We start from the raw sequence: 144,179 nt of genomic DNA, 5'->3' as shown, positions 1-144,179 counted from the left end.
GTCTCTCTCTTTTAAAGATTTATTTATTCATTTGTGGGGAATAGTTACAGACAGAGAGATGGAAAGACAGAGAAAGAGGTCTTCTATCAGCTAGTTCACTCCTGAAATTGGCCACAATGGCTCGAGCTGAGCCAATCCAAAGCCAGGAACCAGAAGCTCCTTCTGGGTACTACCACATGGGTGCAGAGGCCTAAGCATGTGGGCCATCTTCCGATGCTTTCCCAGGCCATTATCTCAGAAGTGGAACAGCCAAGACTTGAACCAGCACTCATATGGGATGCTCGCATTGCAGGCAGAGGCTTAACCTATTATGCAAAAGCACTGGCCCCTTCTGTTTGTCTCTTAAAAATTCACAGATTCGATGACCTACAGAATGTGGGAACAGATCTGAATGTGTGTATGTGTGTATGTTTGTGTGTGGTATAACTTCTTGGTTCTGTCTCTGTCCTCCCTGTGAGAAGTTTCAGGACTTACACAAGGAACTCCAATGTTGAATGACAGCAGGAGCCAACAATAGCTTCAAGAAAAGTGAGGCCTCATTTCCTCAGACTCTAGTGGCCAGAAAATATTCAAGGAGACTGGATGATGGTATCTGGGCGCAAGGTTTGGAATGACTCTGGTGTGGTAACCCATTCCTTTGGAAGCGACAGCAATCCCAGAGAGAGAGAGAAAGAGAGAAAGAGAGATAGAGAGATAGAGAGATAGAGATAGAGAGAAAGAGAGAGAGAGAGAGAGAGAGAGAGAGAGAGAGAGAGAATCTTCTATCTTCTGGTTTACAAATGGTTGTAACAGCTGGGGCTAGACCGTAATGATTTCATCAAGGTGTCCTACATGAATGGGAGGGATCCAAGTACCTGCGTGATCTTCCACTGCCTCCCAGGGATATTAGCAGGGAGCTGGACCAGAGGTGGAACATCCAAGATTCAAACTGCTACTGATATGGGATGCCAGCATCACAGGTGAAGTCTTAACCTGCTGCACCATAACCCAGTCCCAGCATACTATGTCTTAAGTTGGGATAATAGCTAGTAGTTTCACTCCACTATTGGGTAAGGGAAGACCATGAGGAATTCGAGGGTTCCATAGTATCAGGGAGAGAGTATCATTTACACTCTATATGTGTGTGTCCTGTGTCCAGATTAAGTCCCCACATCTCAAGGGACACAGATTTCCCAATTCAATAAAATGTTGGACTGTAATGGCATCAGCAGGTGCTCAGCATGGACACTGCCTGAGATCCCTCTAGTCCAGTGGGATGTGTCAGGGAGAAGTAGGGCCTCCCTTATAGGCTTATGTGTTGACTCCATGTTAAGTATGTGGGCCTTGTGACCCTAAAAAGGCATGCATGTGAGGTTGGTAGCTCATCAGACTTCTCTTTCCCTCTCCAGTTTATAAAAACATTCTCTCTTTCTCTGTCTCTTAATCTTTTTGTAACTCTGCCTCTCAAATTAATTAATCTTCAAAAAAATTGGGGAGGGGGTGAGAGTGGCCTTATGGCATAGTAGGTTAAACTTCCACCTGCAGTGCCTTGGGGTACAGTTCAAGTATGGGCAACAATTCAAGTCCCAGATGCTCCACTTCTGATCCCTGCTAATGGCTTGGGAAAGTGGTGGAAGATAGCCCAAATACTTGGATATTTGCACCCATGTGGAAGACCTGGAAGAAGCTCATGGTTCTTGGCTTCAGAATGGCACAAGAATGGCCTAGGCCCTGGCCTAAAAACAAGTAGGAAACACAAACACACTGTCAACCACTCTACACGTTCCATTCCCCTCTGCCTGGCTAAGTTCATCTCTCTGCTTTTCTTTGCCCTGATCAAAAGGAGCAAGTGGTGCTAGCTACAGCTCTTTTAGGTGGCAGAGTTTGCTAAAATATTTTCTCAGGATTCCCAGGAAGTATAAAAGAATACAAATTTACCTATTTTTTTGTACTTGACTGTTTTGTGTGCTCCAATACATCACCATTAATTTTCCTTATATAGAGAGTTCTCTAAAGGTGGGCCCTGGCTGAATATTCCCTAGCAGAATTAGCCTGGAAAACAAATTACATTTTGTTACCCTAACCAACCCTGATTTCTATTTTACTCACACAACTATGACTAAAGAAAAAGCATTAGCCCTTTGCAGATCAGACATGTAATACATACTAACCTGCATGCTTCTTGGGCTTCTACAATAACTATACAGAAGACACCAGGGCATAAACACACATCACAAAGTGAGAAGGAACACTGTATCATGTTAACCCCAGTTCAGTCTGCTGTGTTAAATGTTATTACCTCCACACTCCCTTATAGCAGCTCTTGGGACAACTATAACACATATATGAACTGACATACTGGCAGTCACTAAAGGGATACTCTCCAACTATCTTTTTTTAATGGGACAGGAAATTAACAGGACCCTTTAAAATGTATTTGGTGAGGTTGGTGTTGTGTTGTAACACATTAAGACACCAATTGTGACCATGGCATCCCATATCAGAGTGCCAGTTGAAGTCCCAGCTTCCCTGTTTCTGATCCACCTCCCTTCTAATGCACCTGGGAAGACAGTAGAAGATGGTCCAAGTACACTGACTCCAATCACCTTTATAGGAAAGTAGGATGGAGTTCCCAGATGCTGGGTTTGTCCTGGTCCAGAACTTTCTGTTGTGGCCATTTGGGGAGTGAATAAGTGAAGGGAATATCTTTCCCTCACTCTCCCTGTCAGTCACTCTGTCTTTCAAATAAATAATTTTTAGTAAAAAATATATTTGGTGTTTTAACACAATTCCCAAACATATGGATTCCAATGTATTAGAAATGATGACTCTGAAAATCCAGCATATCATTAAATAGCTTTGGTACAAGTAAAGAGAGCCACTGTGATCAAACAAAATATCATTTTCTGATATATACAGCAGATCTTACTTATCCCTGAAAACTTCACAGGATACTTTTTATGCACATTGATATCTGTGACTTGGTGGTAGAATGAGATAACCCACTTGTGGAATCCATGGTGGTAATAGGCTCAATGGAAACAATTTTCAAAAAGATTTATTTACTGTGGGTTATATGGAAATCAAAATGGAAACAAAAAATTCCTTGATACTAGTGAAGATGAAAATACAACATATCAAAACCCATGGGATACAGCCAAAGCAGTGTTAAGAGGAAAGGTTATAGTGATAAATGACTACATAAAAATATTGGAGGAGCTGGTATTGTGGCATAGTGGGTGAAGCCACAGGCTGAAATGCCAACATGCCATACAGGTGCAGGTTTAGCTGTTCCACTTCCAATTTAGCTCCCTGGTAAGGACCAGGGGAAAGGAGTGGAAGATGGCCATGTACTTGGGACTCTGCTACCCACATGGGAGATCCATATGAAGCTCCTGAATCCTGGCTTTGGCTTGGCCCAGTCCTGGCCATTGCAGCCATCTGGGGAGTGAATCAGTAGATGGAAGATTTCTCTGTCTCTCCCTTTTCTCTGTAACTCTGACTTCCAAATAATAATAAAATAAATAAATAAATATTTGAAAAAATAGAAAAGCTATCAAATAAATAATCTAACAATGTATGTCAAGGACCTAGAAATAGAAAAACAAGGGTCCAGTAGTTGGTTAAGCTGCTGCCTGTGATGCTGGCATGCCATATGGGTACTGATTTGAGTTCTGGCCTCTTCACTTCTGATCCAGCTCCCTGCACATTAGCCTAGGAAATCATCAGAAGATGGCCCAAGTACTTGGTCCCCTGTACCCAAGTGGGAGATCCAGATGTAGCTCATGGCTCCTAGCTTGGCCTGGCCCAGCCCAAGCCATTGCAGCCACTTGGGGAGTGAATCAGTGGATGGAAGATCTCTCTCCTTCTCTCTATATATTTCTGTCCTCCAAATAAATAAACAAATCTTTTTAAAAAGTGAAAAAAAGAAAAAGAAGTCATCACAACTGATGACACAGAAATGCAAAGGATCTCATAAAAAACTACTATCAGAAATTATATGCAAATATATTGGAATACCCCAAAGAAAAAAATAAAGTCCTGGATAAATAAAACCCACCAAGAATAAATCAAGAAGGTACAGAAAATCTAAACAGATGCATAACTAGCAACAAGACTGAAGCAATAATTAAGTCTTTCAAGAAAGAAAAGTACAGGGGGCTGGCATTGGGCAACAGAGTGTTAAGTTGATGCCTGTGTTGCTAGTATCCCATATGGGACCTTGTGTCTCAGCTGCTCCACTTCTGACCCAGCACTCTACTAATCTGCCTAGGAAAGCTACAGAAAATGGCCTAAGTGCTTAGACCGCTGCCTCCCATGTGGGAGACCTGAATAAAACTCCTGTTTCCTGGCTTTAGCCTGGCCCATTCCTGGCTGTTTTGGCCATATGGAGAGTAAACCAATGAATGGAAAATATCTCTGTAATTCTGCATTTCAAGTAATGAAATAAATTTATTTTTAATATTTATTTATTCATTTATTTGAAAAGTAGAGTTACAGATAGGGAAAAATAGAGGCAGAGGGAGAGAGAGAGAGAGAGAGAGAGAGAGAGAGAGAGAGATTGAGATCTTCCATCTGCTGGTTCATTCTCCAAATAGCTGTAACAGCTGTGATGGACTGGGCCAAAGTCAGGTGCCAGGAGCTTCATCCAGAGCTTCCACATGGGTGCAGGTCACCAGGTACTTGGGTCATCCTCTGCTTTTTCCTAGGTGCATTAGCAGAGAGGTGGATTGGAAGTAGAGCAGCTGGGACTTGAATGGTGAACATATGGGATGCTGGCACTGCAGGTGGTGGCTTACCCTACTGTGTCACAGCTCTGGCCCCAATAAAATGAATCTTTAAAAAGAGAAAAATCTGGGACCTGAAAATTTTAGTACTGAATCCTACAAAACATTTGAAGAAGCACTATCTCAAACACTTTTCAAACTATCTCAAAATAATGAACAGGCTGGAACTCTGCCAAACTTTTTAATGAGGTCAGCATCATTGAGACACCAAAACCAGACACAACACAAAAATACATCTACTGATTAAAATCCTTAATAAACATGCAAAATTCTCAACCATACAATAGCAAACCAAATCCAACATTACATTAAAAACGTCATACATCATGATCAAGTAGGATTTTTTGCAGATGTAAGTGTGGTTCAACATTTGTGAAATAATAAATGAGATAAATCACATCAACAGAATAAAGACCAGAAACAACATGATCACCTAAATAAGCATAGAGAAAGAATTTGATAAGCTTTAACATTCCATTAATGATAAAAGTCCTCCACAAATTAGATATCTATGGATAATACCTCCAAATTATAAAGGCTTTATGTGACAAACCAACAGCCAATATCATACTGAATGGGGAAAATCTGAAAGCATTTTTTTTCATATCTGAAACAACACAAGGATGTGCATTTTGACTATTATTATTCAGTATAGTACTGAGGTATTAGGATAAGCAATTAGGAAGAAGAAAGAAAGAAAAAGCATCATCTCTCTCTGTATCTACCTCTCTGTTACTCTTTCAAATAAGTGACTAAATCTTTAAAACAAAAACAAAATAAAAAAAATACAATAAATAAGGGCCAGCAACATGGTGTACCATAAAGCCACTGTTCCATGTATGATCCAGTTTCATGGTGATGGCCTAGGAAAGCAGCAGAAAATGGTCCAAATATTTGAGTCCTTGTCACCATGTGGGGTACCCATATGAAGTTCCTGGCTCCTGACTTTGCTCTGGTCCAGTTCTGGACAATTCAGCTATCTTTGAAGTATATCAGCAGATGGAAGGTCTATCTCTACTTTTCCCTCTCTCTGTCTGACACTGACTTTTAAATAAATGAATAAATCTTTAACAAAAAAAATAAAGGAAGAAAAAACAAGAGAGAAGAAAGAAAGAAAGAAAGAAAGAAAGAAAGAAAGAAAGAAAGAAAGAAAGAGCAATAAAACTGGAAAGGATGAAGTAAAAATATCCATGTTTGCAGATGACATAATGCACATAGTAAAACCCAAACACTACATCAAAAAGCTGTTAGACCTGATAAACCAATTGAGTAAAGTGTTGTTACAAAATTGATGTACACAAGGTGGCATGTACCAATGCCATCTCACTAGTCCAAGTGATCAATTTCAGTTCACAGTTGATCATAATGAAAGGACTAAAAGTCAAAGGGAGCACATAAACAAGTCTAGTACCTGCTAATACTAACCGATAGAATAAATAAAGGGGAGAGTGATCCAACATGGGAAGCCAGATACACAGCAGACTCATAGAATGGCAGATGTCCTAAACAGCACTCTGGCCTCAGAATCAGCCCTAAAGGCATTCGGATCCGGCTGAAAAGCCCATGAGAGTATTTCAGGCATGGAAAGCCAAAGATACTCTGGCAAAAAAAAAAAAAAACCCAAATGAAAGATCTCTGTGAGTGAGATCCCAGTGGAAAGAACAGGTCTTCAAAGAAGGAGGTACCTTTCTCTGAAGGGAGGAGAGAACCTCCACTTTGACTATGACCTTGTCTAAACAAGATAAGAGTCAGAGAACTCAAAAGGCTTCCATAGCCTTGGAAACTCATGACAAGAGCCTAGGGTGATTACTGATGCCATAAACAGGAGTGTCAGTTTGTAAAGTCAACAACAGAAGTCACTGTGCACTTACTCCTCATGTAGGATCTCTGTCCTTAATGTGCTGTACATTGAGATTTAATGCTATAACTAGTACTCAAACAGTATATTTCACTTTGTGTTTCTATGTGGGTGCAAACTGTTGAAATCTTTACTTAATGTATACTAAACTGATCTTCTGTATATATAGAAAATCGAAAATGAATCTTGATATGAATGGAAGGGGAGAGAGAGCGGGAAAGGGGAGGGCTGTGGGTGGGAGGGTAGTCATCGGGGGGGAGGGGGAAGCCAATGTAGTCCATAAGCTGTACTTTGGAAATCTATATTCATTAAACAAAAGTTTAAAAAATGAAATAAAAAAATTGATGTACAAAGAACAATAGCATCTTCATAAACCAAAAATTAATTTGTCAAATGAGGATTCAAAAAAGAAATCCCGGCTGGCGCCGTGGCTCATTAGGCTAATCCTCCACCTTGCGGCGCTGGCACACGGGTTCTAGTCCCGTTTGGGGTGCCGGATTCTGTCCCAGTTGCCCCTCTTCCAGGCCAGCTCTCTGCTGTGGCCAGGGAGTGCAGTGGAGGATGGCCCAAGTACTTGGGCCCTGCACCCCATGGGAGACCAGGATAAGTACCTGGCTCCTGCCATCGGATCAGCGTGGTGCACCGGCCGCAGTGCACTGGCCACGGTGGCCATTGGAGGGTGAACCAACGGCAAAAGGAAGACCTTTCTCTCTGTCTCTCTCTCTCACTGTCCACTCTGCCTGTCAAAAAAAAAAAAAAAGAAATCCCATTCACAATAACCACCAAAAAAAAAACCAAAACCAAAAACAAAAACCTATACATTGGATACAGTGCTGTGGGGTAGCAGGTAAAGCTACTGCTGCAGTTCTGGTATCCCATATGAGTACCAGTTCAAATCTTGGCTGCTCCATTTCAATACAGCTCCCTGCTAATGTACCAGGGAAGATGGGAGGAAGCACCCAGCTCCTGGCTTCAGATCAGCGCAGTGCCAGCCGTGGCGGCCATTAGGGGAGTGAACCAATGGAAGGAAGACCTTTTTCTCTGTCTCTCTCTCACTGTCTATAACTCTTCCTGTCAAATAAAAAAAAATTGAACTAATGTACCAGGGAAAGCAGTGGAAGATGGTCCAAGTCCTTGAGCCCCTGCATCCATGTGACCCAGAAGAAATTCCTAGTTTTGGATTGGCCCAGCTCCGGATGTTGCAGCCATTTAGGAGGTGAACCAGCGGATGGAATCTCTCTCTCTTTCTCTGCAACTTGGCCTTTCAAATAAATACATCATTTTAGAAAGTAAAAAAAGGGGCCAGAGCCATGGCTCACTTGGATAATCCTCCGCCTATGGCTCTGGCACCCCGGGTTCTAGTCCTAGTTGGGGCACCGGGTACTAGTCCCAGTGCTCCTCTTCCAGTCCAGCTCTCTGCTGTGACCTGGGAGGGCAGTGGAGGATGGCCCAAGTGCTTGGGTCCCTGCACCTGCATGGGATCGAGAGGAAGCACCCGGCTCCTGGCTTCAGATTGGCATAGCAAGGGCCATAGCGGCCATTAGGGGAGTGAACTAACAGAAGAAAGACCTTTATCTCTGTCTCTCTCTCACTCTCTCTCTCTCTGTCTAACTCTGCCTGTCTAAAAAAATAAAAATAAATCAAATATGTAGGAATGACTTTAACTAAAGAAGTGAACAGTCTTTACAATGAAAATTATAAAATACCAATGAAAGAAATGATGTAGGACACAAAAATGGGAAGATATTCCTTGTTTTTGATGGATGAACTAATATATTTAAAACATCTATACTGCTTAAAGCAATCTATACTATCACAATGCAATCTCTATTAAACTACCATGACATTCTTCTTAAAAATTTATTTATTTGCTTGAAAGTCAGAGTTACAAAAAGAGAAGGAGAGAGAGAGAGAGAGAGAGAGAGAGAGAGAGAGAGAGAGAGAGAGAGAGATTGATTTATCTGCTGGTTCACTTTCCAAATGGCTACAAGTGCCAAGACTCCATTCAGGTCTAATACATGGTTATCAGGCTTCCAAGCACTTGAGCCATCTTTTGCTGCATTCCCAGTTACATAGGCAGAGAGCTGAATCAGAAGCAGAGCAGCCAGGACTTAAATTCATACTCATATGTGTTACAAGAATCATAGGCAGCAGCTTAATGTTTTATACCACAATGCTGGCCCCACCAATGACATTCTTTACAGAATTAAGGATAAAAAACACATTCACATGGAATCACAAAAGATAAAAAGGTGCCAATGGATTCCTGAATAAGAAAATCAAATTGGAGGCATCATAATACTTGATTTGAAAGCATACTACAAAACTATAGCAGTTAAAACAACATAATATTGGCATAAAAACTGGCAGATATCAATGAAACAGAATAGAGAGCAGGGAAGTTAATCCATTTATATACAGTCAACATATTTTAACTAAAGTTCCAAAAACATACATTGGAGAAAGGAGAGTCTTTTCAGTAAATGGTGCTGGCAAAAATAAATTTATGTTTGTAGAATGGAATTAGGTCTCTACTTTTCATATGCAAAAACATCTCAAGATGCATCAAAGGACTAAATTTAACACCTGGGACAATGAAATTGGTAGGAGAAAATCTAAGGAAAGTACTTAAAGACATAGGCATAGATGATACATTCTTGGCTAATATCCCCAAATTGCAGGCAACAAAAGCAAACCTAGACAAATGAAATTATAGCAAACAAAAAAGCTTGCGCACAGCAAAAAATTAGTCAGTAGAATGAAGAAGCATCCAAAAAACAGATTTACAAGCTACTTATCTGTTAATGGATTAATATCCAGAATATATCAGCAACTCAAAAAACTCAACAACAAAAAAGAACCAATCCAGTTAAGAAATTAGCAAAAAACCTGAAATAGACTTTTCAAAAGATAAAATGCAAATTGGCCACAAATATATTAAAAATGCTCAATATCAAAAGCCATCAGAGAACTGTAAGTCAACACCACAATCAGATGCCTCACTGATACTTTACCCCTGTGGGAATGGCTATTATCCAAAACACAGAGGGCAAAAAATGCTGGCAAGAATGTGGAGAAAAGGGAACTCTTGTACATTGTTGTTGGGAATTTAAATTGGTAGAGCCACTGTGCAAACAAAAGGGAAATAATTCTTTAAGACTGAAGTCAGAATCCAGGAGTCCCACTGTGGGTTCATGGACCAAGTCATTTAGGTGGTCTGCTGCTTTCCCAGGTGAATTAACAGGGAGCTGGATTAGAAAAGCAGGAGCCAGGACTTGAACTGGCACCCATCTGGGTTGCTGGCATTGCAGACATCAGCTTAGCTTGCTGTGCCACAATGCTGGACACAGAATTTTTTTTTTTTTTGTCAAAATGATTTGCTTACTTACTTAAAAGGCAAAGGTACAAAAAGAGAGATCTTCCAACTGCTGGTTCACTCTAAAAATGGCTATAATGGCCCGGGCTGGGCCAGGCTTAACCCAGGAGCCAGGAGTTTTACCTTAATCTCCCATGTGGGTGGAAGAGGCCCAAGTACTTTGGCCATCTTCCATTGCTTTCCAAGGCACATTGGCAGGGAGTTAGATTGGAAGTGGGCAACTGGGACTCAAATTGGCACTTATATGTGATGCTGGCACTGCAGGTATCAAAGTAACCTGCTATGCCACAATGCTGGCCCCTAGAAATTCCCTAAAAAACAGAAAAAGCCCTACCTTATGATCCAGAGATCTCACTATTGGGTATATACCTAAAAGCAAGGAACTCAATGTATCAAAGAGCTACCTGCTACACTATGTTTATAGTAGCACTGTACACACTGGCCAAAATACAGAATCAACCAACATGCCTATCATCAGATGAGTGGATACAGAAAATGTGGTTTATATAAAATAGAAACATTATTTGGCTATAAAAAATGAAATTTTGTCATTTGCAGGAAAATGGTTAGAGCTGGAGAACACATATTGAGTGAAATAAGTCCAGCACAAAAAGACAAATAATAGGTGTTCTTCTTTATATTTGGGAGCTACAATTAAAAGAAAGGGTGGTAGTGCTGTGTTATAACGGGTTAAGTTACTACCATTGACAGCATTCCAAACGAGGTCTTGTTTGAGCCACAGCTGTTCTACTTCTGATCTAGCTGTATGCTAATGTGTCTGGGAAAGCTGTGGAAGATGGCCTGAGTGGTTGTGCCTTTTGTCACCTATGTAGGAGATTTGGGTGGGGTTCCAGGCTCCTAGGTTCAACCTGGCCCAGTCCTGGCCATTGCAGCCATTTGTGGAGTAACCAGCAGGTATCTTCTCCCTCACACTCTGGTACTCTGCTTTTCAAACAAATCAATGTTTAAATTTTTTAAAAATCATGTTTTATGTTCAAATTCTTGTGTTGGATTTTTGGTGCAACAGCTATGTTGCTACCACAGATGCCTGCATTCCCTATTGGAGTAATTGATTCAATTATCAACTACTCTGTTTCTGATCCAGATTTCTACTAACATACATCCTGAGAGGCAAGAGGTGATGGCATAAGTACGAATCCTTGACAACCATGTAGGAGACCTAGATCAAGTCTTTCTTTCTCTCTCTTTCTCTCAATCTGCCTTTCAAATGTTCTAAAAAAACATGAAAAGCTGAGGGGCTGGTGCCATGGCTCACTAGGTTAATCCTCTGGCACTGGCATCCTATATGGGTGCTGGTTCTAGTACCGGCTGCTCCTCTTCCAATCCTGCTCTCTGCTGTGGCCTGGAAAAGCAGTGGAAGATGGCCCAAGTGCTTGGGCCCTTGCTCCCATGGGAGACTAGGAAGAAGCACCTGGCTCCTGGCTTTGGATTGGCGTAACTCCGATCGTTGTGGCCGTTTGGGGAGTGAACCAATGAGTGGAAAACCTTTCTCTCTGTTTCTCCTTCTCACTGTAATTCTACCTCTCAAAAAATTTTTTGAAAAGCTGAACTTTTAGGCACTTTATAAAGTCATCATGGTGTGTCAACACAACACATATTTCTCCTAGTTCTAATGTGATTTATGTAGTGAGGTGTATATTTGTTTTTAGTTAGCTCTTTCAGTATTGTTTGAAGGCAAAGCAATGCTTTGATTTCCTAGATTTCTGCTGTTTGTAACATTAAAGCAACAATATTTTCTAGAACCCCTATTCCTACTAAGAATAGTAGAGGTGTCTTGATGTGAATTCCAGATGCAGGAGGTAAATCAGTCACATTTGTAGTTTCATGTATTGTGTTGAGAATTTTCTACATCATGGTTGTATGCATATTGTGCATAACTGTTCCTTATTGAAAGTTACATTGACAGGGCTGGCATTATGGCATAGCAGGTTGGGCCTCTGTGTTGCCGGCATCCCATATGGGTGCCAGTTCATGTCCCAGCTCCTAGTTTCAGAGCAGCCCAGTCTGGCCATTGCGGACATTTGGGGTATGAACCAGCAGTTGGAAGACCTCTCTCTGTATCTCCCTCTCTGTGCCTGTGGCTCTGCCTCTCAAATAAATAAATATACATTTTTAAAGTTATATAGACTCTTATTTGTGCTTGGATTTTATATTATTCTAAGGAGATTCATTAAAATGCATTCAAATAAGTCTATTTTTAATATTTGTGGTGGTAAAACAGTGATTCTATGCTGTCCACTGTGGCCACCTTGTACAGATTTTATTACTCCGGCATTCTCTTTCTGTTACGTATGGAGCTGGAGTACTCTTTAATAGGAAGCAAAGATGCATCATCTGCAATAAGTATTGGTATATTGCTGTGTAGTTTGATTTTATATGACATCTTATTAAATATCTGGTTCTCAACCTGGTGTGGTATAGTTGCTACTAGTGTGGGAGTTCCAAATGTGACAGTATGTGTAGTAGGTAGTATTACTATTGACCAAATAATAATTATGAAGGTTATGATTATTATGAGTTTATGGAGTACATTTAAAGCCATGGCTTGTTTGTAGTTTTAGCAGTCCTTGTATTATTATTTCTTAAAAATAAAGATTTATTTATTTACTTGAGAGTCTGAGTTACAGCCAGAGAGGGGGAGGTAGAGATCTTCAATCTCCTAGTTCACTCCTCAAATGGTCACAATAGCCAGTGTTGGGCCAGGTCAAAGCGAGTAGCCTGGAAATCTGTGTGGATCCCCCACACAAGTGGGTCTCACACATAGGTGGCAGGGGCTCAAGTGCTTGGGCTTCCCCAGGCACACTAGCAAGAAGTAGATCAAAAGTGGAACATCTAGGACTCAAACCAGTGCCCATATGGGATACTGGTGTCACAAGCTGTGGGGAGCAACTGGGAGCAACTCGGACTAGACTAAGTTACTGGAATTAAGACTTATTCTATGCATCTGCTCTCCCACAATATGGCGCTGGGAGAGGAGGAAACAGCTTCTACACAGCTGCCTTTCACCAACTTGACAAGCTGCAGGACCTGCTCCTGATTGGAGGAGAGCAGCGTACTCGGTGTGTGGGTAGCAGAGCTGGGATTGGTGGAAGAGGACTATAAAGGAGGAGAGAGACAACATGCACCAGGAACATTTGAGGGAACACCTGAGCAGCCCCCGAGAGAGCCGGCCGGCGGTGTGCCGCTCCCCCGCGGAAGTGGGGAAAGCGGCAGGGAGAACCGCCCTTCCACGGAGGTGGAAGGGACGGTAGCCAACCCGGGAAGAACCAGCAGTAAACCCGGGGAGGGCCTAGCAGACAAAAGAACAATGCAGGGTTTAGTGTCGTTCCTCCACGAAGACGGGGAGCGACATAATGGTGCCGTGACTCGGATAGGAAACCTAGGCAGGGTTTAGTGTCGTTCCTCCACGAAGAGGGGGAGCGACAACAAGCAGCTCCACAACACCAGTCTCAGGATTAATATCAACAAAAAAACTACTGTTATGTAGCAGAAAAAGGTTTCCAGGGTCCTGGTGTGACATAGTGGGTTAAGTTACCACTTTCATCACTAGCATCCCATACCAGAGTTCTGGGGTTCAAATCATGGCTGTTACACTTCCAATTCAGTTATTAATATACCTGGGAAATCAGTGGAAGATGACCAAAATACTTGGAGCTCTGCTACTTATGTGAAATCCCTGAATAAAATACCAGGCTTCCAGCTCTGGACTGGCTAATGCAGTCATTTGAAGAGTGAACCAGTGGATAGAAGATCTCTCTCTCCATCTCTTTCTCTCTTACTCCTTCTACCCCTTTCCCCCCAAGTTTCTCTCCTTCTCTCTTGGTTAATCTGCTGTCAAATAAACAGATCTTTTGAAAAAGATGGTTAGGACTAATATTTTGTCTTGAGTAATTGATATGACTGATGTGATGGGCAGACAGCTATATCCTACTACTATTAGCATCGCTAGCCAATGCTAGGCTTTTTAGCATAATTTGTTGTCATATCTCCCAAAGTTTGTCCAGGGAATATTTATGAGATTTTATGAAACTTGATAAGCTCTTTGCTTCTTTGGCACAATGTGTTGTCTACTCTGTCAATAACATCTTGCAAAGTGATGGATTTCTTCTTACTTTTTAAAAGATTAATTTATATATTTGAAAGAATTACAGAGAGGCAGAAGGAGAGAGAAAGAGAGGTCTTCCATCCATCCACTGGTTCACTCCCCAATTGGCCACAATAGGCAGAGCTGTGCTGATCTGAAGCCAGGAGCCAGGAGCTTCTGGGTCTCCCATGCGGGTGCAGGGGCCCAAGGATTTGGGCCATTCTCCACTGCTTTTGCAGGCCATAGCAGAGAGCTGGATGGGAAGTGGAGCAGCTGGGACTTGAACTGGCACCCATATGGAATGCTGGCACTGCAAATAGTGGCTTTACCTGCTATGCCACAGTGAAGGCCTTTTAGTGCTGTCTTAATTTTCTGAAGGTGGGGCCAATATTGTGATTTAGTATGTTAAGCTGCCATCTGCATTGACAGCATCCCATATTGGTGCTGGTTTGAGTCCCAGCTGCCTCACTTCTAATCCAGCTCCCTGGTAATGCACCTGGAGTGTAGTAGAGGATAACCCCAGTACTATGTACTCATATGGGAAACTCAGAAGAAACTCCTCACTTTAGCCTGGCCAAACCCCAGCCATTGTGGCCATTTGGGGAGTAAACTAGCAAATGGAAGATCTCTCTCTCTTTCTTCTTTTCAAATAAATAAAACAAATTTTAAAAAAAAGAAAAAAAGATCACTTGAAAGAGTATGTTTTTAAAAATCTTGTTTGTATCTCCCTTATGGTAATTGAGATACTCGTGGTGCTTCCTATTCCTTATCTTTTCACTTTAGTGTAATTGGAGGTAAGAAATAACTCCATGGATTGCTTATGTTTCTTTTATTTTTTCTTTTTTTTTATTTTTTGACAGGCAGAGTGGACAGTGAGAGAGAGACAGAGAGAAAGGTCTTCCTTTTGCCGTTGGTTCACCCTCCAATGGCTGCCACGGCTGGCGCGCTGCGGCCAGCGCACTGCGCTGATCCAAAGCCAGGAGCCAGGTGCTTATCCTTGTCTCCCATGGGGTGCAGGGCCCAAGTGCTTGTGCCATCCTCCACTGCACTCCCGGGCCACAGCAGAGAGCTGGCCTGGAAGAGGGGCAACCGGGACAGAATCCGGCATCCCGACCAGGACTAGAACCCGGTGTGCCAGCGCCGCAAGGCGGAGGATTAGCCTAGTGAGCAGCGGTGCCGGCCTCTTTTCCTTTTTAAAGATTTATTTTATTTATTCAAAAGATAGAGTTACAGAGAGAGAGAGAGAGAGAGAGAGATCTTCCATCTGCTGGTTCACTCCCCAGATGGCCACAATGGCCGGAGATGCGCCAATCTGAAGCCAGGAGCCAGGAGCTTCTGCTGGGTCTCCCACATGGGTGCAGGGGCCCAAGGACTTGGGCCATCTTCTACTGCTTTCCCAGGCCATAGCAGACAGCTGGATCAGAAGTGAAGCAGCCGGGTCTTGAATTGGCGCCCATATGGGATGCCGGTGTTTCAGGCCAGGGCGTTAACCCGTTGTGCCACAGCGCTGGCCCCTGCTTAAAGAACCTTCATCCCTAAGACTTCAGAGAGCCTAGGAATTAGGTAATAATTACCCAAATCCTTGATTGTGCTTTGCAAAAATATCTACTTTCTTCTACTGTTGGCGGTTGGCTATCTGCATATCAGGTGAGTCAACTCAGATTTGGAGGTTCTACAGCAACACCTCCAGCTAGTTTGGGATGTTGTTCAGCAACAGAATGGTTACCACAGAGGCACTACAATCCTAAGGGGGCTTCTCAACTGTGGTACGCTGGCCCTATATGCCACAGTCACTATTGGGAGCTGTTGTCTTGAACATTTGATTGTATTAGAGACAACCTTAAGTAGCTGTTGACCAGGTGTTGTTGGTCTAAGGTGCTTGTTGAGTGGAAGAAAGAAGGCTGAAATTTGACTTGAAATCTAGAAATGTCTTTGATGAGTACCAATCTTATGTAGGAAAATGCAAGGCAGTAGCCCCTGTGCTATTTTGGTTCAGCTGTAACTGAATATTGAGTATAAGAGATTTCTCCCATTTGGAGCTAGAGAGACCACTGCTTGAAAAATAATTGTGCAACTTGGCCAACTTGTCATGTAATTTGTTTTTTTTATAGGTCCAGCCAAAATAGCAATGGGTGATCAGAGCTCTAGTCTTAAGGACCCTAGGGTATATTTTGCAACATCAAGAAATTTCAGGTTAAGTCTATGGAAGAAAAAAGGTGATATTCTACTATAACACTGCTTTTATTCACTAATCCCCAGAACTGAATGGGAAATAGCCACTTAATACATCTCTGGGTTAATCCAAATTCCTGCCAGTTCAAAAATTTAAGTAATTCTTTAGTAGCTAATCTGCCTCAAACATTTTTTAGAGATAAATATTTTGAAAATTGTTAGCATACTTTTGTGCCTGTGTTTATTGGTCAGAAATTGTTATACTTATCCTTGTAAGTTATTTGATATCATGAAAGTGTAGTTTCAAAATAGGAACAAGTAATTCAGATGAAGGTATGGTATTTGTTGTATTCTGTGTATTAAGTACAATGAGGCAGCCCTCTGACAGGAAAAGAATCTGAAATTATAACTATGCTTGTCTAATATCTCAGTGTAATAAGACAACTAGATATACCTGCTATGTATAAATTAGGTAAAGAGAAATGAGATAGATATTTCTAAATGTAAACTGCTGTACTCTTAGCATCTTAAGTTTCATAGAAAAATTGTATTCATTAACATATTTTCATAAATTGTGTATGTATGACAAATAATTCAAGACTGCTTGAAATTGTGTATGTTCTTTATTTTAGAAAATTTTGTTAAATTGGTGATCTTTAAAGATCACATAATTCACATTTCAAAATGTGAATTAGCAAAGAAAGTAGATGAAGAAAGAAAAAGAAAATTATTAAGCATATAGAAATTCCACCCTGACTATGACCTTGTCTAAATATGATCAGAGTCGGTGAACTCAAAAGGCTTCCATAGCCTTGGAAACTCATGACAAGAGCCTAGGGTGATTACTGATGCCATAAACAAGAGTGTCAATGTGTTAAGTCAACAACAGGAGTCATTGTGCACTTACTCTTCATGTAGGATCTCTGTCCTTAATGTGCTGTACATTGTGATTTAATGCTATAACTAGTACTCAAACAGTATTTTTCACTTTGTGTTTCTGTGTGGGTGCAAACTGTTGAAATCTTTACTTAATATATGCTAAACTGATCTTCTGTATATAAAGAGAATTGAAAATGAATCTTGATGTGAATGGAAGGGGAGAGGGAGCGGGAAAGGGGAGGGTTGCGGGTGGGAGGGAAGTTATGGTGGGGGAAAGCCATTGTAATCCATAAGCTGTACTTTGGAAATCTATATTCATTAAATAAAAGTTAAAAAAAAAAGAAAGAAAAGAGAATATTTTGGATAAAGACAGGGAATTATTTATTTATAAGAGTTTTTGTCCTAAGGTAGAATGGCTAGATTATTGTAGATTGTAAGGGGAAAGATAAGGCAGTAGCCGGCGCCGTGGCTCAATAGGCTAATCCTCCACCTTGCGGCGCCGGCACACCGGGTTCTAGTCCCGGTTGGGGCGCCGGATTCTGTCCCGGTTGCCCCTCTTCCAGGCCAGCTCTCTGCTATGGCCAGGGAGTGCAGTGGAGGATGGCCCAAGTGCTTGGGCCCTGCACCCCATGGGAGACCAGGAAAAGCACCTGGATCCTGGCTCCTGCCATCGGATCAGCGTGGTGCGCCGGCTGCAGCGGCGGCCATTGGAGGGTGAACCAACGGCAAAAGGAAGACCTTTCTCTCTCTGTCTCTCTCACTGTCCACTCTGCCTGTCAAAAAAAAAAAAAAAAAAGGGGGAAAGATAAGGCAAAAAAACAAACGTTTATGTAAGTTGCAGAAGGTGTGGGAAATTCACAAGAAGTTTAAAAGAAATAAATCTTGTAAGAAAATTTGCGTGTTATTAAATTAACTGAACTTTTATAAAAATGTTGTTTACAGAATTTTCTAAAAATTGAGCATTAATATCAAATGTATGCTGACATAAAATCAGAATCTTAACCTCTGTTAAAACAAGGGTTCTTTCTTAAATTAATTAATTTATTTGAAAGAGTTACAGAGAGAGGAGTGACAGAGAGAGAGACAGAGAGAGAGAGAGGTCGTCCCACTGGTTCACTCCCTAATTGGCCACAATGGCCAGAGTTGCGCCGATCTGAAGCCAGGAGCCAGGAGCCAGGAGTTTGCTCTGGGTCCCCCACACGGGTGCAGGGGCCCAAGGACTTGGGCCATCTTCTACTGCTTCCCCAGGCCATAGCAGAGAGCTGGATGGGAAGTAGAAAAGCCGGGACTAGAACTGGCGAGGGCCCCAATATACATATATTTAAAATACATATATTTAAAAACCCTTGTTTGGGGGCCAGCGCTGTAATGCAGTGGGTTAACGCCCTGGCCTGAAGCACTGGCATCCCATATGGGCATCGGTTCTAGTCCTGGGTGCTCTACTTCCCATCCAGCTCTCTGCTATGGCCTGGGGAAGCAGTGGAAGATGGCCCAAGTGCTTGGGCCCCACGTGGGAGTCCTGGAAGAAGCTTCTGGCTCCTGGCTTCAGATCGGCACAGCTCCGGCCATTGAGGCCAACTAGAGAGTGAACCATCAGATGGAAGACCTCTCTCTCTCTCTCTGCCTCTCCTCTCTCTCAGTAACTGTCTTTCAAATAAATAAATGTCTTAAAAAAGAAAACTAAAATATATATATTAATATATTAGTAAATATCTTAAAACACTCTTGATATTTAATTCTGAAATTTGTTTTAAAAACTGCAGCATCTTCTTTTAATAGTTTGTGTTTAATTGGTGACTGTCAATTTTCTGGTCAGCTCCCTTAGGATCTTTTCTTCTTCTTGGTTCTGACTCTGTTAATTATTCCAAGTGATGGTATGATTTTATGTGCTAATTATTCTATTTAATGTTTTTATTTCCCTTTTTGGTGACTGGCCAAAGAAACATCAACTTTTGGTTGGTTTACCTCCTATGTTTTGTACTGTCTATACTGTTCTGATTAGGAAGAGCTGAGTTTGAAAAAAAGTTAAGATTGTTTCTGAACATGTACTTATTTTGAAATATTCAATTGATTACTTTATAACTATGACTAAAGCTGATCTATATCTGGCTAAGTTACCCTAGCTAAATAGATATGTATTATTTTGTGATTTTAAGTGTTCCTATTTTAATCTGTTATTTGAATCTCTTCTGGTGTTTTTGACAAGTTTTCTTTTTTTTTTCTGACAGGCAGAGTGGATAGTGAGAGAGGGAGAGAGAGAGAGAAAGGTCTTCCTTTTGCCGTTGGTTCACCCTCCAATGGCTGCCACGGCTGGCGTGCTGTGGCCGGCGCACCACGCTGATCCGAAGCCAGGAGCCAGGTGCTTATCCTTGTCTCCCATGGGGTGCAGGGCCCAAGCACTTGGGCCATCCTCCACTGCCTTCCCGGGCCACAGCAGAGAGCTGGCCTGGAAGAGGGGCAACTGGGACAGAATCCGGCACCCTGACCGGGACGAGAACCCTGTGTGCCGGTGCTGCTAGGTGGACAATTAGCCTATTGAGCCACGGTGCCAGCTGACAAGTTTTCTGAGAATCAAAGTTCTAAGTTTTTGACTTTGAGATATCCAGTTGGGTCCTTGGATATATCCAAAGGATCTATCTTTCATCCTATTGAGGCAACAACTAATTAGGCTATATAAATTTTATGAAAAGTATTGTCAAGATATAAAATGATGCTGAAGTTTAAGTTGTGCTCTTGAGATATGTCTTATGAATTACATAAAAGTTATAAAAGTCTGATGGGCCTGATGTGATATTTTCAGTAGTGATAGTTATCTGGATGGAAAATAGGCCCAGAGGTCAAAAAGGATGGAAGTTTTGTAAAACCCTTCATTTGCTTTCTAAAATGCTATAGAGAATAAACTTAAGTGATAATCAGTTTTTTATATATATTTAAAGAGTATTTATTTGAAAAGCAGAGTTACAGGGTGGGAGGTGCTGTGCCATAGAAGGTAAAGCAGATACCTGAAGCACCAACACCCCATATAGGCATTGGTTCAACTGCTCCACTTCTGATCCAGTTCCTTGCTAATGCTCCTGGGAAAGTAATGGAAGATGGCCCAAGTCCTTGGGCCTCTGCATCCACATGGGAGACATGAAGCTCCTGGCTCCTGGCTCCTGAATTCAGGCTGGTCCAACCCTGGCTATTACAGCCATTTGAAAAGTGAAACTGTGGATGCAGGAATTCTCTCTTTGTCTGTCTGTCTGTCTGTCTGTCTCTCTCTCTCTCTCTGCTTCTGTCTCTCCTTCTCTGTGATTCTGACTTTCAAATAAATAAATAAATCTTTATTAAAAAAATCAGAGAGGGACAGAGAGAGAGTGAGGTCTTCCATCCACTGGTTCACTTCCCGAATGGCTGTAATAGCTAGCGTTGGGCCAATCTGAAGCCAGGAACCAGGAGCTTCCTACATGTCTACATGAACCATGAGGGTTCAGGGGCCCAAGAACTTGGGCCATGTTTTGCTGCTTTTCCAGGTGCACTAGCAGGGAGCTGGATAGAAAGTGGAGCAACCAGGACTCTAGTTGGCACCCATATGTAATGCTGGTATCACAGACTGTGGCTTTACCTGCTATACCACAATGGTGGCCCAGTTTTATAATTTTAAGTCTGACCATTTAAAGTCTTTTGTCATCTGCACTGTTGTATTCTCCAAAACAATTGCAGATTCAAAGAGAAGATATAACAAATGTTTAGACAAGTGGTTCCAGAACTCTGAGGAAAAAAAATCCACAAAAATGTTAATGGGGATCGAACAAGTATTAGTTACATGAGATTGAATGAATTAATGAGATTTGTGGATTTCTGTGCATTTTATTTAAAATGCCATTGGCTTTTTATTTTCCTGTTCTCTCTTCAGGGTTCAGGAAAATTTTCCTGTGATCTCTATCATTTTCAATGTTTTGGTATAGTTTTTTAACAGTTGAAAGTGTTTAATGCCTCTAAAATGCAAGACGTTTTCTGAAGATTTTTGGTGTTTTGTGCAATGTGATGGTTTTCATGAGTTCAGTAAGGGTCTGTTCTCACCGTAACAGGATTGAATTGGCATATCTAATGCTTGTGTGGCACCAGCATTATGCTGTTGTGGCACTGCAGAATGATGACTCATGCCTATAGAACAGATACAAGTAAGTATAACAATAAACTTCACGTGAAGTTAACATAAAGACCACTCCTTCTAAAATCTCTTTGTTGCTAAAATGGGTTTTTGACACTGACTCCTGGTCAACAGATTCATCCCTCCCAACATGGGAGACTAGATCAACAACCAGGTCAAATCCAACCTAGCAATGAGGGACAAATGGAACATGACTGATGAAAGCTGTGATTTTGGAAATAAATCTTGATCACAAGGAGGGAACAAAAATTAATATATGGTAACTGGTGCCAATTCTACATGAAAGTAGTTAAAACTGAGAGGTTATAAAGGAAGCGTTCTTATGCATGGCTACATGATAGCAACTGTCAAAAAAGACTTGCTAAGAACTAGACCCTCCAGAGAGGGCCTCCATTTCAAAAGAAAGATGATAAGTAGATATTATATTTTGTGTTCTCACACCTAATGTTAGAATCTATTTACAGTAACCACCATGAAATGCTGAACAAATTCTTTGACCTCTTTGTGCCAGAGAAGCAAGGATTAGAACTGGGGATAGTGACTCAAAATTTGGGAGAAATAAAACAACCTAACTACAAAATCTGGACACTGCCACCCAAAACTTGCTGAAGTTTCTGGGACTAACAGCCACCTGTCATGTACTTACAGAAAGCCTGTCCTTTATCAAAAGGAACTCATTTGATTGAGGGAGTTCTACAGCTGGCCCTATAAGATTCTAATCATTGGACACAAGAAGATATTTGCTTCTCGATAAAAAAAAGTTGGTTGGCCAGTACTGTTCAAAGGGGTTGTTTAGGGGAATTTCAGGTCCAGGGAGGGAAATTCCAGGTCTGGTGCAGAAGGTAAGTACCACTTACATGTAACCACCCCAGATCAAATGAAGCTCACCTGACCATCAAATTCCTTAAGGAGCATGGCATCACTGACCAATCAAAGGAAGGTCATGAGCACTACTGACCAACCAGGAACTTTGACTTGAACCAATCACACACAACTCAGTACCAATTTCAATCTATGAGAACTTTCACCCCTAACTCTTCAAGGAGCCCAGGAATTAAGCAACAACTACCTGACTTCTTGTTTTGTGCTTTGCAATAAATACCTACCTTCTACCACCTTGATGTCAGTGATTGGCTTTCTGCACATCATGTGGGTAGATACAGATTTGGGGGTTCTCAGGAACACTTCTGGCTACTTTGAAGTAACATTTGGCAATAGTCTCTGTTGTGTTTCTGGTAAGCTACTGTAACTTTTAAAAAAATTATTTGAAAGACAAAGTTACAGAGGGGGGGAGACACACACCTACACACACACACACACACACACACACACACACACACACAGAGGGAGAGAGAGATCTTGCATCTGCTGGTTCACTCCCCAAATGGCTGCAAGGGTTTGGGGTGGGACAAGCCAAAGCCTAGAATCTTGGACTCTATCTAGGCCTTACACATAGGTGGAAGGCACCCCAGCGCCTAGGGTATCTTCCACTGCCTTCCTAAGCACATTAGCAGAGAGCTGGATTGGATATGAAGCAAATAGGACTAAAACTGGTGTCCACAGGGATGCTTGTGTTACAGGCTAAATTCACTGTATCACAATGCCAGATCCAGACCCTGTAACTTTGAAAAATGTTCAAGTGTTTTTTCAGTGTGTCTAGGATTTTCTGCTGTTCTTGTGTCCAGATAAATGCTTATTCTTTCCTAGTAATTTCAAATACAGTTTTAAGTATTGCTTTTAAGAACAGGATATGTTGCCTCCAATACCCAAGGGATCTTATGAATCTTTATGCTTCTTGTTTATTTTTAGGTGTCTTTAATTGTTGATAGTATATCTGTTACTGGTATGAACATTACTATTATGAGGGCCACTGTATACAGAGGAATTCACATTCTGTATTTAGACCTGCAGTTTCTCCTTTGTTTATAGTCGAGTCTGGAATGCCTAAGTGTGCCTAAGTGTGTATTAGTCTACCATATTCTCATTCTTTTTTTTCAAGTTTTTATTTATTTATTTATTTATTTGAGAGGCAGAGTTGCAGATAGACAGAGGGAGAGTCAGAGAGAAAGGTCTTCCATTCCCTGGTTCACTCCTCAAATGGCCGCATGGAGGGGGAGGGGGCAGAGCTGGGCGATCTGAAGCCAGGAGCCAGGAGCTTCTTCCAGGTCTCCCACACAGGTGCAGGAGCCCAAGCACTTGGGCCATCTTCTACTGTTTTCCCAGGTCATAACAGAGAGCTGTATCAGAAGAGGAGCAGCTGAGACATGAACCAGAACCCATATGGGATGCTGGCGCCACAGGCAGAGGCTTAGCCAACTGTGCCACCCCCACAATTCTCATTCTAAAGCATAATTGTAGTTGTTTCCCATTATGATGGCATGCATAAATATTGTTAATGATGTGTATTCTTACTGAACTCTGTGATGACAGTATAGGAGTGTGACACTATGAATAACTTTGTGGGGTGAATATTTAGTGCAACATTTAAGCTGCCACTTGGATTAATCACATTCTGGAAGACAGAATATAATGGCTCAAATTCTTGGGTCCTTGTCACGCACCTGGGAGATACAGATGGTGTTCTCAGCTCCTAGCTGTAGCATGGCCTAACCCTAGCTGTTCCAGGCATTTGGGGAGCGAATCAATAGATTGATCATTTTGTCTGTTCCTCTGTGTCTCCCTGCCTTTCAAATAAGATGAAACTAAATGATAACTTGAAATGAACAAACTATACTTTTGGCAATATTTTGAATTGATATTGCTTTCCTTTTCATGTAAATATAGTGTATTCCTGGCTTTCTGTGATTATTGATATTCCCAAAAACATGGATGATATTTGTCTTGTAATGGTATTTTCCACTGCAGTTTATGATTCAGTTGATAACTTCCTGTCTATCTGGCAATGTTCCTGGTAGTATCCAAGATAGTTCCCCACAACAGAGCACTTAAATGTGGTCACTGAACTACCTGATAATGCAGATGACTTGGTTTCTGATTATGAGCCCCATGCAATATAAATAACTTTGGATAGAAGTTGCCAGAATCACAGAAAGTTCTGCTATGTTGCTTCTTTCAATACTGGTGAGAACAAAGTGATCCGAGAGCACTGGACAATGTATGAAGCAGCAGGACTAGACCAGAACTTATGCACTTTCCCCACTACTGAGTCAAAATGCTTATATTTAAAACTTAACTGGAAGGAGATCAGGTATTGCAAATATATATATGTGTGTGTGTGTGTGTGTGTGTATGTGTGTGTATACACACATATATACATAATGAATACATCTTCCCTTCACTTCTCACATTTTAACTAATAAAAACTAACCAGGAGTCCAGCAGTGAATCAGAAATGTTCAAATAGATGAATAGTGCTTGCTTGAGAAATTTAAGGAACCAACTGCAGAGAAGTGGCCAGCATGGCAGAACTCAGATACGGGAAGAGTTTATGATCACTAGCTCTACTAGCCAAACTACTTTTTTTAATAGAAAACTTTTATTTAATAAATATAAATTTCAAAAGTACAACTTTTGGATTATAGCGGTTCTTCCCCCCATAACCACCCTCCTACCCACAAACCATCCCATTTCCTACTCCCTCTCCCATCCCATTCTTCATTAAGATTCATTTAATTATCTTTATATACAGAAGATAAACTCTATACTGAGCAAAGATTTCAACAGTTTGCACCCACACAGACGCACAAAGTATAAAGTACTATTTAAAAATTAGTTTTACCATTAGTTTTCATAGTACAACATATCAAAGACAGAGGTCCTACATGGGGAGCAAGTGTAATCCTGTTGTTGATTTAACAACTGACATTCATTTATGTCGTCAGTAATCACCTGTGGCTCTTGTCATGGGCTGCCAACTCTATGGAAGCCTCTTGAGTTCACAAACTCTGACCTTATTTAGACAAAGTCATAATCAAAGTGGAAGTTCTCTCCTCCCTTCAGAGAAAGGTAGCTCCTTCTTTGATGGCCCGATCTTTCCACTGGGATCTCACTCACAGAAGTCTTTCATTTAGGTCATTTTTTGCCACAATGTCTTGGCTTTCCATGCCTGAGATACTCTCATGGGCTTTTTAGCCAGATCTGAAAGCCTTAAGGGCTGATTCTGAGACCAGAGTGATAACAGCCAAACTTCATACCAAAGAAACCTCCACCAGGTAATATTGGCACCAGGGGCTGTCATGGTGTCTTAGTGAGCAAAGCCATCACCTGCAGCATCAGCATTCCATATGGGTACTGGTTCAACTGCTGGCTGCTCCACTTCCAACCCAGCTCCCTGCTAATGCACCTGGGAAGGCAGCAGAAGATGGTCCAAGTGCTTAGGCCCTTGTACCCATGTGGGAGACCTGGAAGAAGCTCCTGGCTTTGGCCTGGCATTGCCCTGGCCATTGAGGCCATTTAGGGAGTGAACCAGTGGTTGGAAGATTTTCTCTTTCTCTCTCTCTCTCTGAGTGAACCAGTGGGTGGAAGATCTCTGCCCCCTGTAACTCTTTCAAATAAATAAAAATAAAACTTAAAAAAATTATTAGCACCAGGTTGAAAATCAGAATCAGCCCTGGGAATATGCCTCACCATAAATTAGATCTATTTTCTTCCTAACTTCTCCCAACTATCCTTTATGCTTTAAAGTCCTGCTAATTTGCATCCTGGAAAGAGCATATTTGAGATAAAAGAAAAATGCCTTCCCTTAAGAATGCTAACTTCTTGAATAAACCTGTCTCTGCCTTAATTCTCTTCTCTGGTGTACTGACTGTCTAGTGGTAAGCATCTGGGACCTAATTTTGACTGGTAACATATGCACAGTCTTCATTTACATTTATTTATTTGACATGCAGACTGTTGAGGTGAAGGAGACTCCCCCAATGGCTGTAATGCTGGAACTGGGCCAGGATGAAACCAGTAGCCAGTGACTTCATTCAGTTTTGCGAGGTGGGTGGCAGAGGCCCAAGTACTTGGGCCATCATCTGTTGTTTTCCTAAGATGCATTAGCTGGAGCCAGATTGGAATTCGACCAGACTAGGTTCTAACTGGCATGCTGATATGGCGTGCCACCATCACAAGTGGTGGCTTAACTTGCTGTGACACAATGTCAGCCTCACAGTCTTGTTAAATAGAGTTATGAACAATCAAATTTTCTTCGTACATTACTGAAAATTATCAAAAATGTCTAGTTAAAAGGGATTTTTAGATGTGGGTTTTCGGTCTAGCAGTTTAGATGGAGCCTGGGATGCTCATATTCCATATCAGGGTGCCTGTGTTCAAGTATCATCTCTGTACTTGAATCCAGGTTTTTGCTAATTACACACTGTAGCAGTGAGCAGCTCAAGAAGCTGGATCCTGCCACTGGCATAGGAGAACTGGACTAAGTTATTGGCTTCTGTATTGGGGCCAGACCCAGGCATTGTAGCCATTGAGGAATAACAAGTAGATGAGAGAGATTGCTCTTTTTTACCCAAATAAAAGGCTTTCTTGACCAAATGCCAAAAATACATTCTGAAATAATGTGTTATCTACGGGATCAGTGCTGTGAAGTAGTAGGTTAAGCATCCACCACTGGTGCCAGCATTCCATATGGGCACCAGTTTGAGTCATTTTTTTTAAATATTTATTTATTCACTTTAAAGTCAGTTACACAGAGAGAGGAGAGGCAGAAAGAGAGAGAGGCCTACCATCTGATGGTTCACTCCCCAGTTGGCCACAACGGCCGGAGCTGCGCCAATCCGAAGCCAGGCGCCTCCTCCGGGTCTCCCACATGGTTGCAGGGGCCCAAGGACTTGGGCCTTCCTCTACTACTTTCCCAGGCCACAGCAGATAGCTGGATCGAAAGAGGAGCAGCTGGGCCTCGAACCGGTACTCATATGGGATGCCAGCACTTCAGGACAGGGCATTAACCCGCTGGGCCACAGCACTGGCCCCAGCTGCTTCACTCCCTGTCCACCTCCCTGCTGATGGCCTGGGAAAGCAGAAGATGGCCCAAGTGCTTGGGCCTGTGCACACACATGGGGGACTCAGAAGAAGCTCCTGGCTCCTGGCTCCTGGCTCCTGGCTCCTGGCTTCAAATTGGCCCAGCTGCAGCTATTGTGGCCATCTGGGGAGTGAACCAGTGGATGGAAGACTTTTCTCTCTGTATCTTCCTCTCTGTCTATAATTATGCATCTCAAGTAAATAAATAAATCTCTTAAAAAGTGATATCTACAATAAAAATCTACCTTTGTTATACAATAAAAATGTTAAAGATGTTATTGTCATATACTCTAAATCTTTACCATGAAGATTGTATAAAATATCGTATTTCCATAAGCAAATCCAACTGATCCATTCAGGATTTCTCTCACCAAGATAAACCTCAGCATATGTAAAACTGTACTATTATTTTAGTAGTAAACAATGGGCCAAGCATTTGGCCTAGTGGTTAAGATACCACATGGGACACCTGCATCTCATTCAAGTAGTTGAGTCTGAGTCCAGGCTCTGTTCCCAATTCCAGCTGACTGCTGATGAAGATTTTGTATCAAGTGGTTGGGTTCCTGCAACCCACAACAGGGAACCCAAGTTGAGTTCCTTGCTTAGCCTCAGTGATTGTTCGGGGAGTGTTTGGGGAGTAATCCAGCAGATGGGAGCTCTCTCTTATTTTGTCTCTGCCTCTCAAATAAATACAATTTCATTCATTTTACAAAACAGGAAGCTATATTGGCAGATTCTGTTACACTTGCTTTGTGAAATGGCAATTACATTGTTAGGTTGGAAGATAGAGATTACCAGATTTACGCTACAAAGTCCTGCCCATTCCCCAATAACTTTACAGGTGGTCTAAACATTTCTCCCAAAGAAGGAACTCCAAGAAAATCCTCTCTGCCTGGGCTACCCTAATAACATTGGATTGTAAAGCCTTAGGAGGAATTTTACCTATTTTGCACCCAGCAAAGATTTTATACAAAAGAAGAGATTGGAGGAAGGAGAAATGGTGGAAAGAACTGGGCCCTCTTCCGTTATAAACTCCAGTCTGAATGCATACTGGGCTCCCAGCTCTCAGCTCTTGGTTCTGTGCTGACATGTCTGCCTGGATTGTCAAGTATATTCTCTTCATTAAACTTTATAACCATGCTTTACCCCAGTCTAAATGACTGGGACTGTCTTTCAGAACTGCCTGGAGAGATGTCCACCCATCCTGATGCACACCTATCCCCATTAAACTTGCTTCCTGGAATTCCACTTTGCTCTGTCACACATCAGAAGTTTTACTGGTGCAAAGACAAGAACATCTGTCTCCTGTTACAACATCACCCCACAAGTGTTCTCTCTGTTACAGGATTTCCACCCCAACTACTTGCTACAGAGACCCTCTTCATTATGAAAGGATTTTCAACTCTGGAATTCCCTCTCATAATTTTCTTGGTCTCTCTGAGAATGGGACTTACAATTGACACCTCTGACCTTCTGAAATTTAGGATCTAGCTTGTCTTTTAGAAACCAAGGAGGACTGAATTGTCAATAATTTTCTTCCAATTCTGAAATCAGAGCATTTAATTATGTATTAGTTCTTTTGATTCCTCTCTTAACAGTTGTAGGTCTTATCTAAATCAATGCCCTAGGTCCTCTATTTTCCACCTCTCAAACAACACTCAGAATTTCTTTGTTTTAATTAACTAGCTAAATAACATCTCTGCTCCCAAGATTCACATATGACAGTGTAGAAACAACTGGGGGTTAAAAAAAACACATTAGTTTAAAAAATATGTTGGCTACTTGATCATAATTGTATACTCTCTGGTCTCAGTTTAGCACCTAAAATAATGAGAGTAACAAATTATAGTTAAAAGACAGAATATGTACATGGAATCCTCTGTAGTTAACATATTGTAGGGATCCAAAATAAATACTTTTAGCTGAATGAATTTGCTTTTGGTTAGACTATTATTTTTTCACTGAGGCCTAAAGAATGAGTTTCTAGTAGCAGATTGGAAGTAACAAACAATGACCTGTGTAGAAGGCATTTTTCATAGGCTGGAGGGCTCTACATCTTTCCCATTATGCCCAGGTTACAGGCGACATGCAGCTGCTTTGCATTCTGGGATGATCACAGTCCAGTCTGGCCGGAGTCTCCATATCCATCAAGTCCCTTTGGTGACTAGGAATCTTCTTGAGCATATACCTTTTGAAAGGCACAGTGAAGTGGGGAAATTCAAATTAATTGAATATTATAGCATTTAATGAAAATGAGCTGCATTCAATGACTGAGGTCATAATCAGATTATTTTTCTACAGTAATGTCATTTCACCACTGTGGGTGGTGGGGCACATAAGTAGAAGATATATGTATGTCTATAATTAGACATCATGGCTTAACTCCCTAGGACAAGGATGTGTATTTCTTCAGAATCACTCCTGAAATCAATAGAAGTTCAAAATACACACTCTTAGGGAAAAGCAAAGCTTTGCAAATGAAGTCTTGCTATCTATATTCCCCTTAAAAGAAATACAAAGCTTGTGACTGTGACAAAATGAAAAGCACAAAGATGCTTCAAAGCATGTTCATTGGATTATGCTTAACATACCTTTAGATTTTGAAACAGAGGCCCTTGTTGGTCCTGATCCATTATATAAAGCATGGAATTTGAGTCTTGTACAACATTCTCTCTGGCTTTAATGATATTACCCTATTGTGGTCTCCAAAATGATATCTATGTTACAATAGCTGCAGAATCTAAGATTCCCCTTTAGTGTGTAACACTTTCAGTTTTCCATTACACATGTACAAATGATATCCTGACTTTATTAATTTTTGTGGCACATATTAGTATAAAGAACAATATATTTGAACAATATATGTAGGGATAGTTTGTCTTGAAGTGTGTAATTCCAATTGAATTAGAATGTAAAGGGCAGTGAACTGGTTCACAACCTAGTGCTTTGTGCATCTGTTGGCTAAGACTATATGGAAAACCTCCCTGGTAATAACATTTGCCTGAGAAGTCCTCTTCCAGATTCAGATTCGCTTAATCTGTGATGGGTGGAAATTTCTTTTACAAAACACAGCTCTTCAGAGGTTCTTTCTGGCTACAGCTTCTGAAAATAACCACCTCAAGATATGACAAAGAAATATATTTTGGAGTAGTGCATTTGGTTCTATAATCATATTTTTGTGATGCTGTGTTCTGAGCTACAGCTTCAGGAATGGAAAGCTTAAAGTGTACATCTCTGTTGATTCCAAACTTTGCAGCTGGAACACAGGTAGCAGGAGATAGTCTGGGCCCCTGAAGAGGAGACATACAATGGCAGCTCCAGTTGCCTAATAGCGGAGGGATTACAAAGAAAATTTCACCAGGAGACTTTTGTGAGAAATGACCATGTGTGTTTTCATAAAATCTTAGCAGAGGCTTAGTGCAGCCTTGATAGTAGGCCTCAGTAGCATGGAGGATAGAGGGTTACAAAGCCAAAATTGGTCAACTGCTGGGTTTGTTTTGCAGGCCACTTGTTATCCTTGTAACTTCCAGCAATTCTGTCATTTGTACACAGTACTCTTGTGTCTCATTTTTGAAATGAATCTGTAAAAACATGGATGAGAAATTTGTTAACTGTAAGATGTATATCAGAACTAAAAAATAAATCTTCTTATGAATATCATCTAATCCCCCACTACTCTCACAGTGCCTCAGGGTGTGAATCATGGAGTTAATAAAGAACCAGAATCTCTCATCACTGTCATTTGAATAAAGACCCAGTAGGTCTCGGTCACCTGGTAACAAGATTTATTTCCTCCCTTGGTGTCTTGCTTGGAAGTATCCTTTAGGGGGCCGGCGCTGTGGCACAGCAGGTTAACGCCCTGGCTTGAAGTGCCAGCATCTCATATGACCTCCGGTTCGAGACCTGGCTGCTCCACCTCCTATCCAGCTCTATGCTGTGGCCTGGGAAAGCAGTACAAGATGGCCCAGAAGAAGCTCCTGGCTCCTGGTATTGGGTCAGCACAGTGCCGGCCGTTGTGGCCAATTGGGGAGTGAACCATCAGATGGAAGACCTCTGTCTCTCCTCTCTGTGTAACTCTGTCTTTCAAATAAATCAATAAACCTTTTTTTTTTTAAAAGAAAGTATCCTTTAGAACATAAAAGAGGTTCCTTTTTTCTCGCTTTGCTTTCAGTAGTTCCTTGTCACTGACTTTTGACATCTTTGCTATAAGTTTTCTGTAGATCTTTTTGTATTTACTGTATTTGAACTGCATTGAATTCCAAATACTAGTGAAACTTCACTGATTATATGCCATTGGGTCTATTTCTAATGACTTTAAGTGGTGGGTTTTTAAATAACTTGGGGATATTTTCTAATAGTTTTCAGGTACAGATAGACCTCTTGAGCTCTTCACATTGCCATTCTGTAAGGACCCTCCAGGAATCATGATTTTAAAGATTGCATCCTGAGTGATGGGTGTGAACCCTCCTTGAGAGGATAAGAGAAGCAAAGAAAACAGCAGAATGCTGTGCATCCACAATCTTGAATACTAAGTGGCTAGACACAAATGAACCCAGACAGAGATCAGTGGAGAAAGCCAAGTATAGATGGTGAGAAATATTTTCAAGCCCAGTTGAAACAGCCTGGCTGCTTTTTCCATTGGGATCTTGAAGCATTTGGTAGTCCTGTGGAGCCCTTGATTATCATAATCATTTCCACTTATTCATACTTAGCTCTCCGCCTCACACTACAAGGGGCACACTGCATTTATTAGCACACTTTGGGGTTGATCTTTCTCTCATGATCTCTTCTTCCCAGGATGCTAGTCAGTAAATTTCTGTGGCTGCATTTCTGTGAACCACTATTTCTGTCATTTCACCTCAGCACATTCCCCGTTCCTTTCTGTGTGGTCCAGAGAGCTGGGGCAATAAGACTCACCAGATTCAACTATGTTATTCAACATTTCAAAAATAATATCCTTCTATCAATGACTACACAGAAAAGATATTTAATAAATACTGACATTTTTATGCTTAATTTAGAAGTAATTCATTGACTAGTTCTCAGAATCAATCTAAGTGCACTGGAAGTTGGAAATGTGGGATGTTGAGAACCATGGTTTCAACATCTTTCATGGATCCACTCCATGACAGGAGATGTCAGTAATCCCAAAACAATATATCACTCAGTCCCAAGCCTATTAATAGATTCAAAAGAAGCTTCAGTGAAAAATAAATAAACCCAGATACTAGCTACTCAATAAGGACAGATTTTTAATTAATAAAATAGCACTGTACTAGGAAATATGATGACATGAGCAAAAGTATATATATAAATGAGTTGGGATTTTGAAAGAAAATGAAAACTAAAAGATGATCCAGGGTCTTAGTAGAATCAGGAATATGAAAAATTAAAAGTATGAAGGGTGTTTTTCTATATGAAACCAACTTGTGTTAACCACCTGCTGTTTGTAGAAATGAGACTTCTGTGCTCCCACGAAGGCTAGGAGCTTCTACAAGTTTCAGTTTGCTCAGTTTAATGGGTGACACTGTAACTGGGTATAAAACAAGATAAGCCAACAATTTTTACTACTTAAATTTAAAGCTGAGAAGATAATAATTCAGAATTAGACTGCTGGCTTCCACTTACCCATGTCCTTAGGCACAAATTTCCTCGCTACTAATCTCAACTTCTTTTCCAGAGCAGGGAAACCTGGTCAGGTTAGATCTAACTCACCACCTGTGGGCATCCAGGACCACCATGATGAAACAAAAGAAATACATTTTCATTGATCTAATGACAAGCCATGGCACCTGCACCAGAGATTTGGAGCACTTTCATGATTTTTCCACATCAACACCTTTTCCTTGTAGCTCCTTTATAACTTCCCCAAACACTCTTATCCCAAGAGCAGTAGTCCTTGAGACTCTGAAATCTGTTATACTCTCATCTGTCAACAGATTAAATGTTCTCTTTCCTTATCCCATAGTCTGGTGCTTATCATTTTGACTGACACCAGGGACAAGGACTGATCTTCAACTAACAAATTTTGGTGACCATAGCAGGGCTGCTCCCACCCTTGCTGATGTGCCCTCCACTACTGGCTTAGCTGTTGGAGTGGTGAACGACACCATGAAAAGCATTGCAGCCTCTTGTAGAGGTTCCATCTTCTGGGGAAAACAGATAGTCTCAGTACCCACTGGAGTCAATTTTCACTACAGGGAAACTGTGTTTTCTCTCCCTGCTAGGATGTGGTGCTCAGATTCAGAACCTGTTTGGGAAAAGGAAATGGATTCCAAAAAGGCAACCTCAGACTGACCAGCTGGTTATTTGGGAAGTCTTCAGTGTGGACACTGCAGCATTCAATTTCACACTGTTTGGGGAGGGTTGTGAACCTTCCAGCCCATTGTAGGAAATCTGTGGCACTGTTAGTGAGACAATCATGGTTGATAGGAAATAGGAGCTAGAGAGTTCGTTCCTCTCTCTAGTTTGGTGAAAAGCTGTTTTCAGAACCTAGAAAAAATCTGATTCTGAGACTCCTGTGTCAAAAATTTGGCCAACTGCTATCCAGTAAGGATTGCCTTTTAGGATATGTTTCCAGGGCCCTTTTGATGTTTTTATTGTTGTGCTGTTCTATCTTTGCCAGTAGGAGGTGCCATTTTTACAGCAGCTGAGAGTTCCCTAGGGGGAATTATGACCAGTTGAGCAATTTAACCTATAGACCTTTGACTACAAAAACTGGCAGTACTGCATGGCCCATAAATGTGTTAGATTAAAAAAAGTATCCTCTGTAAAAGTCCCTGATGCAATTGGTAGTGGGGAACAGGAGCCTATAAGAATGATACAACAAGCTGTTACAAATTGCTTTGTTTTACTCTTTCATAAGATGCACTGTATATATGTTATCTGTGTTTATATATTATATGTTGTTTCTATATGGTTAACTAGGCTGGTAACTCCACTGAGTAAAACAAAATTGTTTGTGCCTCGATTTGTTGGCCAGCCAGGGTTGCATTTATGTCTGTTAGATGTTTAAGATCATAAAGGTATTGATTTGACCTGGGATCAGGTGGTGATGCTGTACTTCATATTAAATGTAATAATTCAACTTTTTGAGAGAAAAGTCTTCCATCCACTTATTCACTCCCAAAATGGCTGCAACAGTTGGGGCTGGGTCAATCTGAAGCCAAGAGTCAGGAGCTTCTTCCAGGTCTTCCACATGGGTTTAGGGGCCCAAGTACTTGGATGATATTCTACTGCTTTTCCTGGCCATAAGCAGAGAGCTGGATCAGAAGAGGAGCAGCTAGGACAATAACCAGTGCCCAAATGGGATGCTGGTGCTGCAGACTGAGGCTTAGCCTACTACTCCACAGTGCTTGACCATAATATAACTTTTAATGATGACTACATTCATTGAATATTTTAGCAACATTGTGCCACAAGGTCAGTCATTCATTTTGAGTGTTTTTCTTTTTTAGACAATAGTTTGAGTCACAAGATTTATTTGAAAGGCAGAGTTAAACACACACACACACACACACACACACACACAGAGTGAGGGGGGGTGAGAGAAAGAGAGAGAGAGAGATTGAGAGAGTCTATAAGTAGTGCAGTAATGGCTAGGATGGGGTCAGGCTGAAGCAGGAGACTTGAACTCCATCTGGGTCTTCCATAAGGGTGCAGAGGCCCAAAGCCTTGGGTCATCTTTCATTGCATTCTCAAGCCTATTAGCAGGGAAATAGATCAGAAGTGCAGAAGGGGCTAGAGCTTTGGTGTAGCAGGCAAAACCACGGCCTGTAGTGCCAGCATCCCAAATGGATGCCAGTTTGAGTCCCAGCTGCTCCACTTCTGATCCAGCTCTCTGCTGTATTCTGGGAAAGCAGTAGATGGCTCAAGTCCCTGGGCCCCCACACCTGACTGGGAGATCCAGAGAAAGCTCCTGGCTCCTGGCTTCGGATCAGCTCAGCTCCAGCTGTTGTGGCCATTTGGGGAGTAAATCAGTGGGTTGAAGACCTCTTTCTCTGTCTCTGCTTCTCTGTAGCTCTGCCTTTCAAATAAATAAATAATCTTAAAAAAGAAGAAGTGCAGCAGTCAGTACATGAAGCAGTGCCCATATAGGATGTCACCATTGCAGGCAGTGGCCCCAAGATATACTTTTTTTTTGACAGGCAGAGTGGACAGTGTGAGAGAGACAGAGAGAGAGAGACAGACAGAGAGACAGAGAGACAGAGAGAAAGGTCTTCCTTTTTCTGTTAACTTTTATTTAATGAATATAGATTTCCAAAGTACAGCTTATGGATTACAATGGCTTCCCCTCCCCATAACTTCCCTCACACCCGCAACCCTCCCCTTTCCCTCTCCCTCCCCCCTTCCATTCACATCAAGATTCATTTTCGATTCTCTTTATATACAGAAGATCAGTTTAGCATATATTAAGTAAAGATTTCAACAGTTTGCTTCCACACAGAAACACAAAGTGAAAAATACTGTTTGAGTATTAGTTATAGCATTAGATCACAATGTACAGCACACTAAGGACAGAGATCCTACATGAGGAGTAAGTGCACAGTGACTCCTGTTGTTGACTTAACAAATTGACACTCTTGTTTATGGCCTCAGTAATCACCCTAGGCTCTTGTCATGAGTTGCCAAGGCTATGGAAGCCCCCTGAGTTCACCAACTCGGATCATATTAGACAAGGTCGTAGTCAAAGTGGAAGTTCTCTCCTCCCTTCAGAGAAAGGTACCTCCTTCTTTGATGACCTGTTCTTTTCACTGGGATCTCACTTGAAGAGATCTTTCATTTAGTTGTTTGTGTTTGTTTGTTTGTTTGTTTTTTTTTTTTTTTTTTTTTTTTTTTTTTTTTTTGCCAGAGTGTCTTGGCTTTCCATGCCTGAAATACTCTCATGGGCTTTTCAGCCAGATCCACGTGCCTTAAGGGCTGATTCTGAGGCCAGAGTGCTGTTTAGGACATCTGCCATTCTATGGGTCTGCTGTGTATCTCACTTCCCATGTTGGATCATTCTCTCCAATGGCCACTGTGGCCAGCGTGCTGTGGCCGATGCACCACAATGATTTGAAGCCAGGAGCCAGGTGCTTCTCCTGGTCTCTCATGTGGGTGTAATGCTTGATATATTAGGAATATTTGAATAGGTAAAAACACACATAAATGGTATGCATCCCAGGGTTCATCCTTACTTTTTGGGTAGGGGCTATACACCAATGACTCCTCAGCACTCCAACTCAGAACTACTCTCAGTGGGTTTATACATTACACTGATGAGTAAACTTTCTTTAAATGCTCCACAAAGAAAAATTACTGAAACATGTAAATTGGACTTTCTAGAGATCAATAGTGATGATGCAGTAAAACTCCAAATCCAGTGAATTATTAGCAACTGTCTGTTGGATCTTATGCCTAATCATATGGGTTAAGGGAGCCACAGGAAGGCTGAGGATACTGCAGCTGACAATCCTGTCACTTGGAGATTCAGAAAAGGGAGCAACAGCATTGTGGGGAGCAACTCGGACTAGACTAAGTTACTGGAATTAAGACTTATTCTGTGCATCTGCTCTCCCACAATATGGCGCTGGGAGAGGAGTAAACAACTTTTACACAGCTGCCTCCAGTTAGACCAATAACCTGCAGGAGCTGATCCTGCTCCTGATTGGAGGAGAGCAGCGTACTCGGTGTGTGGGTAGCAGAGTTGGGATTGGTGGAAGAGGACTATAAAGGAGGAGAGAGACAACATGCACCAGGAACATCTAAGGGGAACATCCGGATAACATCTGAGCAGCCCCTGAGAGAGCTGGCTGGCGGTGTGCCGCTCCCCCGCGGAAGTGGGGAAAGTGGCAGGGGGAGCCGCCCTTCCACAGAGGTGGAAGGATCAGCAGCCAACCCGGGAAGGACCAGCAGCAAACCCGGGGAGGGCTGAGCAGACAAAAGAACAGCACAGGGTCCAGTGTTGTTCCTCCGCAAAGAGGGGGAGCGACATAATGGTGCCGTGACTCGGATATGAAGCCTAGGAGGGATAGTGGTGCCGTGACTCGGATAGGAAACTTAGGAGGGAAGAAGCGGGAAAAATTGGGAAAATACCGGAGAGAGAGACTTGGGAAGAGCCTAGGGAAAAGCCGGACAGAAAAAGTGCCGGAAGAAGTTAGGATTGAGGGCAAAGGTGAAGGCTGGAGGAAACATAGACTCAGATGCGGACTATGGCGGGGAAGCTAGGAGATTAAAAGCGAAAGTGAAAGCTAGAACAAACAGACTTGGATACGGACTGTGGGGAGAAGCCAGGAGAAATGAGAGGGGAATATTGTTGGAAGAAAAGTTAGGAAACATACTGGGTAGAGAAAAATATGTTAGGGAAAGTAAAGCCGCGGGGGCTGGCCGAAGTGGAGACATAAGCTAGGTTGGGATTCGTCAAGTCAGCCCGGGGAACAAAAGGCAAAAAAATAAAACCAGAAGTGGGGACGTAAGCTAGGTTGGAATCCGTCCCATCAGATTAGCCTGGGGAGCAAAAGACAGGAAGCCAAACTGAAAAGCAGAGACGTAAGCTAGGTTGAATTTCATCAGGTTAGCCCGGGGAGCTTAGACTGAAAACCGGTGGTGGAAACGTGAGCTAGGCTGTGTGATTCGCGGAAGCCACCGTGTGCAGAGAAAGCGCGCGGGGCACTAGCGGAGAGAGCGCACGGGGTGCGAGTAGATAGGGAGCGCAGGGCTGGCGCAAAGACCATGGAGCGTGCGCAAAGCCAGGAAGCCGCGCAGATGAGAGAAGCGCGGGCTGAAGCCGCGTAGAGCCGGGAAGCCGCCGCGGGGCGAGGCGCCGAGAAGCTGCCTCGGGGCGGGTGCCAGGAAGCCACGGGGATAAGAGAAACAGAAGTATAGAAGTCAAATGAGAGAAATAGGAATTCTGGCAGATAGAAGTAAAATAGGAGAGATAGGAATGCCCGGAGATAGAGAAATAGAGAAAAATAAGGCCTCCCCACAACATGGCAATGAGAGGGCTTGGATTCGGTCTGCCTGATTAGTAAGACGATAAGCACCTGCAGGTGGCTAGCAGAATATCCACTGCAGGTCACCGAAGACAGGCACGTTATCAACACCAATAAGTCTCCCCACAAGACGGCAATGAGAGAGCTTGGATTCGGTCTGCCTGATTAGTAAGGTGATAAGCACTTGCAGGCAGCTCGAGCAGAGCATGCACTGCAGGGCACTGAACACAGGCACGCATCAGCGCCTAAAAACCTCCTCACAACATGGCGAAGAGAGGACCCGGATTCGGTTTGCCTGATTGGTAGGGCTTGTAAGCACCTGTGGGCAACTCCAGCAAGCAGAGCAGAGTGTGTGCCATGGGGCACCGAAGACAGGCGCGTATCAACGCCAAAAAATAAAAGGAAAGAGGGAACTGTGGGGAGCAACTCGGACTAGACTAAGTTACTGGAATTAAGACTTATTCTGTGCATCTGCTCTCCCACAATATGGCGCTGGGAGAGTAGTAAACAACTTTTACACAGCTGCCTCCAGTTCGACCAATAACCTGCAGGAGCTGATCCTGCTCCTGATTGGAGGAGAGCAGCGTACTCGGCATGTGGGTAGCAGAGTTGGGATTGGTGGAAGAGGACTATAAAGGAGGAGAGAGACAACATGCACCAGGAACATCTAAGGGGAACATCTGGATAACATCTGAGCAGCCCCCAAGAGAGCCAGCCGGCGGTGTGCCACTCCCCCGTGGAAGTGGGGAAAGTGGCAGGGGGAGCCACCCTTCCACGGAGGTGGAAGGATCAGCAGCCAACCCGGGAAGGACCAGCAGCAAACCCGGGGAGGGCCAAGCAGACAAAAGAACAGCGCAGGGTCCAGTGTCATTCCTCTGCGAAGAGGGGGAGCGACACAGCATATTTCTGTAATTTGAGGTCCCAGCAGAGAAATCTTGTGATGTCTCCTCCCAGTAGCACAGAGCTGCTTTCCTCCTCTGGGGCCAGGCCCTTGGCTCAAGGCCTTTACAAAAGTGTATGTTCTTTTGCACCTCCAGCCAGTGCTAAAGGCTTCTATGACTCCTTACCAGGTGACAGCTGCTGTCATCACAGCACCCATTGTGACCTGGAGGATAGATAGGCTCTTGTGGCAACAGTGTTCCTGTTCAGAAATTGAATCTCAGAGAAAACAGGTTTTGGGGAGTTGTGACTAGGTTTCAGATATGAGGAACACTGTAAACATATTGAGGTACTGTAGTGTCTGACATATACAACACCCCTTGACAAATACTTACTGTTCCAAGGGCATTCCTAACACTTCTGGGAAAGGACACTGTTGTGACATCATGGGTTAAGCCACTTCCTGTGATGCCAGCTTCACATGTGGGTGCCAGTTTGAGTCTTGGCTGCTCCATTTCTAATCCACCGCAATATTAGGGTTCCTTGGAAATCATCAGAAGATGGCCCAAGGAATTGGGCCCCTGCCAGCCATGTGGGAGACCTTGATGAAGCTCCTGGCTTCTGGATTCAGTTTGGCCCTTCCCTGGATATTGCAAGCATTTGTGGAGTGAACCAATGGAAGGAAGGTCTCTCTCTTTTCTCTCTCTCTTTGTAACTCTGTGTTTCAAATAAATAAATTTTTAAAAAGAACTTAATAAACCTGCCAAATATTCTACACGCTGGGCACAGGACCAGCTCCCCCGTCATTGTAGTGATGTTATCACACCATTACATTTGCTGGTGGCTAGATGATTTCAAAGACACAACTAGGAAGATACTTGCAGATTTATTTTTTTAAAAATATTTACTTATTTATTTGAAAGGCAGAAGGACTGGCATTGTGGAGTGATGGGTAAAGCCATTGCCTGTGATGCTGACTTATGTTTATGTTCTGGCTGCTTCATTTCCAATCCAGCTTCCTGCTAATGGCCTGGGAAAAGCAACAGAGGATGGTCCAAGTGTTTGAGCCCCAGCCACTCATATGAAAGACTGGAAGAAGTTCTTGACTCATGGCTTCAGCCTGATCCAGCACTGGCCATTGCAGCAATCTGGAAGGAATGAACAAGCAGATGGAAGAGTTCTCCCTCTGTCTCTGTCTCTCTCTGTGTATGTGTAACTCTGACTTTCAAAAGAAAAAAATAAATTTTTTTTAAAAAAAGGAAGGTTGAGTGACAGAGAGAGAGAGAGATAGTTGAAAAAGAGAGATATTTCCTCTGAGTCTACTCCTCAAATGGTCACAATATCTGAGGCTGAGTAAGGACAAATCCAGGAGCCTGGAACTCCATTCATGTCTCTCATGTGGGAGTTTTGGCTAGTTTGAAAAGAATAGGAATTAGTTCTTTTTCAAATGCCTGGTAGAACTCAGCAATGAAGCTATCTGTTCCTGGGCTTTTTTGGTTGGGAGGATCTTTATTACTGATTCAATATCCATCTCAGTTATTGGTCTGTTTAGGTTTTCTGTGTCTTCATTACACAATTCTGGTAGATTGGCTGTGTCAGGAATCTACCCATTTCTTCAAGGTTTCCCAGTTTGTTGGTGTATAGCTCTTTATAGTAATTCCTAATGATTTTTATTTTTGTGGTATCAGTTGTTACAGTTATTTCTTCACCTCTGATTTTATTGATTTAGGTCTTCTCCCTCTTTTTGTTTATTGGGCCAATGTTGTATCAATTTTGTTTTGTTCTTTTTTTTTTTTTTTTTCAAGAAACCAACTCTTCACATCACTGGTATTTTGTATTTTCTTGTTTTCAATTTTGTTTATTTCTTCTCTAGTTTTAATTAGTTCTTTCCTCCTACTAATTTTAACAAGCATTTTTCAAAAGAGGATATTCAATTGGCCAACAGACATAGGAAAAAATTCCCAGGATCACTAGCTATCAGGGACATGTGAATCAAACTACAATGAGGTTTCACCTCACCCATTTTGAATGGATCTCATACAGAAAAATATAAACAACAAATGTCAGTGAAGATGTGGAAAGATAGGTACCCTAATCCACTGTTGGGAATGAAAATTGGTCTAGCCACTATATAAGAGAATATGGAGATACTCCAGAAATCTCAATATAGATCTAACATTTGACCCAGCAATCTCACTCCTGGAAATCTACCCAAATGAATAATAATCAACATATGAAAGAGTGATCTGTACCCCTGTGTTCATTGCAGCTCAGTTCACAATAGCTAAGATTTAGAATCAACCCAAATGTCATATACTGAATACTGGATAAAGAAATTATGGAATATATAAGATATAGAATACTAGACAGTGTTAAAAAAATGAAATCCTGCCATTTGGAACAAAATGGATGCAACTGGAAACCATTATACCTAGTGAAATAAGCCAGTCCCCAAAAGACAAATACTGTATTTCTTTCTGTGGTAACTAATAGCATACCTAAAATATAATCTATAGGTGAGAAACTGGCACTTTGAGATTTGATGATTTTGAACAGCTACTATCTCAACTGTGGAAGGACAGTGTTTTTTCCCTTCATACAATTTGTGTAACTATTTAGTGTAAGGTGAATGCTATGAGTATGAATTTAACTGAAACTAGATCTTTGTAAAAACCAAGAATGAGAATAGGAGAGGGAGGAGGAAGAAGGGTAGGAGTGTGGACTAGTAGGAGCATAGGGTGTGAAGGATCACCATGTTCCTAAATTTGTATATTTGAAATGTATGAAGTTTGTATACCTTAAATAAAATTTAAATAAAAGAACGTGCAGCAGAAGCTACAACATGGATCAAGTGCCTGTATTCTTCAAGACACTGGAACCAGGTGGCTATGTCTAAAAAAAAAAAAAAAAAACAAGATTTATATCAGGCATCTGTTTAACTCATTCTGCTGTGTTTTTAATTCAGTAAATGACACTGGGTCCTAGAATATGCAATGTATTAAGCAGTAGAATGTTTGTGCATTTTTCCTTTTTCATCTGTTTATGTTTAAATTATCACACAGCTGGCATACCTCATTTGTGTGAATTTTGTGTGACACATACTAGTTGTAGTAAGTTTATTTTCCACTCTTAACCCCATCAGGGGAGAAAAATATCTGGAATTTAACTTTCACTGAAATTTAAGCAAACTTTATTAAGTGGATTGTGACAAGATTATAAATGATGCAAAAACATTTTAACATTTGGTCATCAACTTAAGAAAATGATTTTCTTATCCAAATATATTTACTTAGTTTTTAAAAAGGGATATATTCTGTTCTCATAAAGTCCTCAGAATTAAAGCATACTGAACAGGAAGAAAAAAACGGAATACAACTAAATGCTAAGGCAAAAAATCTTGCCAAAAGTAATGAAAACAGAGTATACACTACATATGAAATGTAAAAATTCATAGGGCCAGTAAGATGACAGTTTATTACCAGTTGTGTTAAATGTACCACATAAAGAATTGTTTTTCATATTAGAGCATTTCACTGGGATAGCAGTACATTCCATTTATGTATTTCACTTTAGCTGATGTGCCTCTTGGATTCTTACAACTACTACTTATCTCATTATCACAAACACTGGTGAGCCTCTTGAGTGACTGGGACCTTTCATTGTATTTGGTTATGTTTATACTTTTAGTTAGAAAAGGTGGTGTTGTTAAATTGGAATGACTGCATTTTTGTTTGGTTTCTAATATAGCTCACCTTTTATACTGCAAAGGCACTCTTTGATATGCATTGAATCAGAGGTTTTCAACAAGTTCTATAGTTGCTTGGTTCTTTTGAGATGTATGTACAGTAGAACCCTAACAAACATGTAAACCTTGAATAGAAACACATTTTTGGTGCATTTGAGAGCCTTATAATACTTTGCTTGAAAAAATGTGTATTTTTCTGCTAATTTAATTTGAAAGCTACTAATTTATATTGTCTTGATAGTTGAAATGGGTAGTTTCAGGTCCTCTGATGTAATTTCTGCTACTTCTTTTTCACCAGATTGTTTAAAATGTTATTTAAAAGTCTCAAGACTACAGCTTAAATCTCTTTGGTCATAGTCAGTGCTTGTCAGGATGTGATGATCTGATGGCATTAAGCCATGTTTCCTACAATTTATCACAATTAGAAAATGTAGCTTTTAGTTTGGCACTATTGTGCATAAAGTGTTAGCAATTTCTGCCTTTATTTAATAATTCTATATCCCATCAAAAGGTTAAAGTTATCAAAATAATGAATGTGAAGTTGTAATTTTTGCCTCCATTTCTTATAAAAAACATTGAATGGCATGTTATAGCAACTTCCACTTTATAGTTTCATGGTACTTACCATAAATGGAATTGATGTTAAATGTCATGATAGCTTTCTAATTTCTGATGTTTTGTTCTTTCACTATTGACAATTCAACTTCTTGCAGACTTGGTGGCAGACAGCCTTTAGGACTTGATTCCTTGAAAAGCAGCAGTTTTCCTTTATGTGTTTGCTTCAACAAAGACATCCTGATTTGTGCACATGCGCATAAGCACAGAACTGGCTCACTTAGAGAATGAGAGGCTTTGTGTACATGATTGACATTAAATTTTTTGCTGCTGTCAGGATTATTGTCATTTTAATCTAGAGATGAGGCTGTGAAAACCAGCAAGATTGATTTAATTAACAAGGAAAATCTTATTGCCAAGGAGTAAATAAAAAAATAAATGGAGATTTTGGTCACTTGATTAGAGATAATTATTTTATTGTGTTTATTTTCCTCCTATTAAGCTGTTGTTAATATTTAGTGGATTCTGTATAAAAATGATATTGGTAATTTTTAAAGATGATAGTTTAGAGTGAATTCACTTCCTGTGATGATAGCTTTAAAATTTTGAGCTTGCTCTGAGGAAATAGGCTTAGATCAGTTTGTTTCGTATAATTGTTTCTTAGTATGCTAATGGCAAGGGAAAGCAAGCTCATACTGAAAAGAAAGCAACTGATGAAGTAACAAGATTGATTATCATCTTTCTTTCTCTTATTTTCTATTTCATTAAAATCAATAGTGAGACTAGAAATGTGAAACAATTTCAGCTACTGTCAAGACCTTTTATTTGCAAAAGGAAACAAAGTAATGTCACCATTATTTAACTTGTAGGATGATGCTTTGAGTGATTCACTTTAAAAATCCCTAAAAGATAGTGTTCAAAGGGCTGAAATTTTCTAAATGAGGCTAAAGCAAATTTAATTGACAAGGAAAATGTGATTGCCAAGGACTAAATGGTTTACATTATGCTGTGATTTGAGGAGTTTATTTTTCTTTTTTTTTTTTAAGGGTCTTAGAGTGTTGAGTTATATGTATGATGTATCATAAAATAACAGTAGTATGGCATTCATCATAGTCTAATCTTACTTCATAGTGTCTATATTAACCTTTGGAGATCTTTCTAGTATTTCATTTAACCAATATGGAGAAAATCTTTATGTTGTAAGATGCAAAGAGGTGGTTGAAGAGGAAGATATGGGAGCCACTAACACATTGACAGGCCTGCTTTGTGCTGCACATGGGACTTTACAGGAGTTACTGTATCCAATGCTCACAAAAAATGGGAGGTTTCATGAGGCAGATGGGAGTGCTGTAGCATAGCAAGGAGATGGCATTTTTGACAGTGTCTTTTAGAAAAGACTACTTGGATCTAAGTTATTGCTTTGAAGACCTAGAGAGTTAGTTCTCAAGAAAATCAGACCTTGAGAGACTGACATGAAAGCTGAGAGGAAAAGGGGACATCAGAATACACATGTATAATTGTGTCTGGTTAGACATAGGTCAGAACTTGGAGATGGATTTAATTATACATTTAATATCAGACTAGATCAACATTTGTCACTTGTGTGGTTTTTGAGAACCTATTGTTTATTTGGGGGAAAAAGGCTCTTCTACTGCGATTTTTAAAAGATTTATTTATTTATTTGAAAGAGTTACACAGAGAGAGGAGAGGCAGAGACAGAGGCAGAGAGAGAGGTCTTCCATCCACTGGTTCACTCCCCAAATGGCCACAATGGCCGGAGCTGCACTGATCCGGTCAGGAGCCAGGAGCTTCCTCTGGGTCTCCCACATGTGTGCAGGGGCCCAAGGACTTGGGCCATCTTCTAATGCTTTCCCAGGCCATAGCAGAGAGCTGGACAGGAAGTGGAGTGGCTGGGTCTTGAACCAGCGCCCATATGGGATGCCAGCACTTCAGGCCATGGTGTTAACCCACTGCACCACAGTGCCGGCCCCTTCCACTGCTCTGTGGAGCTGTCAGCCTGTGGAGCTGAAACCAGCTCTGGAAGGTGCTTTAGCACCAAGTCTGGAGCTTTGCCCAGTGCCAGCTCAGGATAGAGTTGTCCTTCTCCTCCCTATAATGATATTTCTATAATTTTTATTCTTTCCTATTATTTGGTGTTTTATTTCTTCTTTTATTTATTACATTGAGTGAACTGCAATTTTGTAGTCATTTGAAATTTCGCAGTTGAGGGGCACTAAGTGCATTCTTGATCCTGGCACCCTGGAACACTGTGGGCTGCATAGTGTTTTCATCATGGAGCAGAGACTGGGCCCAGGATATAGGGAAAGATCAGGAATGGGCAAGTTCAATCCTTCAGCAACTACAGAGCTGGAGTGGCTTTGCACTTAAATCTGGGCCTCCTCCATGATAAGTCCAGCAGCAGCTTTAGAGCTGAGCCAGCTCTGAAAGATCCCAGAACAAGACCTGCACAGGCTGTAGAGGGGCAGCTACTCTATAGCAGTTGTCGCTCCAAGGCAGAGCCAGAGCCCAGGCACCTGCAATGCTTCTTATGGCACCATAATGGCTCATCTCCAATGCAAAATCAGGACACACTCTAAACTACACTTAACAGAACCTTTCAGAGTAAGGTAGCTCCATTCCCAGGGCTAGCAACACCTCCACGCTTAGGTCTGATCACAGTGGCAGAGCTCCACCCTGCTGTGACACCACATCCAGAGAGCACCAGTGTGAGCTTCAGAGCTCAAACTAGCTTCACTCCATGTCCTAACAGAAGCAATTCTGGTACCACTCCTGTGCTAGGACCAGACTCACAGTCAAAATCCATTATGGTGCCAGCTCCAGATAATGCCAGTACCAGTGCCCACACCAGAGACTTCCTGACACCTTTATTTAAGGGGATCCTTTATGGTGATTTTCTCTTTTCATGTTTTTAATGTAATCTATATTTTTATAACAATATAAAATAGTTTACATTCATAAAACTTGAAATCACACAATTCCTTGACATCAACTGCATTCATATACTGCAAACATCCCCACTGTCCAGTTCCAAACATTTTTTCCTATCTGCAATAGAAATCCTGTGCTCATAAAGCAGTCATTCCCCATTTCCCACTCCCTCAACTCCCTGAAAGCCATCATATGAGAGCTACATCTATTCACTTATCTGTCTTCAATTTTGCATACATGTCAGGGACCATGCAGCATGTGGCCTCTTAGTGGAAAACTACTGAGGCAGGGCTAGACAGCCCAGGCTGGAGAGTACTGATAACGCAACCTTGTGTGACCTTGTGCCTTAAGACCTTGTAACCTTTCCCCTACTTGCACAAGCATTGCAGCTACAAGATAAGCTCCCCCTCCTTCCCCCACCTGACGTCCTGCCCTCCTAAACACCCCTCCTTCCCCCGCCTGAAACCTTGCCTTTATGATATATAAGTGTGTGGTTGAAAAATAAAATTTGCAGCTTGATCAGGACCCTTGTCTTGCTGCCATCTTTGTGTCTCCTGTCCCTCCATTTCTCCTTCTAGGTGCTCGGCCCTAGTTGACATCCCTCGGGATGGGACACATACAAGTGGACTGGTGTAATCTGTGCTGATTTGCAAATAGCTTTTTTTCCTCATACCATCACATGTTCATGGTTCATCTCCATTGGAGCATGTATCAAATCCTTATTTTATATTGGCTGAATCACAATCCATTGTAGGAATTCACATGTCATTCACACATGCACTACTGATAAACATATATGCGTTTTTCCAACATCTTGCTAGATTCTGCAAGTTATATGTCTTGGAGGGTTTTCTTACCTATGCCCATTATGGATCTATCCTATACATTCTTGTCTTAGGAAGTCCTTGTGCATTTTGGAAAAAGGATAGATATGTCTGTCCTTTTACTATGATGAAGAAGTGTTCCCTCTTCGTAACACTCACATGCTTTGAAGAATTCATCAATGCTTGATATTCCATCATCTGTAGATGTTTGTATCCTCTTTTGGAATATTTTGTGAATAATGCTGCCATGAATATTGACAGATATCTGTTTAAACATCTGCATTTGAATCTTGGGGGGTATGAATAGAGGATGGAATACCAGGTGCAAGTGGTAACCCTGTGCTTGACTTTCTGAGAGCCAATACATTGCCTCCCCATGTGACTGCACCATATTGCTTCTCACCCCAAACAGTCCATAGCTTCCAATTTCTCATCATCTTTCCCCTGTGGTATTATGTTCTGTTTTTATTTTTCCAGATTAATAACTTGTTGTTGTCTGGTCTGCCTTCATGTCATACCAAGCACTCTGGATCACATCTTCACAGGATTCTTGGCCATTTCTTGGTCTTTCTTAGCGAAGTTTCTGCTCAGTTCCTTTGCCCACTTTTGGAAAGGTGGTTGCTGTTTTGATGCTATGTGCTAAGAGGTCTTTATATATTTTGAGTATAAGACTCTCATCAGATCTCTCAATTGCAAGTATTTTCTGCCATTCTTGGATTTTATTTTTAACTCCCTCAAGGGTGTTCTTTTAGGAAAAAAAATTCTTAATTTTTCATGAGGTACAAATTAGCTATTTTTCTTCTGTTGCTGTATCTGTGGAGTCATTGAAGGAACCATGGCAAATCATAGATCATGAGGAATTTCCCCTATGTTTCATTATAAAGCTGTCATAATTTGAATGAATAAGTTTCTATCTTTGATTAATTGGAATCTACTTTTTGAGGGTGTTCTAGCTTCAGGCTTTTGTCTGTGAATGTGTATTTAAATCCACTGCCTTATTTTTGAGAATTTATTTTTAGGGTAGACCTAGATTCACAACAAAATTGAAGGAATACAGATTTCCCATATACCTCATGACCCCACACATGCAAAACCTTTCCCATTGTCACAATTCCCAACCAGAGCAATAAATTTGTATAAAATTGGATCTACATGGACACATCCAATGTCCATGGCTTACACTAAGGTTCACCTTTGGCGTTGGCTGCTCTATCTGGACAAATATAAAATGACATGTGCACACTACTGTAGTATCACAGAATCACTTCACTGCCCTAAAATCTTCTGAGCTCTACTTGTTAATCATTACCTGCTTTTGAACTCCTGGCAACTGTGGACCTTTTCACTGCCTCCATCATTTGCCTTTCCAAGAATGTCACTGACTTTGAATATACACTATGACGCCTTCTCAGACTGTCTTCAGTTTGTCACATGCATCCAGGTTCCTCTAGGGAGGTTGCCATTTAGCAAAGCAGATTGGTTACCACTTGGGACATCCATATCCCATGTTACAGTACCCTATTCAAGTTCCTGTTAGTTTCATTTTGAGCCAGTTTCCTGCTATTGTGCAATCAAGAAAGGTAATGGCTGAAATACTTGGGTCCCTATCACCCATGTGGCAAACCTATATGGAATTCTTGGCTTTAGTCTAGCCCAGACCTGGCTGAGGCTTACATTTGGGGGAAGAATGAATAAATGAATAATCTCCCACTGTTTCTCTCTGTCTTTCAAATAAAATGAAATAAATAAAACAGGTGTTTTTTTTGACAGGTAGAGTTACAGACAGTGAGAGAGAGAGACAGAGAGAAAGATCTTCCTTCTGTTGGTTCACTCCCCAAATGGCCGTTATGGCTGGCGCTGTGCCAATCCAAAGCTAGGAGCCAGGAGCCAGGTGCCTCTTCCTGGTCTCCCATGTAGGTGCAGAGGCCCAAGCACTTGGGCCATACCAAGCATTGCCCTCTCAGGCAACAGCAGAGAGCTGGACTGGAAGAAGTGCAACCGGAACTAGAACCCAGCACCCATATGGGATGCTGGCACCACAGGCGGAGGATTAACCAAGTGAGCCACGGTGCTGGCCCCTAAATAAAACAGTTTAAAAAGGTCATTATCCTCTGGCCCAACAGTGTGGTTGCCTTGTGTTAGCTTAGCTTTGAGCTTGGCTGGGACACAACTATCTAACTAGTGTGTGCAGTTCTCATGAAGACTTTTTGAACTGTATATTGTTGCTGTTTTGGTAGGTGAATGAAATCTGTGGTTTCCTATTCTATCTTGCTTGCTTTGGTAGGCCCCTGCCCTCTTTTTAAAATTATCCAATTTTTTTCAAAATTTTTATTTGTTTGAGGGGAAGAAAATGGGGAGAAGAGAGGAATATACAGAGATATCTTTCATCTGCTCATTCACTCCCTTAATGCCTGCAATGGCCTGGGCTCAGCCAAGTTAGTGTCAGGAGCCAGAAACTATATTCTGGTGTCCATGTGTGTGGCAGGAAGCCAAGTGCTTGAATGATTGTTGCTTTCCATGGTACAGATTAGCAGGAAGTGGAATATTTTTATTTAAAAAATATAAATTTTGAAAGTACAACTTTTGGGGGCCGGCACTGTGGTGCAGCAGGTTAACATCCTGGTCTGAAGAGCTGGCATCCCATATGGGTGCTGGTTCAAGACCTAGCTGCTCCACTTCTGATCCAGCTCTCCAGTATGGCCTGGGAAAGCAGGTACATGGACTCATTGGGGCCCTGCACCCATGGGAGACCCAGAAGAAGCTCCTGGCTCCAGGCTTAGGATCGGAGCAGCTCTGGCCATTGCGGCCAACTGGGGAGTGCACCATCAGATGGAAGACCCCTCTCTCTGTCTCTCCTCTCTCTGTGTAACTCTTTTAAATAAATATAATCTTTTAAAAAAAGAAAGTACTAGTTTTGGATTATAGCGGTTTTCCTCCCTATAACCACCCTTCCACCCACATATCAGCCCATCTCCTACTCCCTTTCCCATCTCATTCTTTATTAAGATTCATATTTAATTATTTTTATATACAGATCAATTTATTACATACTAAGTAAAGATTTCAACAGATTATAACCACACAAAGTACAAAGTACTGAAGACTAGGTTTATTGTTAATTCTCATAGTACAACACATTAAAAACAGAGATCCTACATGGGTAGTAAGTGCACAGTGACTCCCGCTGTTGATTTAACAATTGACACATTTATTTATGAAGTTAATAACCACTCGAGGCTCTTGTCATGAGCTGCCAAGGCTATGGAAGCCACTTGAGTTCACAAACTCCGACTTTATTTAGACAAGGCCATAATCAAAGTGGAAGTCCTCTCCTCCCTTCAAAGAAAGGTACCTCCTGCTTTGATGGCCCGTTCTTTCCACTGGGAACTCACTCACAGACATCTTTTATTTAGGTCATTTTTTGGCACAGTGTCTAGGCTTTCCATGCCTGAGAAACTCTCATGGGATTTTTAGCCAGATCCAAATGACTTAAGGGCTGATTCTGCAGCCAGAGTGTTGTTTAGGACATCTGCCATTCTATGAATCTGCTGTGTATCCCACTTCCCATGTTGGATTGTTCTCTCCATTTTGATTCTAATAGTACTAGCAGACACTGGTCTTATTTATGTAATCCTTTTGACATTTAATCCTATCTTTATGATCAATTATGAACTTAAACTTATCACTTTAACTAGTAAGATGGCATTGGTACCTTGCAACATAATGGGATTTGGAGTCCCATGGCACATTTCTGGCTCTACCATTAGGGGTAAGTCTGAGTGGGCATGTGCCGAACTGTATGTCTCCTCCTTCTCTTATTCCCACTCTTATTTTTAACAGGGATCAATTTTCAGTCAATTTTAAACACCTAAGAATAATTGTGTGTTAATTAAAGAGTTCAACCAATGGTATTAAGTAGAAAAAGAAAATACTGAAAAGAATAAAATGGTAAGCTGTTCCTCAACAGTCAGGACAATGGCTGATCAAGTCATTCTTTCTCATCATGTCAGTTTCACTTCTACAGGTTTCCTTTTTGGTGCTTGGTTAGTTGTCACAAATCAGGGAGAACATATGAAATTTGTCCCTTTGAGACTGGCTTATTTCACTCAACATGTTTTCTAAATTCCTCCATTTTGTTGCAAATGACCAGATTTCATTTAACGTTTTACCACTACGCAGTATTCTATAGAGTACATATTCCTTAATTTCTTTATCCAGACTTATGTTGATGGGCATTTAAGTTGATTCCATGTCTTAGCTATTGTGAATTGAGCTGCAACAAATATGGAGGTGCAGAAAGCTATTTTATCTGCCAATTTAATTTCCCTTGGGTAAATTCCAAGGAGTGGGATGGCTGGGTCATGTGGTAGGTCTATATCCAGGTTTCTGAGGAAACTCAAAACTGTCTTCCATAGTGGCTTTACCAGTTTGCATTCTCACCAACAGTGGATTAGTGTGCCTTTTTCCCCACGTCCTCGTCAGCCTCTGTTGTTAGTTGATTTCTCTATATAAGGCATTCTAACCAGCGTGAGGTGAAACCTCATTGTGGTTTTGATTTGCATTTCCCTGATGGGCAGTGGTCTTGAACATTTTTTCATGTATCTGTTGGTCATTTGGATTTCCTCTTTTGAGAAAATGTCTATTTAGGTCTTTGGCCCATCTCTTAAGTGGTTTTTTTGTTTTGATATTGTGGAGTTTCTTGATCCCTTTGTAGATTCTGGTTATTAATCCTTTATCAGTTGCATAACTTGCAAATATTTTTTCCCATTCTGTTGGTTGCCTCTTCACTTTCCTGTTTCTTTTGCAGTACAGAAACTTTTCAATTTGATGTAATCCCAATTGTTAATTCTGTCTTTGACTGCTCCTGCCTCTGGGGTCTTTTCCAAGAAGTCTTTGCCTGTGCCTATATCATGCAAGGTTTCTCCAATGTTCTCTAATAATTTGATGGTGTCAGGTTGTTGAGTGGATTTTTGTGTAAGGTGTAAGGTAGGGGTCTTACTTCATGCTTCTACACGTGGAGATCCAGTTTTCCCAGCACCATTTATTGAATAGACTGTCCTTGCTCCAGGAGTTGATTTTAGCTCCTTGATCAATTATAAGTTGGCTGCAGATGATTGTAATGATTTCTGGTGTTTCTATTCTGTTCCATTGGTCTATCCATCTGTTTCTGTAATGTTTTTTGGATTCAATTTTATTGATTTCTTCTCTAATTTTAATTATTTCTCTTCTCCTAATAGTTTTGGGTTTGGTTTGCTGTAGTTTTTCTAGATCCTTGAGATGCATTGATAGCTCATTTATTTGGTGCCTTTCCAATTTCTTGATGTAGGCACCAATTGCTCTAAACTTTCGTCTTAACACTGCTTTTGCTGTATCCCGTAAGTTTTGATATGTTGTATTGTTATCTTCGCTTTCTTCCAGAAAGTTTTTGATTTCTCTTTTGATTTCTTCTATGACCCACCGTTCATTCAGGAGCATGTTCAGTCTCCATGTGTTTGCATATGCATATGCTGTAGGGATTCCTGCGTTGCTAATTTCCCGCTTCATTCCATTGTGGTCTGTGAAAATGGCTACTCTACTTTCAATCCAGCTCTCTGCCATAATCTGGAAAAGCAGTAGAAGATGGCCCAAGTCCTTGGGGCCCTGCACCCACATGGGAATTCTGGAAGAAGCTTCTGGCTCGTGGCTCTTGGCTTCTGATTTGCCCCGCTTTGGCTGTTGCAGCCATTTGGGGAATGAACCAGAAGATGAATGATCTCCCTCTGCCTCTACCTTTCTATAACTCCACCTTTCAAATAAGGAAATCTTAAAAAAAAAGAAAAGCACACATTACAGCCTCACAATATAAGGGCATCTTGCTAATAACCATCTTTTCCAGGTGCTATCTAAATTTCTTGGTATCCCTTCTTTACAATACATGTTTTTTCATCTTTAATTTTTTTTTTAAAAAAGTGCAGTTTACCTTAGAGTATTCAGAAGAATTGGTATGCATTTTTCAAGTCTACACAAGAAAATGAATGTAAATTAAAGTTAAAAGGATGATAAAATGCCTGAATATAATTATTTGTAAAACTTTCAGTACAAATCTAAAAAAAAAAGCAGCTAATACTTCAAAGTAATCAAATTAGTGAGAATTCCATTCTTGAGGCCCTCTAGACATATACAGCCATTCAATTCCAAATATCAGTATTATAAAAAGGATAGTTGCAGATATTTTAATAATTACATCATAATCTTTAAAGAGCAAAAAATAGAAGCCATTTTTTTTTAATAAATTAAGGGTTTAGTACAAAATGCAAAACATTAGTTTCTCATTGTCAGTAACTGAAGAAATGGCTGTGTGCTCTGCATGGAGCTGGGGACAGATGCTGGCGAGGCAGTAAGTCGAGGCCAGCAGCCAGGCTCAGGAGCAAGCTGACAAGCACTGATTCACACCTCCAGCAGGTCCGTGTTCTCCAGCGCAACCACTACCCACTCCTTATCCGCAAGCTGCTTGTTCACTGCGTGCTCAAAGGCATGGGTCCCTGAAGTAATGTGCACATCCATCTTGAAAAGCTGGGGAAGGGACCGCAGAAGCTTGACCATGATGGACAGGCCAATAAGGGTGGCCATGCTGCAGTGCAGAATAGTGGGGTTGAAGGCCACAGCCACTGTGCTCTACAGGTCACTAACCTGAACCTGGACTTTCTCTACTACGTTCAACTCAAGGGTCAGCAGATGCTCTGGATCATTGATGGAGCAAATAAGATCGAAGAGCTCTCGTGTGTGTCAACGCTATCCGGAACCTGCTCATCCTCCTCCACCACCCTCACTGGCTGCTCCCCGGAGAGCTCATGGATGATGTCCAGGAGGCCGCCCCCCATGTTGCCACCCACCACCATCGCGGCACTACTGAGCCAAACCCCAATCAGCGAGCACTTTCCTTCCGACCTGCGCACTTCTGGGGAACAGAAAGGGGCTGTGGCGCGGCAACGGGGTCGCACCTCGCTGCAGGTACTCGACCTGGTGTTTGAGAGAATGTGGATTCAGAGTGCCGGGTTGCTGGACCTGGGAAAATGCTGATCGCTCCCGCAGTGACGACCCGAAGGGAGCCTGGCGGTGCTGGCCATCGAGCCCTACAGAGCTGGAATGCAGAGGTCAAAGACAGTTCTAGGGGAAACTAAAAACGGTCCAAGGTGGAGCCTGGTGCCACCTTCTCGGGGCTGTCACACTGGGCACTCGCTCTCGTAGCCAGGCTGGGCTGCCCCTGCCTTGGCAGGGTTCTTGCTGTTTCTGAAACCCAGGAGATGCACCTCCTTCCCTGCTGCATCATAAAACCAGGAGTGCTTGGAGTTCCGTACAAAGGTTTGCAAAGTAAATAAACGAGGGGAACGCTATCTGGTGGGAGAGGGGGACATGGACTACCCCCGGGATGGGTCCTTTGGAAGTGCCACGGCCACATGTGTGTTTCACACTTGATCTTAGCCAAAAGGCCAAGAAGCAATCACATGTGAGTTACAAAAGGAGAGCCCTGGCAAAGCAGGGCACGCGTCGCAGAAACCTCAGACTGTGGGCAGCAAGGGCGGGGAGATCCAGTCGGCCGAAGCCATAATTTTTGATTACTTATTGAAGAATGCTAATTTTATAAAAATAGCACAAACACATCTTATTGTGTCTTATGACCTAGACTTTGGTTAACTTACAAACTCAAAATTGAGAAATAATACTTTTACAAGTGTCAGTGATAGCTTTATTCTAAAGGTGAGAAAGGATAACTATTTTTGTCAGACATTCCAGTTATAATATGAAAAAAATTTGCTACTGTGAGTACTCTATAGGAAGAAAATATCACTTTTCTTTTCAAAATGTGTACATAGGTGTTTCCTGATGTCCATTTTCCAGACTTATAATGAGCAAGAACCTTGAATTAAGGTTCTTGGAAAATGAAGGTGAAGTTATTTCATTCGCAGCAACACAACTGCATGGCATAAGATTAAAAGTATCATAAAGACCAAAGTTCACAAGAAAAAGTTCATGAAATTTGTAAGTTTCCTGGGAAAATGAGTTTAAATCATCTTTTCCTGACAGACTGAAATGCCTAGCACAATACTGATTAAAAGTGAGAGTAGATATCCTTACTTTTTAAATATTTATTTATTTATTTGAAAGAGCTACACAGAGAGAGGAGAGGAAGAGAAGTCTTCCATCTAATGGTTCACTCCCCAATTAGCTGCAACAGCTGGAGCTGTGCTGATCTGAAGCCAGGAGCCAGGAGCTTCTTCTGGGTCTCCCACATGGGTGCAGGGGCCAAGAATTTGGGCCATCTTGTACTGCTTTCCCAGGCCATAGCAGAGAGCTTGATCAGAAGTGGAGCAGCCAGGTCTCGAGCTGGCACCCATGTGGGATGCCAGTACTTCAGGCCAGGGTGTTAACCCGCTGTGCCACAGCACAGGTCCTCCTTACTTTATATGCTTATAAATATATGGAGAGTTTTGTACTCTGGGATATAACACTTTTGATAAATGTTATATGCCTTAAAGACAACACTGAAATCTTTTTAACAATGATTTTGTCAAATGGGTGTTTCCTTGCAGTTCTATCACTATTTTCTTCAAGTATTTTGAAGTTTTGCTATCAGGAGCATTGACATTGGGGCAAGGTTGGGGCAGAGTGGATGATGGCACCATCCCATATTTGTTCTGTTCCAGTTGCTGTTTATCACCCAACTCCCTGCAACAAGGGAAGGAAACATAATGTGTCCCAAGTACATGGACCCTGCCATCCCTGCAGGAGACCCAGATGGAGTTATGGGTCTGGATTCAGCTTGGCTTAGCCTGACCCATCAAGGCCATTTATGCAGTGAACCAGCAAATAGAAGATCTTTTTCTCGCTGCCTTTCCCACCAGAAACATAGCCTTTCAAATAAAATAAAAATCTTTTTAAAAATGTTATGCTCTCCTGCTTGATTCTCCCCATTATAACTGGCAATTTAAACTCATTTAATGGGAATTAAATTGTTTTGAAACTGACATTGCCCTATGCTAATAAAGGACACTTTAGTGTTAAGAGGGACTTTTACTTTTAATGTATTTATATTTAACATGTATTTATTCTGAGTAGCATATATTTATGTCTCACATTTGTGCATATTCTGTTAAAAATGAAATTTAAGTTGGTTATAATATGATTGCACTTAATCAGATTACTTATGTGGAAGGATGTAAGTCTTATATTGTATTATTTCTTTGGTATTTCATCAAAGACAATTTTTGGCACACACTTTTCTGCTTTTCTGTTGATACTTAATGATTCTATTTTTACTTTTTTGGAAAATTTGAATAACTTTTCTTCTGGCTATTTTCTGGTGGGTAAATTATGATTAGCAGCTTAATTTTTCATAATATACCTTGAAATGATTTCTAAGCATTCAGATTCTTATTTGTAAGTTTAGTATAGGGAAGGAACATATGTGATGAATTAAAAGCACCTGAAAACAGTTAAAAGGTACACTCTTTGGTCTTATTAAAATGCGCTCAAGCAAAAAATTATTTTGGTTTTTGGACAGAGAGAGAAGAGAGGCCTTTCATCCACTGGTTCACTCCTCAAATGGCTGCAACAGCTGGGGCTGGGCCACACTGAAGGCAGGAGCCAGGAGCTTCTTCCAGGTTTCCAAAAAGAATGCAGGGGCGCAAACAATTGGGCCATTTTCTGCTGCTTTTCTAGGACCATTAGCAGGAACTGGATCAGAAGTACAGTAGCTGAAACTCTAACCAGCACCCATAAGGGATGCCAACATTGCAGGCAGTGGTTTTAATTCCTATGCAATAATGTTGGCCCCAAAATCAATGGTCATTTTTGAACAAGAAAATGACAGCCAACTTTTGCTTTAGAAGACTTGTGAGTATAACAATCCAAAGGAAACATAAAAACATGGTACAAATACAAACTTTTGAACAAAAATATATTTTTCTTAAAATGCAAAGCTGTCATGATAGTATAAACCAGGAAGATGTAAACAAATCACTGAGAATCATAAGTAAATAGAACTGTCTAGTTTAGTTATTTGAAGTGTTAAGAGAAATCCTTTATTTTTCCTTCAGAAAAGATATCAAATTCATTCTAAGTTTAGATACACCATGGGCAAGTCATTTGCTCTAATGAAAATAAAATGAATACAAATCTTTATATACAAATCTTTGATGGTGGAAAATGAGGTTTAGGAAATTCCAAAATGGTTGATTAAGGAAGAACATATTGCACTAGGCGAGGAATGCAATCTCAGTGGAGAGTTAGAGAAAGCCACACTGGAAACTACAAAAGGAAGAGGACTACTGTAGACCTGTGCAGAAGATGTGGATATGCAGTGCAAACAAGGACACAACACACAACTGCGGGAGTCAAGAGCCAGAGAAGGTGGCAGCTTGGAGACAAAGGTGAGACCAGACAGCAGCAACCTGTGGTGATATGGCTGGAGGGAGAGCATGCTGTGAGTCCAGGCTAGAGCTGGACCAACTAGGGGCTAGTTGGTACCAGCAACTACTTACAAACCCAGTATAAATTAAAGGGGTATGTTTATCATCCTGTCTCCCCACAACAGCACCTGCTGTCTGGCTGAGAAAGGGTGGGTGCCATTTGGGGTTTAGGTGGCAGCTGCCAAAGTCTTTGTGCATGCACAGCAACTGGATGAAGCAGGATGCCATATGCTCAGTAGTACTGGCAGCAGTGGCAGGGAGAATGCAGTATGTAGACAGTGGCTCTTATGAACGTGTACGATGCAGAGATTCTAATGGAAAGAAATAGCTGTAGTCCCCACTTTGAGTCAGACTGAAAGGATTGACAGGTGGCAAGGCACCCATGTAGAACTGTGAAGCACCCCCAGTAAGATATGAAACAGGCTCTGGGGCTCAAGCTGCTTCAGTGGAGCTGTCTGGAAATATGCTTCTCTGTTCACTGGACAGGCTGGCAAGTTATAGCAGAAACTATGCACACAGTGAATGTGGGAGCCTCATGTGCTGAGACCATGTGGATTCCATGGTTACATGAAAGCATGTGGAGTGTAGCTGTGTCTCTGGGTTAACCACTGGGTGTGGATCCACATACTCAGAGCTCCTTAGTTGCCTGGGGCTGGTCACTGGAGTGGGAACTGTGCTCACAGTGAGGGCTGTATAGATCATCTGTGTGGTTCAAATGCTAATACTGATGAGTGTTGAACCTACTTGGGGGCTAATACGTGGGCATTGTTCAGCTTGGAAGAAGAGGTGAGGGGGTGATCACATCAACTGAGGTGAAAATTGTTCCCTTCTGTTAAGAAGAGGAGATCTACCATAACCAACTTTGTTGTACTGGATACTCACCACATGCTGGAGCACTGAACAGAGCTCCCTGACTACATCCAGCATACAACACTTGGTATTCACTGAAAGTGCATATATTCTGAAAGCCACAGAGGCCTAGCTGAAAGATAAAGGTCATCAGAGGAAAAAGCCAACAACTAACTCCACAAATGCCTAAAAATAAACACAGAAATTCAAGAAACAAGAATAAGAAACACATTATGACCATCCCAAAGGAACAAAATATTTCAATGTAAAAATGAAAGATGAAGAGATTTAAAAAATTCTGGAAATGGAATTCAAAAAATTAATCATAGCATTACTCAAAAGCAATCAAAAGCAATTCCACAAAATAAAGAAAACCATACATTACATGAATGAAAATTATCACCATGAGATTGAGATTTTAAAGAGAAACAAAAATAAAATATTAGAAATAAAGAATTAAATAGATCAAATGAAAAATGCAATGGAACGTTTTGACAACAGACTTGGTAAGGCAGAAGAAAGAGTATCTGAGTTTTAAGACAGATCTTTGGAAATCTTCCATTTGAACCAAAAAAAAAAAAAAAGGAAGAAGAAGAAGAGGAAGAAGAAGAGGAAGAAGAGGAGGAAGAAGAGGAGGAAGAAGAGGAGGAAGAAGAGGAAGAAGAAGAGGAGGAAGAGGAAGAAGAGGAAGAAGAAGAGGAAGAGGAGGAAGAAGAAGAGGAGGAGGAGGAGGGGGAGGGGAAGAAGAAGAAGAAGGAGAAGGAGAAGGAGAAGGAGAAGAAGAAGAAATTAGAAAACTTAAAAACAACATTGGAGATTTACAGGATAATATCAATGGACCCAATGTACAGGTCCTAGGAGTTCTTGAAGACATGGAAGGAGAGAATGGACTAGAGGGCTGGCGCCGTTGCTCACTTGGTTAACCCTCTGCCTGCAGTGCCGCATCCTATATGGGTGCCGGGTTCTAGTCCCGGTTGCTCCTCTTCCAGTCCAGCTCTCTGCTGTGGCCTGGGAGGGCAGTGGAGGATGGCCCAAGTACTTGAGCCCCTGCACCCACACGGGAGACCAGGAGGAAGCACCTGCCTCCTGGCTTTGGATCAGCACAGGTCTGGCCATAGCGGCCATTTTTGGGGGGGAAACCAATGGAAGGAAGACCCTTCTGTCTCTCTCTCTCACTGTCTATAACTCTCAAATAAATTAAATTAAATTAAAAAAGATATGACCAGAAAAGATCCTTACAATGACACATTGTAGTGAAACTTTCCACAGTAAAACATAAAGACATAGACCAAGGATTAAGAGGAAAAAACTGTCAACCCAGAATATTGTACTCTGCAAAGCTCTCATTTATGAATGAAATAAAGACCATTCATAATAGAAATGGGAAGAATTTGTCACCACTCATCCAGCATTACAAAAGCTGTTTAATGAGGTGCTACAGATAGCCTTCATTATAAAAAATGTGAGGGGCTAGCATTATGGCACATGAGGTAAAGCTGCCACCTGCAGCACTGGCATCACATATGGGTGCCAGTTCAATACCTGGGTGCTCCACTTTTGATCTAGCTCACTGCTAATGGGCCTGGGAAAGCAACTGAAGATGGTCCAAGTCCTTGGGCCCCTGCACCCACCTGGGAGACCTGGAAGAAGCTCAAGGCTCCTGGCTTCAGATCAGACCAGCTCTGGCTGTTGTGGCCATTGGGGGAGTGAATGAGCATATCTCTCTCTGAACCAGACCTCTCTCTCTCTCTGGCCTCTTCCTATGCCTCTCTGTAACTCTGCCTTTCAAATAAATAAATAAACTAAAAAAAAAAAATATGAAAGCAGAAAATCCTCCAGCAAAATACAAAAGAAATCCAAAGCAAATAATGGGAATATTTATGAAAAAATGGCAGAGCAAAGTCATTACTTATCAATATTCATTTTGAATGTAAATGGCCTCAACTCTCCAGTTAAAAGTTACAGACTGAACGGATTAAAAAACAAGACCCATCTATTTGCTGCCTACAAGAAACACATTTCGCCAATAAAGATACAGTAGACTGAAAGTGAAAGAATGAAAAAAGGTATTCCATTTTAAAGTGATCATCTTAAGTGTGTAACTGATCATACAGATAGGATTAAATGTCTAAGGGATCACATAAATAAGACCAAGTGTCTGGTAATAACAATAGATAGAATTAAAAAAGAGAGAATGGTCCAACATGAGAAGCAGGCCACACAGCAGAATGCCCTAAATAGCATTCTGACCTCAGAATCAGCCCATTCGGATCTGGCTGAAATGCCTACAAGAGCATTTTAGGGAAGGAGAGAACTTCCACTTTGCATATAACCCTATCTAAATATCAACAGAGTTTGTTGACTCAAAAAGCTTCCATAGCTTTGGCAGCTCATGTCAAAGCCTCAAGAGGTCACTGACATCAAAATAAGAGTGCTAACTGTTAAATCAACACCAGGAGTCACTGTGCACTTACTCCCCATGTTGGACCTCTGTACTTAAAAACAAATCTTAATAAAAAATGGAATGGAAGAGGGAGTAGGAGATGGGATGGGAGGGTGGGAATGGGGGAAGAAAGACTATGTTCTAAAAACTGTACATATGAAATTTGTATTCATTAAATAAAAACCTTAAAAATAAATTAAAAAAAAGAAAAAAGAAAAATGGTATTCCATGCTACTGGAAAGCAAAAAAGGGCAGGTGTAGCAATTCTAATATCAAAGAATAAAGACTTTAAACAAAAATTATTAAGAGAGACAAAGTGGCACTCTATAATGATTAAAAGATCAATTCAACAGGAAGATTTGAATATAAATAAATGTATACGCACAGAATGCTTAGGATTCTGGCTATTTAAAAGAAATGTTAATGCATTCAAAGGGAGACATAGACTCCAATACAATAGTAACAAGGGACTTTAACAACCCACTTCATCAATGACTAGATCAACTAGACAGAAAATCAATAAGAACAAAACTAGTTCACACTTTGGACCAAGTGGATCTAACTGCTATCTACAAAATTTTTCAACCCACAGTTGCAGAATACACATTCTTTTTATCAGTGCATGGAACGTTTTCTAGAATAGACTATATGCTAGGCCATAAAGCACATCTCAGCAAATTAAAAAAAAATCAAAATCAAACCATTCATCTTCTCTGATCACAATGGAATCAAGCTGGAAATCAACAACTCAAGAATCTCTAGATCATATGAAAACACATAGAGATTGAACAACATGCTCCTGAATGAACAGAGAATCATAGAAGAAATCAAAAGAGAAATAAAAGAATTGTGGAAATGAATATGACAATAAATCATACCAAAACTTATGGGATATAACAAAAGCAGGGTTAAGAGGGAAGTTTAGAGTAATTGGTGCGTACTGAAAAAACTGGAAAGGTTCCAAACAAATGAGCTATCAGTGCATCTCAAGGACCTAGAAAAAAAGAAAACAAACTGTAAATTAGTAGGAGGAAAGAAATCATTAAAATTAGTGGATAAACAAAGTTGAAACAAACCAAAAAAATAACCATAAGACAGCAGTTGAATGAAGAGCTGGTTTTTTGAAAAAATAAAATTGAGGTACAACTAATCAATAAAAAAAAGAAGAAGACCCAAATCAATAAAATCAGAGATGAAAAAGGAAATGTAACAACAGACACCACAGAAATAAAAAGAATCATCAGGGATTACTACAAAATTCTGTATACCAATAAATTGAAAAATCCAGAAGAAACGGATAGATTCCTGTACACAATCTACCAAAATTGAGTCATTAAGACATAGAAAATCTAAACAGACAAGTAACTAAGAAATTATATTGAATTAGTAATAAAAACCCTCCCAATAAAGAAAAGCCCAGGACTGCATGGCTTCCCTGCTAAATTCTAACAGACTTGTAAAGAACAAATTCCATTTTTTAACAAGCTATTCAAAATAACTGAAAGGGAGGGTGATATAACAAAGACATAAATCTCTGATAGATAAAATCAAAATTTATCTCTTCCTTAAAAAATAAATTTTTTTTAAAAACTGAAACCCAATTCAGTTTCACACTCTATTATTTACTCCATTCTCTGCTTTCATCCACAACCTGGGAGACAAACTTGAAGAACTTATATGAAGGAATTTACCTCCAACTTCTACCAGCCCCCCACTTCTAGCCCATGTAAAATATAGAAAAAAGAGGGAATGCTCCCAAAATCCTTCTATGAAGATAGCATCACCTTAGTTCCTGAACCAGAAAAAGATACAACAAAGAAAGAGAATAACAGACAAATATCTCTGATGAACACAGATGCAGATATCCTAAACAAATCACTAGCTAATTGAATCTCCAACAATGCATCAGAAAGATCATTCACCTGGACCAAGTGGCATTTATCATTGCTATGCAGAGATGGCTCAACATTCAAAAATTAATAAATGTAATTCATCCCTTTACAAACTAAGGAACAAAAAACATGTGATTATTTCAATTTATTAGAGAAAGCATTTGATAAAATACACCACCCTTTCATGATAAAAAACTTAAGCAAACTGAATATAGATAGAGCATTTCTTAACACAATCAAGATAATTTATGATAAACCTATGGACAACATCTTACTGAATAAAGAAAAGTTGGGAGCATTCCCACTAAGATCCAGAACAAAACTGCTATTCAATATAGTCCTTAAAGTTTTATCCAGAACCACAATGCAAGGAAAGGAAATCAAAAGGATGAAAATTGGAAAGGAGGAAGTGAATCTATCCCTATTTGCAGGTGATATGATTCCATACATACAGGATAAAAAGACTCCACTGAGATTTCTGGAACTCATAAAACAGTTTGGTAAAGTAGCAGGATATAAAATTAACACATAAAAATCAACAGTCTTTCTACTCACAGACAATGGGATGGCTGAGAAAGAACTTTTAAGATAATTCTCATTCAAAATAGTTTAAAAATTAAATATTTTGGAATAAATATAACCAAGGATGTCAAAGATCTATACAATGAAAATTACAAATTGTCAAACAAATAGAAAAAACAGAAAAGAAATCTTCCATGTTCATGAATTAAAAGAATCAGTATCATCAAAATGTCCGTATTCCCATGAGAAATTCATTGATTCAATGGGACACCAATAAAAATACCAGAGCATTCTTCTAAGGTCTAGAAGAATTGATACTGTAATTCATATGGAATCAAAAGAGACTCTAAATAACTAAAGCAATCTCATCTAGCAACAACAAAAAAATGCTAGAGGCATCACGATACCTGATTTCAAGATAGACTACAGGGGCTGGCACTGTGGCACAGTGGGTTAACGCCCTGGCCTGAAGTGCCGGCATCCCATATGGACCAGTTCGAGACCCAGCTGCTCCACTTCCTGTCCAGCTCTCTGCTATGGCCTGGGAAAGCAGTAGAAGATGGCCCAAGTTCTTGGGCCCCTGCACCCAAGTGGGAGACCCAGAGAAAGCTCTTGGTTCCTGACTTTGGATCAGTGCAGCTCCAGCCATTGCAGCCATTTGGGGAGTGAACCATCCCATGAAGACCTCTTTCTGTCTCTCTCTCTCTGCTTCTCCTTCTCTCTGTAACTCTTTCAAATAAATAAACTAAAATCCAAAAAGTAAAAAAAGACATACTACAGGTTAATTATAATCAAAACAGCCTGGTACTGGTACAGAAACAGATGGGTAGACCAATAGAATAGAATAGAAACACCAGAAATCAATCCATGCACCTACAACCAATTTACCTTTGACAAAAGAGCTAAAATCAATCTCTGAAGGAAGAAAATTCTCTTCAACAAATTGTGTTAGGACAACAGGATCTCCACAAATAGAAGTCTGAAGTAAGACCTCTACCTTACATCTTACACAAAAATCCACTTAATACCATCAAATTATTAGAGAGAATTGGGAAAACCCTACAAGACATTAGCATAGGCAAATACTTCTTGGAAAAGATCCCAGAAGCACAGGCAATCAAAGCCAAAATTGAAAAACGGGATTACATCAAGCTGAGAACCCTCTGCATAGTAAAAGAAACACTCAGCAAAGTGTAGAGGCAACCAACCGAATGGGATAAAATATTTGCAAACTACTCAAGGATTGATATAAAGAATCTACAAAGAGCTCAAGAAACTCAATTACAACAAAACAAACAACCCAGTTAAGAAATGGGTAAAGGACTTGAACAGGAATTTTTCAGGGGAAGAATTACAAATGGCCAACAGACACTTGAAATAATGCTCAGGATCACTAGTCATTAGGGAAATGCAGATCAAAATTATAATGAAATTTCACATCAACCCATTTAGAATGGCTCACATACAGAAATCAATGAATAACAAATGCTGGTGAGAATGTGGAGTAAAAACATATCCTAATCCATTGTTGATGGGAATGCAAAGTGGTCCAGCCACTATGGAAGACAACAAGGAGATACTTTAAAGATAGAAAAATAAACCTAGCATATAATACAATCACCCCATTCCTGGTGATTTACCCGAGTTAAGAGAAACCAGCATCTAAAAGAGTTATCTGTAGATAACTGATCACTGCCACTCACTTCAAAATAGCTAAGATATGCAATCAAACCAGATGTCCATCAACTGATGACTGGATAAAAAAATTCTGGTATATATACATTCTGGAGTATTAGTCAGCTGTAAGAAAAAAAAAGTCCTGTCTTTTGCAACAAAATGGATGCAACTGGAAAACACTAAACTTAAATAAGCCAGTCCCAAAATGATGGATATCATATGTTTTCCCAAATCTAGGTAGGTAATAGAATACTTACAATATAATATACTGGAATGAAATGAACATTTTGAGATTTGATGATTGCTTAAGCCCTGGTCTCTTCTGTTTAGAAAGTGTTTTTTTTTTTTCTTTTTTCCTTCATATTATTTTTTGAATTCTTTACTTAATGTAGGATTAACCTTATATGTATAAAGTAAACTCAAAAAAGAGCTCTGTAAAAATTAAGAGTGGGAATAGGAAAGGAAACATTTTTATATATTATATATTTTATGTATATTTTAAATATAAAATATATAGGTTTATATATAACACATATTTATGTATTTTTATATATGCATTTATATATATTTAATACATAAAACTCAAATAACTTAAATAAAAGTTTAGATAGTAGTAAAATAAAAAGTGTTGGAAATTTATGAGATATAATCAAATGGCCCAAAACACAATTCCAGGTGTAGAAAGAAAGAATGGTTTAGAAAGCTTATTTAGCTAAATAATTACAAAAAAAACTTTCCCAATTTTTAGAAGGGATGTCCAAATATAGAATTCCTAATAGCATTGATCAGAAAGATCTTCCACGAGATATTGCAGTTAAATTTTCAACAGCAAAACATAAAGAAAAGATTCTAAAATGTTCATGACAGAAATGCCAGATAACTTTCAGAGGATTTCTAACTAGACTCACAGGTGACTTCTCATCAGAATCTCTATGGGCTAGCAGAGAATGGGGACTAAGTCTTAAATGAAAAAAAAAAAAGCTGTCAACTGAGAATACTATTCCCTGAAAAGCTCTCATTTATGAATTATGAATGAATGTGAAATAAAGACCTTCCATAACAAAAAGAAACTGAAAGAACTTGTTGCCACTCACTCAGCGTTACAAAAGATGCTCTTGTGTGTTATGAGTTGTGATTTACAGCAAAGGGCTTTCCCACAGGCATTACACTGATGAGGTTTCTCCCCTGTGTAAATTCTCTCATATTTGATGAGCCATTACTTGCACAGAAAGGCTTTTCCACAGCCATTACATCCATAAGGCTTATTTCCCATGTGAATTCTCTGATGTATTACAAAATCTGACCTCTTGCCAAAGGCTTTTCTACATTCATTAAATTCATGAAGTGTCTTCCCTGTGAATTCTCTGATGCATTTTAAATAGTGACTTATGGCCAAAGGCTTTTCCACAGTCATTACATTCATAAGGTTTCTCCCCCGTGTGAATTCTCTGATGTTTGATGAGGCATGATTTATGGCCATAAGCTTTTCCACAGTCATTACATTTATAAGGTTTCTCCCCTGTGTGAATTCTCTGATGTTTGATGAGGTCTGACTTCTGGCAAAAGGCTTTTTCACAGTCATTACATTCATAAGGTTTCTCCCCTGTGTGAATTCTCTGATGCATTTTGAGTTGTGATTTCTGGCCAAAGGATTTTCCACAGTCATTACATTCATAAGGTTTTTCCCCTGTGTGAATTCTCTGATGTTTCATGAGGGATGACTTATAGCCAAAGGCTTTCCCACAGTCATTACATTCATGAGGTTTCTCCCCCATGTGTATTCCCTGATGCATTATGAGTTGTGACTTCTGGCTAAATGATTTTCCACAGTCATTACATTCATAAGGTTTTTCCCCTGTGTGAATTCTTTGATGTGTGATGAGGACTGACTTATAACCAAAGGCTTTTCCACAGGCATTACACTGATGAGGTTTCTCCCCTGTGTGAATTCTCTGATGTTTGATGAGCCGTGACTTGCACAGAAAGGCTTTTCCACAGCCATTACATTCATAAGGTTTCTCTCCTGTGTGAATTCTCTGATGAATTACAAGATGTGACTTCTTACCAAAGGCTTTTCCACATTCATTACATTCATGAGGTTTCTCCCTCTTGTGAATCCTCTGATGCATTTTGAGTTTTGACTTCTGGCCAAAGGCTTTTCCACAGTCATTACACTCATAGGATTTTTCCTCTGTGTGAATTCTCTGATGTTTCATGAAGGATGACTTATAGCCAAAGGCTTTTCCACAGTCATTACATTCATAAGGTTTCTCCCCTGTGTGAATTCTCTGATGCGTTTTGATTTGTGACTTTTGGCCAAAGGTTTTTCCACAGTCATTACATTCATAAGGTTTTTCCCCTGTGTGAATTCTTTGATGTTTGATGAGGGCTGACTTATAGCCAAAGGCTTTTCCACAGTCATTACACTGATGCGGTTTCTCCCCTGTGTGAATTCTCTGATGTGTTACAAGGTATGATTTTTGGACAGTGGCTTTTTCATGCTCATTACCTTCATGAGGTTTCTTCTTTGTGTTAATTTTCTGATGTTTAATGAGATCTGACTTCTTGTAAGTAGTTTCTCCACAATCACTACACACATGGGGGTTTTCTAGTATGTGAATACAGTGATGGATTCTATGGCAGGCCTTACAACTGAATGATTTCCCACACGGTTTACACGTATAGGGTTTTTTTCCTATATTTGGTCTCTGATTTATTGCAAGATCTGATTTGTAAATGAGAGGTTCTACATACCCAATATCTTCATAAAGCTTCTCTCCTGTGTTGATTTGTTGATGCTTGCTGAGGTTAGTATTTTCATGAAAATTTTTTTCCATTTGAGCTATCTTTCCAACAGTTCCAGTTGACTTATTACAGGTCTCTCCCATATGGCATGTCTCAAACCTAAAGAATATCTTCTTTCTCTTTAAGTCTTTCCCTTCTCCACTATGTTTAAATGACTGCTTCACAGTCTGAATCTTGTGACACTCATTGAGAGGCTCACAGCACTGGAGGGAGTTCCCAGATACCTTAGAAGAATCAAGTTTCTCTCCAGCTTGCAGCTCATCAGGCCCACTGTGGGGATATACATTGTGACACACATTGCATTCCTCAGGTTTCAATGCTGAATAATTTCCCTTTCTGATAATCAGTTTTGAAATATGACTTGAACTTAAATTAAGTCTCTTTCTTAATTCAACTCTCTTGGGAGTTGCTGTCTTGTTATCTGTTGTACCATTCTGATTCAAATTTTCTTGAATTTCTTGGTTGGTCCTAATTATGTCATCATTTTTCATGGCGACTGAAATGAGAAAAAAAATCACTGAATCATATATAAATGCTTTATCCTGGAATACTGATGTATGGGGAATAAAATTACTTGTTATCTAATGGGTGTAAGATTTTAACATAATCAGTAAAAGATATTTATGACCATGTTTTTTCCCTTAATACAATGATAAATCAAGCTGTACCAATAGATTTCCCAATGTTCAATCATGATTCTGTTTACCACCTGAATTTTTTTCAAGTATGGCAGAATTTTTTTTTAGTTAGATGTGTTAATTCACTGCTTGTGGTGCTTTGCATCCCAACATAGTGCCTGTTTGAGCTCTGGCTTCTCTGATTCCAATACAGCTCTCTTCTTATGTAAACTAGAAGACAGCAGATAATGGTTAATGTGCTTGGGACCCTGTGATACATCAGAGAAGACTAGATGAAATTCCAACCTTTTTGCTTCAGACTAGTGACACCTAACGGTTGCAGGCATTGGGGGAGTGAGCTAATACAAGATCTCTTTCTCTTTCTCCTCTCATTGTCATTCTGCCTTTCACAATGATGAGATAACTATATAAGATTTTAAAGAATGGACAAATATTTAGCAAAAATATTAACCCATAGCCTAGCAACCATTTTTTCCCTGTCCTTTTTCTCCAGTTTATTTTTATAAAATTTATGCTTTGTGCTTCTCTGATATTTCAACCATAAATATAATTTTTACTGGATCATTTACTTGCAGGTGAAGAGAGTGAAATGTGTCTGTACTCTAAGCAGGACGACATCTAAGGACAAGATTTGAATCTATGATTGATTCAACAGCATTTGTGGGATTTTTCAAATGAAAAACTCTGCTTTTATCTGTACTCTATGAAAGCTTCCCCATATTCCTAAGGACATCTAACATCTTCAGCTTCTCAGAACTACAACAGATACAAAAAAGTCCCAATATAACACCTTAGGTATACACTCTCTAACAGTATAAACAATTTGCTTCTGCAACCCAAGGTATTTTTACCTTCTTTGAAAAGTGTTTTCTAGCTCATTTGCAAATCACCAGTCCTAGTTATCTCCCCTCAATTCATTCTACATACACTACTCTGTGATAATTTGAGTTTCTGAAAGCTTTTGATCAGTTTTCTCTTATTTTCAAAGAAATTTTCATTTCCTATGCCTTTCTTATCTTTTTTGTTTGAGACAGAATTCATACTTCAAACTCCACTCCTAAACAAATCTGAGACATTCAACATGAAACTATTAGGTTATTTGACCTTGGGATTCAGAATCTCAACTTTCTTGTTTAGTTTAGGATTACTTATTTTCATGTTTCTATACAAGTTCATGCTTAGCTTCAGAATTTCTGATGTCACAGCAGGGAGATTCACTTCTAACCATCTCTTAGCATTTACTTATTTATTTACTTACTTGAGAGTCAGAGACATGAAGAATGAAACAGAGGGTTGCCAGCCACAGGCTCAGTCCTCAAATGTTTCAAACAACCTATCATTTTCTTATTTATTTGAGAGGCACAAAGAGAATAAGAGAAAAGAGAAAGGCACAGAGAGAGTTCACATTTATTTGTTTACTCATGAGATGCTTAAAATAGCAAGTTCTATACCTGGCCAAAACCATGAGTGGAAACTCAATCTGAGACAAATTTCTATAAGTTGCCCAATTAACAAGCACTGAGGAAATAAAATGCATGAAGGAAAAAAATATTAAAATATAGAGGACAAGTTAGAATTCGAGGAATGTATCAAACATAGAAAAAAAGCCTTTGTAACATCAGAAGAACCAGCATTGGAAGTTTTTTCCAATCAAAGAACATCTTCACCAAGAGATACTGATATCCCAAGATACTGCAGAATGCCTGTGTCTGATGCATAAAACCAGTTGTCATTAAGAGTAATGCATAGAAAAAATTCATGGGAAGAGCACCAGTCAACATCTGCTGCATTCTTTCTGCCTTGGCCTCCCTGTCCATTATGTGCAGTCTGACCTGGAAGGCTCTGATATAGGCATTCTTCCACCATCCATGGCTCTGCTCCTTGCTCCAACTTGAAGATCAAATCAGGTTTGGTAATGTAGTGCCCTATTAAAGGAAATAATGTAAGTCTTTATGGAATCACTAACTTTAGGTTATTTAAAGGACTACAGCTTAGTCCAAGAGCTATGCCACAATGTTCCAATTTGAATCCTTTCTTAGATGGTAGACATTCAGATTATTCATGGAATTCTATACCTGTACATCATTAAACTTAGTGTTCATTTATTTCTCAAGTAGCAGGAAATTGTTATCACTGGGCACGTGATGGCTGTCACTCACCTAAGGAAAGCAGGCTGCTGTAGGTCTCTAGCATCACATCCCTGTACAGGATTTTCTGAGCTTTGTTCATGTTCTTCCATTCCTCCCAGGAAAAATACACAGCCAGGTCTTCAAATGCTATCATCGTCTGTGATAGAACACTTCTAGTTAACATATAAACTCTGTTATAAAACAAACACTGGCAGTTTTCAATCTTACATATGGGTATGAAGGAAGAAGGAAAGATGTGGTTTCATTTTAGACTTGTTGAGCATTTGGACAGCCACACAGAAGCATTCAAAGGGAGTCAACCCTATGGTCTAAAGGCTGTGAAAAATGCCCAAACTAGTGGGAAACAGGAGTTTTAGATGACAAAGGAACCACATCTGTCAAGGAGAATTGCATAGCAGGCTGAAAGGTGGACAATATTGATTTTTGAATGAACAACATTAAAGGGAAGAATGTGGAGTATTCAGGTAAAAAGACAAGAAACCATCAGTGAAGCTATCATGGGAATAAATAGAGAAGAATTCCCAGAAAAGCAGAGTCCAAGGTGCTCCACTTCCAATCCAGCTCTCTGCTAAAGTTTCTGAAAGAGCAGTGAAAGATGGCTTGAGTATTTGGGCACCTTCCACCAATATGGGAGACCTAGATGGAATTCCAGGCCACTGGCTTTGGGCTGGCCCAGTCCCAGCCACTGCAGTCATTTGGAGAATGAACAAGTAGATGTAAGGTATTTCTTTCTCTTTCCCCACCTCTCTCAATCTCTGAAGATCTGCCTTTCAAATAAATAAATGAATACTAAAAAATAAAAAAAAATCTGCAGTAGATTCTTTTTCCCACACATTCCTGATGCTATCCCTGAATCAAGTTCAGGTCCTCAAAACTATTAAGAACTGTATTACTCTAATAATTCAAAAACAAGGTTAACTGATTTATGTTTTAGTACTAGATAACTGTTACTCTTGCAGAATGCAAACACTGCCCACTACATCATCTATGTAACAACAAAGACTTTCAGACATCATGACCCAAAAGATTTAGCATGTTTTACTATAAGTTCCAACTCAAAACATATAACAAGTGTATATTTTGCTTTGGCAGCAGAAAGAACAGAAACCAAACTGCCTTATCTTAGATGACTGTAATGTTTCAAAATTATGTAAAATATCATTCATCTTATTTATGTACAATCCTGAGAATAAAATTTGTTTATTTTTCCATTTTAATTAATAAACTATTATTAATCTCCTAAAATGAAAACTGACAAGAAGCTGAGAAACAATTAAGAAAACTACTTACAGGTGATGTATTAATTTTCTTTGCTCTTGAAAATATGTGGAGGTTCCTAGAATCATATCTGGAAGAGAAGGCAAATCGAAGGATTTCCATCAAACTGGGAAAAAAAAAGAATATGACAGAATGAAAAAAGAGTCATAAATACATTAACTGAGAAAACATCAGCTGTAGAGGATAAACAATTAAGCATGGAAATATATAGGAATATATATATATAAGCAGCAGAGATTAAAAATAAGTTATTTTTGATTTAATGAAATCATTGTCTACAAATTTTGTAAAATAATAATGTAATATTAAAACAGTAAAATATAAGGATGATTGTTCAAATAAATGAGGTTATCAATGAGATAAACATTATGTTTCACTAAATTTTTTACTAAAGAAAGTTATTTGGAATTTACCATTTTTTTACTAATGCAAAAGTACCACACTGTTGCAGTGGATTCATTTCTAAGAGGAAGAGTGTGGTGGGGACAAGAGGCATGGAATCACCACACAAATCCCGGGAGTTGGGTGAAAGCAGGCCTGAGGCAAGCAGGAATTTAATTGTGGTCCAGGGAACACCAAGGACCAGCATGGCTGATATAACCACCTTTATCGCATTACTAGCCTTTTCTCCGGATTGGGCTGTTGCAAATACAGCCTTTGAATAAGTATCTACCACTACATGGATAAACTTAAGTTTACCAAAGGAGTTAATGTGGGTGACGTCCACTTGCCAGAGCTTATTATGAGCAAGGCCTCGCGGGTTCACTCCTGCTTGTTGCAGTGGGGCTAATGGGGCGAGGGGTGCACAATTCTTGCAAGAGTGCACTAGGTGTTTGCATTGGCTCATTGTTAGCTCCAGGAAAAGCAATTTTATGTTGCTTGCTGACATATGAAATTTTTTGTGTAGAATACGGGCTTGTTCTAGGTGTCCAATGGAAGCCGTGCTGCAGGAGATAAGACGATCAACCTTTTTGTTGCCTTGGAAAATAAAGCCAGGTGATCTTACATGCGAGATATACTCTGGGTGTTTTCTGTTCTCAGTTAGCTCTTTAAGTGTTGTGGACATCTGGTCAATTGGCTTATTGGTCGGGTTAAAGACTGCAAAAGGGATCGTCTTTGCTACCTGTACTGAGTATTTGCTGCTAAAAATATATTTACCAGCCCATCCTGGCTAAGGAGTAGAACCTTGATTATTGCCCTTATTTCTCCCAATTGTACTGATCCCCCATGGGGTTCTACATGGATCTTACCTTTTTTTGTTGAGGATTTGATCACTATTCCAAACAGTAACTTGTTGGCATCCGTGAACGCACATGGTCCCATGGGTAGAGGTTGATTAGCAGGGAAAGCATGTGTTTGGATAGTCTATTTCTAAGGTTTGTAACATCTTGAGTAGCCTGTCTGCTGGCAGGTGATTGTCAACCTGTCCTGGGAAATTTATCATTTCACCACACCACACAGGATTCTGTATTTATGGGTACATTAGAACACTTCTTGTTTTTTTTAGAACTGAAATTCTATAGAAAGCATGCAACTTAGAGCTTCACATTTTTTGGCCAAAATTGTATTGGAACAAATATACACAACTGCAGGAGATTACATTCAGAGACTGACTGTTAACACAAGAGAAGGTCCAGTAAAGGACTCGGCATAAGGCCCTGAGTCCAACAGTCATCAAGGACATTTACCTCTGTAGCAGCAGACCTCCATCTGTTTGGGTCGCAAGACAAGGCAGCTGGGCCTTGACTGATAAATCCCATAGGGATAGACCCTACTAGTAAGCATGAAGGACTTAGACTTTGCTTGTTTCCTTAATCTGCTGGCTATGCTGTTTTGCACTATAATAGGCATGCTGAAAAATAAAGCTTTTGGCAGTCTAAGAGTTGTCCATGTCCCGTGTTTTCCAGAGAAGAGTCTCACAGGTTCCGGGGGCCCAGAGCTCCCCCCCACAATGTATATTTAATGCAATACACTTTACCAGTAATGGTTCCAAATAGCATCATTCCCTGTATCCATCCCTTCACAAGATTTCACTTTTTCAGTTGCTTAACCCCATGATATATCTATCAGTAAATGTGACAGAAACAGATAGTTTGTATCACACATCAGCATACATTTAAATGAAGCCATCTCTAAGGCACCAGTGTCAATCAGTTCCTCAGATAACTAGATCCTCATTTTTTCCCCCAGGCTGATCACAGGAACTGTCCAGCTGAGCTCATCTCAAAATACTGAATTGGAATTATAAATCAAATGGTTATTTTGTGTTTTCTGATTTGTCCTACATCAAATGCTGGCACATGTTGGTGAGCAGGGGAGAAAGTTCAATTACATGCAAAATACAATTAATACAACTTCACAATGTCATGTAGAAGTTTCTATAAACATAGATTGGCATTGTCATGTAGCAAATAAAGCTGCCACCTGCAATGCAAGCCCCCTGTATGGACATTGATTCATATCTGGCTTCTCTGCTTTGGATCCAGCTGCCCGCTAGTGGCCTGAGAAAGCAGTGGAAATGGCCCAAGTACTTGGCTAAATGCTACTAATGTAGGAGAACCAGATGAAGCTCCTGGGTCCTAGCCTCAGCCTATCCCAGCCTTGCCCATTGAAACCTTCTGGGAAGTGAATCAGCAGATGAAAGATTTGTATCTCTCCCTCTCTCTGTACAGAACAGTTTCAAATAAATTTTTAAATTCTTAGAAAAAAAGCTTCTATAAACATGATCTATGCTTATCAATTGGATCTTAGCAAAGCTATTGACACTAAAAAAGTCTTGGGGATCATACAAATGAATTATTTGTAGATCATAATGTTATGCTTCACATTTCTGCTTATATGTGGTCATATTATTTTTATTTATATTTTAAGACACTGATTAGCACATGAAGTCTAATTTAGTGTAATTTTACTATTCAGAAAATAGGAAAAAGCTCACAGTAATTTTCTGAAGCTGCATGTGTACTAAATATTGCTCAAGGTTTTCAAGAAGAAATTACTGGGGCCGGTGCTGTGACACAGTGGGTGGGGCTGCCACCTGCGGCGGTGCTGGCATCCCATGTGGGTGCCGGTTCGAGACCTGGCTGCTCCACTTCTGATCTGGCTCTCTGCTATGGCCTGGGAAAGCAGCAGAAGATGGCCCAACTCCATGGGACTGTACACCTGCATTGGATACTCAGAGGAAGCTGCTGGCTCCTGCCTTCAGATTGGCGCAACTCGAGCCATTGCGGTCTATTGGGGAGTGAAGCAGTAGATGGTGGACCTCTCTCTCTCTCTGCCTCTCCTTCTCTCTATGTGTAACTCTGACTTTTAAGTAAATAAATAAATCCTTAAAAAAAAGAGAAATTACTGATAGTAAATGGGAAAATTTTATGATATGCTTTTTGAAGTCATACAATCTGTACATAACAGAATCAAAAGGAAATCCATGGGGGCAGTGCCATGGCACAGGTTAATCCTTCACCTGCAGTGCCAGCATCCCATATGGGCATCGGTTCTAGTCCCAGCTGCTCCTCTTCCAATCCAGCTCTCTGCTGTGGCCTGGGAAAACAGTAGAAGATGGCCCAAGTACTTGGGCCCCTGCACCCGCATGGGAGACCAGGAAGAAAACCTGGCTCCTGGCTTTGGATCGGCCCAGCTCTGGCCATTGCAGCCATTTGGGGAGTGAACCAATGGAAGGAAGACCTTTCTCTTTGTCTCTCCCTCTCATTGTCTGTAATTCTACCTATCAAATAAATAAATAAAAATTAAAAAAAAAAAAAAAAAAGGAAAGTCATGCTCAGGGCAGTCTTCTAAAGCAATACTATTTCAAACTGGTGACAGCTTCTGAAATTGATCTGAAAATAAATGGGTTTTTTAATTAAGTGTGGCGAAATAGACAATATTAGCCAAAATTTAGGGTACCAGGCATCTACAAATCATGTGACAATACTCAAACCATTTATCTCCTGAAACACAATTTACTTCACCTTATTTTTACATGCAGGGACCCTGGCAAACTCTTGTTGAGCTACGAGGGAGAATTATTAGGATACAGGGGGCAGCAGTATAGTTCTAGATACCAAGTGTAAGGCACATTAGGTTTCAAAGACCTCCATTTCTGTAAATCATGATACTATAATAAAGTAATGGACATGTGGTAGGAAACAATGTAGACAGTGACTCTCAAACATGAGAGGTTATCCCTCTACCCCAGGCCACAGCCTCAAGACTACTTAAATAAGTAACATTTGCTAGGCTCTTGCCTTTCTTTCTAATCCATTCACAATTATCTTCTGAAGGCTGGTCCAAACTTCCAATATCACTCAGTCTTTCATAACTATGGATGAGGTAAGGTAATATCAACTATATTTTGTTTACTCTGGCCAGTATGATCAATAACTGCTTGAACCTTTGCATTTCTTTTTTCTCAGCTCTGAAGCCTAAAGGTACTGAGGTACTGTCTCAGAGAGCATCCAGTGGTATTCTGTCAGAAATGATTTCTATTTTTGGAGCTTCTTTTTTCAAATATCATAAAACTACTCACTTCCAAATGAAATGGGACTGTCACCTCATGCCCAAATTTCCATGTTTTTGGAAACTAGGTCTTGTATAAACCTCTGTAACCTCAAATGTGTAGTGCTGGGCAGACTACACAGTTCAGGAAACCAGAAACTTCACTTAAAGAAGATATATATGAAACACTGGTGCAGAGCCAAGATGGTGGAAGCAGGGATGGAGCCAAGATGGCGGTATAGCAACAGGATGTTCTGCGTCAATGGGAGAAAAATAGATATCTAATAAGAAAAGAGAATACAGGCTGGCAACAGAGCTACGAGAGTTTCACACAAAGAAGCCCAGGAGTCCAGCAGACTGAGCAGGTCTACACATAGGTAACAAAGAGTCACAGAGACACAACAGAGGTGTGTTGGAGAAGCCAAATGGTGTGACTGACACCACGCCCTCCTTCTCCCTGAGTGGACCAGGTAAGACTCGAGGTTGCAAGTCCATGGAGCTGTGGTTAGCAGTGGGGGAGAGAGCCAGGTGAACTGTGTTTGAAGTTCCAAGCAGAAAGAACATGGGAATAGATGGAGAATTCAGGCACACCCCTGCCCATCCATGTATCCCCCTCCCTCCAACTTGACCTGCAGTTGACTGGGAGAAGTCATATTGTCTGTTCACATCTCGGAATGTACACAGAGTGCTACCACATTTGCCTCCCGTACACACACCTATCAATTGTGGGGGCCACTTTACCACACCTCCCCCACCTGGGAATGAGGATTACAACATTTTAGAGTAACTTCACAGCATTACCACACAAGCTGTACAATGGTGAAAAGTTCTAAACATTGAAATCCCTAGCTTGTTTCACACACCAGAGCCTGGCCCAAGTTGGCAGGTCTTAGTGAACCACAGCTCTCCTATCTGCTCCCATCACCATCCAGAAGTGAGCAGGACTTCCAGAAGCAGGGCTGTGTGTTTCCACTGGCAATGCACAGACACATGGCAGCTCATAGCAGAGGGAAATCTCACTACAAGCACCAAGACACATATTAAAGATAAAAGGAAGCAGAAATTCTGAAAAACAAGGGGAAAAGTTTTAATAAGAGTAAGGAAGATGATATGATCCCCAGAAAGGAACATTACCTCTCCTCTTCAATACTAGAAGTGGAAGAAGAAGAGATTGAGGATATGCCAGAAATGGAATTCAGAAAATTAATCATCAGATTACTTAGAAGCAATCAGAAACAAATTTACTATCTAAATGAAAAGTATTCCCAAGAAATTGAGATATTGAAGAGAAGTCAGAATGAAATACTAGATACAAAGAATAGAGCAAATAAAAAAACAGTGGAAAGTCTCAATAATAGAACAAATGAAACAGAAGAAAGAATATCAGACCTTGAAGACACATTTCTGGAAATAACACAGACCAAACACAAGAAAAAGAAGAAATCAGTAAATTGAGAAACAGGGTTGGAGATCTGCAAGATTCTATCAAATGATCCAACATACAGATCCTAAGAATTCCAGAAGGCATCAAAACAAAGAAAGGATTAGAAGGCTTTCTTAGTGAAATTATAGCAGAGAACTCCCTTCTGTAGAAAGAAAGAGACATCCAAGTTTAGGAAGTACACAGAACTCTCAATAGACATGAACAGAAAATATCTTCACCTCAACACATAGTGGCAAAGCTCTCCTCAGTAACACATAAAGAAAAGATCCTAAAATATGTACAAGAGTAATAACAAATCACATTCAGAGGAAACCCAATTAAACTCACTCCAGGCTTCTCATCACAAACCCTACAGGCAAGGAGAGAATGGTGAGACATACTCCAAGTCCTAAGAGAAAAAAACTATCAACCCAGAATACTGAACTCTGCAAAATTCTCATTTATAAGTAAAGAAAAAATAATGATTTTGCACAACAAACAAAAATTGAAAGAATTTGTAACCACTTGCCCAGCCCTATGAAACACACTCAAAGATGTGTTATACACAGAAACAGAAACATTACTACAAAACTAGATAATTACCCAGCAAATAAACAAATGAAATCCAAAATACATAAACAGAACTACAGAATCATGCCATGGCAAAGTCGGTACTCAACAGAAACCAAAAAAGAGCTGGTGTGGGCATCCTAATATCAGACAAAATAAACTTTAACACAAAAACATTCAAGACAAACAAGGACACTATGTAATGGCCAAAGGATCAATTCAACAGAAAGATGTGACTATTATAAATATATATGCATGAACAATAAATACTCTTGGAAGATGGCGGAATAGGGAGGGAGCACACCGATGGTCTGGGAAGGGAAGGTTCAAAGAGGGGTGAGACTTTGTAGTTTCAGGGAAAGGGAAGCTCTTCTGAAACTGGGGAAACAGGGTGTGTCGCTCCCCCTCTTCATGGAGGAACGACACTAAACCCTGCCTAGGCTTCATATCCAAGTCACGGCACCATTATGCCTCCTAGGCTTCCTATCCGAGTCACGGCACCATTATGTCGCTCCCCCTCTTCGTGGAGGAACGACACAGGACCCTGCGCTGTTCTTTTGTCTGCTCGGCCCTCCCCGGGTTTGCTGCTGGTTCTTCCCGGGTTGGCTACCATCCCTTCCACCTCCGTGGAAGGGCGGTTCCCTCTGCTACTTTCCCCACTTCCGCGGGGGAGCGGCACACCGCCGGCCGGCTCTCTCGGGGGCTGCACAGGTGTTCCTTCAGATAGATGTTCCCGGTGCATGTTGTCTCTCTCCTCCTTTATAGTCCTCTTCCACCAATCCCAACTCTGCTACCCACATGCCGAGTACGCTGCTCTCCTCCAATCAGGAGCAGGTCCTGCTGTTTATTGGTTGAACTGGAGGCAGCTGAGTAGAAGCTGTTTCCTCCTCTCCCAGCGCCATATTGTGGGACAGCAGATGCATAGAATAAGTCTTAATTCCAGTAACAGTCTAGTCCAAGTTGCTCCCCACAAGGGTGGACCTGCGAGGAGGACACGGACACCTGAAGTGCAGGACACCAGCAGGAGTGTGTACGCACGAGCGCTGGAAGCCGAGGTGAGACAGGGCGCTCGCCCAGCACTGCTGCAACAGCAGCCGCCGCCCCTCCCCCAACCCACCCTGGGACGGACACTGAGACACACATGACTGAGGGGAGGAAATAGAAAACGAAACAGAGTGAGTAGCGCCTGCAGAAAGAGTGCGTGATTCAGGGGGACTGATTGAAGGAGTAAACAAGCTAGGAACCCTTGCTGCCTCTACCCTCCCCCAAATCGGAGCTGCAGTGGGTAGGAAGCAGCCATCTTGTTTGCTTACATTCAGGCTTAAAGGAGAACTGCCTCTGCCTCCGCATTAACCTTCAGAGGCGGAGCCCAAAGGTGGAGTGGAGCAACATGACACTCCTCGCGCAGGGGTGGGCAGCGAGGGAGGGTTGCCAAAAAATGGAATGCCAAAAAACAAAACAAAAACCCACAATAAGAATATGGAAGAACATATAAACTCGCCAATGGAGCAGGCTAAACCAACCATAACAGAGGCTGAAGAAGAAGAAGAATTTGAAACCATGCCAGAGAAAGAATTCCGAAAATTAATAATCAGATTACTTAGAAATAATGAGAAACAGTGTTGAGAGCTGAACGAAAAACAAGCCCAAGGATTAGAGATCCTAAAGAGAAGCCAGAATGAAATACTGGAAATGAAAAACTCAATTGACCATATAAAAAACACCGTGGAATCCCTCGGAAATCGAACAGATGAAATAGAAGACTGAATATCAGAATTCGAAGACAAACTTCCAGAAACAATACAGTCAGTTCAAACACAGGAAGAAGAAATTAAAAAATATGGTCAGAAACCTACAGGATTCATCAAACAGTGTAATAGGAGTCCCTGAGGAGGTGGAAAGAGAGATTGGATTGGAAGGCGTTTTCAATGAAATAATATCAGAAAACTTCAAACAAAGGCAGCTGGATAACAACAGGCAAATTCAGCAGATAGCCAGGACTCCGAACAGGGTAAACCAGAAGAGAAATTCACCGCGACACATTGTGGCAACACTCAGCCCAAATAGACCTAATAGATATCTTCAGAACCTTCCACCCCACAGCCACAAAGTTCACAAATTTCTCCCCAGTACATGGAACATTCTCTAGGATTGACCATATGCTAGGCCATAAAGAGAGCCTCAACAAATTCAAAAAAAATTGAAACTATACCATGCAGCTTCTCAGACCATAGTGCAGTGAAACTCGAAATCAACAACCCAAGAATTTCTACACCATATGCAAACATATGGAGAATAGACAACATGATCCTAAACGAACAGTGGGTCATCGAAGAAATTAAAAGAGAAATCAAAAGATTTCTAGAAACAAATGAAAATGATAACACAACCTATCAAAACCTGTGGCACACAGCAAAAGCAGTGCTAAGAGGAAAGTTTATAGCAATTGGTGCCTACATCAAGAAGCTGGAAAGGAACCAAACACAAAAACTCTCCACACACCTCAAGGATTTAGAAAAACAGCAGCAAATCATGCCCAAATCCAGAAGGAGTAAAGAAATACTAAAGATCAGAGAAGAAATAAACAGAATCAAAACCAAAAAATACAATACAAAATATCAACAAAACCAGGAGCTGGTTCTTTGAAAAAATAAACAAAATCGACACACCATTGGCTCAACTAACCAAAAAAAGGAGAGAGAAGACCCAAATCTGTAAAATCAAAGATAGTAATGGAAATGTAACAACAGACACAACAGAAATAAAGAAAAAATCATCAGAAACCACTACAAAGATGGGGAACCTGAAAGAAATGGATAGATTCTTGGACACATACAACCTTCCTAAACTGAGCCGTGAAGATATAGAAAATCTAAACAGACCCATAACCATGGAAGAAATGGAATCAGTAATAAACGCACTACCGAAAAAGAAAAGCCCAGGACCGGATGGTTTCACCGCCGAATTTTACCAGACATTTAGAGAACAACTAACCCCAGTTCTTCTCAAATTATTCAAAACGATTGAAAGGGAGGGAATCCTCCCAAATTCTTTCTATGAAGCCAATATCACCTTAATTCCTAAGCCTGGAAAAGACACAACAGAGAAAGAAAACTACAGACCTATCTCCCTGATGAACAAAGATGCAAAAATACTCAACAAAATTCTGGCAAACCAAATCCAACTGCACATCAGAAAGATCATTCACCCGGACCGAGTGGGATTTATCCCTGGTATGCAGGGATGGTTCAATATTCGAAATTCAATCAATGTAATACATCACATTAATAAATTGAGAAACAAAAATCATATGGTTATCTCAATAGATGCAGAGAAAGCATTTGACAAAATACAACACCCTTTCATGATGAAAACCCTAAGCAAATTGGGGTTAGAAGGAACATTCCTCAACAGTTAACGCAGTCTATGGTAAACCAATGGCCAGCATCATATTGAATGGGGAAAAGTTGGAGACATTTCCATTGAAAACTGACACCAGACAGGGATGCCCACTCTCACCATTGCTATTCAATATAGTCCTAGAAGTGTTAGCCAGGGCCATCAGGCAAGAAAAAGAAATTAAAGGGATACAAATGGGAAAGGAGGAAGTTAAACTATCCCTATTTGCAGATGACATGACACTATATATAGGGGACCTGATAACTCCTATAAGAGACTATTGGAACTCAGAAAAGTTTGGTAAAGTAGCAGGATACAAAGTCAACGCTCAGAAAACAACAGCCTTTGTATACACAGATAATGCCAGGGCCGAGGAAGAACTTCTAAGATCAATCCCATTCATGATAGCCACAAAAACAATAAAGTACCTTGGAATAAATTTAACCAAGGAGGTCAAAGACCTCTATGATGAAAATTACAAAACACTAAAAGCAATTTACAAGTTCAATGCAATACCAATCAAAATACCAAAGTCATTCTTCAAAGACCTAGAAAAAATGATGCTGAAATTCATATGGAGAAACAGGAGACCGAGAATAGCCAAAGCAATCCTTTACAATAAAAACAAAGCCAGAGGCATCACAATTCCAGACTTCAAGACATACTACAGGGCAGTTATAATCAAAACAGCCTGGTACTGGTACAAAAACAGATGGATAGACCAATGGAACAGAATAGAAACACCGGAGATCAATCCAAACATCTATAACCAACTCATATTCAACAAAGGACCTAAAACCAACCCCTGGAACAAGGACAGCCTCTTCAACAAATGGTGCTGGGAAAACTGGATGTCCACATGTCGAAGTATGAAGCAAGACCCCTACCTTACACCTTATACAAAAATCCACTCAACATGGATCAAGGAACTAGAGATGCACCACGACACCATGAAACTAATTGAGAGCATAGGGGAAACCCTTCAAGATACTGGAACAGGCGAAGAATTCCTGGAGAAGACCCCAGAGGCACGAGTAATCAAAGATAAAATAAACAAATGGGATTACCTCAAATTGAAGAGTTTCTTTACAGCAAAGGAAACAGTCAGGAAAGTGAAGAAGCAACCAACAGAATAGGAGACGTTATTCGCAAACTACACAACAGATAAAGGATTAACAACTAGAATCTATAAAATGATCAAAAAACACCACAAAATCAAAACCAACAATCCAATACAAAAATGGGCCAAGGACCTTAACAGACATTTTTCAAAAGAGGAAATCCAAATGGCCAACAGACACATGACAAAATGCTCAGGATCCCTAGCCATCAGGGAAATGCAGATCAAAACCACAATGAGGTTTCACCTCACTCCGGTTAGATTGGCTTACATACAGAAATCAACCAACAACAGATGTTGGCGAGCATGTGGGGGAAAAGGGACACTAATCCACTGTTGGTGAGAATGCAAACTGGTAAAGCCACTATGGAAGACAGTTTGGAGAGTCCTCAGAAACCTGAATATAGCACTACCACAGGACCCAGCCATCCCACTCCTTGGAATTTACCCAAATGGAATTAAAGGGGAGAAAAAAAGAGCCATTTGCACCTCCATATTTGTTGCAGCTCAATTCACAATAGCTAAGATATGGAAGCAACCTAAATGTCCATCAACGGATGACTGGATAAAGAAACTATGGGATATGTACTCTATGAAACACTATATAGCAGTAAAAAACAATGAAATCTGGGCATTTACAACAAAATGGAAGAAGCTGGAAAAAATCATGCTGAGCGAAATAAGCCAGTCCAAAAGGGACAAATATCATATGTTCTCCCTGATCGATGGCAACTAAACGAGCATCTAAAATGATACCCATTGATGTGAAATGGACACTATGAGAGACAATGACATGATCAGCCCAGCCCTTGTCTAGACTGTTGAGGAACATACTATTTTATTCCTTTTAATACTTTTGCTGCTGTTGTTGTTGTTGTTGTTGCTCTGTTCTACATAAGACCACTGGTTGAACTCTGTAATCAATGCACAATCATTCTTAGGTGTTTAAAAATTAACAGAAAAGTGATCTCTGTTAAACATAGGAGTGGGAATAAGAGAGGGAGGAGATATACAGGTTGGCACATGCTCACTCAGACTTACCTCCAATATTGGAAATAGACATGTGCCAGGGGATTTCAACTCAATCTTACCAAGGAGGCAGGTACCAATGCCACCGCACTTGGTAAAGTGATAAGTATAAATACACAACCAATCAAAAAGATAGGGTATGTGTCGATGAGATTTCACAAATAAGACCAGTGTAAGCAACTAATGAAGGATAGAATTAAAAGGGAGAGAATGATCCTGCGGGGGAAACAGGACACACAGCAGACTCATTGAATGGCAGCACTCCTGCCTCAGAATCAACCCTTGGGACATTCGGATCTGGCTAAAAGGTCCATGAGAGTCTCACAGGCATGGAAAGCCATGACACGGTGGCAAAAAACAATCTAAATGAAAGATCCTGGTGAACAAGACCCCAGCAGAAGGAACAGGCCATCAAAGAGAGAGGCGCCTTTCTCTAAAGGGAGGAAGGAACCTCCACTGTGATACGGCCTTGACTAAACAAGCTCAGAGTTGGTGAACTCAAGGGGCTTCCATAGCCTAGACAGCTCATAGCAAGAGTCTCGGGTGATTGCTGACATCATAAATAAGAGTGGCAATTGTTAAATCAACAACGGGATTCACTGGGTACATGCTCCCCACGTAGGATCTCTGTCCTTAATGTGTTTTACTATGAAACTTAAAAACAACACTACTAGTCGAACAATACTCTATACCTTGTGTGGTTGTGTTAGTGCAGCCTGTTGAAATCCTTGCTTAGTATATACTGAGTTGATCTTCAGTATATGAAGGTAATTGAAAATGAACCTCGATGAAGGGCGGGATGGGAGAGGGAGTGGGAGAGGGGAGGGCCACAGGAGGGAGGGAGGTTGTGGGGGGAAGCCACAATACAAAAGTTGCACTTTGTAAATTCACATTTATTAAATAAATAAAAATAAATTAAAAAATATATGTATATGTATATATATGCACCCAACTACATGGCACCTGGATATTTAAAAGAAATGTTATAGGATTTAAAAGGAGATATAGACTCAAATACAATAGAAATGGGGGACTTTAATACCCCACTTTCAGCAATGGACATTTCAATGAAACAGAAAATCAGCAAGGAAACTACAGAATTAATTCACACCACAGACCAAATAGACCTAGCAGATATCTACAGAACCTTCCACTCTACAGTGAAAGAATTCATGTATTTCTCTTCGGTACATGGAACTTTCTCTAGGATTGAACACATGCTAGGCCATAAGGCAAATCTCAGCAAATTCAAAATAATCGAAGTCATACTATACATCTTCTCAAACTACAATGCAATGAAGCTGGAAATCAACAACTCAAGAATCTCTACATCATATGCAAACAGATGGAGACTGAATAATCTGTTACTGAAAGAACAATGAGTCATAGAAAAAAAATCAAAAGAGAAATAAAAAAATTTCTGGAAACAAATGAAGGTGAAAATACAAAATACCAAAATTTATGGGATACAGCAAAAGCAGTGTTAAGGGGAAAGATTATAGCAGTTGGTGCCTACATCAAGAAACTGGAAAGGCACCAAATAAATGAACTATCTATGCACCTCAAGGATCTAGAAAAAAAATTAGCAAACCAAACCCCAAAACAGGAGAAAGAAAGAAAGAATTAAAATTAGAGAAGAAGTCAACAAAACTGAAACCAAAAAAAAAAAGTACAAAAGATCAGCAAAACAAATGGCTGATTTTTTGAAAAAAATAAACAATACTGACACATCATTGGCCCAACTAACCAATAAAAGGAGAGAGAAGACCCAAATCAATAAAATTAGAGATGAAAAAGGAAATAAAAGAATCATCAGAAATCACTATGAAGAGTTGTATGCCAACAAACTGGGAAATCTAGAAGAAATGTACAGTTTCCTGGAGACATACAACCTATCTAAATTGAACTATGAAGACACAGAAAACCTAAACAGACCTATAACCAAGACAGAAATTGAATCAGTAATAAAGGCCCTCCCAAAAAAGAAAAACACAGGACCTGATGGATTCACTGCCAATTCTACCAGACATTTAAAGAAAAACTAACTCCAATTCTTCTCAAGCTATTAGAAACAATTAAAGGAAAGGAAACCTCCCAAATCCCTTCTATGAAACCAGTATCACCTTAATTACTAAATCCAGAAAAGATACAACAGAGGGAAAACCACAGACCAATTTTCCTGATGAACATAGATGCAAAAATCCTCAACAAAATTCTGGTCAATCGAATTCAACAACACATCAGAAAGATCATTCACACAGACCAAGTGAGATTTATCCCTGGTTTGCAGGGATGGTTCACACTCACAAATCAATCAATGTGATATATCACATTAACAAACTGAAGGACAAAAACCATATGATTATCTCAATAGATGCAGAGAAATCATTTGCTAACATACTACTCCTTTTCATGATGAAAACTCTAAGCCAATTGGGTCTAGAAGAACATTCCTCAACATAATCAAGGTAATTTATGACAAACCCATGGTCAGTGTCCTATTGCATGTAGAAAAGCTGGAAGTATTCCCACTGAAATCTGGAACCAGACAGGGATGCCCACTTTCACCACTGCTATTCAATATAGCCCTGGAAGTTTTAGCCAGAGCCATCAGGAGAGAAAAAGAAATCAAAGGGATACAAATTGGTAAGGATGAAGTCAAACTATCATTATTTGCAGAATATATAAAATATATAATATGTGTATTATATATAACACATTATATATAATACATAATATATATAGTATCATCTGCAAATAAAGATATACACACACACATATATATACATGTATATATATACTCTATGGAATACTAAACAGTGAAAAAATGAACTCTTGTCATTTGCAACAAAATGGATAAATCTGGAAAACATTATACTTAGTGAAATAAGCCAGTCCCAAAGGGACAAATACCATAGGTTCTTTCTGATCTGTGACAACTAACAGAGCACCTAAAAGGTATCCTGTAGAAGTGAAACTGACACTATGAGAAGCAATTACTTGAATAGCCCTTGTCTTGACTGTCAAAGAACAGTTTATTATTTCATTTTATCTTTTTATTTATTCATTTTTTTCTACTTAATACCATTGGTTGAACTCTTAACATAGAATTAATTATTCATAGGTATATTAAGTCAGCTGAAAATTGATCCCAGTTAAAAATAAGAGTGGGAATAAGAGAGCGAGGAGCTGTATGGTTTGGCACACATTCCCATGAACTTACCCCTAAGGATGAAGCTAAAAACTTGCCAAGGACTCCAAATCCCATTAAGCTGGGTGACACTATACCCCTCTTATGTGATAAAGTGATCATATTAAGTGTGAAATTGATCATATAGATAGGATTAAATGTCAAAGGGATCATATAAGACCAAGTGTCTGGTAATAACAATAAATAGAACTAAAAAGGAGAGAAAGTTCCAACATGGGAAGCAGTCCACACAACACAGTCATAGAATGACAAACACCTTAAACATTACTCTGACCTCATAATCAGCCTCTAAGGCATTCAGATCTGGCTGAAAATCCCATGAAAGCATTTCAGGAATGGAAAGCCAAGACATAGTGGCAAAAACTGTTCTGCATGAAGGATCTCCGTGAGACCCCAGTGGAAAGAAGAGGCCATCAAAGGATGTACTTTTCTCTGAAAAGAGGAGAGAATTTCCACTTTGCATATCGTCCTGTCTAAATACTGATGGAGTCTGTGGACTCAAAAGGCTTCCATAGCCTTGGCAGCTCATGTCAAGTGCCTTGGATGGTCACTGACATAAAAAATAAGATTGTTAATTTTTAAATCAACAGCAAGTGTCACTGTGCACTTATTCCCCATGTTGGAACTCTGTCTTTAATGAAATGTACTATGTGAATTAACAGTAAAACTTATCTTCAAACTGTCCTTTATACTTTGTGTGCCTGTGTGGGTGTACACTGTTGAAATCTCTACTTAGTATAGAACTGGACTTCTGTATATAACATCAATGAAAAACAAATGTTAATGCAGAATGAAATGGGAGAGGGAGTAGGAGATGGGATGGGAGGAGGGATGGGAGGGCTGGAAAATGAGGAAGAACCACTATATTCCTAAATGCTGTATATATGAAATATGTATTCATTAAATAAAAACCTTCTTAAAAAAAAAAAAAAAAACATAATGCAGACTCAGGCAAGCAGGCCTGGAGCTCATTTCTTTATCCCTACACTGTACCATAGAAAAGAAAAAGAAACCCCACAAATTTAACTGCTACATAGTGTAAGTCAGCCTGCACACACCTCAAAAGTGGTTTCTCAGAGAATGTAGGAACATTTTATTAGTACTGCTAACATATTCATCTTACAGGTGGCTAAACAATAGCAGAGGTGCAACCTATATTTACTCCATATACATTTCAGCTGAAACAGCCTGAAAACCTATCTCCATGCTATGGCCATCTTGGATGAGGCATACTGTCTATAGGACTTTTGGAACTACTTTTTCTACGCCTGGAGGCACACTGGTCTTCCGTCTGTGCATCATTTGGCAAAAAAACCTTGAAATCTCAACCTTATTCACCCTTTTTCCAGCTCTGGAACTGAGGAACTACCACTGATGTCCCTCCTGGACCAGCAAAAATCTACAGGGTGCACCTAAATGACAGATCCAAACACCTCAGATCCATGACTGTCACTCATGCCAGCAAGAGACAGATACCTGTACTGCTCTCCAAGGTTCCTTCTATCCCCACAACAACATTCACAAACAGAGAAACCAACCACACACTTCTTGAGTAATATGATGAAAGCCCCAGGGCCAGGAACTCTGTAAAGATGGTGGGGGTTGGCCGGCGCCACGGCTCAATAGGCTAATCCTCCACCTTGTGGCACAGGCACACCAGGTTCTAGTCCCGGTCGGGGCGCCGGATTCTGTCCAGGCTGCTCCTCTTCCAGGCCAGCTCTCTGCTGTGGCCTGGGAGTACAGTGGAGGATGGCCCAAGTCCTTGGGCCCTGCACCCCATGGGAGACCAGGAGAAGTACCTGGCTCCTGCTGTTGGATCGGCGTGGTGCGCTGGCCGCAGTGCACCAGCTGCGGCAGCCATTGGAGGGTGAACCAACGGCAAGGGAAGACCTTTCTCTCTGTCTCTCTCTCTGTCCACTCTGCCTGTTAAAAAAAAAAAAAAAGAAAGAAAAAAGAAAAAGATGGTGGGGGTGGTTGGAATGGCATATGCTGAGAAGGAAGACAGGAGAATTTCCATGGTTCTGCCCTGCTGACATAGTGGGCAGAAGAGGCTACACTTACCACAAACCAATGCACAACTCCATTAGGAAGCAATAAGGATAATCTATATGCTAGAAAATCAGCCTCCTGGGACACAGAGGGGATACACTGGAACTTGTCTAGGGGCTGGTGCTGTGGTATAGCAGGTGAAGCTTCTGCCTGCAGTGCTGGCAGCAGAAGATGGCCCAAGTCCTTAGGCCCCTCCACCCACGTGGGAGACCTGGAAGCAGCTCTGGCTCCTGGCTTTGGATTGGCACAGCTCTGGCTGTTGCACCCAATTGGGGAGTGAACTAGCAGATGGGAAGACCTTGCTCTCTCTCTGTGTAACTCTGCCTTTCAAAAAATAAATAAATCTTTAAAAAAAAGAGCTTGTCTAGCAACATGAGATAACCACATAATACTTCAATTCCTCATTAATTCTTGATTTGGCAAATTTACATTTGAAAGAAACATACTATAAATGGAGAAATTCAAATGTTGATATAATTTTTGGAAATTGTCATTAAATTTATTGCTTTAATTATCATAATTTGACTGTGGTTCTAGAGCCCTTCTTACAGATACTTAGGGGAAAAAAACCCCAATGACACTGAAGAAACTACTATTCCTGAAAAATTCATTTTTAACTATTTAAAATGATACTTGATCTTACTAAAACAATTTGTGGGTAATTAATGGATCATATTTCACAGTGATGAAAATTATTCTAATACATTAAATGGATTAATATGGCTGGAAAACAGAGTGAGTGCCTTGTAAAATCTTTGTGAATATTTAAAATTGCACTACCTGGTAATTTTTTACCCCAAAATTCCTGAAATTCATCTATTCATCACTCCATCATCTATATATATTTAGCAAAATTTTATTTTTTGAGATCTGCACTTAATTTGCAGTATCCCCCACAAATTAGGCAAGTATACCAAACATAAGGGTGTCAATGAGCTCCTGCTTTTACTCCTTTTCTTGTCTAAATCAGATGGACATGAAATTATGATCATGTTCTGGAGAATTTGAGTGGTATGTCATAGGCCATTGACTCTTGGCCCACAGCTATTGGTCATTTTTTTCTATGTATAATAATGTATTAATTGTGCTGTTCAAATTCCTGTATCATCTCTAATCTGATAATTCTTTTCATTGACTTTATTCTGCAAACTGAAGGTCAGTCCTTTTTTTTGTTGTTGTTTAATACTTCCAGATTTTTAAAAAATTTATTTATTTACTTGAGAGGCAGAGCTATAGATAGAGAGAGACAGAAAGAGGCCTTCCAACCACTGGTTCATTGCCCAAATGGCCACAATGGCTGGAGCTGGGCCAATCTGAAGCCAGGAACCAGACAGAAAGAGGGAGGCCTTCCAACCACTGGTTCACTGCCCAAATGACCATAATGGCTGAACCTGGGCCAATCTGAAGCCAGCTTCCTCTGGGTTTTTCACACAGGTGCAGGGGCCCAAGGACATGGACCATCTTCTACTACTTTCCCAGGTCACAGCAGAGAGCTGGTTCAGAAGAGGAGAAGCCAGGACATGAACTGGTACCCATATGGGGTATGCTGGCACTGCAGGAAGATGCTTAACCTATTAAGTCACAGTACCAGCCCCGGGACCTCAGTCTTGAGCTTCCATCTTAAATAACTTCACCTCAGACCTTTAATCAAATTATTGCTTAGTTCCCAGCATCATACAACTACAATGTTGTTATGAAATAGTGGATTACCTTGTCCTTTCCAAGAATTACTGCTCTCTATAATGGTAGCCACATACCTCTGACAGTAGGAATTGCTGATTTTGGAATTGGAGATGAAGGTTCTGTGGGGATTCCAGAGAAGAAAGAAAGTAGGAAGGCCACACTCAATTGTTTTTGATTAGTCTTTTACAACTCACTTCCTCTCCCTGGGTCTTAGTTATACCTTCCGAGTATTAGAGAAGAGCTTTAATACTTGATTAGTACTTAATGAAGAACGAAAAATGTAGTCCCTGCCATATAAACAAAGTAATGACCAGAGAATGAAACTAATTCAGGATCCCACATGGACTAAACTTTGAGGTCAATTTTGAGCTATTCATCATTAATGAAAATATACAGTAATGTACCAACCAGTGTTGTCTGATCGTATTTTACTTTCTAATAATTTGATTCATTAGCATATTCTGTAAGAATATGTAATGTAAGAGAGATAACATTGAATGCCACCTTTCTCCACATGCATGCTCCCTGAATTAACCATATTGGGTGGGGCTGGCCCAGTGGTGTAGTGGGTTAAGCCGCCACTTGCGGTGCAGCATCCCATATGGACACCAGATCGAGACCCGGCTGCTCCACTTCTGATCCAGTTCTCTGCTATTGCCTAGGAAAGCAGTAGAAGACAGCTCAAGCCATTGGGCCCCTGCACTTGCATGGGAGACCCAGAAGCAGCTCCTGGCTCCTGGCTTCAGATCGGTGCAGCTTCAGCCATTGCGGCCAGTTAGGAAGTGAACCAGTGGATGGAAGACCTCTCTCTCTGCCTCTCCTTCTCTCTCTGTGTAACTCTTTCAAATAAATAAATAAATCTTAAAATAAATAACCATATTAGGTCAGTAAACATGCTAATACATTTTCTCAGGAATTAATAGCCATATTCACAAATAAGTACAGAATGCATCATGCAAAACAGAAGTCACATTTTATGTGGAAATGAATTTGGAATATTTCTGTACCCTTATGTAGATCAATCTGTGTTACTGTTAGTGTGAAAGTTTTTGTTATATCCCTCATAGTGATTTACTTAAAAAAATATGTATAGTGGATATCATATATATTGTAATGGAGCTCATATTGTTATCATTTTTCTACTTCTCGTTGGTTTTAATTTCAAATATTCTATCTTATGGACTGCTATATTGATTTTACATGTACACTACTATCAGTTATCTATATTCTAGTTTGTATAATTGTATAGATAATTTGTTGTGTACACGCAGGCATCCAGGTTAGTCAGAGATAGTATTAAAACAGCAACAAAAGGAATCTTAAGACTCACTTTACACAGTAAGTCCTGCTTAGAGTTGGCTGCCTATGAGGCCAAGACTTTGGCCATTGATCTAGAACAGTAAAAACAGAGCATGACTACTGAGGCCTCCTTACCATAGGATGGATCCAAACTTGGCATACTCCACTTGGCGAAGGGGATGTCCTTCAATGTCTACTGTCAGCGTCCAGATGTCAGGTTACTGAAGGAGATCACTCCTCTAGCAAACAAGAAAAGCCATTTAAGTTCACCTGGACACCATTCAGCTGACTGTTGATCTCACTACTGTTGGTCTGGACACTTTCACTGGTTGCAATCCAGAGGCTCAAAGTTGCCATAGACATTATCATTGAATAACATGAAACTCTGCTACAAAAGCTTAAACCAAGAGTTATAGCTTGGGGCTGGCGCTGTGGCACAGCGGGTTAACACCCTGGCCTGAAGCGCCGGCATCCCATACGGGCGCTGGTTCTAGTCCTGGCTCTCCTCTTCCAATCCAGCTTTTTGCTACGGCCTGGGAAAGCAGTAGAAAATGGCCCAAGTGCTTGGGCCCCTGCACCCGCGTGGGAGACCCAGAAGAAGCTCTTGGCTCCTGGTTTCGGATCGGCGCAGCTCCGGATGTTGCGGACATCTGGAGAGTGAACCATCGGATGGAAGACATCTCTCTCTCTCTCTGCCTCTCCTCTCTCTGTGTAACTCTGACTTTCAGATAAATAAATAAATCTTAAAAAAAAAAAGAGTTATTATAGCTTAATGTTTATTTTAACACAATTGCCCAGAAACCATCTAGCCCAAACCTGGAGAGTTGAAATCTTGGCCCACCCATAAATGGGTCTTTGTGCTAGATGGGTTTTATGCCCTTGAACTGCAAGGGGAGTATCATAGACATTAATGCTCCAAACTGTTGCAGCTCCCTGCTTATATATCTGGAAAAACAACACAGGATGGCTCAAATGCTTGGGCCCTTGCACCCATGTGAGCGACCTAGAAGAAGCTCCTGGCTCCTGACATCAGTCTGGACTAGCCACAATCATTGCAGCTCAGAATGAAGATTCTTCTTTTCTCTTTCTCTTTCTCTTTCTCTTTCTCTTTCTCTTTCTCTTTCTCTCTCTCTCTCTTTCTCTCTCTCTCTCTCTCTCTCTTTCTCCCCCTCCCCCTCCCCTCCCCCTCTCTGGACTAGCCACAATCATTGCAGCTCAGAATGAAGATTCTTCTTCTTCTTCTCTCTCTCTCTCTCTCTCTCTCTCTCTCTCTCTCTGTCTCTAACACTGCCTTTCAAATATAAAAATATATCTTTTAAAAAGATCACTTCAATAGATTTCTCATTGCTCAGTGATGATGACATTTACTACCTTAAGGTGTTTTTCAATTCTTTTTTTAAACATTCACTTATTTGAAAGGCAGAGAGGGAAGCTGGTATTGTGGTTCAGTGGGCAAAGCTGCCACCTGTTAAGTTGAAATCCTGTATGGGCACCATTTCAAGTCCCATCTATTCCACTTCTTATCCAGCGCCTTGCCAATGGCCTCAGAAAATCAGTGGAAGATGGCACAAGTACTAGGGCTCCTGCCACCCCCATGGGAGACTCAGAAGAAGCCACTGGCTTCAACTTGGCCACCTCTTGGTCACTGAAGCCATCTCAGGAATGAACCAGCTGATGGAAGATCTCTGTCTCTCCTTCTCTCTGTAACTCTGACTTTCAAATAAATAAATAAATAGGTTTTAAAGTGATTTAAAAAGGCAGAGAGAGAGACACACACAAACACAGAAAGAAAGAGAAAGCGAGAGAGAGAGGGAGAGAGAAGCAGAGAGATCTTCCATCTGCTGGTTCACTCTCTAAATGTCTGCAATAGCTGTGGCTGGACCAGGCTCTAAAGTCCTCCACTTAGGTGGCAGGAACTAAAGAATGTGAGCCATCATCCACTGTTTCCAGGAATATTAGTATGAAAATGGTTTGGAAGTACAGTACTCAAAACAGATTATCACTTCAATTTAGACTGTGAGAATTTGATGCAATAGCTAACAAAAAGTAAAACCCAAAAGAAATTAAGATTCCTGAACACATACAATATACCAAAATTGAGTCATGAAGAGACAAAGAAAACCTAAGCAAAATAATAATAATAATAATAATAATAAGAGGTTGAATCAGTAATAAAGATCCTCTCAACAAAGAAAAGCCCAGGACCAGACAGCTTCACTTTTGAGTTCTACAAGACTTTTAAAGAAGAACTAATTCAAATTCTTAAGCTATTAAAAACAACTGAAAGGGAGGTAATCCCCAAATTCCTTCTATTAGGCCAGCATCACTTTAATTCCTAAATCAGAAAAACATATACAACAAAGAGAACTACAGAACAATACAACTGATGAATATACATGCAAAAATCCTCATTGAAATACCAGCTAATCAAATCCAACAATACATTAGAAAGATCATTCACATGGATCAAGAGGGATGTATCCCTAGCATGCAGGAGTGATTCAACATAAGAAAATCAATAAATGTGATACATCACATTAATAAATGGAATAAAAACCACATGATGATCTCAATTGATGCAGAGAAAGTATTTGATAAAATACAATTCATTACAAAAACCTTAAGCAAACTGGGTATAAAAGGAATATTTCTTAACATATTCAAGGCAACATATGATAAATCTTCAGAGTTGGAAGCATTTCCACTAAGATCTGGAACCAGATGAAGTTGCTCATTCTCACCACTGCTATTCAATACAGTTTTAAGAGATTTAGCCAGAGCAATAATGCAGGAAAAAGAAATCAAAGGGATACAAATTAGAAAGGAGAGAACTGACTTATCTTTGTTTGTAAATTACATGATTCTATATATAATGAAATAAAAAGACTCCACTAAGAGACTATTGGAACTCATAAGAGAATTTGGTAAAGTTGCAAGATGTAAAATTAACACACAAAAATCAGAAGCCTTTATATGAAAAAACAATGTCATGGCTGATAAAGAACTTATCATATCAGTACTATTCACAATAGCTAAAAAAACTCTTAATACCTTGGAACACATTTAATCAAGAATGTAAAAGAACTCCACAATGAAAATTACAAAATATTAAAGAAATAAAAGAAAACACAAAAAGGAAAAATATTCCATATTCATAAATTGGAAGAATTAATATCAAAAAGCCCATACTACCAAAAGCAATATTTAAATTGTTTTATTTTATTTTTAAGGATCTACTCACTTATTTGAAAGGCAGAGTTGCACTATGGTGCAGCAGCTTAACACCCTGGCCTGAAGCACTGGCATCCCATATGGTTCACTCCCCAGATGGCCGCAATGGCTAGAACTGTGCTGACCCAAAGTCAGGAGCCAGGAGCTTCCTCCGGGTTTCCCACATGGGTGCAGGGGCCCAAGGACTCGGGCCACCCTCCACTGCTTACCCAGGCCATAGCAGAGAGCTGGTTTACTTTCCAAATGGCCACAATAGCTGGAGCTGGGCTGATATGAAGCCAGGAGCAAGGTTCCCCATGTGATGCAGGGGCCCAAGCACTTGAACCATTTTCCACTGCCTTCCCAGGCAATTAGCAGAAGAGGAGCAGCCAGGAACTGAACCAATGCCCATGAGATGACAGTGATGCAGGTAAAGGCTCAACCCAGTACACCACAGCACTGGCCCACCAAAAGCAATTACAGAGTCAATGTAATCCCAATCTTCTTTCATCTAGAAAAAATTATGCTAAAAACTTATATGAAAATGTAAGAGATCCCAATTAGTTAAACCAATCTTAAACAATAAAACCAAAGCTGGAGGCATCACAATACCAGAATTCAAGACCACAGTTATTAATAATTATTATTAAATTACTAATTATGTTTATAATTGCCACATACTAATGACAAATTAGCTAACACAAAACTCATTCAAATGCCAGTCTCTTAACTATCATGTTATTATTTAAATCCTGTAATAGGCAACTGCATCAGAAGTGGAGCAGGCAGTCCATCCCACTCCTGAGAATTTAAAATCCGACCTTGATCTTGAATTTTCAATCTCCACAGCTCTGAAAAGTAAAATTCCATGATTTAAATCATATTACCTGTAGTATTTTGTTAGCAAATTAACACATCCTCATTTCTTCCATCATTTCCTACAGTCATCTAGAAGGTCCCCACGATTATAAGGGAAAAATAGAAACTAAAATCTATTACTTCATCTACAAACACAAGAAATATCAGTTAAGAAACCTACTACTCTTCTCAAGGACTCAGAAAAAAACAGTAAGAGTCAAACCAAAGGACAGTAGAAAAAAGTGAATAATAAAGATCATAGCAGAAATAAATAAGGAAGGGGCCAATGCTATGGTACAGTGGGTTAAAGCCCTGGCCTGCAGTATCAGCATCTCACATGAGGGCTGGCTCGAGACCCAACTTCTTCACTTCTGAACCATCTCCCTGCTAATGAACCTGGGAAAGCAGCAGAGAATGGCCAAAGTCCTTGGGCCCTTGCACCCACATGGGAAACCCAGAAGCTCCTGTCTCCTGGCTTCAGATTAGCTCAGCTCTTGCCATTGTGGCATTTGGGGAGTGAACCAGTAGATGGAAGACCTCTCTCTCTCTCTCTCTCTCTCTATATATATATATATATATGTGTGTGTGTGTGTGTGTGTCTCTACCTCTCTGTGTAACTTTACCTTTCAAATAAATAAATCTTAGAAAAAAATAAAGAAGGAAGAACCTTAAACAATATTAAAATTAATAAAAGTAAGAGTTGATTCTTTGAAAAAAAAAAAACAATTCTCTTGCTCAATGAAGAAAACAGGAAATTAAAGAGAAGAAATAATATCTATTCAAAGAGGAAAGTAAGAATTCAAATTTATATTTCTGTTTGCAGATAGCATGGTTCTATACAGAGAGAAACCTAAGAACATCATCAAGAGAATTCTGGAGCTGATAAATGAGTTCAGCAAAATTGACAATACAATGTAAAAATAAAATCAGTGGCACTTCTGTATATAATAGTGAACTCACAGGGAAAAAATTATAAGAATATATTTATAATTGTGACAAGAAAATAAAATACCTTTCAGTAAGTTTTACTGAGGATATGAAATATCTCTTCAATAAAATCACAAAACAATGATGAAAATCAAGTCCCATGTTCCTAGATTGAAGCAATTTGTATAATTGAGATTTTTATCTTGTCCCAGGTAATGTGCACATTTGATGCAGTTTGCATCAAAACACTAATGAAATTCTTCAGAGGGGATAGCACTGTGGCACAATGGGTTAAGTTGCCACTTGCAATGCCAGTTTCCCATATCAAAACAGTTGTTCAAGTACTGACAGCTCTACTGACAGCTCTACTGGTTAATTTGCTTGAAAAAGCAGCAGATGATCCAAGTTCCTGGGTCCCTGCCACAAATGTGGGATATCTAGATGGAGACTAGACTCTGGATTTGACCTGGCTCAGCCCCAGTCATTATTGCCATTTAAGAGGTGAACAAGCAGATGGAAGAATTCTCTCTCTCTTCCTTTCAAATAAATAAATCATTTAAAAAAAATTCACAGAACTAGAAAAAAGCCAACCTAAAATTAATTTGAAATCAGATAACCGCAAAATAATCAAAGCAATCTTGAACAACATAATAAATCTGAAAGAATCACAGTATCTGATTTTAAGACATAGTATAATGGAGACAGGGCATGATGGTGGTATAGCAGTGGGATGTTCCAAGTCATGCAGGGAAAAATGGATAGTTAATGAGTAGAGAGGATACAAGCAGAAGGCAGAATTGTGAGAAGTCCATGCAGAGTGGCCAGGACACCACTAGAGACTGCTCAGGTCCACACTGGGGGAAGCAGAGAGGAGGAAGTGGCCGAGGTATAGCAAAGGAATGGCAGAAAGACTGAGCAAGGAAGCAGGTGCCACTCCCCAAAAACCAGGGGAGAGATTGGGAGGCCATGGAGCTGCAGACTGAGGCAGGTGGGGAAACTTGGCAAATTGTGCTTGAAGCTCTAAACAGGAAAAAAGAGAAATTGTAGGGGAATGGTCAGAGAGGTTGGGCACACCACAATCTATCTGTGTCTCTCCCACCCCCTAACTGGATCTACAGCAGATGGGAAAGAGCCAAATTGATTGTTTACATTTTCTAGTGTAAGCAGTGGGCTCCTGTGTTCACCTCCCATGCACACAACCATAAATTGTGGGGGCCATCTCACAACATGCCCCACCCAACAAAAAGGATCACAACATTTCAGAGTGATTTCCTTCCCATTACTCAAGTTGTACAATAATGAGTAATCCTAAACAACAAAAATCCAAGCTCATTTTATGAACCAGTGAGCAGGCAGCCCAGCCCCAGTAGGCTGGGCTTAGTGAACCGAAGCCCTGGTACAAGCCTCCTTGGTACAAGCCTGGTATTGGTACAAAAATAGACTGATATACCAATGGAACAAAATAGAAATCCCACAATAGAAACTCCCAGGAAATCAATCCAAACATCAAACAACTTGAATTTGACCAAGGATCTAAAGCCATTCCTTGGAGTAAGGACAGTCTCTTCAACAAATGGTGCTGGGAAAACTGGATGTCCATAGGCAGAAGTATGAAGCAACACCTCTCTCTTACACCTTATATAAAAATCCACTCAATATGGTTTAAAGATCTAAATCTATGATCCAACACCATCAAATTAATCAAAAACATTAGGGAAACCCTGAAAGACGTTGGCACAGGCAAATAATTTTTGGAAAAGACTCCAGAGGCATAGGCAGTCAAAGCCAAAATTAACAAAAGAGATTACTTCAAATTGAGACGCTTCTGTATGGCAAAAGAAACAGCCAGGAAAATGAATAAGCAACTGACAGAATGGGAGAAATTATTTGCAAACTATGCAACTGATAAAGGATTAACAGCCAGAATTACAAAGAGATCAAGAAATTCCACAACGATAAAACAAACAACTCAGTTAAGATATGGGCAAAGGACTTAGACATTTTCCAAAAGAGAAAATCCGAACAGCCAACAGATACATGAAAAAAATGTTCAGGATCACTAGCAATCAGGGAAATGCAAATCAAAACCACAATGAGGTTTCACCTCACCACAGTTAGAAAGGCCCTCATAGAGAAATCAACAAACAACAAATGCTGGAGAGGATGTGGGGAAAAGGGCACCCTAACCCACTACTGGTGGGAATGTAAACTGTTAAAGCCACTATGGAAGACAGTATGGAGACATCTCAAAAATCTGAATATAGACCTACCATATGACCTAGCCATCCCACTCCTGGGAATTTACACAAGGGAAATGAAATCAGTAAAAAAAAAGAGCTATCTGCACCTCCATGTTTATTGCAGCTCAATTCACAATAGCCAAGACATGGCATCAACCTAAATGTCCATCACCTGAAGATTTGATAAAGAAATTATGGGATATGTACACTATGCAGTACTACACAGCAGTAACACAAAATTAAATCCATTCATTTGCAACAAAATGGATCAATAAGGAAAATTTCATACTTAGTGAAATAAGCCAGTCCCAAAGGGACAAATACCATATGTTCTCCCTGATCTGTGAGAATTAATAGCATGCTTAAAACAAAAGCTGTGGAAGTGAAATTGACACTTTGAGAAACAATAACTTTTTTTAAAAAAGATTTTATTTTTTATTTGAGAGGTAGAGTTACAGACAGTGAGAGGGAGAGCCAAAGAGAAAGGTCTTCCTTCCATTGGTTCACTCCCCAATGGCCACGACGGCTGGAGCCACGCTGATCCAAAGCCAGGAACCAGGTACTTCTTCCCAGTCTCCCATGTGGGTGCAGGGGCCTAAGGATTTGGGCATTTCTAGTGCTTTCCCAGGCCATAGCAGAGAGCTGGTTCAGAAGAGGAGCAGCCAGCACTAGAATAGGTGTCCATATGGGATGCTGGCACCACAGGTGGAGGATTAACTTACTGTGCCATGGCACTGGTCCCTAAGAAACAGTAACTTGAATAGCCCTCAGCTTGACTGTCTAAGAACAGTTTTTTATTTTTATTTTATTTTTTCTTTTCTTTCTTTTTTCTTTTCTCTTCTTCATACTACATGTTGGACGCTTTACTTAACATAGAATTAATCATATGTATATAAAATCAATTGAAAATAGATCCCAGTAAAAAATAAGAGGGGGGATAAGAGAAGGAGGAGGAAGTTTGTAACTATAAAGCTGTATAGTTCTGCATACAATTCTACAGACTTATTTCTAAAGGTACAGTTTAAAAACTTGTCACAGGACCCCAATCCCATTAAAACTGGTGGTAAAAATGCCACCTTAATTCTTAAAGTGAACATGTAGATAGGATTAAGTGTTAAAGAGATCATATAAATAACATCCAATGCCTGGTAATAATAATAGACACAATTAAAAAGGAGGGAATATCCAACATGGAAAGCAGTTCACACAGCAAATCCTAGAATGACAATCACTGTAAGCAACACTCTAACCTCAGAATCAACCCTTAAGTTTTCCCGGTCAGGCTGAAAGGCCTTTGAGAGCATTTCAGGCATGGAAAGTCAAGAAACTGTGGCAAAAAAAGATCCTACATGAAGGATTTCTGTGAGTGAGACACCAGTGGAAAGAAGAGGCCATCAAAGAAGCATGTACTTTTCTCTGAAGAGAGGAGGGAACTTTCACATTGCTTGTGGCCTAGTCCAAATACTGATGTAGTCTATGGTGACAAAATGCTTCCATAGCCTTGGCAGCTCATGGCAAGAGCTTGGGTGATCACTGACATCATAAATAAGAGTCTTAATTGTTAAATGAATAACAGAAGTCACTGTGCACTTACTCCCCATGTAGGACCTCTGTCCTATATTAGTTGTACTATGAGAATTAACTTCAAAACTTGTTCTCAGACTGTACTTTATATGTTGTTTGTGTGTATAAGTGCCAACTGTTGCAATCTTTACTTAGCATAGAGTTGGCCCTCTGTATATAAAGTTAAACTAAAAATGAACCATAATGAAGAATGTGATGGGAAAGGGAGAAGGAGATTAGACAGGAGGAGGGTGGAAGAGTGTGTATGGGGGAAAAAACACTATATTCCTAAAGTTTTACCTATGAAGTATACAATCATTAAATAAAAGCTTTAAAAAAAAAAGACATAGTACAGAAGCAGTACAAGCACTGGCATAAAAACAGACACATAGTTCAGTGGGAAAGAATAGACAGCCCAAAAATAAACCTACATTTCCACAGGGAATTCATCTTTCACAAAGAAACCAAAATGCATTGGAGAAAAAGGAATCTCATTAGCAAATGGCCCAGAGGAAACTGATTATCCATATGTAGAAGGTTGAAAATATACCCCAACACTTCTTATGCTATGTAAAAGTCAGCTAATGGTGTATGAAAATCTAAGACCAAAAACTAAGTAAACATAGGGGAAACTATAAAACACTGGCATAGACAACAGCATTTGGGTAAGATTCCAAAAGTGCAGATAACAAAAATAAAAGTAGATTTGATTATATCCAACTAAGATACTTCTTCACAACTAAGTAATCATCAGAGTGAAGATCCAAGGAACAGAACAGCAGAAGACATTGAAAATTCTGAATATGACAAAAGACTGATATCTAGAACATATACAGAACTGGAAAAACTCCAAAACAATAAATAAAAATGCAGTTAAGAAATGGGCAAGAATTTGAATAGATATTTCTCAGAAGAATATAAATGGTCAAAACATATATGAATATGCTCAATGTCACTAGCCATTAGGTACATGTCCATCAAAATATCAGGCTCCAACACCTGTGACAGAATGAAATGCTCAGGTTTTCGTTTATGCAATAAGTGGGTTTAGAGGATCCTGTTCATCTTCAGAGAGCATAGTCTATCTGGAGGTAAAAAAAATCTTACTCTTTTCCTAAAGGACTTGTTAGAATCTTGACCAGTGCCTACTAGCCTTGTCACAAACTTTCCAGCTTCACTACTTTTCTTCTTCTAAACTCCTATTTAGTCTCTTCTCTGTGACTTGCAAAAATAGTGTGCCTTCTATATACTGAGGATATTTTTTGTTTTGTTTTCATTCCTTCCATCTCTTATTAAGTTCCTAGAAGGAATCATGACCCTCAAAAGATTCATTCATTTATGTAGTCTGCAGGTTCACAAACTATTACATGCCAAATAATATGTTAAAGGCAAGGCAGAGGCCAGAAACTGCACAAAATTCACAATGATTAAAGCAGAGTTGGGATCAGGGGCCACTGACAAAGATGAAGACGGAGAAGTAGGTAGAAATAAGATGAAAAAATCATGTGGCTTAGGTGAAAGTATGAAAGTAAAATAAGGTGACATCTATTTGTGTTTTACTTTCTTCTTGGGGAATGGATTGGAGTTGACAGCAAGAATGGGAGCCATGTTAGATAATTACTGCCATCTGTGTAGGAGACTGCAGATATAAGGAAGTTGGGACCAGGGGGGTGGCAGGTGGAATAAAGACATTTGAAAAAACAACTAAGGAGGGGCTGGCACTGTGGCATAGCAGGTAAGGCTGCCACCTGCAGTGCTGGCATCCCATATGGGTACCAGTTCAAGTTCCTGCTGCTCTATTTCCTATCCAGCTCTCTGCTATGGCCTGGGAAAGCAGTGGAGGGTGGCCCAAGTCCTTGGGTCCCTGCACCCATGTGGGAGACCCGGAAGAAGCTCCTGGCTCCTGGCACAGCTCCAGCCATCATGGCCAATTGGGGAGTGAACCAGTGGATAGAAGACCTCTCCCTCTGCCTCTCCTTCTCTCTCTATGTAACTCTTTCAAAAAATAAATATTTTTTTAAAAAAAGATAAAACAACTAAGAAATAGAATCAGCTAGCCATGGGTAAGTGAATGACAAAAAAGGGAAGAATTAAGAGTTCCCACATATTTGCCTTTTATAGGAGGTTGAATGTTGGTGACATGTTCTGAGATGAAGTTTTCCAAAGGGAAAGCAAATTTTACTTTTAACTTTGCCCATATTGATTTTGAGGAACCTCTGAAAGTCATAATTACATAGAGGAATTCTATGCTCAGGAGAAATGTAAATTTCTTCAGTATAATATAAAATATGAAGTCATAAGGAATAAATGAGATTATCTAGGCATTATATATATCGGTAAAGAATGAAGACAAGCATGCAATGGTAAACATCTGAGCAATATCAATATTTAATTTTAGGCAGAAGAGACTGTAAATGAACTGAAAAGGATTAATCAGATGTCTAGAGGAAAGCCAGGGAGATGAGATATGATGCATGCTGAGGGAGGCAGTGTTTGAGGAGGGAGCTAGGACATGTGTCAGGTGCTGCCTTCTAATCCCCTGCATTCTCATTAGTTATCCAATGTATCACTTTCATAACACAATTTATTCTTAATGAAATTGTATTTTATAGTTTCTTATTAGTATGTTATCATATAATCACTAAGAGAAAAGGAACCTATATTCTTCCCTAGAAGTGTGTTTGGCATATAACTTTAATGAAGTGCTACCTTAATGACATAAACTCAGTAGATGAGAAATTTAAAGCATAAACTGCATTTAACCAACACAATAATTACTAATGACCTTGGGAAGAGCAATTTGAGAGGAATAGTTGGAATAAAAATAAGGCTGCATTAAACTGAATGATAACAACAACAAAAAAGAAATGAGGTAGAAACTAACATTAATCATGTTTTTTTTTTTTTTTTTGAGGAATTTAAATTGATAGAGAGAGGGGCTGGAATTGTGGCACAGTGGGTTAAGCTGCCTCCTATGAAGCCAGTATCCCATGTGAGTGCCAGTTTGAGACCAGGCTACTCCATTTCCAATTCAGCTCCCTGCTAATGAACTTAGGAAAGCAGCAGAAGATGGCCCAAGTCCTTGGGCCCTACTTCTCATGTGCAAGACATAGATAAAGCTCCTGACTTCAGCCTGGCCCAGCCCCAGCTGTTGTGGCTTTTTGGGGAGTGAGCCAGCAGATGAAAGATCTCTGTCTTTCCCTCTCTCTCTGTAACTCTGCATTTCAAATAAACAAATATTTAATAAAGTAATAAACCGACAGGAAGAAAAAATCCCCACAATATTATATCATCATACCCCAAAAATATAAAAAAGAACAAGTGCTAGTGGGGATGTGGGAAAAGATAACCCTCAAATACTATGGGTGAAAATGCAAATTAGTACAGGTGTTATGGAGAACAGCATGGTCATTAATCAAAAAAGATAAAAATTGATCTATCATGACATAGTTATCTTACTACTGGCTATATATCAGAAGGAAAGGAAATCTGCATGTCAAAGAGACAGCAATTCTCCCATAGTCACTATAAAACAGTTCAGAGCAGCCATGAATTGAAACCAATCTAGCTAGCTATCAATGAAAAAGTGGACAAGGGAACATCATTTAGACATGAAGAATAAAATATTGTTATATCCTGCAAAATGTATAAAAAGAGATCATTAAATTAACTGAAATAAGCCAGATACAGAAATACAAATGTCCCATGTTCCTTGTCGAATATGGAAGTGAAAAAAATGGATCAGAACATAGAATTGTGGTTAGAGGCTGAGAAGTGTAGAGCCTAGGGATACAGAGGGAATGGATAACAGGTATCAAAATACAAGGAGGCACTAGTAACAGCTGGTGTTCCACCATACAGTTAAAAAATTACAATGTACCATATTAAGTATTGTGTAAAGTGCTGGAGGAGAGGAGATTGTAAACTCAAAACATAAAGCTAGTTGCTTAGCATGATCAGTTTCTATGGTGTATATGTGTTGAAATATTGCACTATACCCTATAAGAGTAGTACACATTAATCAAAACTGTTTCAATGTTTTTAAAAATGAGAGTAATTTGTACATACTAATAATGAACTATTTGAAAACAAAATTAGGAAAACACTTCCATGTATAACAGCATAAGAAACAGTTAGGAGACAATACCCTCCAGCAGTGTCATTGGTTAATGAAATATACAGCCCAAAAATCAACAAGTCAATGTGGCCTTTCCACCTGAACTTTCTGATCAACCTTTACATGATGTATAGCCAGATAAACCGATGTTCTGAGAATGTCACTGTTGGGAAACTAAACGTCAACTCAAATGGAAGGATCCTTATACTGGTCTATTTGTTAATATTGCTATCAAATTACACACAGGGTCATCAACCTTGTATCTATGTCTCATAGTTAAAATATAGAGTGGCATCCTTCGTTAGGGCTGTCATGCAGGCAGTGGCTGCAGGAGCCAGGCTCGGGCATCAAGTACTACAAGTTTAGTGGCTTCCCGCAAAAGTTGGCAAGAGCATGGGCTTTGGACATGTATTTCCCACATGGATTAAAGCCTGTGGTTCCATAGAAGTACCACCTATCATATTTGTTAGCCCATCTCAATTGGCCTCCAAGTCTCCCACATAGGACTATCCTAGGAAAAACAAAGTTACAGAGTTGCAGAAGTTTTTCCAGAAATCTGATAATGTGCCCATCCACCTGAACCGAGGCCTGCCTGACCAAATGTTTTACCTGACCACCATGGTGCTAACTGTGGCTTCACAGCCCAAAAACAAATGACTTAAGACTTCAGAGGACTGCCTTGCTTTTTGGCATTAAACCCTTTGAGTTTTCATTTTTCACTGTTTCCGTTAAATCTTTTATTTTTTAAACTTGGGTGGATGGTCTATTTAACATTTTTGCAAAAAAAATATGAAGAGAATATTTTGGTTTGTTCATGACACACATATGGCTTGCCATATGTCAGAGCTTATTTGACAGTTAAATCTATTGTTTAAGAAAATGATGCTGTGTTCTCTGTTTGGATTTCTGATTTACCTTGAGGTTTTGGATGAAGGTTTCATACAGGCAGATTAACAGCAGCCTCTGCTGAGGTCTCCAGAGACTCGGGGTTATGTTTCTGAGCATGGGATGCAGAAGTCTTTCTGGATTTGGATGTGACTGAGGAAGGAAGACAGAAGCCAAAGCCACACACCTTGGGGATTTTTCCCTCTTGCAGCAAAATATAAATCATTTGCAACCTGCCTCTGTTCATTGATCACCTTGTTTCAAAGGGTTATTTAGCTCATCTTGGCTTTTTAGTAAATTTTTAGGTGTCATTGTTGTGTATTTATTCCACACTGGAAACAGAGAAAACCTGCTTAGTATTGCCTTTTAGACTGGTGTCTGGTTTTTTTGTTTGTTTGTTTGTTTGTTTTTAAAAAAAAAGAAGGGCAATCATCATGGTGTAGTGAATAAAGTCATCATATGCAATGGCAGCATCCCATACGGGTGCTGATTTGTGCCCCAACTTCTCTACTTCCAATCTACATCCCTGATAATGGCCTGAGAAAAGCAAAAAAAGTCCCAATTGTTGGGGACCCTGTCACTCCCATGGGAGACCCAGACAAAGCTCTTGACTCCTGACTTCAGTCTATCTCATCCCCAACTTTTGTAGCTATCTAGGGAGTGAACTAGCAGATGGAAGATCTCTCTCTCTCTCTCTCTCTCTCTCTCTCTCTCTCTTTCCCCCTCTCCCTCTCTCTCTCTCTCTGTGTGTGTGTGTGTATGTCTCCCCATCTTAACTCTTTCAAATAAAAATATGTTTTAAAAAAATTATAGAGGCTAGCGCTGCAGCATAGCAGGTAAAGCCATCGCCTGCAGTGCCAGCATCCCATATGGGTGTTGGTTCAAGTCCTGGATGCTCCACTTCCTATCCAGCTCTCTACTATAGCCTGGGAAAGCAATAGAAGATGACCCAAATCCTTGGGCCTCTGGGCCCATGTGGGAGACACAGAAGAAGCTGATGGCTCAAGGCTTCGGATTGGCACAGCTCTGGCCATTGCAGTCAACTGGGGATTGAACCAGCAGATAGAAGTCCTCTCTCTCTCTCTTTCTTTTTTTTAAAAAGATTTATTTATTTATTTGAAAGAGTTACACAGAGAGAGGAGAGGCAGAGAGAGAGAGAGAGAGAGAAAATCTTCCATCCAGTGGTTCACTCTCCAATTGGCTGCAATGGCAGGAGCTGTGCCGATCGAAAGCCAGGAGCCAGGAGCTCCTTTTAGGTCTCCCACACAGGCACAAGGGCCCAAGGACTTGGGACATCTTCTACTGCGTTCCCAGGTTATAGCAAAGAACTAGACCAGAAGTCAAGCAGCTGGGACTGGAATGGGTGCCCATATGGGATGCTGGCACTGCAGGCAGCAGCCTTACCTGCTGTGCCACAGAGCCAGCCCCCATCTCTGATTTTCAAATAAATAAATAAATCTTTTAAAAAAAGAAATTATAAAAGTATAATTTGAGTTCCCAATAGTGTACTGCTAATTAAAAGTGCATTTATCAGTTGTAAATATGTATTATAAGTTCTAGGAAAATTATCAAAATTTTACAAACACTTCTCCTTTACATATCTTAATAGAGTAGACATAATGAAATCCTATCAAAATGAGATTTGGATATTTTGAAGAGTAGGTAACAGGTTACACATCATGTGTAGGAGTACCTGTGTTCAAGTCCTGAAGAACGAGACAATAATGGTAAAAAAAAAAAAAAAAAAAAAAAGGCAGGGAAGATTCCCAGGATCCCAGGATGAAATGGATGTACCCTATACTACCAAGGATCTCCCTCCTTAAGCTAGTTGCCAACACCAGCTGGTAACAGGGTCTGGAGATTCTTCCTATACTACACAGAATGGCAATATGAAGGCGAACCTCCTCTGATGAGAGTACAAAGTCATTCAAAAAGGGTCAATTTCTTACATTCGGTCTTAGCCAAAGGCAAAAAGAAAGATTAGCATATATCATATTGAGTCAATGGTAAATCTCTGTTCCTCAATCTTAATCCTGCAAAGAACTCAGACGATGGCTACAATCAGGTCCAATGTTGCATGAAAAGCAAAGTGATATAATGTGGAAGGTGGCTAGGAATAGAGTCTCCTAGCCTGGCTCCTATGATGTCATCTTGAAGGAAAAGTCATCATAGAAATGACCATGCGCAGATCTGGTTAAATGAAATTATACTGACAACTCACAACTACTCTTTGTGCACTGCATTTTGTTCACTTAACAAAAACAGTAAGCATTTGATCACTTTTAAGACTCTTTATTAAAAAAAAAACTTTATTTATTCACTCATTCATTTGTTTCAAAGACTGAAGAAAAGAGAGGGAACTGTTTATTCAAAATGACAGATAGACCTTCCATCTATTGGTTTTCTTCCCAAATGAAACTGAGCCATGCTGACCCAGGAGCTAGGGTCTCTCATGTTGCTGGACAGAACCTAAGCATTTGGACCATTGTATGTTGCTTCACATTCTTGAGCATTAGCAAGAAACTAGACTGCAGTGGCGACAAGACAAGATTCCATGTATTCTATTATGGGATAAGGACATCCCAAGTGGTAGCTTAACTCACTGCAATTTAACATCCAGCTGAAGGCTTTTTTTTTTTTTTTTTTTTTTTTTTAAGATTTATTTATTTATTTGAAAGGCAGAGTTACACAGAGAGAGAAGAGGCAGAGAGAAAGTTCTTCCATCTGCTGGTTTACTCCCCAACTGGCCACAATGGCCAGAACCGTGCTGATCTAAAGCCAGGAGCCAGAAGTTTCCTTCCAGGTCTCCCACACGGGGACAGGGGCCCAGGACTTGGGCCATCTACTACTGCTTTCCCAGGCCATAGCAGAGCTGGATTGGAAGTGGAGCAGCAGGGACTCGAACCAGTGTCCATATGGGATGCCGGTAATGCAGGCAGAGGCTTTACTCGCTACGCCACAGCACCAGCCCCAGATTTTTATTTTTAAACTCTCTTCACCATGCAGCATGAAATGAGTCTGCAATTTTTGGACAGTGACATTTAAATAACCATCAATTAATTTAAAAAAAATCCATAAAACTGATTTTGTATACAATATCAAACACTTTTCCAACAACTATAACTGTATTCCCATCCATTTTACCATTCAAAGGAAGCATAGCCAATTGGTAATTTGTTCTAGATCCAGGGGAATCATTTTTCTGCATTAATTCATCTTTTCAATTTTCAACTTTTAAATGCCAGGTTGTGGTGCTTTTCCCATAATATAGACTTCTGAGTTATCTTTTCAAAGTAATGTTATTTTAAGAATATTTTGGGGCTGGTGCAGTGGCGTAGCAGGTAAAGCTACTGCCTGCAGTGCCAGCATCCCTTATAGGCACAGGTTTGAGTCCCAGCTGTTCCAATTCTGATCCAACTCTCTGCTATGGCCTGGGAAAGCAGTAGAAGGTGGCTCGAGTTTTTAAGCCCCTGCACCCATGTGGAAATCTGGAGGAAGCTCCTGGCTTTGGATCAGCATAGCTCCAGACATTGTGGCTAACTAGGGAGTGAACCAGCAGATGGAAGATCTCTCTCTCTTTGTCTCTGCCTCTCCTCTCTCTGTGTAACTCTTTCAAGTAAATAAATCTTTTAAAAAAAAAAAAAGAATATTTTTCAAATTTACAGAAAAAATTATAAAGATAAAAGTGTTTACAGATACTCCAAGCCCCAATTCCCATTATTACTAACATCTCATATTAGACATGGTACACTTGTGGCATAGCAGGAAAAGCTGGCATCCCATATGGGTGCCGGTTAGAGTCCCAGCTGCTCCACTTCGAATCCAGCTCTCTGCCTACTGGTTTGGATTGGATCAGTACTGGCTGTTGCGGTCATCTGGGGAGTGAACCAGTAGATGGAAGACCTTTCTCTGCCTCTTTGTAACTCTGGCTTTCAAATAATTAAATAAATCTTAAAAAAAAAAAATGGTACACTTACCACAACTAATGTGGTACTATATATACTACCTTCGTTTTTAGATAGTTATTTTCACTTGAAATGCAGATTTATGGAGAGAGAGAGAGGGAGAGGTCTCCTATTTACTAGTTCACTCCCCCAAATGGCTGCAATAATGGGCTGAGACAAGCTATAAGGAAAAGGGGCAGAAATAGAGAGGAGATAACCAGACTACATTTATTCAAAGCAAATAAATTTGCAGAGGTTGACCAACTGCCAGTGTGCACAGACCAAACACATGACAGAGGGCAAAGATCCCAGCAGGCTGGGTCTTTTTATATCTTCGGTGGGCTAGGGATGGGAGTAAGGGGGTGAGCAGCAGGTGGAGATGAGCTTCTCCATGCAGGTTTTTCAAGTTTTTTTGTGGGCTGTCAATCCTGAAGAAGAATGCAGGATGTGGAGTAGGAAACAATCAGGAAGTGAGACCAAACTGGTCTCTTGAAAGAAAGCAGGGGTTATAAGAACCTAAAATGACTGATATATAGGAACACTATGATTATGAGGCTAAAAGGAGAAATTAGAAACACTGGCGCTGGTGGAAAAGATGGCCAAAATGAGGAAGACAAAGAAGGATATAGGAAAGCAAGAGTCCTGTCCATAGTATGAAGACAGGTGTATACCAGAATGTTCCTGTTTAGTGTGTACATGCAGGCAAGAAGCTATAGGATGGAGTTAGTCGGGCCTGCATCTAGTCCTGGGTCCCCTCATTTCCATTCTCTGCTTATAGAAACCTTGGCTGCTATCAGAAGTTAAGGTGAGGACAGCTGAATAGGGGTGACGTAGGGACCCTTGGTCAAGACAGGGTTCCAGCAGAAGGTGGCTTCTCAAGGTGCTGCAGCATCAGCTCACAGAAACTCTCTCCACTGAAGGTTTCATGTGCATGGCCATTTAGAATTTCACTGCTTCATGACTGGAGGAAACAAATCTAACATTCCGTTTAGATTAGGGCCCAAAACTAAGGACCGAGTCATTCATTATTAGAGGATCTAAGAAAGGTGCTGCCCAAACCAGGAGGGAGTTTTCCCATTGAGAGGCAAACTGAAACAAACAAGAGGGGCTTGATAATAACCAGGTAGGCATTAAGGCCTGGACAGGTATATGCTAGGCCCAGACATATCTATGTCTTCACATGGCGTATCAGAAGAGACATCATAAGGGAGGTATGAACCTCCTTAGGGAATACACCCTGTGAACTAGCTTGGCCTGGGAAGAGAGCTGGCTTGAATAGGTTAGTTTTGAATAGGTGGCTCCTATAAAAGGAAATTAGTGCTCTGCCTACTTTGTTACTAACCCTAGGCCATCCTCCCAACAGCAGTGGTTACTTTGGAAGCTAGTCAGAGTAAAGGACTTTTTCAGTTTAGGGAGGGCCAGCAGAGTCTGCAGCTCTGACCCAGAAATCCTTCAACTCCTAGGGCAATTCTGATTCCAGTGGCCTTGCTCTTGGAAGAGCTGATAGGGCTCTTCAGGAGCCAGTTTCTGTCATGACAGCTATTTGCCCAATGCCCTCACTGCTCATATTGAAAACATGTGCCACTTGGGGGTGGACTGGCCTTGTTGCATCTCTTGATAGCAGATCACCATATAAAGCAGCCTTAATTGGCCTGCCACCTATCCTTACATTGCTCCTGCTGCCTAGCTCACTCCTCTTCCTCCTGGTTTCTGTTAAAGTAGACCACAGCAGCAGTCTTTAGGAATGTCAGCCAAGGGGATGCTCAATCCCACCCCCACTCTTTGGTGGCCTAAGCTAGAAATCTGTAGTCACAGGCATGTTATGACAGTGTTTTTCCTGTGAGATAAGATGATGCCCATAGGAAAGCTAGGTCCTTCTAGGTAAGATCAAACATTAAGACCACGTTATCCAAACTGCCTTATAAATTTTGAAGTAATTAATAGGACTTTCTCTCCCTTAGTTTGGCTTGAAAGGGAGTGCTTTGCCTATTTACTGTACCCATGGCAAAATAAATCTAGCTTTAAAATCATAATTTCTTCTATATGTGCCTAGGCTATTATTACAGAAAATTGTTAGTCATTCCTTTTATAAGGCCTAAAGATCAAACTGTACATCCTGATGGTGAGTCCTTCAGAACAGAATCAGTTTCCCATCATCAAGAGGATAGAGAAATGTGGGAACAAGTCAGGCTTCCCAGGTTGCTTACTCTTAGTAACTTAATATCAAGTGAAAACTTGGCAAAAAATTTTAACCGTCAAATAGCTTACAAAAACATTTACCAAAAGGTCCAATACCTTCCATAAATTATAAAAGTACATGTAGTTGGAAATATTTCTTGACTATATAAATGTAAACCAATTAATACAGACATACAATATGTACACAAGTATAACACATAACATACATTACAGGAGAGAACAACAAAACAGTTTCAGTAATAGCATTTTTTTTTGACAGAGTTAGTGAGAGAGAGAGACAGAGAGAAAGGTACCCTCTCCACTGGTTTACCCCCCAAATGGCCACTACAGCCGGAGCTCTGAAGCCAGGAGCCAGGTGTCTCTTCCTGGTCTCCCATGTGGGTGCAGGGCTCAAGCACTTGGGCCATCCTCCACTGCCCTCCCAGGCCACAGTAGAGAGCTGGACTGGAAGAGGAGCAACTGGAACTAGAACCTGGCCCCTATATGGGATGCCGGCACCACAGGCGGAGGACCAACCAAATGAGCCACGGTGCCGGCCCCTCAGTAATAGCTTTTTAAAAGCTTTAACTGCATTTTGAAAAATTACCACCAATCAATTAAAATTACTTTCCACTATTAGTAATCTGAATTAACCATATTTTTTCTTAGTTGGAACCTGTAGGCCATTATTGGCTTTATGTACTTACAGATCCATCAAAAAGCATTGAACACAATAAAAGTCAGGGGAAAAGTCTTTCAGAACCTTGAAGAAGACACATTTTAAGCATAGAACCAATGACATTTCAATTTCCATGAGCAGCAAATCTGAATTTTAGTGTTTGGAGGAGAATACAAAACTGTGGATAACAAGACTTTAATCCTTTTTCTGTTCCAGTAACAAGGAATTATCATTTTAAAATCAGAATGTAGATCTTCAAATTATAAAAATAATACATAGGGGCAGCATTGTGATTCTGCAGGTTAAGCTGCTGCTTGGAATGCAGGCATCCCATAACAGAAAACCTGATATGCGTCCTGACTGCTCTCTGTTCTAGGTCCCTTGTAACCCAGCTTCCTGGTCATGATCCTGGAAAGGCAGAGGAAAATGGCCCAAGTACTTGGATCCCCACCACCTATGTGGGAAACCCAGAGGGGTTCCTGGTCCTTGGCTTCATCCTGGTCCACCCTAGATATTGCAGCCATTTAGGGAGTGAACCAGTAATGGGAGATCTCTCTCTCTCTCCTTCTCTTTCTCAGACTCTACCTTTAAAAATACATCTTTAGAAATAATGCACATATTAACTATTAAATACTGCAGAAGAGCATAAGACAAAATTTCTCCCTTCTTTCTATACTAGTCATATTTCCCAAAACAAACTATAATTTTTTAAAAAAGACTTATTTATTTGAAAGTCAGAGCTCCGTTTCTTGCGACACACAGTTTGCCATGGCGCCGGTAAGGCCGGCGGCGAGGTGGCAGTTTGATGGTGTTGGAACGCGTGGCAAAGGGGTTTCTCCAGTTGGTTTCAGGAAAAAGAACGGGAAACAGAGAACCTGGTGGCCTAGTCATACGCAGGGCTTCGCGGGGAGCATTCGCCAGGGGCAAGGCTTTGCATTTCGAAGAAAACTGAAGATTCAGCAAAATTACAAGAAGTTGCAACGGAGGGAAAAGAAGGCTCAGACATCGCAAGAATCCCAGTTCACAGATTGATACCCAGATCATTTGAAACATCTCTATTTAGCTGAAGAGGAAAGGCTAAAGAAGCAACTAAGAAAAGCTGACCGACCGCTGTCAGAAAAGCAAGCTGATCAGCCTTTGCCTGAAGAACAGTATAGCACTGACCAGGCCTTGTCTGAAGATCAGCATACTCTCCACCTGCCTGAGCCGGAAAAACAGCATACCAGAACAGTAAACTCCATTACTGTTCCAAAGAAAAATAAAAAGAAAACATCAAATCAGAAAGCACAAGAAGAATATGAACAGATACAAGCTGTGCGTGCCGCTAAGAAACAAGAATTTGAGAGGAGAAAACAAGAGAGAGAAGCAGCTCAAAGGCTCTACAAAAAGAAGAAAACGGAAGTCTTCAAAATATTGAGCAAAAAGACTAAAAAGGGCCAACCAAACTTGAATTTGCAAATGGAATATCTTCTTCAAAAAATACAAGAAAAAAATTAAATCACACCTTCGTCCTTAGGGATTAAAATATTTACTGACTGTCCATTCGATTATTTTGCGTAACAAGTGCCTCCTGACAATGAACTAAATTTGTTCATAAACTGGATTGCTGACATAGACTATGTATAAAGTATATGTTTTATATATTTTGTTTATGTTCCACATAACAGGACTTGTATCTTATTTATTTGCCTCTAAAGGCAGGTAAACTGAAGAACTGATAAAACCCATTTTGGAGACAAGATTCAAGCACATATCTACTTTTATACATGTGAAATAAATTGCCTTAGGAAATGAAATGTTTCAACTTAGTGATTAGCTCTGTATTTTTACAATTTAATCGTGAAATAAATGCTCCCCTTGAACTTTTTAATTATTTTAAACTAAGTACATGTGACAGGCAAATGGATTTTGCACATTGCTGAGAATATAGCTGCTTGCTGAAGTAATCTGTTCCCACTGTATAACAAGGGGGGCCTTCATTAAGCCATGTGGTGCAAAAATTCCCAGAGTTTTGTGCTTGCTCTGTGACATGGTAGGTTAAACCACTGCCTGCAGCACCGGCAACTGATATGCGCGCCAGTTCATGTCCTGGCCGCTCCACTTCTGATCCAGCTCCCTGCTAACATACCTGGAAGAATATTGGAAGATGGTTCAAGTTTATGGGCTCCTGCACTGACATTGGAGACCCAGGTGAAGCTCCTAGCTTTGGCCTAGCCCAGCCACAGCTGATGCGGGTATTTAGGGGAGTTAACCAGCAGGAGGAAGCTAACTATCTATCTGTCTCTCCCTCTGTAATTCTGACTTTCAAATAAATAAATAATATCTTTTAAAAATAATAATTCCCAGAGTCTAATACTTAAAAACAATCTCTTAAATGGAACTACTTACTACTATAAGACTTTGAAAGGGTAATGATGATGGAAACCCGAACAATGTCTAGCATTAAGCTTTCTAGATCTCATGGGAGAGACCCTGTTCTGTAAAAAAACATTGTTGCCTCTTAAATCCTTGTGGGCTGAGGGAAACTACTGGGATAACTGCTTTTCCTGCCTCAAAATTTTAATGAAATGAGGAGGACTTACAATCACTGTTAAAAAAAAAGGGGGGGGGGGCTGTACAAGATTTATAAGACATTGCATAATAGCTTTATAAATGGTAAATATTTGAGGTTTGAGGGAGCCCCATGCTCTACTACTGATTAATTCTTAAGTTAAAAATGTAGTAAGATATGCTTAGCAAACACCAAATTTGTTATTTGTTAAGAAGTAGTGCTTAGACATTTGCAGTAAACTATTGTTTTTACAATAGGCATCTCAGGAAGCCTAAATTTGTGTTGGTGAAGACTGTATACTGTGATTCAAAATAAAATAGTTTGTAATGATTTCAAAAAAAAAAAAGAAAGAAAGAAAGAGCTACACAGAGAGAGAGAAGCGGGGAGGGGGGGGGGTCTTCCATCCACTCCTCAGATGACTGCAACAGTCAGAGCTGAGCTGATCCTAAGCCAGGAGCCAGGAGCTTCTTTCAGGTTTCCCACATAGGTGCAGGGGCCCAAGGACTTAGGCCATCTTCTACTGCTTTACCAGGTCATAGCAGAGAGCTGGATAGGAAGAGGAGCAGCCAGGTCTCAAACCATCACCCATATAGGATGCCAGCACTGCAGGCAGTAGCTTTATCTGCTATGCCACAGAGCCAGCCCCACAAACTACTCTTAAAGGTTTCTTACATTCCTGTTTGAGACTTCTATATGCATATATAGAAGGGTACTTTAAAGCATCATAAAAAAATGAAATTAAATTATGTTTTACTGTAATAAATTTTGAACTCCATGCATACAAGAAGGTTTCAAAAACATTTGGGTTGTATCTATTATGGAAAAAAATTGAATGAATTTCAGTTTTTGCATCAAAATGATGTCATCTTTTAACTCAATTTTCACGAACCTTCTGGAGTACCTTCATAAAAATATACATGCACAGGGCAAGCATTGTGATGTAATGGGTTAAGTTACTGGCATCCCATATGGGCACCAGTTTGTGTCCTTTCTGCTCCACTTCTGATCCAACACCCTGCTAACGTGCCTGGGAAAGCACTGAAAGATAACCAAAGTCCTTGGCTTAGGGACCCATGCTGGGTACCCTGGGTACCCATGCTGGGAGCTCCTGGCTTCAACCTGGCCCAGTCCCAGCAACTGCAGGATTTGGGCAGTGAATCAGCAGATGGAAAATCTCTTCCTGCCTGTCTCTCTTGTCTTATGAATAAAGTGAAAATAAGTAAATAAAATTTTTAAAAGACACATATGCATGCCTTTTTTACTCTGCATGGGGATATTTTTTCTGTATCTTGTTTAACATACAAGAACTCTGTCCCTAAATCATTTTTCAGATAATTACATACTTAGTATTTCATTGTACAGATATACCATGATGTATTTTACCAATTCTCTATATATTTAGGTTGTTTCTGTTTTATTCATCTACTGTATTATACTCACACCAATATGAGTACAAGAGCCTGTTTCCCCACACCTTCAGCAAGAGTGTGTGATCAGAGTCAGAATTCCCTCAGATGCTTCCAATTTCCCATTTCTTCTGATCTCTATCTTCAAATTTTCTTTCCTTCTTTTTAGCTTAGTTTTCTTATTTTTTAAAGACTATTTATTTGAAGGTCAGAGTTACACACAGAGAGAAGGAGAGGCAGAGAGAGAGGTCTTCCATCCACTGGTTCACTCTTCAATTGGCTGCAACGACCGGAGCTGCGCCAATCTGAAGCCAGGAGCCAGGAGATTTTTCTGAGTCTCCCACAGGGGTGCAGGGGCCCAAGGATTTGGGCCATCTTCCACCGCTTTCCCAGGCCACAGTAGAGAGCTGGGTCGGAAGTGGAGCAGCCAGGACTCGAACTGGCACCCACATAGGATGCCGGCACTGCAGGGGGTGGCCCTACCTGCTACACCATAGCGTTGGCCCCACACACTTAGTTTTCTTACCAAACTTCTCTGTGAATATGGTTCTGCACTTATTTCCTCTATATTTACCCTCTACATTGCCTTCTCTCATACCTCAAACCTTACTTTTCCTGTTCACCTACTTCCCTTATAGCTTCCATGCTGTCAGCACTACTGAACAGAAAACAGATGTTCTTTCCCTGGTCTCCCAATCTGCCAGCCTCCTGAATCAGTAGAGAATGTTAATCAGGAAACATGAAAATAATTAACTGGGTCACATTATAAGCAAAAATAAATTCTTATTGGTGTAGCCACAGGGAAAACTCATCTAGAAGAATTCTGTATTATCTTTTATTAAAATGGAATCCGGGGCTGGTGCTGTGGCAAAGTGACAATAAAGCTGCCACTTGCAATGCTGGCGTTCCATATGGGTGCCAGTTTGAATCCTGGCTGCTCTACTTCTGATCCAGCTTCTGCCAATAAGCCTGAGAAAGTAGCAGATGATGACCCAGGTGCTTGGGCCCCTGTTCCCCATGTGGGAGACTTGCATGAAGCCTCTGGCTCCTGGTTTCAGTCTAGACCTGCCTTGACCATTGTGGTCATCTGGGGAGTGAATGAGCAGACAGATCTCTCCCTGACTCTGCCTCTCCCTCTCTGTATCTCTGCCTTTCAAATGAATAAATAAACTTTAAAAAAAAGAAAAAGAAAATTCAGGTAACATGAAAAATAATGGAATTTTTTTTCTATATTCCATACTAGATAGGATTTCTGTCTTTGGATCAATAGCTCATGATTTTTATTCATTATTCCTTCTTTGGAACTGAGGTGGGAGTAGGCAAAAATACAGATGAAAGGAGGGGAACAAATAAAAACCTAAAAGTACCAGATTGTAAAGTAGGAACAAATGGACAGGAAGACTGGAGATGAGGGAGTGAAGATAAGGTTAAGAAAAAATCCAACTTCTTAAATCCTTAAAAACAGAAATGAAAGGAGGGGGAAATATGTAAAGAAGTACGGTTATATTCTCCTAATTGTACCCATTAAATACATGGAATCTGTTCCCTTTATACTAATAAATATAAATGTTTAAAAATTATTTTTTTTTCTTTTATTGCATCACTACTGCCTCACTCCAGTACCCTAAAAAAACAATCCAAAGGCAAGCATGGGTTGCAGGATGGGACACAGTGGAATGGGCAGTGACAGCCCTATTTCTCTAACAGCAATCTCTGCACCCCAACTTCTGACCAATCAGCTAGAATCAGCTTCATAAAATAAACTACTTGGGGGGAAAGCTCAGAGAAAATCAATCACCCCACTATCTCTTTGCCTATGAAGCATCTTAGAAATAAGCATGCTGCTAAAGAAAGTGAGATTATGGCCAAGCTATGTATAAAGAACACAAGGATATAATGTTGGGAGGCAGTTTGATGATTTATGAGTACCCACAATAAACTGCAGATGATAGAAAGATATTGATCCCAGAATGGGAGCTGAAGTAGGCAGCCCAGAGAGCAGTGATCAACCAGCCTTTAAGTTGAGATTTATGAGTATTTGCAAAGTGTACAAATGAGTCCTCATATAGCAACAGTAATTTTTTTTTCCTTAGGACACAAGGTAAAACATGTATTTTCCCAAATTTTATCTATTTTTCATTTCATTTGAAAAGCAGGGAGATGGGAAAGGAAGAGAGATTTCTTGTATTTGTTGGTATCTCCCCAAATGCCCACAACAGCTAGGAATGTGCCAGCCTAAAGCCAGGATCTTGGGACTCCATCCAGACCCGTGTGAGTTCAGCTGATCATGAGGACACAGAATCCCCAGTGATACCAGCCTTTATAAAGACACATCTCAGTACAAAATAACACCCCCTATTGAAGGCTTTTGGGATCTGAAAGAATGAAACATTAATCCAGAGGCTGCTGTGAGCCAACAAGTTTCCTGCCTACCTCAGAATCAGACTAGTCACCAGGAAAACAGAGGAAAGAGGGCCAAAGGTACTTGGGACTTGTGCCTACAGTCCATCTCTGGAGTGAACAAGAAGGCAGAGCCAGTCATGGGCAGTTCTGGGGCCCCATGACTGTGGAGTGGTTACAAAAACTAGCCAACTTCAAATTTAGGCTGAGTGAGCAGATCAGCAGGCTGGCCAATGATTGTGTCAAGGGGCTAATGCTATGGTGTAGCAGATAAAGCTGCCACCTGCAGTGCCAGAATCCCATAAGGGCACTGGTTCGAGTTCTGGCTGCTCCACTACTGATCCAGCTCTTGGCTATGGCCTGGGGAAGCAGCATAAAATGGCCCAAGTCCTTGGGCCCGTGAACCTGTGGGAATCAGAGAGGAGGCTCCTGGATCCTGGCCTTGAATCAGCTCAGCTCCTGCCATTGTGGCCATTTGGGGAGTGAAACAGTGGATGGAAGAATTCTCTCTGCTTCTGCCTCTCTGTAACTTTGCCTTTCAAATAAATACATCTTTAGCCAAACGAAAAAAAAAAAAAAAGATTGTGTCATCTATTTGGGAATCTGAATAGAGGAGTGGACTAAAAAGAGCCATCAAAAGATGCACAGAGCTAGCACTGTGGTGTAGCCAGTAAAACTGCTGCCCGCAGTGCCAGCATGCCATATGGGTGCCAGTTGAAGTCCCAGCTGTTTCACTTCCAATCCTGCTCCCTGCTATGGTTTGGGAAAACAGTGGAAGATGGCACAAATCCCCAAGCCCCTGCACCCATATGGGAAGACCTGGAGGAAGCTTCTGCCTCCTGGGTTCGGATCAGCCCAGTTCCAGCCACTGCAGCCATTTGAAGAGTGAATCAGTGCATGGAAGCCCTCTCTCTGCCTCTCCTTTTCTCTCTGTGTAACTCTTTCAAATAAATAAATCTTAAAAAGTAAAATAAAAAAAGAAGAGAGAGATGAACACAACAGGAGCCAGGGTACCAAGTGGGTAATAAATGCACAGATTCTAGCCCAAGACAGCAGATAATGCCAACCTTCTCTTCTGTTGTCAAGTTTCCTTTAAAGGCCTTGGGGAACATATCTGTAGACATTTCATATGTAAGAAACACATGGGCTATTCATAATTGGTCTATAAATATTAGAATTATTTCCCTGAGCAATGAGTTACCACAGGGAGAGACAATTAAAGGGAATTACTTCAGTCCTCCTCCTAGGGAATGATACATCCTAGATGAAGCTCTTCTTTCAAACCACTTCTCTGATTTTCCATTTAAAAACAATAAAATCTTTTTTTCTATATTCCATATTGGATAGGATTACTGTCTCTGAATCAATAGTTCATGATTTTATTATTTTCATTATTTTTCCAGGGGAAATAATTTATCTGTAAAGAGGCCTCTTTTTTCCGTAAGCCCAACAACTGCCTTGGGAATCACTTGTGGATGGACAAACAAGCCAATGGGGTCATCTACTAGGAGACAGCATCATTGACCCAAATTGCTATAGTTCACTCTACAGAAAAATGCAACCCAAAACAAAGAATTCCAGTCCATCAGTCTCCTGGTTTAAGCAAAGGGTACACATACATTATTCCAGGTCTGCACCCTTTTCATTGTGCTCACATGTGGACACAGAATGTGAGCCAGGAATAACTGCAGCAGTAGAAGCAGTCAGTGTTTCCAATATAAAATTGATTTTAATGACCTCAAATTCAGTCATAAAACTTCTGCTCTTAGCAAGGGACACACACAGCCATATTCATCTCTCTATTAAAATTCTGTGAACTGATTATATAAGAATGTCTTTTTGCATTTAATTACATCAGTTCTCTACTGCTTATAAAAATCTGAAAAAAAAAAACTGAAAAGTGAGTCAACTATATCAGAAACTCACTGTAAAAAACTAATTCTAAATTAAAAAAATAAAATACCCTAAAAGATAAAAGGATAATTTTGGTAATCTGCACAAATGACCTGTGTCCAATTGTGTTTTTGAATCCTTCTCAACCTCTCTTCTGGCCTGGGAAAGCAGCAGAAGGTAGCCCAAGTCCTTGGGCCTCTGTACCCATATGCAAGACCTGGAAGAAGCTTCTGGCTCCTGGCTTCAGACTGGTGCAATTCCAGCCATTGCGGCCAATTGGGAAGTGAATCAGCAGATGAAAGGCAGCAAAAGATGGCCCAACACTTGGGTTGCTGCCACCCACATGGGATTCCCGAATGGTATTTCAGGCTTCTTCTGGCTTCAGTCTGGCCACTGCAGCTATTTGGGGGCTGAAAGAGTTCTTTCTCTCACTCTCTTTCTGTCACTCTGCCTTTCAAATACACAAAATAAATATATTTTTAAAATTGTTTTGAGAGATAAGAAAAAGTTTATTTTATCAAAATGAGGATAATATAAGATAAATACTAGGACTCATTAACTTCAAAAATACACACTAAAAAAATTTAATGAAACTCAAAATATAACCAAAATCATCATCTATTACACGTTACAATTTTTATATTGAGCTATATCAAAAAAATTTAGCCCCCTCTTTGAAAACAATCCCCTTGGGGCTGGCATAGTGGGTTAAGCAGTCACTTTCAATTCTGGCATCCACATGGACACTGGTTCAAGTCTGTCTGGACCATTTCCAATCCAGCTTCCTGCTAATGCACCTGGGAAAGCAGTGGAGGATGGCCCAAATACCTGGGCCCCTGTACCCAAATGGGAGACCCAGAAGAAGCTCCTACTACCTTGCTTCAGCCTGGCCCAGCCCAAGCCGTTGTGGCCATTTGAGGAGTGAGCCAATGGATGGAAGACCTCTCTCTATCTCTCCCTCTCTCTGTGTAACTCTGCCTTTCAAACCTATACAATGCACTATTATGACTATTCTCTCATATAAAGAAATCTCATATAAACTGTAGATGAATCCTCCTGACTTGATGTAATTCAGAAAGAGTATTGCCTTCTGCCATCCTATGGTAGGCATCAATGAAGGTCATTAATGGGAAGATGAATGGACACCATCAGACTGCTTCCTCACATGGCACCCTTCCTTAAAGACATCACTGCTACATTACCAGATCATGTACCTCACAGTAAAACATTTCTCTATTAAAAATGGTAAAGAATGAGACCAGCACCGTGGCATAGCAGGTAAAGCCGTTGCCTGCAGTGCCAGCATCCCCTATGGGCACTGGTTCGAGTCCCAGCTGCTCCACTTCTGATCCAGCTCTATGGTATGGCCTGGGAGAGCAATAGAAGATGGCCCAAGTCCTTGGCACCTGCACCCACATGGGAGATCTGGAAGAAAGCTCCTGGCTTCAGATCAGCTCTGTTATGGAAGCAAGTACAGCCAGAGAGAGAGGTCTTCCATTCCATCAGTTCACTCTCCAAATGACCCCAACAGCCAGAGCTGAGCTGATCCGAAGCCAGGAGCCAGAAGCCTCCTCCAGGTCTCCCATGCAGCTGCAGAGCCCAAGGATTTGGGCCATCTTCCACTGCCTTCCCAGGCCTCACCCAGTTCTTGGAATTCCCCTCTGCCTGCTGCCCCCTCCCCCTCCCCCAGCCCTAGCCCTCTTAAAAAGACCCTGCCCCTGGGGGTAGAGGCTTTCTGCCACACGCTCTATCTTGTACACGCAGGCAGTTCATCACCTTCCTCTGTGGATTTATTTTCTCTGAATAAATTCAGTCTGGCTGTAAATTCATGCACTGCCTCCTCTCTATTCTATGACTCTTTTCCTAACATTTTAGTGCCCCGTGGAGGAGGCACCAATCTGCAACTCTTCCTAACACTGACTTACAAATAAATAAATAAATCTTAAAAAAAAAAAAAAAAAGAACTGGGCAGAGAAAAACTATTACTTTTCTGTATTTATCACAGCTTTCTACTTTATGTAAATCCAGATTAAAAGAATTCATTATTGACTCACACAGTAGACGTCTTGATTGCAGTTCACTTCTCACTTTGCAAAAGGATCAGTGGCAGGAAATAACAGTTGACATCCTTGCTAACAAGAAAGAGGAGCTGAAGACAGAAATTGAAAAGCAGAAAAATAAGTCAACAGCTACGTTTCCATGGCTTCATGCTCCAAATTGAAATACGGCTGTTAATTAAACACTGTTGATTAGCCACATACTCCCGGCCCCAGATGCCAGATGTGTCTGCGGGGACCCCACCGGGCCAAAGAGGTACAGGATGGGAGGCCTGAAGCAGATCCTAGTCTGGGCCTTCTTCCTCACCCCTCTGCCACCTCCAGCTTCCCGCTGAAGGCCACTGAGCCCCTCCCCGCCTGAACCACCGTGGGATACAGTGGGAAGCCTGGTCGGACGGCATTCTGCGGCCCACCAGAAGTGGGAACCGGGCTTATTTAAATAAAGAGAACGGAGTCTCACTGCCTTCCTTCACTGTGCTCCCACCTGCCCTGCTTGTGCAGTTCCCCATTCCGGTGCACTTTAAGTTTGAGCCAGGTAGCCCGCAGGACTGGCCGAGCGCTGTGAGGCTGGGAAGCGGCGGTGGTAGACACAACACCCCAGGTCCCTTCCCTGACTGCCAGGATCACTGAGAAGCAAGTGATCCACGCCTGGGAGCCGCCAGCCACCCTCGCACCGACCCCCTTCTCACACACAAGGTGCCTCTTCCTGTTCTCCGTACTTGCCGTGGAAAGTCCAGGGAGCACGTCCCCTTTTTCAGGCCACACAGGGAGCAAAGTGGAGCGCGTGGGACAGGAAAAGTCCACGGCACGTGGGACACACAGGCGGCAGATGCAGGGGCACAGAAGCAGCAGGTGGCAAGCTCCGGGTGTGCGCTCACAAACTGCCTGGGTTGCACTTGCCGAGCAAGATATTCGGTGAAGGTGTGAGAAGCAGCAGCGCGGCCTCTCACGTCCCACTCTAATCAGCAAGCGAACTTCCTGTTTCCAACTCTGAACGACCTGGGCAGGCATGCGCATACGCATGCGCACGCACACATTCGCCCACATTCACACGCACACACATTCTGAGCGCGGAAAACGTCAGAGCACCTGGTGACTCTGGGAAATGGAGTCCGGGCCAGAGTATTCCTAGCTAGACCTGGCTATCTCCAAGTGTTTCAGTGTGGGGTGGATGGAAACAGACTGGGAACCAGAGGGCATCTGCTTTTGTTTACACCCCTTCATCCCTTCCTTCCCACCCCCAAATCTTAAGGATCACTTGATGTTCTTCGTCCTGTCTTGGGCCAAAATCTTAAAAAGCGACACCCATTGCTGCTAACTGACCCCCAAATCATGGTTCTTTTATAAATTCTGTCTTCTTTCAGAAAAATCTTACTGACTTCTTTGTTCCTGGAAAGCTTCTCTCAAATAATAAATGACTATGAGTTCAATGTAACTTTTAGCAGAGGTGTAGACAGCATAGTTTAACATCCAGATTTGAGAATACAATTTTTATTTGTGTTTTAGTGATATTTATTGTTCTTTTCAAATCATTTTACACCATCCTCTAATTCACCAAGTACAGAAACAAACAGGGGAACTGGATACAGAACTAACATTGTCAAGTATCTTCTAGGAGCTAGGATAAGGGACTAAATGTTTTACATCATATCATTTATACGTTTGATTAAGTTTTAAGACAACATTATCAATTTACAAAGAGGAAACAGATGAAAGAGTTTGGAGTTGAATTTGCCAATGGAAATATGGTTAAAAAGTCTAGGTTAAAGGCTAACCAAAATGAAATACTGGATTAAGAAATCTTTTGGGGCCAGCACTGTGACATATTAGGCTAAGCCCCTGCCTTAGGTCTGACATCCCATATGGGCCCTGGTTCAAGTGCCTGCTGCTCCACTTCCAATCTAGCTCTCTGCTATAAGCTGGGAAAGCAGTAGAAGATAGCCCAAGTGCCTGGGCCCCTGTATTCAAATTGGAGACCTGAAAGAAGCTCCTAGCTCTGGATAATGTTAGTTCTGTCTGATGCACCCATTTGGGGAGTGAATCAGCAGGTGGAAGTCTTCTCTCTCTTGCCTCTGCGTATCTGTAACTCTGCCTTTCAAATAGATAGATAGATAGATAGATAGATAGATAGATAGATATTTTTAAAAGGATATCTTTCTTTTGTCTTGAGGCTCAGTTTCTAAAACCCCAGATTTCTCATCTGTCAAATAAAAAGTGAGAGGGAAGTAGAGTATCTACAATGATAATCTACACTATAGAGAAACACATAGGATTATAAATTGATTAAAAAAAGAAAAGAGATTCAAAGTTGCTATTACACTATTTTCATTTTATCTCATGTTTAATATCAAGATAGCATATAAATATTATGCATTCTTAGGTATATGTGTGGTGTTTCGTTTTTAAGTAGAAATGCAAATGGATAGCTGGATGACATGGAATTTTATGTTTATCAATTATAATTCATAGGATTAGAGTTGCTGGATTAGGAATACTTAAATCTATTCATTTCACACTAATGTTTACTATTTCAGGCAATATTCTTTGTGTAGACTGCTCCTTCTTGACAGACTGAAAACCTCAGGAGGACAAGAAACATGTTTGCTTTGACATTAAAACTCAGCATCTTGACAGAGTCAGTCTCTTGGTTGAATGAATAAATGAGGCTATAAAAATAAACAAATGCTATTTCTGATTCTCAAGAACTATCTAATAGAAAGGACAATGAAGTAAATATCTATTTGATAACTGCCACAATTAGGTGAATGTATAATTTGTTGTTCTAAGATAAATTTGATAATAAAAGGGACATATTAATAACTACACAGGGTTGAAATGTATAAACAGGAACCATCCAGGGCCAAGCAGGTCAAATGTTCACCCTAGCTATTTAAGGCATTCCATTTATTATTTAGTTAGCATTTATTGAGCATTCTTTTGTATGATGTGTTGAAAGAACTACCATCCACTTGATTTCCCTAGAAATTGTAGAAAGAGATACTGAGCAATCAGAAAGTGGCAAAGAAAACGGGATGAACTAAAAGGCTTTGGACACAAAGGTAAGAAAAACAAAAAAGCAGGGAGGTCAATTAAAAAATATATTAAAGATAATTTAGAAGGACCTGAATCAAGGTATGGTGGTAGTGGGAATAGAGAAGAGGCAATAGATTACAGTGAGATCTAAAAGGCAGAACCAACAGGATTTCAATGCTTTACTATGGTAGATGAAGACAAAAGGGAACTCACGTATGAATCTTCATTCGGATTTTATTATTTAAAGGGCAAGGTGTTCTCAGTACATTAATGTCCATCAGTAATAAAAAGCTACCTCCAATCAGCTTATAAAGTTCTCCTAAATCCAGGACAAAATCTTATGGGTAGATACTATCTATAAGCCCTAAGTTAATCATCAAGCCAAATATTTTTAACTGCCATCATATACAATGGTCTTTGTTATGATGCAGTGACTTAGAACCTACAAGATGTAATCTATACCTATAAGAACAATCCAAATGAAAAATTAAAATAAAAACCCACAAAATTATATAATTCAAAGCTAAATTTGGAATACCTCCCTAATTCACAGTTCATGTATCCACCTTAGATACCCAAAGCACAATGAAGCAGGAAAGAAGTAAAAATAATTTCCCAGAATATCCAAAATACACATTATAAAGCCCAAGTAAGCGATCTAGCTACTGGCTCAGTATCATGACTCTTTTTTTATTTTATTTTTTTTTTATTTTTTATTTTTTGACAGGCAGAGTCGACAGTGAGAGATAGAGAGAGAAAAAGGTCTTCCTTTTCCATTGGTTCACCCCCCAATGGCCACCGCGGCTGGCATGCTGTGGCTTGCACACAGTGCTGATCCGAAGCATGGAGCCAGGTGCTTCTCCTGGTCTTCCATGTGGGTGCAGGGCCCAAGGACTTGGGCCATCCTCCACTGCACTCCCAGGCCACAGCAGAGAGCTGGACTGGAAGAGGAGCAACCGGAAGCTCTCCACATTTGAGGCCAGAATCTTTTTAACTCTGAGGTTTCCTCTTCCATATGAAGGCTCTTAGCATTATCTTCTAAGTATAAACTTTTCCTGACACCAGACCTCCCATAGACCCACATCAGAGGACAGATGATAATGAATTGCTGAATGAACAGAATCTTGAGGTTTCATGAAAATGGAAGACCCATGAATCTATTCTCACCTCTGAGTGTACTATCTTGACAGTGTAGAAAGCATTTGGGGAGGAACACACCTGCCCAACTAGAGCCCATTGGTCAAAGGATCCAGCAGAAGACTCAAAGACTTGCCACATCACAATCTGCCCACAGAGTAGGATGATAACAGAAAGCCTGAAGATGTGCTTGAGCTGTGGCCTCATGGTACTGGTTTCAGCTGCTGACACACCAGAAGAGAGCGATGGGAAGCAGTTTAAGCTAGCCCTGCCTCTGCCTGGCCAGCACTACAGTATGCATGGGGCAAGTCTGCTCCTGGAGTACCTGATAAGGCCAAGGGATGTGTGGAGACCTACAGTCAGAGGAATTCTGAAGCACTGGCCTCAAGTTTGGAGAGTTGCCATATAACAATATTTTTAGGAAGTGATGTGTCAGGGGCAGCCCTGGAAAGGCCTCCTAACCACATAGCCTTCCCCTTATGCGCCTCTGAACTTAGATGAGCCTGAATGGAGAGCAACAACCTGGGTGGGTGATGCTGAGAGGCCACCAGATGAGATTCTGGTTAATGTATGCAGGTTGTGGGTCATAATGCAACAGTATGTGCAACATTGGATGCTGGCCCATGTGTCCACCCACACACCTGATATGAGTGAGGGTCTGACAGAGGGAGAGTGGGCCATGGGATTTTCAAGACAAATCTGTGAATGAGTAAAGCATGCTGACTTCTTACCTGGGACTACTAGAGAAGGGGAGGAGAGGTCTGTAGGCTAGAAACTAAGTGAAGAGATAGGAAATATTACATCCCATTTACCCCTTCCCTAAGGTACACACCCAAGGTTAGTAGTTGACTTCCTCTTAAATTTGAATTGGTGGCAGTAATGATGTTGGAACTTGTGAATAAAGGACCTAATATGGTGAACATTCTGCTTGTCTTTCCTACAAATGGTCTAACAAATGATATTTTCTTTTTTAAAAAAAGATGTATTTATTTGAAAGTCAGAGTTACACAGAGAGAGGAGAGGCAGAGAGAGAGGCCTTCCATCCGATGGTTCACTCCCCAATTGGCCACAATGGCCAGAGCTGTGCCAGGAGCCAGGAACTTCTTCCAGTTCTCCCACACAGGTGTAGGGGCCCAAGGACTTGGGCCATCTTCTACTGCTTTCTCAGGCCATAGCAGAGAGCTGCATAGGATGTGAAGCAGCCGGGACTCAAACTGGCACCCATATAGGATGCCAGCACTTCAGGCCAGGGCGTTAACCTGCTGTGCCACAGCGCCAACCCCACAAATTTTATATATATATATATATATACACACACATATATACATATATCTTTATATATAAAAATATATAAAGATATATATTTAAATTATATATATTATATTTAAAGATATATATATTTTAAAGATTTTATTTATTCATTTGAGAGGTAGACAGTGAAAGGGAGAGACAGAGAGAAAGGTCTTCTCCCCGTTGGTCCACTCTCCAAATGGCCACAATGGCTGGAGTTGCACTGATCTGAAACCAGGAGCCAGGAGCTTCTTTCAGGTCTTTCGTGTGGGTGGAGGGGCCCAAGCACTTGGGCCATCTTTTACTGCTTTCCCAGGCCATAGCAGAGAGCTGGATTGGAAGAGGGGCAGCCAGTACTAGAATCGGCACCCATATGGGATGCCAGCACCACAGGTGGAACATTAACCTACTGCAACACAGTGCCAGCCCCATATTTTCTTAAAACAAAAATAAGTATGTACATAGCTTGAGATTTGACTGAGAATTCTTGCAAAAATATTTACTCCTTGTTGACTTGAAAGATGCTAAATGTGTGGCTCCTCTTTGGTGATTTGGAGTTCTATTATTAGAGCTGCTTTTTGCCATTGGTGGTGCACATCACTTTCACTACTAGAGTCTCTAACAACTCTTGTGGCATTTACTCTTGTTAGACATTTTCCCAGGTTTCCAGCTGAAAGGCAGCCAAACATGAATCCCATTATCTAAAGACTGAAATCTACATGAACTGCAATAGTTTGTGATTGGCTAAATTTTTATTATAAAATTTATATGAGAAATATGCCATCGATGTTTGCTTTATACTGACTTTATCATACACAGTGATGGAGAAAGGACAAAAAGCCTTATATCCGTGTTAACCTCTCACCTACACAATAAGCAGGCCCCTTTTTCCTGTCTTGCAAATATACCCTCCCCTCCCCATGCTTTGACCAGCCCTGCCCTGCCTCAACTTTTGGACACAACACTATCTGAAGACTCCTTCTATCAGCCTGAGATCTCCCCCACTCCTCCCAAGCTGTCTCCCTCTATCAGAAGCTCAGCCTCACCGTCCAGCCTCAGCCCAAACCCTTCCCAACTCACACTGTTATCTCAAAGGACCTTTAAATGTGGCCCAAACACTCGCTCTTTCTCAGCATCCCTGCTGTAGTTCAGACCTCCAAGCCTCTTCCCACCACTTTGTACTATATAAAGCACTAGTCTGTAAGGGAGGAGCTTCTCTCTGCCAGGGGTGTGCTGGCAACGCTCTGCCAAGAATTCACCTTGGAGTGAATAAACCTTCTGAATAAACCTGTTCTACCTGTGGCTTCATGTTTGGTCTCCTCTTTTCTGACACACAGTGTGTCTTGTGGGCTTCGACTTGGAATATGGCTCCACTAATGTGTCTGTGATCTTAGAAATCCTCTTGGCTGCTTTTATTGGGAGATGGCTGTCAGGAATTGAACTGCTGGAAAGGAATTGATGAGGTTTCCTTTATGAATCATGTGGTGCTTCACTGACACTTGAAACATTTTGGTGATTTAGGCCCTTCAGATAAAAAACTCATTAACAATTCTTGCTCAAAGATGCTAAAAATAATCAGCTATCTAGATCATAGAACTTGGATAAATGTTCTCTCCAACTTGAAATTTCTAAAGATGATTTCATTTAAAGGATTTTTATTTTATTCATTTTTATTTTTTAAATAAAGAATTATACACTTTTGAATAGATTCATATTTACAAAGTGGATGCAAATCTATTGAGAGAGTATTCAGATTCCCCACATTCAGGTACTTATTATTGTTAACCTCTAATATTAATGTGGCACATTTGTTAAAGCTAATTTTTTTAGATAAATTTTTTTCTTTTCTTTTTTTTATTTTTTATTTAGTAAATATAAATTTCCAAAGTACAGTTAATGGATTGCAATGGCTTCCCCCCCATGATTTCCCTCCCACTCACACCCCTCCCATCTCCCACTCCCTCTCCCATTCCATTCACATCAAGATTCATTTTCAATTATCTTATATACAGAAGATGAATTTAGTATATATTAAGTAAAGATTTCATCAGTTTGCACCCACACGGAAACACAAAGTGTAAAATACTGTTTCATACTAGTTATAGCATTACTTCACATTGGACAACACACTAAGGACAGATCCCACATGAGAAGTAAGTACACAATGACTCCTGTTGTTGACTTAACAATTTGAAACTCTTGTTTATGGCGTCAGTAATCTCCCTAGGCTCTAGTCATGAGTTGCCAAGGCTATGGAAGCCTTTTGAGTTCGCCGACTTCGATCTTATTCCGACAGGGTCATGGTCAAAGTGGAAGATCTCTCCTCCCTTCAGAGAAAGGTACCTCCTTCTTTGATGGTCCCATTCTTTCCACTGGGATCTTACTCATGGAGATCTTCCATTTAGGTCTTCTTTTTTTTTTTCCAGGGTGTCTTGGCTTTCCATGCCTAAAATACTCTCATGGGCTCTTCAGCCAGATCCGAATGCCTTAAGGGCTGATTCTGAGGCCAGAGTGCTATTTAGGACATCTGCTATTCTATGAGTCTGCTGTGTATCCCGCTTCCCATGATGGATCGTTCTCTCCCTTTTTGATTCTATCAGCTAGTACTAGCAGACTCTAGTTTTGTTTGTGTGATCCCTTTGACTCTTAGACCTAGCAGTGTGATCAATTGTGAACTGAAGTTGATCACTTGGACTAGTGAGATGGTATTTGTACATGCCACCTTGATGGGATTGTATTGGGATCCCCTGGCATGATTCTAACTCCACCTTTTGGGGCAAGTCCGATTGAGCATGTCCCAAATTGTACATCTCCTCCCTCACTTATTCCCACTCTTATATTTAACAGGGATCACTTTTCAGTTAAAATTTAAACACCTAAGAATAATTGTGTGTTAATCACAGAGTTCAACCAATAGTACGAGAACAAAACAGAGAAAATACTAAAATGGATAGAGTATTACATTGTACATCAACCGTCAGGACAAGAGCTGATCAAGTCACTGTTTCTCATAGTGTCCATCTCACTTCAACAGGTTTTCCCTTTGGTGCTCAGTTAGTTGTCGCTGATCAGGGAGAACCTATGATATTTGTCCCTTTGGAACTGGCTTAATTCACTCAGCATGATGTTTTCCAGATTCCTCCATCTTGTTGCAAATGACTGGATTTCGTTGTTTTTGACTGCTGTATAGTATTCTATAGAGAACCTGTCCCATAATTTCTTTATCCAGTCTACTGTTGATGGGCATTTGGGTTGGTTCCAGGTCTTAGCTATTGTGAATTGAGCTTCAATTAACATTAATGTGCAGACAGCTTGTTTGTTTGCCAATTTAAATTCCTTTGGGTAAATTCCAAGGAGTGGGATGGCTGGGTTGAATGGTAGGGTTATATTCAGGTTTCTGAGGAATCTCCAGACTGACTTCCATAGTGGCTTAACCAGTTTTCATTCTCACCAACAGTGGGTTAGTGTCCCTTTTTCCCCACATCCTCTCCAGCATCTGTTGTTGGTAGATTTCTGAATGTGAGCCATTCTAACCGGAATGAGGTGAAACCTCATTGCATTTCCCTGATTGCTAGTGATCTTGAACATTTTTTCATGTGTCTGTTGGCCATTTGGATTTCCTCTTTTGAAAAATGTCTATTGAGGTCCTTGGCCCATCTCTTAAGTGGGTTGTTTGTTTTGATGTTGTGGAGTTTCTTGATCTCTTTGTAGATTCTGGTTATCAACCCCTTATCTGTTGCATAGTTTGCAAATATTTTTCCCATTCTGTCGGTTGCCTCTTCACTTTCCTGACTGTTTCTTTTGCAGCACAGAAACTTCTCAATTTGTTGCAATGTTAATTTTGGCTTTGACTGCCTGTGTTTCTGGGGTATTTTCCAAGAAGTCTTTGCCAGTACCTATATCCTGCAGAGTTTCTCCAATGCTCTCTAATAATTTGATGGTGTCGGGTCATAGATTTAAGTCTTTAATCCATGTTGAGTGAATTTTTGTGTAAGGTGAAAGGTAGGGGTCTTGCTTCATGATTCTGCATGTGGAAATCCAATTTTCCCAGGACCATTTATTGAATAGACTGTCCTTACTTGAGGGATTGGTTTTGGATCCTTGATCAAATACAACTTGGCTGTAGAAGTTTGGATTGATTTCTGGTGTTTCTATTCTGTATCCATCTGTTTCTGTACCAGTACCATGCTGTTTGATAACAATTGCCCTGTAGTATGTCCTGAAATCTGGTATTGTGATGCCTCCACCTTTGTTTTTGTTGTACAAGATTGCTTTAGCTATTCGAGGTCTCCTGTGTCTCTATATGAAATTCAGCATCATTTTTTCCGGATCTGAGAAGAAGGTCTTCGGTATCTTGATTGGTATTGCATTGAATCTATAAATTGCTTTTGGGAGAATGGACATTTTGATGATATTGATTCTTCCAATCCATGAGCATGGAAGATTTTTCCATTTCTTGGTATCCTCTTCTATTTCTTTCTTTAAGATTTTGTAATTCTCATCGTAGAGATCTTTAACATCCTTGGTTAAGTTTATTCCAAGGTATTTGATTGTTTTTGTAGCTATTGTGAATGGGGTTGATCCTAGAAGGTCTTCCTCAGCCGTGGCATTGCCTGTGTATACAAAGACTGTTGATTTTTGTGCATTGATTTTATACCCTGCTACTTTGCCAAACTCCTCTATGAGTTCCAATAGTCTCTTAGTAGAGTTCTTTGGGTCCCCTAAATAAAGAATCATATCATCTGCAAAGAGGGATAGTTTGAGTTCTTCCTTCCCAATTTGTATCCCTTTAATTTCTTTTTCTTGCCTAATAGCTCTGGCAAAATTTCCAGAACTATATTCATTAGCAGGGTGAGAGTGGGCATCCCTGTCTGGTACCAGATCTCAGTGGAAATGCTTCCAAATTTTTCCCATTCAATAGGATGTTGGCCGTGGGTTTTTCATAAATTGCTTTGATTGTATTGAGGAATGTTCCTTCCAAACCCAGTTTGCTTAGAGTTTTCATCATAAAAGGGTGTTGTATTTTATCAAATGCTTTTTCTGCATCTATGGAGATAATCATATTGTTTTTCTTCTGCAGTCTGTTAATGTGGTGTATCACATTGATTGATTTGAGTACATTGAACCATACCTGCATACCAGGGAAAAATCCTATTTGGTCTGGGTGGATGATCTTTCTGATGTGTTGTTGCATTCTATTGGAGAGAATTTAATTGAGGATTTTTGCGTCTATGTTCATCAGGGATATTGGTCTGTAATTCTCTTTCAGTGCTGCATCTTTCTCTGGCTTAGGGATTAAGGTGATGCTGGCTTCATTATAAGGATTTTGGAGGATTCCCTATTTTTTGATTGTTCTGAATAGTTTGAGAAGAAATGGGATTAGTTCTTCTTTAAATGTCTGGTAGAATTCAGCAGTGAATCCATCTGGTTCTGGGCTTTTCTTTGTTGGGAAGGCCTTTATTACTGTTTCAATTTCTGTCTCAGTTATGGGTCTTTTTAGGTTTTCTATGTATTTCTGGTTCAATTACGTAGGTTGCATGTGTCTAGGAATCTATCCATTTCTGATAGGCTTCCCTGTTTGCTGGCATACAAGTCCTTTTAGTAATTTCTGATGATTCTTTTTATTTCTGTGGTGTCTGTTGTTACATTTCCTTTTTTATCTCTGATTTTATTGATTTGGGTTTTTCTTTTTCTAGTTAGTTGGGCCAGTGGGGTGTCAATTTTGTTTATGTTTTCAAAAAAGCAGCTCCTTGTTTGGCTGATCGTTTGTAATTTTTTTGATTGAATCCTGTTTATTTCTTCTCTGATTTTAATTATTTCTCTTCTCCTACTAGTTTTGGGACTAGTTTCTCTTCTCCTACTAGTTTTTGGAACTACTAGCTTTATATCCTTGAGATGAATTGAAAGCTCATTTATTTTGTGCCTTTTCAATTTCTTGATGTAGGCACCTATTGCTATAAACTTTCCTATTAACACTGCTTTCTCTGTATCCCATAAGTTTTGATATCCTGTGTTGTTATCCTCATTTACTTCCAGAAAGTTTTTGATTTCTCTTTTGATTTCTTCTATGACCCAGAGTTCGTTCAGGAGCATGTTTTCAGTCTCCATATGTTTGCATATGCTCTAGGGATTCCTGAGTTGCTAATTTCCAACTTCATTCCACTGTGGTTTGAGAAGCTGCGTGGTATGATTCTAATTCTTTTGAATTTGTTGAGACTTGCTTTATGGCCTAGTATGTGGTCAGTCCTAGAGAAGGTTCCATGCATTGCTGAGAAGAATGTAAATTCTTTAAATGTAGGATTGAAAGTTTGATTACAATGTGTCGTGGTGAGGATCTCTTTTGGTCATGTTTACTAGGGGTTCTATGAGCTTCATGTACTAGGATGTCTCTGTCCTCCAAACCTGAGAAATTTTCTGCTAGTATCTCACTAAAAAGGCCTTCTAATCCTTTTTTCTCTCCATGCCTTCAGGAACTCCTAGAACCCGAATGCTTGGTTTTTTAATAGTATCTTGTAGATTCCCAAGAATATTTTTTTAGATTTCTCATTTCCTCTTCTTATCTTTGGTTTGACTGTATACTTTCTTGTTCTCTGTCTTCTAAGTCTGATATTCTCTCTTCTTCTTCACTGATTCTGTTTTTGAGGCTCTGGAATGCGTTTGTCATTTGATCTATTGAATTCTTCATTTCATTTTGATTTCTCTTCAATATCACCATTTCATATTCTACTACTTTCTTAATTTCATTCTGATTCCGCCTTAAGAGTTCATTTTCATGAGAGAGATTTTCTACACTGTCCAGTAAGGATTTCTGTAGTTCAAGAATTTATTTTTGAGAACTTCTAAATGTTCTTATCATACGTTTTTTGAAATCCGTATCTTGCATTTCTTCTATCTTATCATCTTCGTAATCTTGAATTGGAGTGTCTTGTTCATTTGGGGCATCAAAATGTCTTCCTTGTTCTTATTTCTTTGGTTTCTATGTTTGCTGCTTGGCATTGTGGAGCTATTCTTTGGTTTCTTCTTTTTTTTTTTTTTTCCTCGCTCTGGTGGTTTTTCTCATTATACTATGACTCTAGATTAAGTGGACTGTCTGCTTTTTTGGATCCTTAGAGGCTTGTGATGGGTGTGGCCTGTTCAGTTCTTCAGGGTTAAGAGTGTACCAAAGGTGACACACCCAGGTTAGGCATGGTAAATCTCTCTCTCTCTCTCTTTCTCTCTCTCTCTCTCTTTCATTCAGAAGGGAAGTAATTCTACACAGCTGAGCAGAATTGAAGGCAGTCAGTGTCTGAGCTCTGGCCCATGTGGGCATAATATCCATCTTCTCTGTTCCAAGGAGCACACAAAGGAGCTGTGCAGTCCTCAGTGTAATCTCAGATTCCCCTGCAGTCCCCCACCGGGTTGCCAAGGTTACCAAGTTTGTGATGTCTCCCTAGAGTACTCATGTCTCAGGCACTCTGTGAGTTCTCTCACACACCCTCAGTTTTTTTTCACAGTCTCATTTCATAAGCTCGACACATTCACTAGGTCTTAATCTCCTGTTATTTCTCCCCACCAGAGTCAGGTTTGTCTGCTTGGCTGAGGGTGGGCACAGCCCTGAAGTGGCGCAGCTTTTACATATGTCCAAAATGGTGCCTGCTCTTTGTCTTGCTTGCCTTTGTAAGGTGAGTGGAGAGAGAGAATTATGTCCATACCGGTCCCTTTTATTTTTTTATTTTTTATTTTTTTCTCTCCTCTAGTTAGCCTGGTGAACTTTCTCCCACGGGGCTTCAAGCCTTGTTCCCTCTAGACTATTCCTGCCACCTCCTCACCAGTGTCTCAGGCTACTGCGGTTTCACCGCACCTCCCTTTCCAGCACTAGTGCGTACACTCAGTGGCTCAGGTCCCGAGCTGTGGGCGCCCATGCCCTCCACGTAGGTCCACCATGTCCCACTAGTTCTGGAAGAGTTTCCTCTGCTGTTTTTTCCCTAACTCTTCCCTGAAACTACAGTATCTCCACTTTCATTAAACTATCTTTTCCCAGACTATAAGTGTGCTGCCTCCCTATTCTGCCATCTTGGAGGACTCTTATATGCTATTTTTCTATTCAAGGTTTTTACCTCCACTTTGGTGACTGACCAAAAACCACAAATGTTGTGCCTTAGCAAGCAATCAGAATTGTTTGGAAAAAGCTGAGTCTTAAGAATTAAAAGAGTTGTATAAATACTTATTTCATGAAATCACTAGATTTATGAGTAAATCTGGTTTATAACTGGCTGAATCACACTAAGCAGATGGATGCTATTTCAAAATTATAAAAGAGTCTATTTTGACCAAATATTTTAAGTCCTTTTGGCATCCTTGACAGGCTTTCTCAGAATCAAGGTTCTAAATTTTTTCACTTTGAGATTTCCAGTTGGAACCCTTGATATGTCAAAAGATATATATCTTATCTTTTAGAGGTAATAGCTTATTATGCAATTTGCATTGTAGGAAAGTATTCTCATGAAATTATGCTCAACTTTAAATTATATTTATATATAAATGCCATTGATTAAATGCCCTAGAAGTTATATAAGTTTTAAAATCTGATAGTCCTGTTGTGTTTTTACCAGTCATGATGATTATCTTGATAAAAGGAGACCCAGAGTCCTAAAAGGGACAATAGATGTGCAAAATCCTTCAGTTTCTTTCTTTCCTTTTTAAAGATTTATCCATTTATTTGAAAGGAAGAATTACAGAGAGAAGAGTGAGAGAGATCATTTGTTGGTTCACACCCCAAAGGGCCACAGAGGGGTAGGCCAGGCTGAAGCCAGGAACTAGGATCTTAATTAAGGTTGTCACAAATGGGTACAGGAGTGCAGACACTTGGCCATTTTCTGCTGCTTTCCCAGGTGCATTAGCAGGGAGCTGGATGAGAGTGGAGCAACCAGGACTCGAAGTGTAACCCATATGGGATGCCGCATCATAGGTGGTAGCTTAACCTGCAATGCCACAATGCTGGCCCCCTCTTTAGCTGCTTTGTAACATGCTGTATAGAATGAACATGGCCGGCGCCGTGGCTCAATAGGCTAATCCTCTGCCTTGCGGTGCTGGCACACCAGGTTCTAGTCCCGGTCAGGGCTCCGGATTCTGCCCCTCTTCCAGGCCAGCTCTCTGCTGTGGCCCGGGAGTGCAGTGGAGGATGGCCCAAGTGCTTGAGCCCTGCACCCACAAGGGAGACCAGGAAAAGCACCTGGCTCCTGGCTTCAGATCAGCGCAATGCACCGGCTGCAGTACGCCAGCCACCCCGGCCATTGGAGGGTGAACCAATAGCAAAAGGAAGACCTTTCTCTCTGTCTCTCTCTCTCTCTCACTGTCCACTCTGCCTGTCCAAAAAAAAAAAAAGAATGAATACAAGTGGCTCATGTCGATTGATTAGTTTCATAATTTTAACCATGTTTATTTAAAGAGTTGTGTCATCCATAGTTATGTACTCTTCTTTAAAAACACTTCTAATCAATTTCACAGAAAATGTTCTTAAATACAGATTTTTGGCTACTTTAGGCAAGAATTTCCAGAACTATGAGGGAAAGAAAAAAACTAAAAACACCATTAAACTGCTGATGGATGGGGCTAGTGCTATGGCACAGTGGGTTAAAGCCCCAGTAAAAAACATAAAGGGACTGATACTGTAAGATCTGAACATAGTCACCCAAGGCTGGCTGATATGTCTAAGAATTACAGCCACTTGTTCACTTAGACACATTAGTTCACTTTGGGCAGTTTTTTACTGCATAGCTCACTGTGTGTGCTGTCACTTCTGGGAAAAGGAAGGTGACTGGCTCATTTCTGGCTATTTGGGAGATTCTAACCCATACTATTTGATAACTGAAATATTACTAAAAGAAAAAAAGCAGGGGCTGATGTTGTGGCGCAGCAGGCAAAGCCTGGCCTGAAATGCTGGCATCCTATATGGGCTCTGGTTCCAGTCCCGGCTGCTCCTCTTCTGATACAGCTCTCTGCTATGGCCTGGGAAAGCAGAAAATGGCCCAAGTCCTTGGGCCCCTGCACCCACGTGGGAGACCCAGAAGAAGCTCTTGGCTCCTGGCTTCAGATGGGCACAGCTCCGGCCATTGCAGTCATCTGGGGAGTGAACCAGCAGATGGAAGACCTCTCTATCTGTCTCTACCTCTCTCTGTAACTCTGTCTTTCAAATGAATAAAATAAATCTTTTTTTAAAAAAAAACTTCTTCTGAGAAAAGTACATTCTTTGACAGCCCCTTCTTTCCACTGGGGTCTCATTCATGAAGATCCTTCATGCAGGAAATTTTTTTTGCCACAATGTCTTAGAATTCCATGCCTGAAATGCTCTCATGGGCATTTCAGCCATACCAGAATGCTTTAAGAACTCATTCTGAGGTCAGTATGCTATTTAAATCAATTGTCATTCTGCGAGTCTGTGGTGTGGACTGCTTCCCAACTCAACATGTCTAAAAATGCAATGTCTGACCTCACTCTAAGTCTTGCTTTTTTTAAAAAAAAGTATTCATTTATTTGAAAGACAGAGTTACAAAGAGAGAGAAGAGACAGAGAGATCTTCCATCTGCTGGTTCACTCCCAAAATGGCTGCAACAGCCAGAGCTGGGGCCACCCAATGTCAAGAGCCAGGAGCTTCTTCCAGGTCTCCCAAGTAGTTCCAGAGGCCCAGTAGTTGGGCCATCCTCTGCTTATTTCCCAGGTACATCAGCAGGAAGATTGATCAGAAGTGGAGCAGCTGGGACTCAACCCCATGTCTATATAGGATCCTGGCAAGGCAAATAATGGCTTTACACCAGAGTGCTGGCCCCATGCACACAAAGTCTTAATCAGTGACTCTATTCCTCATTTTAAACTGGAAGTTTTCTGGCAGAAAATCACTAATTTCTCTGGCTACACTTAAGGTACAGAAAACTAGTGTATTTTTTTATTACAGCTGTAAAGTGATGATGCATCTGCAAGATAAAGCTATTCAGAGACTGGCTGTGTAACCCTTCTATTTATATGGAAGACTGCTACAGCAAAACCCAGAACTAGGAAGTTTTTCTTGTTTTTGTTTTTTTTTTTTTATTTTTACAGGCAGAGTGGACAGTGAGAGAGAGAGAGAGACAGAGAGAAAGGTCTTCCTTTTGCTATTGGTTCACCCTCTAATGGCCGCCGCAGCTGGCGTGCTGCGGCCGGCGCACCGCGCTGATCCAATGGAAGAAGCCAGGTGCTTTTCCTGGTCTCCCATGTGGGTGCAGGGCTCAAGCACTTGGGCCATCCTCCACTGCACTCCCAGGCCACAGCAGAGAGCTGGCCTGGAAGAGGGGCAACCGGGACAGAATCCGGCGCCCCGACCAGGATTAGAACCTGGTGTGCCGGCACTGCAAGTCGGAGGATTAGCCTAGTGAGCCACGGCGCCGGCAGTTTTTTTTTTTTTTTTTTTTTAAAGAAAGGCCTACAGCGGCTGCTGTTGCGGTGTAGCAGGTAAAATTGGTGACTATGACTCCAGCATCCCATATGAGTACTGCTTTTAGTCTTGGCTGCTTCACTTCCAATTCAACATCTTGCTAATGGCCTTTCAAAAACAATGGAAGATGACCCAGGTACTTATGTCCCTGCCACCCATGCAGTAGACCTGAAGAAGTGCTTGGCTCCTGATGCAGCCACCTGGGGAAGTGAACCAGCAGATGGAAGATATCTCTCTTTCTCTGTGTAACTATTAAGCAAGCAAATAAATAAATAAATAAATAAAATAAAATAAATTCCTACAACCTCCTCTCCTTTCATCCTTAAAATACTCACACATAACTCCACAAATTTCACAAAGCAGTCTGACATTGTTCCTTTTTCCTAATGATGGAGGAGTAACAAAAAATAAAAACATTTGAGATAAAACCCCTGTAGCAGGACCAAGCATCTTCTCTATCTCTCTAAGACCAGGGCATCTTTACCCATACTATATCAAAAATAATTCACTGAATTGAGGGATTGATACAGCAAGCCTTTAATCACTGTACATAAGAAGTCATTTGTTTCTGCAATAGATAAAACCCTGCTGGCCAATATTGTCTGGATGGGTTTATTTAGGAGAGTTCTAAAACCAGGTAAGGAAACATTCCAGTCTGGGGCAGCAAATAACTGCCAATTGTATGTAAACTCCCAGATTAACTGTAGCCCATCTGAACATCATTAAAATTCCTTAAAGAATATGGCATCTTCAACCAATAAGATGAAGGTCAAAAACACCACGGACCAATCAGGAACTTTGATACAAGCTGAACATGCATCTGTCACCTCTAATTTCAATCTATAAGAATCTTTGCCTCTAACTTCTTGGAGAGTCCTGGAGTTAAGCAATAGGTCCCTTGCTCCTCGATCTGGGCTTTAAAATAAATGCTTCTTTACCCCATCACACCAATGTCAGTGATTTGTTTATTGTGTTTTGGGCAAGTATATACAGGTTAGGGGTTTCTATAGCAACACCACTAACCAGATTGGAGGTATGTCCTGCAATAAGGGCAAAGCTGAGACTTGATCCCAGGCATGCTGACATAAAAGATAGGCTTCTCAAGGAGTACTCCAATCACTATGCCAAATCCCATCATCTTAAATTTTTAAACTAATATTTTCTTTGAATTCCAGATAGACTGAAGGAGACAGCAGAGACACCATCTGCTGGTGCAGTCTCAAAATGCCCACAATAGTTGGGACTGAGTGAGGCCAAAGTGAGGCACCAACAACTCATTCTAGGTCTCTCTCATGGATGGCATGAATCTAAGTACTTTAACCCACAAGGGTGCACATTAGCAGGATGATGGAATTAAGAGAAGAGCCAGGACTCTATTCTGGGCACTCTTGTAGGTGGGTTTCCAACTGGCAACACAACTGCTGTATCAAATTCCATCTGAGCTAATATTGTTGGATTATTTTCCCTCAGGAAACTCTTTCTCTACTGAAAAATAAGGAAAAACTGACATTTCTTTGAAAAAACTTGTCAAATTTGGAAAATCTCACAAATGAAAATAAGATACTCCCAGGAGTTATCGTAAATGTTATTTAAAAGTTTGTTTTTAATAAGTTCAGGAAAGTAAGAAGTTAAAACATTAAGGTCTGTGTACAAATAACATATCTTAGCTTGACATAAACTTTGTTATTTTTTAAGGAATTATTTTTTTGAATGGCAAAGTTACAGAAAGTGAGAGAAACAGAGTCATAAAGAGAGGAATCTTCCATCTGCTCGCTCACTCCCCAAATGGCCAAAATGGCCTGAGCTGGGAAGTTCTGAAGCCAGGAGTCAGGAGCTTCATTGGGGTCTTCCATGTGTGTAGCAGGGCCCAAGCAGTTGGGCCATCCTTTTGCTTTTCCAGGTGCATTAACAGGGAGCAGGATTGAAAGTGAGACAGCTGCAATATGAACCAGCTCTTACATGGATGCCAGTGCTGCAGGTAATGTCTTACCCACTACACCACAGCACCAGCCACGATTACATGAATTTCAACACCTCTGATTTTGAAGACATTTAGAACTATTTTGAAGTTGTAAAGAAGTGAGTGATTTGGGCTTGTGCTGTGGTACACTGGGTAAAAGCACCAGCCTGAAGCATCTGCATCCCAAATGGGAGCCAATTCAGGTTCTGGCTGCTCCACTTCCAATCCAGTTCCCTGGTAATGCACCTTAGAAAGTAGCAGGGGATGGCCCAAGTTCTTGGGCCCTGCACCGATGTGGGAGACCTGGGAGAAGCCCCTGCTTTTGGATTAGCTCAACTCTGGCCATTGTGGTTATTTGGGGAGTGAACCAGTGGATGGAAGACACATTCTATCTATCTATCGATCTATCTATCTATCTACCTACCTACCTACCTTCCTACCTACCTACCTACCTATTTATAGCTCTACCTCTCTCTGTAACACATTCAAATAAATAAAATAAATCTTTAAAAACATACTGTATTGCTTTGAGAGACACTACTCAATATTGCCTCCCAGATTTAAAAAAAAAAAAGTGAGTGATCGAGAATTAATGAAGGCATTAACATAGGAGGTCACATGTTTTCCTTTTGCCTCTGGCTCAACCAGCAGTTGAGTGGTCCTCAAGTTTGTACTGAAAAATTCCGATAAATTTGTTACCATATTTTAGTTGTCTGCCAATCTCTGCATATGTATTGGTATTTCTTCCTCCAAACACTCCTGGATAAAACAACAACAACAGAGCCTGATGTACCGTTATCCTATTAAAACACTCAATGATGGATACATGACTTTTCCTTAAACTTTATATGAAAAAAATAAGTAAGTCACCTGGGAACGTTTCAGAAAATGAGTGCTTCTCTGTTGCTAATTAAGAGAAACATCCAGGAAATAAGCACTTGGCATGGTAGTTAAAAGACCCACATTCCATACAGTGATGTCTGGGTTCAAGTCCCAGTACTGATTCTGATCCATCTCCCTGCACATGTACAACCAGGGAAGCAGGAAGCTCAATAGTTGTCTCTCTGCCACCAATATGGGAGATTCAGAATGAGTGACCAGCTTCTGACTTTGGCCTGGCCAGTTCCAGCTGATGAAAATCAATCTCTCTCCTTCCTTCTTTCTCTTTCTCTCTGTTGATGTTTGTGTGTCTGTCTCTGTCTTTTTCTTTCAAATAAAAATTTTTTAAAAGTGAGAAACATCCTGGACAGCAACAAGAACAATTCATCCTAAGCCATCAGGGTCAGTTCAGGATCATTTCCTCCTTGTGGAAACAGCCCCAAGTCTTTCAGAAGATGCAATTGTGCCTCCTTACAGTCTTGAAGGAAAACTGCTCTTGTATTTACTGTAGGCATAGCACCTACATCACCTGGTGGATTAAGAATGCACACCATGTGGAGCCTCTAGGGTGAGTTCAGGCTCACTCACAGTTTAGTGGTTTCTTGCTGCCCTCTGCTGGACTTCTGATGCAACTAATACATTTTTTGTTAAGTATTGACTTTACAAACACAATGATGAATAGCAAAGTTGAAGTGATCACAATTTTCTATTTTAGTACTTATAAAGCTATAGGAATTGAACAAGTGATCATGTTTGTAACCTGTTTTAACTAAATCCTATTAATTTTTATGTTTCATTTTCATTTCTGATCATTTCATATTTTCTACTTTCACTTGTGATCTTTTTTCTATGCCTCTCTATTTAGGAATATGTTGCTATTTTCCACATATTTGTCCACTTTTTTCAAAAGTCCTTCTGTTTTTGACATTCAAGATAAATCCCTTGTGGTCATAGAACACTCATTGTTTTATTTGTATCCTTTTAGTTTATTTAGGCTCTTTGACCTAGCAAAAGGTCTTCTGCAGAGAGTGTTACATGTGCACCTGAACAGCAAGGGTATTCTTTTGTTCAACTATACTGTCAAGTTCTTTCATGATGTTCATATCTCCTATATTCTTTCCAATATATTGCAAGCTATTTTGCAAACTTCTTTCCATCACTGAAAATGGTAAACAAATGTGTCTTAATACTAGTCTTGACAAGTCTACTTCTCCCTTTTTGTCATTTTTTTTTTTCATTTAATGTTGGGCTTTCTTGTTAGATACATATATATCTACAATTTAAATGTTATTCAGATTGACTTCATTTTGCCCTAAAATGTCCTTATTTATCTGTAG

The 144,179-nt window shown here is 40.5% G+C and overlaps 1 protein-coding gene and 3 pseudogenes across 11 annotated transcripts; 2 read left to right on the top strand and 2 right to left on the bottom strand.

Moving 5' to 3' along the window:
- Positions 1–53,561: 53,561 nt before the first annotated feature.
- LOC138844346 (cytosolic iron-sulfur assembly component 2B pseudogene) lies at positions 53,562–54,232 on the bottom strand (annotated as a pseudogene).
- Positions 54,233–65,390: 11,158 nt separating this feature from the next.
- Positions 65,391–124,114, bottom strand: LOC100350870 (zinc finger protein 717). Of its 11 annotated transcripts, XM_070052162.1 has the most exons (8): positions 123,821–124,098; positions 123,095–123,189; positions 92,325–92,428; positions 73,163–73,335; positions 71,925–72,018; positions 70,644–70,770; positions 70,317–70,409; positions 65,391–68,342 (listed from the first exon to the last, which is right to left on the bottom strand). In XM_070052162.1, the coding sequence occupies exons 4-8, from the start codon at positions 73,225–73,227 to the stop codon at positions 66,379–66,381; spliced, it is 2,343 nt and encodes a 780-aa protein (XP_069908263.1). In that variant the 5' UTR covers positions 73,228–73,335; positions 92,325–92,428; positions 123,095–123,189; positions 123,821–124,098; the 3' UTR covers positions 65,391–66,378. The 11 variants fall into 11 exon arrangements, with proteins under 11 accessions (XP_069908263.1, XP_069908268.1, XP_069908264.1 ...); XM_070052167.1 differs by lacking the exon at positions 73,163–73,335 and having other exon boundaries at positions 71,925–71,982; positions 123,821–124,114; XM_070052163.1 differs by lacking the exon at positions 73,163–73,335 and having other exon boundaries at positions 123,821–124,102.
- LOC108175943 (cytochrome c oxidase subunit 7A-related protein, mitochondrial pseudogene) lies at positions 79,903–105,684 on the top strand (annotated as a pseudogene).
- On the top strand, positions 113,538–115,126 carry LOC100350373 (thyroid transcription factor 1-associated protein 26-like; annotated as a pseudogene).
- Positions 124,115–144,179: the final 20,065 nt, after the last annotated feature.

The sequence above is a fragment of the Oryctolagus cuniculus genome, chromosome 11 (assembly GCF_964237555.1).
Source record: "Oryctolagus cuniculus chromosome 11, mOryCun1.1, whole genome shotgun sequence".
Taxonomy (NCBI): Eukaryota; Metazoa; Chordata; class Mammalia; order Lagomorpha; family Leporidae; genus Oryctolagus; species Oryctolagus cuniculus.
The sequence above is the reverse complement of the archived record's forward strand: the minus strand, read 5'-3'. Positions and strand labels throughout refer to the sequence as shown.

What these genes read in the sequence shown, in the direction of transcription:
- LOC100350870 (XM_070052162.1), bottom strand. Translation starts at nt 73,227, where the DNA reads ATGTGCGTTCACGGATGCCAACAAGTTACTGTTTGGAATAGTGATCAA. An exon ending in CAGCAGCCTGCTTTCCTTAG is followed by an intron (nt 70,410 to 70,643) that starts GTGAGTGACAGC and finishes TTCCTTTAATAG; the next exon opens with GGCACTACATTACCAAACCT. An exon ending in CCTATATCAGAGCCTTCCAG is followed by an intron (nt 68,343 to 70,316) that starts GTCAGACTGCAC and finishes TTCTCATTTCAG; the next exon opens with TCGCCATGAAAAATGATGAC.